Source organism: Microtus pennsylvanicus, chromosome 4 (assembly GCF_037038515.1).
Source record: "Microtus pennsylvanicus isolate mMicPen1 chromosome 4, mMicPen1.hap1, whole genome shotgun sequence".
NCBI classification, from domain to species: domain Eukaryota; kingdom Metazoa; phylum Chordata; class Mammalia; order Rodentia; family Cricetidae; genus Microtus; species Microtus pennsylvanicus.
Genome location: NC_134582.1, coordinates 128,073,035 through 128,209,372, shown reverse-complemented (window position 1 = coordinate 128,209,372; position 136,338 = coordinate 128,073,035). Strand labels below are relative to the sequence as shown.

At 44.9% G+C, this 136,338-nt stretch overlaps 3 protein-coding genes across 8 annotated transcripts; 1 reads left to right on the top strand and 2 right to left on the bottom strand.

Annotated features, from left to right (window-relative positions):
- The first annotated feature begins 24,215 nt into the window (after nucleotides 1-24,215).
- Ucma (upper zone of growth plate and cartilage matrix associated) lies at nucleotides 24,216-32,731 on the top strand. Its single transcript, XM_075971100.1, has 5 exons — nucleotides 24,216-24,373; nucleotides 24,740-24,805; nucleotides 24,897-24,992; nucleotides 28,693-28,791; nucleotides 32,489-32,731. The coding sequence occupies exons 1-5, from the start codon at nucleotides 24,316-24,318 to the stop codon at nucleotides 32,584-32,586; spliced, it is 417 nt and encodes a 138-aa protein (XP_075827215.1). The 5' UTR covers nucleotides 24,216-24,315; the 3' UTR covers nucleotides 32,587-32,731.
- Nucleotides 32,732-38,922: 6,191 nt separating this feature from the next.
- Mcm10 (minichromosome maintenance 10 replication initiation factor) lies at nucleotides 38,923-65,755 on the bottom strand. The gene is made up of 20 exons (XM_075970448.1): nucleotides 65,708-65,755; nucleotides 62,561-62,651; nucleotides 60,713-61,048; nucleotides 59,128-59,232; nucleotides 58,868-59,005; nucleotides 58,210-58,444; nucleotides 57,067-57,232; nucleotides 56,124-56,291; nucleotides 52,926-53,042; nucleotides 52,564-52,760; nucleotides 51,011-51,111; nucleotides 50,308-50,415; nucleotides 50,101-50,218; nucleotides 47,757-47,985; nucleotides 45,951-46,095; nucleotides 45,071-45,186; nucleotides 42,978-43,091; nucleotides 42,069-42,214; nucleotides 40,902-40,944; nucleotides 38,923-40,588 (listed from the first exon to the last, which is right to left on the bottom strand). Exons 2-20 carry the CDS (start codon nucleotides 62,565-62,567, stop codon nucleotides 40,505-40,507), a joined length of 2,673 nt encoding a protein of 890 aa, XP_075826563.1. The 5' UTR covers nucleotides 62,568-62,651; nucleotides 65,708-65,755; the 3' UTR covers nucleotides 38,923-40,504.
- A 5,410-nt stretch (nucleotides 65,756-71,165) lies between these two features.
- On the bottom strand, nucleotides 71,166-115,621 carry Optn (optineurin). 6 transcript variants are annotated; one of them, XR_012910412.1, is made up of 15 exons: nucleotides 115,428-115,580; nucleotides 105,002-105,178; nucleotides 103,807-104,009; nucleotides 99,585-99,767; nucleotides 95,588-95,661; nucleotides 93,448-93,582; nucleotides 89,168-89,267; nucleotides 87,574-87,689; nucleotides 86,108-86,257; nucleotides 85,887-85,980; nucleotides 83,868-84,026; nucleotides 81,586-81,716; nucleotides 79,058-79,140; nucleotides 72,602-73,984; nucleotides 71,166-72,440 (listed from the first exon to the last, which is right to left on the bottom strand). XR_012910412.1 is itself a non-coding variant. In XM_075970447.1 (14 exons), the coding sequence occupies exons 2-14, from the start codon at nucleotides 105,165-105,167 to the stop codon at nucleotides 73,857-73,859; spliced, it is 1,722 nt and encodes a 573-aa protein (XP_075826562.1). In that variant the 5' UTR covers nucleotides 105,168-105,178; nucleotides 115,428-115,621; the 3' UTR covers nucleotides 71,166-73,856. The 6 variants fall into 6 exon arrangements, 4 of the variants coding, with proteins under 4 accessions (XP_075826562.1, XP_075826559.1, XP_075826558.1 ...); XR_012910413.1 differs by lacking the exon at nucleotides 93,448-93,582; XM_075970447.1 differs by having other exon boundaries at nucleotides 71,166-73,984; nucleotides 115,428-115,621.
- Between the last annotated feature and the right edge of the window lie 20,717 nt (nucleotides 115,622-136,338).

Below are 136,338 nucleotides of genomic sequence, written 5' to 3'. Positions count from 1 at the left end.
AACCTTCCATGAAACACAGACTAGTCATCTCCCGTGGTTTCCTTTGGTGCTGAGCAGTGAAGACAAGAGCACCTTGTCTGTGTTTGCTGTTGGGCAGGGCAGCTGAAACCCTTCAACAGTATGAAGGAACCCTCCCTCTCACACATAGGCCTTTTGATTCTAAGCATTGGAGTATGGACTCAGGGAGACTCCTGCAATCTATTTCCATACCAGCTGGAGGCAGCAGGGAGGTGTGTGCCTTAGTTTTCAAAATTATGGTTAGGGCTTTGGTGAGGAAAAAAATAGCAGGTTCCTTTCTGGATATTATGCCGAGCATCAGTTTCACTGTTTGGCGCTTATCAGTTTCTTTATCAAGACAGGCACCCCCTTTAAGCCCACCTTCAGTGAACCCAGAACTTTGGGTATGCTAGGCAAGTGCCCTTCATTTTTATTTATTTTAGACAGGCCATGCTGAATTTCCCAGAAGGCTTGGAACCACGTAGCCCAGGCTGGCCTTAAACTTGAAATCTTCACACTTGCAGGGCAGCTTTACCCAGCAAGCCGCTTCCCAGCCCCACATCTGCTTTGCTTCTTATTTATTATTTATTATGCCTTACTTTCTGGCACTGTGAGTGCCTCCTGCTACTGCCCTGGGCTCTACTGTCCAATCAGCCACTTCTACAAAGAGCCTCGGCTCCTTCTTCTGGCCAATGGTATTAGAACCAAGAATCTAGGTGCAGGGTCTAGGTGCTGGTGCCCAATCTGGGTGTGGGTGCCCGATCTGGGTGTAGGTGCCCGATCTGGGTGTGGGTGCCCGATCTGGGTGTGGGTGTGCTCCTAGTGCTCTGTGCTCACACTCTTCTGTGACAATTGTGCACTTCAATGCTTTGAATCCCCTGCCGCAGCATCACTGGAGGGTGACAGACATTTGGTCTCAGAGTGCCAGATCTAAATGTTTCTGTCTGTTCTTAGAGAGCCCCCCCCCCCAGTACCATCTGGTCCCCGAGATTGTCAGACTTTTATCTGTTCTCCTTGAAGGTGGTCATTTTCTGGAACATGCTGTGCAGGATGGAGATGAAGGAACAGAACCTTTGCATTTGCTTGATTCCAATTGAACTACACAAATGTGTGACCTATTTGGAAACTAGAATGCATTGTAAACTGAAGCAATGAATAGGCAGAAAGGGACAGTGACCAGCTCTCAGAAATGTAAGCAAAAGCCGCAGCCCAGTAGGTCCTTCTGCCTTAGGTAAAACATCTGTAGCTCTCAAGAGCCGCAGAGTCGGGATTCTCAGCTTTGCTGCCCAGGTGCCTCTGCTTCGGTTGACTCAGCCCTGCCGTTGGAACAGGTAGGCGTCCAGAGACAACAGGACTAAAGGAGTGTGGTCGGGAACCAAGGGCACTATTTGCAAAAACAGCCAGCCTGCCAGATTTGTCCGCAGGTCATAGCTTGCCCATTCAGTTCTAATGAAAGTACAAATTCAGTAAGCAAGTAAAGACTCTGTATCCTGGCAAGACACACCCCACCACCGGTGGTGCTTCCAGGGGCTGCATAGCCACTTCTTCAGGGGCTGTGGGAAGAATGGACTGACGCCATCTTCCCTTTTCCCGAAAAGTCTATCTACCTGTGTGTGGCACACTGTGGCTCTTTTCCTCACTAATGTGGCCGATTTTTACTCTAGGTAAACTTGGCATAACATTAAAGTTCACACACTGGAGGGGACAGAGGGGAGACAAGAGAGGACAATGAGGTAGTGTAAATATGATCAAAGTACATTATACACATGCCTGCAAATGCATAATCAAGTCTACTCTTTTTATTTATTTGTTTGTTTGTTTATTTATTTATTTTTTGTTTTTTGAGACAGGGTTTATCTGCGTAACAGAGCCTTGGCTGTTCTGGAACTTGCTTTGTAGACCAGGCTGGCTTTGAACTCACAGAAATCTGCCTGCCTCTGCCTCCCAAGTACTGGGATTAAAGACGTGGCCACTACACCTGGCCAAACCTACTATTTTGTACAATTAATACATACCAACAAAAAAGGCTCGTCCCTGGGGGTTCTGAAGTGTCACTCGTAACCCATAAAGGACCTGCTCTGAGGCATGCTGGGAGATGACCAGACACCCCTCACTTCCAACGGGATCCAACAGTCAGAGCAGAAACTGACTGACCAGGAGGAAACTGAGAGCAGGATGTCAGAGGTACAAGGATGCCATACAGTGGGCCAAACAGGGACAGGATGGGTCGGTGGCTTGAGGGATGGATGTGATGGCCACTCCCTATCCCTCACCTGGGATCCTGGCTTCGGAGTCAAAGTCCTAGGGATAAGTTCTACTGGGAGGATGTGAGCCACATGCTGCCTGTGGGTCGCTGAAGAGTAGGGGTAGTGGTGAGGGGGTCTTTTTCTTTTTTTCTTTTAAGACAAGTTCTCATATATCCCAGGCCGGCTTTGAACTTGTTATCACCTTGAACCTGTGATCCTCGAGTCTCCCCTCTCCGGTGCTGCGATTGCAGCTGTGTGGTGCTGGGGGTAGAACCCAGGGCTTTCTGAATACTAGACAAGCCCTCTACCAACTGACCTACAGCCGAGCTCAGTTCTTCCTTTTCTGTGATCCAAGATGCCATCATCTCTCTCAAGAACATACATGGAAGAATAAAGACTGAACCAGAGCAAGGTCGCACTAAGAAGAAGAGGACTACCAAGCATGACACCCGCCATTGCAATACTCATGTTCAGCCCCACAGCTGAGCTTCACAGCTGGTCTGCATGGAACCCCATTCTGAGCATGCTGAAGGCAAGCACACAGGTCCGTCTGAGAGCCAGTGAGTCTTCTCTCTGTTCACCCTCTCAGATTCTGTGTGTTCCTAGTGGCACAGTCCGGTCACCTGGCATTAGGTTAGCCTCTGGGACCCAGTTTGTGGCAACACAGTCTAGAGTAGACCACAGCTTTGTGAATAAAAGTTTAAAACTGAGAAAGAAAAGGCCAGAGAGCCCTGCACAGATAAGGGCCGGTTGTTTTGTTTTAAACGTGCGCATATTTTAGATCTTGATACAGAATGGATTTCTTAATGTTGTGTGCTGCAGTGCAAAAGAGAAAGACTCCATGCAACAGAGTTCACATGGAGGGCTAAAAAGAAGGAAGGGGAGGGGGAGAGACCGGCTTCTAGGGACAGTAGCAGCAGAAAAGAGAGGCAGAGAAACGGGGAGGGGGGGAGGGTCAGAGAGGGAAAGAGAAAGTGAGAGGTGGGCAGGGCCCTTTTAAAAGGGAATGTAGGGAATGTGCACAGAAGGTGCCCTTAGTGGCCTCAGCTGAAGATGTATCCTGTAAGGACCCCAAGGGCAGGCCAGTCCAGATGCCTGAAAACTAACATTCCCCCTTTTTATTTACTATAAGAAGGTGAGGAGTTAGACAGGGGTAGTAGGTGAGGCGGGGATGAGGACACCGTGTTCTCCAGACTACTTCCTGCTGACCTGGGGGCACATCGTTCATCTTTGGGAGACCTGAGAATGCTGGGGTGCTGGTCACTTCCTGGAGTATCTGGCTCTTTCATTTCCCTGCCCAGGCCCTGTGGAACCGTCAGGCACCGCTGGGACCTGGCAAAATGCTGTTTGCCGTAGATCCATGTCAACTCCCTAGAGCACCTGATCCTTTCCATCACCACGGCATCACCGGACACTCCTATCCTGTTTACCAGGAAGCATAGGTGGTTGATACCGAGGGCAGTCATTTTAGAGTTGGAACCTTTAAAATAAAGGAACAGTAAAGAGTTACATTAGAAGCTGTGAGTCTCTTTTCTGAATCTGGATGGATGTGAATACCTCTGGGGTGCTGTTGGTTCTCACCACCTGGACGTATTTAGTAGTCTTGTGCCTCCAGTTCTGCAGCTAACAGTTGGTAGTCCTGTAATAGCTGATTAGAAATGGTCAGACATGTTTGAAGTACTGTTGGGGATACATAGAAAAGAAATTGAAGCAAAGAGTGGCTGCTAAAGATGGGAGAATGAGGAGAAGGATCAGGAAGAAACGCACCCTCTTCCATAGTGGTTCTCAACCCAGTAGAAAGCAGATTTTGAAGCAATGAAATAGAAAGTGGAGAATTATTTCTCTGTTTCCTGACTGTCTGGTCCAAGGAATACTGAGGCAAGATTTGATTTGAAAGGAGTGCTCAGTGAGTCTCCAAAAGACACCCCAAGAGGAGCGAGGAGGTGTAGGACACAGTTCCCAAGGATGAGGCAGAGGAAGAGAGAGAAAGAAGATCCAAGGCCTGAATACACTGGCATTCCAGGGATCCAGGGAGGATCAGGCTGAGTGGGCACAAGCTGTTTCAGTACATCCTCCCTCAAGGACAGGGGCCAAGGGCTCTGAGCCCAAGAGAAACAGTCACCTGGTACCAGGACTTTGGGAAAAGCCAGAAGGCAAGGAGAGGACTGTGCTTGAGAAAGGAAGCCTCACATCCAGGGGAATGTTTCAGAGGCAGGTAGCTCCGCCAGAGACCCAGTTGCCAATATTGAATAAAAGGCGAAGCTGCCAGCAAACGAGAAAACAGATTTATTGCAGGTGGAAGAGAGCCAATCAGAAAGCAGTAGCTGAGAGATATTTGGGCTGGATCTGACTGCGAAGACAAGTTTAGAAGCCCTCAAATGGAGCATTGAGTGCAAAAGTTGGAGGTTTGACAGTGCCAAAGTTCCCATGAGTGAGGCAGACAAGTGAGACCCAAGGGTTTGTAATTTTTAACGTCCCAAAAATTCAGGGAGGGTCAATGTCAAGAAGACACAGGCGGCTCAGTGATTCGTCAAACACAGAGCAGGGGTCAAGGGCTCTGAGCCGAGAGTGTCATGACTGCCTGGTACTGGGACTTGTCAAGACCCAAAGGGGAGAAAGCATGCTTGAGAGATGAGTCCTCACTTGTGGAAATGGCCAGAGGTGGAGAAAAAAATGGGCCTCACCAGTCATGCCGGTGTTAGATGGAGGGTTCCGGTGATACGTTAGTTGGAGAAGTGAGGCTGCCGTATGCGGACCAGGTTCCAGCGTCCTAGGCATGCCTCAAACTGCTGGCAGGCAGGAGGAAAGCCAGTCAGGGAACCAATGTTATGATTTAAAAAAGCAATGCGAGTTTGAGAAAAAGACGCCATAGAGTTCACATTAAGGGTTTTTTATTAGGGGAAATGAAACACAAAAAGAGGGAAGGGGCCGGGCATTGGTGGCGCACGCCTTTAATCCCAGCACTCGGGAGGCAGAGGCAGGCGGATCTCTGTGAGTTCGAGGCCAGCCTGGTCTACAAGAGCTAGTTCCAGGATAGGCTCCAAAGCTACAGAGAAACCCTGTTTCAAAAAACAAAAAAAAAAAAAAAAGAGGGGGGAGACCAGTCTCTGGGGACAGGAGCAGCAGCAGAAGAGAAGAGAGAGGCAGAGAGAGAGAGAGAGAGAAAGAGAGAGAGAAAGAGAGAGAGAGAAGGGGAGAGACAGAGAAATAGGCAGAGAAGCAGAGAGAGAGAAAGGGAGAGAGAGAGAGAGAGAGAGAGAGAGAGAGAGAGAGAGAGAGAGAGAGGAGGTGGACAAGACCCACTTTTTAAAAGGGAGTGCAGTAAATGTGCACAGGAGGTTCCTTTAGTGACTCCATCTGAGAAGGTATCCTGTCAGAACCCCAAGGGCAGGCCAGTACAAATGCCTGAATACTAACATTGCGTGTGGTGAAAAACTATGATGTCCAAGAGCCAGTTCCTGACTTACACCTGGACCAGTTCTCTGTGGCTGCCGTAACAAATCACTACAAGCTTGAAAGGCTTGAACTACACATTGGTTTCCTCAGTTCTGGAGGCAGGAAGTCTGAGTTCGCTGTGTTGGCTGGTTCCTGGCGAGGTTTCTGTTGTGGTTTCCCTGTAGGTGCACCTTATTTGAAACTGGGTCCCCAGCTAATGCTACTGTTTTGAGGAGGGGGGCTTTAAGAGGTAGAACCTCTTTTGTATTCAGTGTTCTATTTTTGTGAAGAGACACAATGACCAGGACAACCCTTATAAAGGAAAGCATTTAATTGGGGCTGGCTTGCAGTTCAGAGGTTTTAGTCCATTATCATCAAGGCAGGAAGCATGGTGGCGTGCAGGCAGACATGGTGCTGGGGAAGGAACTGAGAGTTCATCACCAGGATCCAAAGGCAACAGGAAGAGAAAGAAAGACACTGGGTCTGACTTACGCATTTGAAACTTCAAAGCCCACGCCCCAGTGACACACTTCCTCAAACAAGACCACACCTACTCCAACAAAGTCACACCTCCTAATAGTGCCACTCTCTGGTGACCAATGCCTGTGTGTTTGTGTCAACATTTCCTCTTCCTATGAGGGCACAGTCAAGTCTGTTGGGGCTTAATTTACCTTAACATATTCTTTGTTGTTGTTATTGTTTTTATTATTATTATCATCATTGTCATTGAGACAGGGTCTCTTTGTATAACCCTGACTGGCCCAGACTTGCTGTTAGATCAAGATGGCCTCAAACTCTCAGAGATTCCCTCTGCTCTGTCTCCCAGTTGGTGGGAGGTATGTGCCATAATGCACGCACTACAAACTCTTTAAAGTTCTACCTCTGAATGCGGTACTGGTCTAGGGACACGGTGTGAGTAATTGAAACGACAGTCAGGACTTGGCATACCCTCGTGGAGCTTTGAAGCAGCCACGGGAGCCTCTGATCTTCCTGGAATTGTTACCCTTTAAGCTGTAATGCATATCAGCCCACTAGGAATAAATATTGCCAACTAGGAAAAGGAGAATTATGGCTCCCAACAACGTTTCATTTAAAAATGTCTGTGTTGGTTCCTTTTTTCATCACTGCATCTAAAATGTCAGAGGGAATAACTTCAAGGGAGAAATGATCTACTTTGGTTATTCTTCTTTTTTTTAAGATTTATTTATTTATTATATATATACAGCATTCCTTCTATGTATGTTTGCATGCCAGAAGAGGGCACCAGATCTCATTATAGATTGCCATGAGCTACCATGTGGTTGCTGGGAATTGAACTCAGGACCTCTGGAAGAGCAGTCAGTGTTCTTAACCTCTGAGCCATCTCTCCAACCCTACTTTGGTTCTTCTGTTTCAGAAGAACACTCTCATTGTTAGATAACTCGTCTCTCTAAAATCATACTGACCCAGGCCTCGGGAGAAGGCTCCATTGGTTAAGAACTTGCTGTGTAATCAAGACCTACCTTCAATTCCCTAGCACTCACACGTAAAAAGAGAAACACAGCTGGGTGGTGGCAGCACATGCCTGTATCCCATGTAATCCCAGCATGATTTACTATGGAGAGCATACAATGTCACCTATACACATAAAAAAATATTATTCAACCTAAAATGGAAGGAAATGCCGACTCATGCTGCTACATGGATGAAGCTACAGGCTGCTGCTGTGTTAAGTGAAGTAAGCCAGGCCCAAGGACATAGGGTAGGAATCCAATTATATGAGGTCTTTGCAGCAAATTCATACTGCAGTATGACAGCCGATTGTGGTGTCCAGGGTTATAGAAGCAGAAATAGGAGCCGAGGGTTAGTGGGTGCCGAGCTTCTGTTTTAAAATAAGGAAAGTGTTCTGGAGATGAGTGGTGGGTGTGGACACATTGTAAAGTGAATGTGATCAGTTCCACCGAGTTTTCCACTTACATATGGGTAAAACGGCCCATTTTATGCTCTATGTATTTTGTCACATATCTGTGTTTTTAAATTTTTATCATAAAATTTAAATTATATGCTATTTACGCGCGCATGTGTGTGTGTGTGTGTGTGTGTTGGTATACATGTTGAAGTTAGAAGATGATTTTTCAGTAATCTGTTCTCTCCATCAAGTGCCTTCTAGGGATTAAACTCAGGTCTTTAGGCTTGGCAGCAGGAACTTTGACCTGCTGAGCCTCCTTGCATGTCCCTTACCACGCACATACTTTTAGAAACACAGGCTTGGCGTGGTAGCACATGGCTGTAGTATAGGCTATTCAGAAGGAAGAAGCAGAAGAACGGTGAGTTCAAGGCCAACCTAAGCTACAAAGCAAGATCCTATTTCAAAATTAAAAAAAAAATAACTAAAAGAGGTTGGAGGGAAGAAAGATTGTAGGAGCCAGGGGGGTCAAAAACAACACAAGAAAACCCAAGGAAACTAACCTGGGCTCACAGGGGCTCACAGAGACTGAACCAACAAACAGGGAGCCTGGATGGGACTGACCTAGGCCTTGTGCATACATGGTACAGTTGTGTAGTTAGTGATTAATGTTGTGTGTCACCACTGCCCAGCACCAGGAAGTGGAATAGAGCTAAATCCTGTGTTCAAGGAGATGAAAGGATTTGGAAGTGGAATAAAGGGAGTGGTAACCTCAGGGCAAGGTCCCCCACAACTGAATTTCCAATTTGTGAAAAGGAACCAAGGGAAAGTTTAGAGCTGGGTATGGTGGTGCATGCCATTAATTCCAGCACTCTCGGAGGTAGAGCTGGGGGATCTCTGAGTCTGAAGCCAGCCTAATCTATAGAGCAAGTTCCAGAACAGCCTAGTTTAGGCAGTGAAGGTAACCATGGAAACAGAAAGGTGGTGAAGAGGTAATTGAACTACAGGGTCGTGTTCCAGCTCCGGCAAGAAGGAGAATGGTGCAATTTTGGTCACGTGGTTCTGGCTTTAGACTCAAGGAACAAATAAGGAAAACCACTGAGGCCAGGCATGTGTGCGTGTGTATGGGTGGGGGTGTGTGCAGGAGGCAGTGTCCCTGAATGGAGGCCTAGAGGGGCCATTGTGTGAAGTAATGAAGAAGAAGCCTGGATTACCTTGAAGACACCAAGATGTTAGAGATGCTGTGGGATACCTGCTGAGCATGGCTGCTAACAGGGAGTGGAACCAGCCTAAGAGAGAGAAGTGTGTTGCAGTCAGCAAAGCTGGAAGGACTTGAAGATCTGAAGAGCACTTTGATATCAGACATGGAAGTGCAAAGTTTGGAGTTTGCCCAGCTGGTTTCAGTCTTGCTTTGGTCGAGTATTTCCTCACTATTCTTCCTTCCCTACACTTTGGAATGATAATATGTATTCTATGCCATTATGTTAGAAGTATGTGTTCTGGTTTTTTATGTTGATTTTACCAGTGATTATAGTTAAGAGATTGCATGAATCTCAGAAGAGACTTTGAACGTTAGATTTTTAAATAAGTATGGAACTGTGATAGACTACTGTTGGGACCTAATGGAGTCCTGGCCTTCCTACTCACCTCCCCTGCTGGTGACCTTTCTTGCCCTTGTTGTTCCGGGTTTCTGAGAAACTTACAAGTTCTGTGCTCTCAGAGCTGTTTACCAACCTTGCTTCCTGAGTACACATTGCCTTGGCCCTAAACTGAGGATCGTGCAATGAGGTCTCCATCATGTTGACCCCCCTGTCTGGGTTAGGTATAAAACCCCCTTGGTGGTGTGCAATAAAGGGGGCTTCTGATTCTGCAACATCCAGAGTGCGTGTTTCATTAATCCTGACGTCCTTCGCTTGGACTTGGCATCCAGGCTGCTCTGGCGCGGCAGACTATGGGGATTTTTAAAGTTGGACTGAATGCAGTTTGCATTATGATATCCTTACAAGCTTATGGGGGTCATGGAGTAGAATGTGGTGGTTTGAAAGAAAACGGCTCCCAAAGGAAGTGGCACTATTAGGAGGTTTGGTTTTGTTGGCGTAGTTATGGCCTTGTTTGGGGAAGTGTGTCACTGTGGAGGCGGGCTTTAAGGTCTCATATATGCTCAAGCCATGCCCAGTGTCTCAGTTCACTTCCTGTTGTCTTTCAGCTCTAGCACCACGTCTGCCTGTGTGCCGCCATGCTTCCTGCCATGATTATAATGGACTAAACCTCCGACTGTAAGCCAGCCCCAGTTAAATGTTTTCCTTTATAAGTATCGTCACAGTCATGGTGTTTCTTCACAGCAGTAGAAACTCTAAGACAGGTTTCCCCTTTTTATCTTCTGTTGAGCAGCCCATTCAAAGGTCTTTTGGTAAATATCTTAAAAATGGAGGTCATGCCAGTGTACATCTGTAATGTCAGCATTTGGGAAGCAGAAACCAGAGGAGCACCAGGCTCAAGACTAGACTATGCCGCATGACCAAACCCTATATCTAAAATTAAATTAAAATTAAAAAGGGGGCTGGAAAGATGGCTCAGGGGCTAAGAGCACTGCCTGCTCTTCCAGAGGTCCTGAGTTCAAGTCTATGTAACTACACGGTAGCTCACAACCATCTGTAACAGGATCTGATGCCATCTCTGGATGAAGGATTTACGTGCAGAGCCCTCATACACAAAATGTAAATAAATAAAATTTTAAAATAAAAAGCAAAATTTTTACAAATCTGAAGCTGGGACTAGGAATATAGTGGGGAGAGCATTTACCTAGCATGCATAAAGTCCAGTGTTCTGAGTACTTGGCAGTCAGAAGCAGGAGGAACAGAAATTCAAGGCTATCCTCAGCCACACAGCGTAATGGAGGCCTGCCTGAAGTACACGGGATCCTGATTAAACACCATGCCTGGCTCACGACGAAACTGTATAAATCTGTGTCACATCTATAACAACTCCATTTAAAAATTTGCTTGAACCCTTGAGAGAAACCCCATATTGCTATAACAGAGCCTTCAAAGCCACAAGCCCTCAAGTTCCAGGAATGTATACAAAACCAAATTTTCAGCAGGACCACAGAGGGTTAAAAGGAATGAGTACAATAGAAATGCATTAGGAGCCGGGTGGTGGTGGCACACTCCTTTGATCCCAGGACTGAAGAGGTAGAGGCAGGCAAATCTCTGAGTTCGAGGCCAGCCTTGACTGCAGAGAGAGTTCCAGGACAGCCAGGTCCAGAGAAACCCTGTTTTGAAAAAAAAAGAAAAAAGAAATAAATGCATTAGGTAAATGTATGAAAATAGCACATTGATATATATATATATATTACTGTGTATAATTAATATATGCTAATAAAATAGCTATTAAAACTGCAAAACAGAAAGTCATAATTTGTTTTCAAGAACACCTGGGCCACATACATAGTGTGGTGACCTGCTTGTTATTGGGACTGTTTACCTTGTTAAATTCTCATTCCTTGAAAGGGGTGTGGAAAGCTCAGTCCCCTGAGTGGGAAGAAAAATAATGAAAGGTTTTGAAACAAGGATTTCATAAAGGGCAAAGCCAGCCTGAGGAAATGGTCCTAGACTGTTCAAATGTTGAGAGGCCAGAAACATGTTTGTACATTCCTGGCATGCCTCTGACCAGTCTCAGAGTCTTGGTGCCAACCATTTCAAAGATGTCCCCAGTCCCCCCGAACAAGCTCCCTTTCACACCTCCTCTCACAGGAGACTCGCCTTGCACAGGCTTTCACTCACTTACCTAGTTAACACTCAAGCTGTTCACAGTGGCCCATTCATGCATTTCCTCGTTTGTGGGTGCATACACCACACACCAGCTGCCTGTCTGCTTCCCTCTGCTTTGCCTGGCCACAGATCATCGCCACCCCCCTTCTCCAGCTTCCACCCAATGTCTCCACATTAATCTCCACTAGCACTATTGGGACCCCTGGGAGAAACAGAAGTGAAGAAGGCCTGGCCTGTGCTTGGGGAGCTGAGTCTTTTGGAGAAGGGGTTGGGGCAACCCCATAAAGTCTGCACACAGAAAGACAGGCTGTAGAAGTGAAGAGAAGCATGAAGAAAAGCGTGAACAAAGGGAAAGAAGGAGACGGAGGCACAGGGAAAGGAAGACGGGTTGAGGGAAGAGGCACTGAAAAGTAGGGCTTTGGAAAAACCATCAAAACCGTTAAAGATTTTTCTAGAGAAGTTTGCTCACCAAAGCGTGTGCAGAAGGGGAATTCATGGGCATGGCCAGAGTATGATGAGCCAGAAAGCAGAGAACAGGATAGCCATGAGGTTGGAGAGCACACGGAGAAAGTTAACAAAATTTCTGTCATGTCATGCCAAGTAAAGAAAATACGTCCATGTGGGTGTGGTGGCACAAATGCTTTAATCCCAGCACAAAGGAGGCAGGGGCAGGCAGATCTTCATGAGCTGGAGGTCAACCTGGTTTGCATAACAAGTTTTAGACAGTCAGGGTTACACAGTGAGACATTGTGGTAATAGAAAAGCCAGGTTGTGGACTGAAGAGATGGCTCAGAAGAGAACTGGCTGTTGATAGAGATTTCTGTCTCCCTCCACCCCACCCCGCCCCATCCCACAGCCATTTAGTTCCAAAGAAACATACAGAGGTCTACATTAATTATAAACTGGTTGGCCTATTAGCTCAGGCTTCTTATTAACTCTTTTTTTTCTTTTTTTTTATTGAGAAAAGGAAAAAAAAAACAAGTTTCCGCCTCCTTCCAGCCTCCCATTTCCCTCCCCCTCCTCCCACCCTTCTCTCCCTCTCCTCACTCCTCTCCCCCTCCCTCTCCAATCCAAAGAGCAGTCAGGGTTCCCTGCCCTGTGGTAAGTCCTAGGTCCTCCCCCCTCTGTCCATATCTAGGAAGGTGAACATCCAAACTGGCTAGGCTCCCACAAAGCCAGCACATTAAGTAGGATCAAAACCCCATGCCATTGTCCTTGGCTTCTCATCAGCCCTCATTGTTCGCCATGTTCAGAGAGTCCGGTTTTATCCCATGCTTTTTCAGTCCCAGTCCAGCTGGCCTTGGTGAGCTCCCAATAGATCAGCTCCACTGTCTCAGTGGGTGGGTGCACCCCTCGTGGTCCCGACTTCCTTGCTCATGTTCTCCCTCCTTCTGCTCCTCATTGGGACCTTGGGAGCTCAGTCCAGTGCTCCAGTGTGGGTCTCTGTCTCTATCTCCATCCATCACCAGATGAAGGTTCTATGGTGATATGCAAGATATTCGTCAGTATTGCTATAGGATAGGGTCATTTCAGGTTCCCTATCCTCAGCTGCCCAAGGAACTAACTGGGGACATCGCCTTGGGCTCCTGGGAGCCACTCTAGGTTCAAGTCTCTTGCCAACCCTAAGGTGGCTCCCTTAACTAAGAATTGTGCTTCCGTGCTCCCCTATCCAACTTTCCTTTATCCCAATCATCCTTTTTCCCCAAGTTACCCCCATCCTCCCCTTCTCCCTTTTCTCTCCCCATCTCCCCTTACCCCCATCCCACCCCACCCCCAAGATCCCAATTTTCTCCCCGGCAATTTTGTCTACTTCCCATAGCCAAGAGGATAACTATATGTTTTTCTTTGGGTTCACCTTCTTACTTAGCTTCTTTAGGTTCACCAATTGTAGACTCCGTGACCCTTATTTATGGCTAGAAACCAATTATGAGTGAGTACATCCCATGTTCATCTTTTTGGGTCTGGGTTACCTCACTCAGGATAGTGTTTTCTATTTCCATCCATTTGCATGCAAAATTCGAGAAGTCATTGTTTTTTACTGCAGCGTAGTACTCTAATGTGTATATATTCCACACTTTCTTCATCCATTCTTCCATTATAAGAACAGGGAGTGCTGAGTCCCATGCATCAAGGAAGTAAAACCCTCCAGGCATATCTGGGTATGTGTGTATGAAGAATCTGAACAGAAAGACCCTAGGGCCTTGCAGTTTTATGCAGTAGACTTGCAGTGAGAATTTAAGGATTGAGAGGGAACTGTGTCTAATTTCTAACTGCTAAAAAATATCCTGTCCTTGTATGTTAAGAAATGGTAGTAGTGGCTTTAAATTCACTACTGTATTTAGAATTCACCACTAGTTTCACAGTATAGCCATTTTACTTAAAATGTTAATACCTATTGTAGGTGGACTTTCCTTTCCTACCACCAGTTCCCAAATAACTGACTTGGAGACTCAATTATAAATGCTCAGCCAATAGCTCAGGCTTATTACTAAGTAGCTCTTACAACTTAAAGCAACCCATATTTCTATCTAAGTTCTACCACGTGGGTCATGGCTTGTTACCTCATTTTGTACATGTCCTGCTTCCTCTGTGTTTGGCTGCTGACTCCTCTGACTCTGTTCTTCTTCCCAGAATTCTCCTAGTCTGGCTCTCCTACTCAATCTCCCCTGCCCAGTTAACCAGACAGTTCTTTATTAATCAGTGAGAGTAATATATATTTACAGTGTACAAAGATTGTTCCATAGTAACCTATGATATGGCTTAAGGTATTTATAATAATTTAAGCTCAAAACCGTGGATGTCAATCCATATTGTGGAATCAGAGAATGGGTTCCCAAAAGGTTATCTTCTTACCTTCCCATACCGGAGTCATGGCATATACATGCCATCCACACACCTGTGTGTATGCACATACCAAATAATAAATAAATAAATATAATAAAAAATTTTAAAGACCTTCATTTTAGAATCTGTTTTGTCTTGGCTTCATTTCTGTGTTCACTTACGTATAGCAGGGAAGTGGCTGTCCAAGGTTCCAAGCAATTTGAATACTGCGAGTCATGGAATCTGATGAATTATCATATTTTGAAAACCTTTAAAAGCCCTAAAATTCTTGCCACTTGATCTCTTGAGCCAGATGGGAAAGAAAAAGGGCAGTGAGTGATGGGTAGGGCAGAGAAGCAGCCATGGCCAGGCCAGGCAGCGATAGGGATGCTTCCTGAGGCTCTGGGCTTGCTGGGGGAAGCTGGGGAGGAAAGAAGCAGAAAGCAGTTGGGGGTACAACTGGGAAGTTACAGAGCACATTCTCTCTAAGTAAGATGCCCTTTGGCCTCTAACAGGAGAAAAGAATCAGAAGTCATCAGGGGTCAGGGTCATTATTTCCCAGTCTCCTTGCTTCTCTAGGTCCACTGTGACTTCACCAAACAGAGCCTCTACATAAGGCTGGCCTTCAAAGCCATGTCCAGGAGGAGAAGAGTGGATTCTGTGTTTCTTCCTTCCATGAGTGGCATGGCTCAGGCAGGTCCCGGCTTCCTTCTTGCTGGATCCAGCTGAAGCCCAGTTTTAGCTCAGAGCACAAGCTATGCATTCACGGATTCCTGGAAGGCTGGGAGCCAGTCAGTTAGACAGATGTTTCTTACCCAAGACCTGATTTGTGTGTTCCTTTGTGGCTCTGCCAACAGTAGTCCTTCGCTGTCTAGGCCCCGTAAATTCTATCATGAGATCAGAAAACAGCCTGTGTCCAAGGCAGGGATAGAGAAATGGAGGAAGAGGGAGAGAGAGGTGTTGTATAAGAGCGGCAGAGCGGTGGGGCTGCGTTCCTGCCACCTGGCTAGCTTTCTCTGTTGTGAATAGGAGCGGCAGGGCTGCGTCCTGCCACCCAGCTAGCTTTACACCCGAAATAATTACACGGAAACTGTATTGTTTTAAACACTGCCTGGCCCATTAGTTTTAACCTCTTATTGGCTAGCTCTTACATATTGATCTAACCCATTTCTAATAATCTGTGTAGCCCACGAGGTGGCTTACCAGGAAAGATCTTAATCTGTGTCTGCCTCAGGTTGGAGAATCATGGCGACTGCCTGACTCAGCTTCTTTCTCCCAGCATTCTGTTCTGTTTACTCCACCCACCTACGGGTTGGCCTATCAAATGGGCCTAGGCAGTTTCTTTATTAATTAACCAATGAAAGCAACAGATTAGAAAGAAATCCCTCCCACATCAGAGAGGGGGGGATGTTTCTAATAAATGCATGTTCTGCTCAAGTGGGTATAGCCCAGTGTCCCCTGCTTGGTTCTTTATTTTGTTTCCAGTTTTGCATTTTCATAGATAAAGATGCTCTCAACTTGCTTGTGTGTGAATCTTTGTAAAGAGGTGAGATGTTAATGGGACTGGGAGTAGAATTTCAGGATGGAGAGCGAGAAGATATAGGGATCATAGAGGACAAGTTCAGGAGATTTGGGAGCAATAAGGCAAGTGAGGGATCGTCCTGGGCATTGGACACACATTTACCATCTCAAATCGAGTCTCTCTGTGGGCACACGCAGTTTTCTGGAAGACTGGGTCAAGCATCACCCTTCAGGTACTGGACTATGGGAAGTGAGGCCTGAGAGACCGTGGTTGAGGGCACCGGACTGGGCTCAGATGAGTAGCTGTTGATTGACTGATAAGGATGGAGGTGGAGGTAGTATGATATGCATTGATCAGAGGGTCTTCTGCATGCTAGTGGATATACTGCTATAGGCCTATGTCCTCAGCCAGTTTGCAAAAAAAAAAAATTATTTTGAGACAGTCTTGTTAATCTGCCCAGCTGGCCCTGATTTAGGCTCCTCCTACCTCAGCCTCCCGTGAGTAGCTGGAATGAGAGGTGTGTGCTATCGTGTCAGGCAAGGAAGTCTCTTGATGTTTAAATAATTTGTGTAGCCATAATAGTGCTTCTGTCCTGTGATGGTCACTGTGACTGTCACTTGACACAAGCTAGAGTCACCTGGAAGACTTTACGGCCTGCGTCAGGTTATCCTGTGGGCATGTTCATGGGTGACCATCTTTGTTTGTTTGTTTGGAAGGGGATTTCGAGAGAGGGTTTTTCTGTGTAGTCTTGGCTACCCTGGAACTCACTCTAGACCAGGCTGTCCCTGAACTCACAGAGATTCTCCTGCCTCTGCCTTCTGAGTGCTGGGATTAAAGGTGTGTACCACCAATACCTGGCATGTGTGTGATTATCTTGGTCAGGTAGTCCTGAGGGCATGTTTGTGGGTGATTATCTTGTTTGCCTTAACTGGTGAGAAAGACCTCCTCTGATAAAAGCAGCACTATTACCAGGTTTGGGGTCTGGGCTGTGTAAGAGTAGGGAGAGCAAACTGAGCAATAGCGTGTGTCTTTATTCCTCTGCATTCTTGGTTTTTGTTTTGCTTTGTTTTTTTCAAGACAAGGGTTCTCTGTAGCTTTGGAGCCTGTCTTGGAACTAGCTCTTGTAGACCAGGCTGGCCTCGAACTCACAGAGATCACCTGCCTCTGCCTCCCGAGTGCTGGGATTAAAGGCGTGCACCACCACAGACAGGCTTTCCTCTGCACTCTTGACTGTGGATGTGGGTAGCTGTTTCAGGCTCTTGCCACTGTGACGTCCCTAAAAAGTATGGATTATAAACTGGAATCATAGACAAAAATAAGCCCTTTCTCCCCTAAATTTCTTTCTGTTAGGCCATTTTATCACAATAATAGAAGTGGATGGAGGACCTTCTGTGAGGCAAGGTCTATACAGATGCCCCATGATGCTGTGGGCTTCCACAGAAAAAGGCACCAGGTAGGATTTAGGAACGTCTTGACTCATGGAGCTCTCAGGTTCCACACCTACCTGTGTCAGCACAGAAGCTCCAGGAGGGCTTCAAATGAACTGATTTAAAAAAATTACAGCCTGTCCTTGTTACAATTCGAGTCTAATAAGCAGGCCTTCACATTTGTAATGACGATGATTCCTTTCCATAGCCCCTACGGCTGGAGAATGGAGGAAAGATGGTCATGTCTTCCCGGACAGGGCTCAGTTCTGGAAACTTCACTTTTTAAAATGGAGGTCCTAATTAGTCCATTAAGAATGAAGGAAAATGAGGCCGGGTGTGGTGGTGCACACCTTTCATCCCAGCACTCAGGGGGCAGAGTCAGTTGGATCTCTGTAAGTCTGAGGCCAGCCTGGTCTACAGAGCTAGTTCCAGGATGGCCAGGGCTACATAGTGAGGGAAAATGAAAGTACCATGAATTGCTAACGTTAAGAACAGACAAGACTGTATGTTTATACAGGCAAAACTACAGGTGGGCCAGGGCATCTAGGCAGCTCTTTGTGCATGGATACAGTCCCCTAAGATCATTTCTACATGGCATATGAGTTATGCCCAATGTCCTCGGAGGATTAGATGGAATATTAAGTCAATGCTATCGTCAAAGCTAAAATGCATTCAACCGTTTTAGTCTTTGTTCCAGACTATGATAACACGTGAGTGGGCCTGAGCCAACTGTTCCAAAACCACAAGAGCTTCATGGGAGAAGCCTTCATGACTCCAAGTTAGGCACTTAACCATTTCACCGAGACTGGGGACAGGAGTGTTGGGTCTTTCCAAGTTTATGTTGCAGAAAGATGGTTCTCAGAGACTTCTAAGTGACATTCCTGGGTGAAACCAGAAGTCAGACACATAGTCAGCCTTCTGAATCCAGTCTGTTGCATCTGTAATTTTTCTAAAAATATGTTTTCTTTTCAAAATTTTTTATTTTATGTGTGTTAGTGTTTTTCCTGCATGTATGCCTGCGTACCACCATATTTGTGCTTGGTTCCTGAGGAATCCAGAATAGCTCATCAAATCCCCTGGAACTAGAGCTACAGACATTTGTGGGCCACTATACAGGTCTATATTGGTGCTAGGATCAAACCCAGGTACTGTGGGAGGGTAGTAAGTGCTCTAACCACTGAGCTATCACACCAGTCTCTCTGAAATCTATTTTAAACATTTCAGGTAAGCTGAGTGTGATGGTACCCTCAATCAATCCCAGTACTGGGAAGCAGAGGAAGGCAGAGCTTTATGAGTTCAAGACTAGCCTGATCTACATAGTGAGTTTCAAGCCATCCAGAAATAGAGAATGAGACCCTGTCTCAGAAAAGTGTGTGTGCAGGTGGTTCGCAGTTAAGAGTCCCAGGTGCTCCTTGCGAGGACCTTGGTTCAACGTCTAGCATCTGCATGTCTGCTTACAACTGTCAGTAACTCCAGTCCCTGGGGCTCCGATGCCCTTTTCTGGCCTCTCTGAATGCTATACACATGGGATGTACAGACCTACCTGAAGGCAAAACACTCATATACATAAAAGAACAAATTACAGGTGAACGAGCCAATCATTCCCTAGCCAATATAGTATGGCTTACATACCACTTACATTGTATTGTAAATTATAAGTAATCTAGAGATGACCTGAAGTGTAGGGGAGCCAGGCATCATCGTGCAGGCCCATCATCCCAGCTTTTGGGAAGCTTAGACTATGGGGTTATGAGTTCAAGGTCAATTTGATCTACATAGCAAGACAATATTTTAAAAAACAAATAAAATGAGGTGCATCAAAAATATGCATAGGTAGTATGCGTGCATGGTGCCACTTTCATTTTAGAGCCTGAGCCTTTGGCTATCCACACGGCCTGGAACTCACTCCCCTCAGCTGGGGAGAATTGATCTTCTAAAGTGAATGTTCCATGAAAAGGCAAGTTGGGGGCCTCGAGGCAGAAAGAGATTTGTTTAAAGTTTGGCTCAACTGGGGGAATTTTAAGGGCATCTTGCTGACCCTTTTGCACAGCTCGTCTTAAGTGCACCCCAAACTCACTCTTGCTGCTTGAGAGGAACCCTATCCACAGAAACACGTGGCTACAGAACCTCAGGCCCCTGTATGAGTTCTTTCTCATGAACAGCCCATTGAGATGAACACATGAATGTTCTCTTTTAATGCGCTTAGGCAAGGGTATTTTCACTGATGCAGTAAACATTTATGAGGCAGCTAGGCTGTGCCAGGTGGTATGTTGGGCACGAACCAGGTGGAAATTCCGCTCAAAGAGACCTCAAAGCCCCAAAGGAGACAGATGGATAAATGAAAACTTTAGATATGAGAGTCCTTCAAAATAGTAAACATAAAGTTGTCCTGGGATCCAGACAGCCCCAAGAGAAAAGAAAGCACGGGCCGGTACAAACACCCACACACAGAGTCCACTGTAGCGCTCTCCAGAGTGAGCGAAAGGTAGGAGGAATGTAGCGAACGCATGGGCAAACATACTCTACCCTCGTCAGTGTTAGTCATCAGTGAAAAGAAACGAAGTTCTAATTCATGACACACCATGAGCAAACCTGGAAAACAGTTTGCCAAGAGCAAAAAGCCAGGCACAGAAGGCCGGTGTTGTGTGAGTCTATTCAGTGGAAATGTCTAGACTGGGCAGATCCATAGCCATAGAGCATGCAGGAGAGGTTGCCTCGGGCTTGAGGAAAATGGGGAAATGGCTACGAGTGATCTAGGGGTTCCTTTTTTTTTTTAAAGATTCATTTATTTATTATGTATACAGTGTTCTGCTTGCATGTACACCTGCATGCCAGAGGAAGGCACCAGATCTCATTATAGATGGTTATGAACCACCATGTGGTTGCTGGGAATTGAACTCAGGACCTCTGGAAGAGCAGCTAGTGCTCTTAACCACTGAGCCATCTCTCCAACCCCCTAGGGGGTTCCTCTTAAAGAACCAAAGTGAAGTTGATTGTGGTGAAGGTTGCCGCATTTTGTGATTAGGCTCCGAAGTGTTGGGTTGCGGTTGTGCACTTTAAATGAGTGAATTCTACGTTCTGCAAAGTCCCTCTCAAAAAGCTTGTCACAGTGGGGGCTGCAGAGATGGGTCAGTGGCTAAGAACACTTGATGCTGCACCGTGAGGACTGGAGTTCAGATCCCAGCACCAACACTGGGCCGCTCACAAATGCCTGTAACCTACAGGCATGGGGGCACACACCTTTAATTCCATCGCTAAGGAGTCAGAGGCAGATGGATCGCTGTCTCTATGAATTTGAGGCCTGCTTGGTGTACATAGTGAGTTCCAGGCTAGTCAAGGTTACATAGTGAGACCCTACTTTAACAAAACTAAAAAAACAAACAAAAACTCTAAATGTCTATAAGGTCAGCTCTAAGGAAACTGATCCTCTATTCTGAACTCCACAGGCACCACACATACCTGTGCATATATATGGTCACACAGACACACGCACATACAAACAAATAAAATTCTCCTATGCAGAGTCAGAGACGGGTGTGGTACGAGACACTCAGACGGAAGTAAAGTCTGAGCAGGGGAAACTTGAAAGTCAGTGTTTCCACAGCCTTGTAGAGCAGAGGACACACATTAGAAATGAGTTTGTGGATGTCTTCTGTTTTGTTTTTTTTGTTTTTCAAGACAGGATTTCTCTGTGCAACATCCCTGGCTGTCTGGAACTCTCTTTGTAGAGCAGGCTGGCCTTGAACTCACCGAGCTCTGCCTGCCTCTGCCTCCTGAGTGCTGGAATTAAATGTATGTGCCACTATGCTCAGCTGGATGCTCTATTTTCATATTCTCATGCAAGAACATTTTCCTTGAATGATTCAATAAACATTTATGAAGCATCTAGTTTGAGCTACTTACCATATTAGGGGAGAATGTGATCTACATCTTCCTTCAAAAAGACCTCATGGCTCTATCGGAGATACATGGAGCCCTATCAGAATGGAAAGCATTGCCAGAGACCCAGAACCAGTCACTCCTGAGGACAAGCAAGTATCCCAGTGGTCCCAGAACATAGGAGACTGCTTGGGCATGGAGGGAAGTCTGACTTACACACACACACACACACACACACACACACACACACACACACACACACCCTGAAACAGGAGAGGCTGACAACTGGGCACACAGACCTCAGAGCCAGGCGACTTGGGCTCAGTTCCAGCTCTGGATTTACTGAACTTTATGGTTGCGCAATCACTTTACCTCCCTTTCCTTAAGCCCCTCCTCTGTGATGCAGATTGACAGGAGAATCAGCACCGAGGCATCCAAAGTCCTTGCAATGAGGTCTGTCAGGCTCTGAGCACATCCTGTGTGTTGGCCTCAGATGGGAAGGAGTCACTGCCTAGCGACCCAAGTGCTACTCAAGGTCATCCTTCAAGGTTGTGCAGGACAAAGAGTCGAGACTAGAGCTTCGCTGAGACGGAGGAGGAGGTTGCAGTCAGACGTGGCAGGTGGTCTTTGGGGAGGTCAGGAGCAGCAGGGATGGCAAGGAGAGAGAGCACGTGGATAGACTTCAGAAGAATAAATACCAGGGTGTGGTAAAAAGCTAAGGGCAGGAGGAGTTGAGGTGTGCCCGCTCACAGGCAGGGTGGTTGCTGAGTTTCTGATTTGGATAACTGGGTGGATGGATGGTGGGATCCTTTATGGAGGTGGAGAAGACAGAACAAAGAGAAAGTGTACAGGTCATGTCACTGGCCATGTCTAGTATATGGTACTTATGGGATCCAAACCAGGTCTTTATCATCACTACTACTACTATTATTATTTTATATTATTTGTACACAATAATTTCATGTATATATATATATTCTTTTGATCATATTCACCCTGCTTTTCTTCTTTTGTCCCCTCCTGCCTCCCAATAGTTGTTCTTACCTCCAATATAAGCTATATGTTACATGAAATATGCATGTCATATAGTATTGTATATGCAATCCATGTTCCACCTATGAGACTCAGACTCACAGAGATCCACCTGCCTCTGCCTCCCAAGTGCTGGGACTAAAGGCGTGTGTCACTGTTCATAGGCTGTGTCTGCCTTGTCTTAACGTGACACGATGATCTTCATTCAGTTCCATCCATTTTCCTGCAGATGACATAATGTCTATTTTCCTTATAGTTGGATAAAACCCCATTGTGGGTATCTTCCTCCCTGCCTCTTCCTCTGTGTGTATGTGGGAAGTACGTGTTAGTGTGCACATACGTGCAGAGATGTGCGGTTGATACCAGGTGTCTTTTCTTGATTACTTTTTTTGAGACTGAGTGTCTCCCCAAGCTCATTGGCTCCTCTGGGCTGGATGGCCAGTGAGCTTCTGTGATCTGACTGTCTCTGCACGCCTCAACCACTCCCTCCCCTGCCTTTTTACGTAGGCTCTAGGGAGCCAGACCCAGGTCCTCCTGCTTGCATGGCGGACATTTTACGAACCGAGTCATTTCCTCAAGCCATCATCTTTATCTATTTTATCTGTCACTTAGTTGACAGACAACTAGGCTGATTTCATAACGTGGCTATTGCGAATAGTGTCACAGACATGTGGCTGTCTCTTTTGTACAGTGATGGTGATACCTTTGGAAATATACATAAGAGTCAAACTGAGTCTTCAGATTCCAGACCTAGACCCTTCCAGTCACTAGAGTTATGACCTTTTCTTGAGGTGACATGGCTTGTTATACTACAGGGTGGACATCATGAATCAGCCAGTTCTGCTGTGCACCCAGCCTGGTGGGCAACCCTGGTACAGAACAAATGAAGACTGAAGATATGACCAGCTGGGTACCAATGGTTTGGGACAGAAAGGTCCGAGGGAACTGGGAGATCATGGGAAGCAGCTAAGGGCCATTTCTGGGATCAGCTCAGCATACTTAGCACAAACCTAAGGCCAACAGCTCAGAATGTGAGATTCACACTTAATTCTCCTCAGAGGACTCTAGTACTCTGCTCAGAGACTCCTGACTCTGGCCATTGTCTTCCAGGCTGCTTTAGGAGGGCAGCATGGGGGTCACTCTCTAAGCCTTTTGGCACAGACAATGTATATACAAAGCCCCAAAGTGGGAATAAGTGATTTTTGGTGAAGTGGTAAAGTTTACCCCAAATGGACTGGCTGGTGACTGATAAAGGAGTGTGGGAGAAAGTCAGCGCTCAATAAGTCTGTGGTTGAATGGGGGATCTTTCCATGGTCATGGGTAGACAGGGATGTCAAGGTTGCCACAGGTATTTCCCACCTAGGATTCCTGCCAAAATGGCTCTGCCCTATGGCCCATTCCTCTTCCGGGACCGTGTGCTAATATACTCATCCACCACTTCCGGTCCTCTGCAGGTGCAGCAAGCACTCTTTAGCTGAGTCGTCTCCCCAGCGCAGCAATAAAGATGTGGAACTATTTTGCTAGTGTTGTCTACTGAAACCTCAGCAAACCTAGAGTTCCATGTTTTAAAGCTGTTATAACTAATTCATGAAGTTTGCAGTTCTGGGAATTGAACCTAGAGTCTCTCACATAACAGGAAAACTCCCTGACACTGGGCTATACTCCCAGGCTAAAGGCTTCATGTTTTGCTTGACAAACATCACCTCAGAGAACAACGGACCAAGTGAGGAAATCCTGTAGGTATCATCAGAATGGCCCCGCGTCTCGGTGAGCACCACCAGACGTCAGAGTATACTCCAGACATTAGGGGCCATCCTTGTCTGACATTTGAGTGTAATGATCTATGAGAACTCCATATGTTTCAGCCACGGTTACCAGGGTCCTACCCTCCCTTGAGCAAAGGCAAAGAACTCATTCAAACATGCCGCTGGTCTCCCCCACCCTGACTCAGGCTGAGTATTTTTCATAGAACCTCCTCGGGCATGGTTGTTGGGAAGGACACTTCAAATCTGTCCCTGCCAGGGCCCCCACCAACTACAAGCTCTGCTTCTGAGCAGGTTTTTGCCAGGCGCCAAAAACATCTCCAGTGCTCTGGCCAGGAGCAGCCAATGGAAACCACAGCCAGGACCCCTCCCACTCTCCCCCAGTGGCACCCCAGCTTCCTGCATCCTGTCTCTCTTTCCTGACTGTCTGCCCGACTCAGAAGTGAGGATTCACCGGGCAGCAGCTTCAGCAGTACTGGAGGCTCCAAGACACCGCATCTCATCTGCCCTGTGGTCTCTGGAGGCACACTGCAAAGATGTCCTGGAGACAAGCCATCCTCCTGTCGTCTCTCTTGGCCATGGTGCTCCTGTGTAGTAAGTATGGGAGGGCTGAAGAGTGGGCTGTGTCAGCTACATCGAAAGACCTTCTCTGTATAGGTCAGCTTGCTCAGGTGGCATGGGTAGGAAGAGATATTAAGGCACCTATTCTTGGTGTGTGTGTGTGTGTGTGTGTGTGTATGTGTGTGTGTGTGTACTAGATAATATAACACTGAGAAAAATAGCAAAGATAACAAATAGGAAACAAGCCAGCTCACATGGTAGATTCCATAAAGATTGGCTATGGGACTGGTATATTGAGGGGCAGAGGGTCCCAGTGTAGTCTAACAAATCACCGCACCCAGAATCATTGAAGCCCCAATGGGGGCCTCTGATGCTGCAGTCTTTTCCTGTACCCCACAGTGCTCCAAGAGGGGACCAGTGCCTCTGTGGGCAGCAGCCAGGCAGCCGGAGAAGAGGCACAGGAGGGTGAGTCTATGGGCTATCCTTACACGCGGGACAGGTGGATCTTGCTCCCCCCACCCCACGCTGGTTGTGAAGAGCGCTTTTCTGGTTTCAGGTATGAAACAGAAGATTTTCATGCCAGAGTCTGACGCCTCGAATTTCCTCAAGAGGCGTGGCAAGCGGTCTCCCAAGTCCCAAGATGAGGTCAATGGTAAGGATGCCAATGTTCTCCCTTCCATAACGAATACCAAAGCTCTTGGATGTTAGGTTGACTAGGGCTCTAAACGACCAACAGTGTCATATTTGGGGTCAGTGAGATAGCCCAATGGGTGAAGGGGCCCCGAATTCAATCCCTGGAACCCACACAGTAGGAGACAACTGACTCCTACAAGTTGACCTCTGACCTCCGTGTGCACACTGTGTCACATGTCCCTAACAAGTGAAATAAAAATGTAGGAACTGGTTGTCGGTCACAGGTTGGATCGATGTGGCACCAAGGTAAGGAACAATAAAAACGATGCTGCCTCAAGAGCACTAAGATGTATCCAGAAGGTGATAAAAACTCAGGGTACGGGTACTAGGGACCCACGTGCTAAGAAGAGTGGGCTTGGTGACAGTTCTGCTGCAGAGTGGCTCCAGCCATTCCCTCCCTCTGATTCCAGTTTCCTTATCTATAGACCCAGGAAAGATGCCTCAAATTTAGGGCAATGTAGCAAGAGAGGGGGCTGGTGTTTGTTTGTTTGTTTGTTTTTCTGCAGTTTAATTGTCTGTGAATTTCAGAGTCTCCAGGACTCTGAAGTCTGGTTCTTGACCTTCCAACCCAGCAGGGACTGAACTTTCCTCCCCTGAATTGATTCTTCCAAACCTCTGAGTTCAGACCATCCTGGCTGAGTCTGTGGCTTGATTCTTTCCTTGTGCGTGTGGATGAATGAACTCTTTGTGTCCCTTACCACGGTCTGCAAGGTGACTTCTGGCTCAGTAAAAACAGCAGGATTATTTTCAAACGACGGGGAAAGAATGGAGATGGAAGTGCTTGCAAATCCTCCTTTTTTTAAGATTGGAGAAGTCTAACCAACCACAGTAGGCATACTGCCAGACCTCACACAGGTTGAAATTTGAAGTAGGCCGATGTCAAGCAACACTGAAAGTCTGTGCTAGAGGTTCAGACCTTGACTGCAGCCACAGAAGCTACCTCTGGCAGACACTGGGGAAGGAAACAGGTGTGGACCGGCAATTATCTTCTGCCCTGTGAAACTGAGTCAGAATAATGGGGTGTGCAATTAAGCCTGAACTCTCTCACCTTGGAAGGCAGCTCAGGAAGGAATGTAGTAGGGGAGGCCCAGCATATCCAAGTAAATACCCAGGACTTCACAGAAGGGGATCGGCAGTCAATGGGCCAACTTCTGTGGATAGGCAGAGAAGCATCACCTTGGAATTAATCTGAACTTGGAACTGCTTTAGAAAAAGAATTGGATGTGTGTGTGTGTGTGTGTGTGTGTGTGTGTGTGTGTGTGTGCATACATGTGGGGACCAGAAGACAATTTCAGGAGTTATCTCTAAGCTGCTGTGCACTGTTTTAAGGCAGGGTCTCTCAGTGGCCTGGAACTTGCCAGATAGTCTAATCTGGTTGACTAGCAAGCCCCTTGGATGTTTCCCCCACCCAAGCTCTGGAATTACAACTGCATGGCACCATGCCCAGTTACTTTTTGAAAATATATACAATGCGTATGCTGCATCCCATGACATCATCCTTTGTTGCTGTTAATGTCAGGTGGCCAATTGTTGGATGGTTTCTTTTACGAAGATGCTTCTTTAGAAACAGGTAGTCACTCATGATGTCCTTCCTAAACCTGAGCGCTCCTGCTGCAGCTTCCTGACACCTGGAGCCACATCAGAGCCTCCAGTGGCTCAGAAGGGAGACACTGCCATGTGAGGTGCTCCCGCCCAGGCAGCTGTGTGGCCTCCATTAGGTCACCGCACCTCTCTGAGCCTGAGGAATCTGTAGGATGTGGAGATGGGCTGAACCATGCATGAACCATTTCCGCCAGGATAAAGTTTTCTGCCACTGTAAATAGAGACAGAACTTTGGGAAGAAACACAGACTTCCCTCAGAAGTCTCCTAAGGCAAATTCACAGGCAACCTGGCTTTAATGAGTCAATTAGCACTCATATTTACTTATGAATATAAGCTTCTTGCTTCCAGGAGGGATTTGAGGTTTTCTTCTTTTTCTTTTTTCTCTACATCCTTATTTTTTTCTTCTTTCATCCCTCAACATAGCAAAACAAAAATCCCACTCACCTATGCACTCTGTGTTGTGTGTATGTGTGCATGCGCACGCCACAGTGTGTGCAGGGGTCAGAGGACAGTTTGTGGTTGCTGATTCTCTCCTTCCACCATGTAGATTCTGGGGTTCACACTCAGGTTGTCAGGCTTGGTGGTAAGCACCCTGCTGCTGAGCCATCTTCCTGCCCCCCTTCTCTCTCTTCTCCCCACCTCCTTCTCCCCAGTACTAGGCATTGACTTCAAGGCCTTGTGCCTTGTCCAACACTCCATACCATGGAGTGGTGATGGGGACTGTGGTGCCTTAGCTTTTCTGCTTCTCGTTTTCCTCTTGCATATCTGTGTTGGAGCGCAACAAGCGCTATAGTCCAAACCGTGACATGAGGGGCCTCTTGAGAATGTGAGGCAATCTCAGGGGCCCACTCTTCCTGAAGTGCCTATGACCACAGGCCTCCAGTATGTTTTCCCACTGAAGGACACATTATAAGAACCTTTAAAGTAAAGAGCTTTAAATAGCACCTTCCAGAACATCACAGCTCTCAGACTTTTATTATAGATACCATCATGCTTGGTACAAAGTTATTTGAATATTACTGTTATTTCGCAATGTTGGGAATTGAACCTTAGGACCTGCACATTCTAGGCAAGTGCTCTACCATGGAGTCACACTCCCCAGCCTGCTGACATGTGATTCTACACCCTTCTTAACTTGTTCCTCTTAAGAAGTGGAAGAATGGAGTCTTTCTATATCTGCTTTACTTTTTTTCAGTGGCATTTATGTATTTGCTTTGTGTGTGTGTATTTTGTGTGCAGCAGGGGCTCATCTGCTATGGTGCACAAGCAGAGGTCAGAGGGCAGCTAGTGGGGCTGGTTCTCTCCTACCATATGGGTCCTAGGGACTGAATCACGTTGTCAGACTTGGTGACAGGCACTTTCAGCCACTGAGGCGTATGGCCAGCCCCTCTTATCTACCCTTTTCATCTCTGTGCCAATCTCACATCCTTGCCGCAACAGGGACGCAGAACAGACTAGACGGTATTCATCCATGTGAGACTAACTGTCACAAATCTTTATTTTTACTTTATATGTATGGGTGTTTTGCCTGCATGTATGTAATATGTGTATCACACGCATGTCTGGTGCCCGTGGAGGCCAGAATAAGGACACTGGATTTCCTGGAATTGGAGTTATCGATGGTTGGGAGCTGCTTCGTGGGTGCTTAGAATCCAACCTAGGTCCCCTGGAAGAGCAGCCAGTGCTCTTAACTGCTGAGCCATCTCTCCAGCCCCAAAATTAATTTTCAGTCCAATTAATCTTTGGAGAGTTTATTTTCCATCATGGGAGTTAAAGTTTCTAAGTGGTCTGATACTTGGGTCGCATGACTCACTTTGGGACCAGAGCCAAGGCACTTGCCCTGTTTGGGCCTCCATCTTCCCCTCCGCAAAATGGGGCAGCTGGATAGAGTCTCCCAGGCCCTTCACCGTGTAGAGTCCAGCTGAGGCATAAACCATTTCAGCAAAGCCCTTGGTCGCCCCTCTTCCCATCAGATCCAGTCTCTCAGGCACACTGGGGTGTCCCTCATACACGTGCCCCCCTTGCTCCTTTCTCAAGAACAACTCTGTCTTCACAGTGGAAAACAGACAGAAGCTGCGGGATGACGAGCTGCGGAGAGAGTACTATGAGGAACAAAGAAATGAGTTTGAGAACTTCGTGGAGGAACAAAGAGATGGTAAGAGCTCTCCGGCAGCATCGTTGCGGGAGGAGAGCATGGTGAGCAAGGCCAGGCTTGCCCCCATGTTCCCCTGATGTCTCCACCTTCTGAGGCTAGGGTCACTGTGTCCACCCAGTGTTCTACATGGATTTTGATCCTCTCGTCTTCACACTTGTATGTGGCAAAATGATCTGCTAAGAGATCTCTCCAGCCCATAACAACACTCTGGTCAAAAAAACTGGCCACACAAAAGCACTGGTTCTTTTTAATTTTCATTTGTTTATTTATTTACCATGCCTCATACCTGACTTCTAATAACTATGGTCCATCTCGGCTTCTCAATTACCCAATAGCAACATGGATCCTTAAGGTTCCCCACCCCCAAGGGTTTCTGTGCCTCTTTTTACTCATCTGTTGGAGGTACCCTTTTTACTAAGCCTTCGCTCTCGTTGATAGAGTAGAAAAAATGCAGAGAGTTTGGGGCTCTTATGAGGCAATGGGAATCTTCTTCCTACAATTGGAACTCCTATCAGGACATGCTCATACCAGGCCTCATAGGAGGAGGTGTCGGTGGGGGATAGGAGTTCAGGAAGGTTCTGTCTGCACTGCAGCTGACTAGTGGGCTCGTGTCACCCACAGCAGATATCCATAGAGACTCTTAATGGAGAGAAAGGAGGGAAAGAAGGAAGAAAGATGGAATAAGGGGGAGAGGGGAGGCCAGGTGGTGGTGTACGTCTTTAATCCCAGCATTCCGGAGGCAGAGGCAGGTGGAGCTCTGTGAGTTCAAGGCTATCCTGGTCTACAGAGCAAGTGCCAGGACAGGCTCCAAAGCTACACAGAGAAACCCTGCCTCAAAAAACAAAACAAAACTAACAAAAGTGGAAGGGGAGCCTGGAGAGATGGAGAAGAATGAAAATATAAATATTTCTCTTTGAGTCTTTTCCAATTTCAAGCCTGATGTGTCCCCCACACAGTCTCTCGGAACCTCCTGCTGCACGAGCTTGGGTACAAAGCTTTCGTTCGGGTCTTGTCGACTTCTGTTCTCCTGGCTTATGGGCTTTGATGGGTGAGGAGGTCCTTCCTCTAAGGGCACAGAGAAAAGGCTACTGCTAGAGACTGAGGGCTGAAGCTGTGCCCAGTGCCCAGCAGTCGGCACCCAGCTAAGCCCTGCAAGCAGGTGTTGGGCTCGAATCCTAGGAAATCAAACTTTCTTGGGAACATAGTGTAAGGAACTCAGATTGTTACCTCAGGAGCAAATGCCTCAGTTAGAGATTTGTGGACCTTGGCGAGCAGCTGAGGAGAGCTGGCTTGTTTTTAAAACCTGAGGATTTGGAATCCAAGTTTGCTTCAGTGTGACTTACTCCCACTGTTCCTAATAACACTTGACACGGTGCCATATTAAATGCTTCAGGCCTTTTCCAGGCCTGGTGGTGCTGGCATGGAATCCCAGCACTTCCTTGGTGGATTGAAGCAGGGGAATCTTAGCCTTGAAGCCAGCCTGGGCTACACAGTGGAACTGTCTCAAACAAACAAAATGAGAACAAAAACAAAAACAATCCCCCCCTCAAGAAAAAAAAAACAAATCAAGCAAAATGTATTATTTTCAAATTTCTAGCATGTGGCTGGACAAAACCTCACTGTTTTCTCTTTCATGATGAGTTGGAATGCCAGGTTCAGAGCATACAGAAACTGTGGTCCTTGAGCCCCACCCACACAGTGAGGCAGAGGCTGCTTGGGGACTGCCAATCCAGCGCTTTTGGCATCAAGAATTTGTAGGATCTCTGAACCATCTTCATTTCACAGTCTAAAAGAGTGAGCTTAGGGAAGGTCCACAGCCACGCACGGCAATGTGCAGGAGATGTCCTCGGATGCGTGCGCAGGGTGTGCCGGCAAGCTGCAGTTCTTCTCCATTGTGAGAAATCACACTCATGGAGGCCTTGGGGATCTTCCACTGGTCCACAGGGATGAAGGAATGGTCAGTGAGAAAGAGAGTGACCTGAAGGGTCTCTCCAGAGCTTAATACAGGAAGGGGAAAGAGGGCCAGCCTAGCTCACCATAGAATCAATTTTTGAAAAAAGTCGAACTCATTACCACCTCACCCCACCCAGCCATTCTGCCCTAGGTGACTCTCACAGTGGTCCAGCTGCCAGAACTTGTTACCTAGCAGACACCTGCAGCCTTTTTCCTGTAAAATACTTTTATTTATATGATTTTCAAGGACTTTTGGCAGTGAATAATAACAATTATTGAAAGCTATAAACTAGATGTAACAATTTTCAGTAAGATGCCCTTTTAAAATTATTAATTATCTTCATTTATTTTATAGCCTGACTGTAGTTTCTCCTCCCTCCTCTTCTTCCATCCCCCAGCCCATCCCCCAATCCATTCCTCCTCCTGTTTCTGTTCAGAAAGGGGTAGGCCTCCCATGGGTGTCAACAAAGCATGGCATATCAAGTTGAGGTAGGACTGAGCTCCTCTCCTTGTATGAAGGCTGGGCAAGTGAGCCCAGTACAAGAAGTAGGTTCCCGAAAGTCAGCCAAAGCATTAGGGACAGGTTCTGTTCCCACCATTAGTAGTCCCACAAGTAGATCACACTACACAATTGCCACACACAAGTAGAGGGTGCAGCTTGTTTTCTGAGCCCCATGACAACCTGCTTTCAGTTCACAGCTTCATGCTAAGCCAAAGTCTGAGCTCTGCCAGTGAGCTGCTTCCTAAGAGGGACACCTTAACCAGCATCTATGTCAAAATCATAGCTCGGAGAGGAGTTGCTCCACTGAGAAATGTCTGGAAGGCTAACACCTCCACCAGGGCTGGGCTCTGTGTGTACCTGGTTGTTCCAAATACAGAAGGGGATTTCAGGGTGAAGGGGAGCACACAGAAATGAGACCTTCTCAGTAGCCATGGTGCCTGACATGTGTGTCACCTGCCCCTTTTCCGGTTAATTTTGACAACAAAATTTTATTGTCGAAGCTTAGAAAACATAGAACACGCCAGGTATGGTGGCATGTACCTGTAATTCCAGCACTCAGGAAGTTGATGCAACAGGAACATGAGTTCCAGGTCAGCCTCAAATGCATAAGATTTTATCTCAAAAAAAGCAAAACAAAAGTTTATAGGGAAAATACCATGAGACACCATTCCATGCTGCCAATAATTTCCATGTTTGTCTTTAAATTATTGTTAGTGTGTGTTTGTGGGTGTGTGCGCGCGCACACGCATGCACAAGCATGCATGTGAATATAGAGGTGAGAACAACTTGTGGGAGTTGATTCTTTTTCACGTGGGTTTGAGGTGTAGAACTCAGGTTGTTAGGCTTAACGCCAAGCACTACCCCCAGACAGCCCATCTCACTGGCCCTCATACATGAGTTTTTCAAGGTGTGGCTTGTATCCCCATGTGGCCATGACATTACTTGCTAGTTTGATGTCTAGTTGTCTGTTTCAGCCTTTCCCCTCATTGCTGGGTAGACTAGGTAAGACAGCTTGGATACCTTTGTCTCAGCTCTGCTGGCAACCAGCCATGAACTTTATCCCCTTGCTTGATCCAAAACCTGTGTACACATGGTCACCAGCCCCTGTCAGCTCTGATCTTGGAGCTGACGCACAGGAATCTTGGCTCAATGTCCCTTTAGCAGGTGCTGTGGGCTGATTGACAACTAAAACAGGGTTGGGTGTCCTCTCTATGCACAGTGACCTTTGTCTTTCCTCTTCAGAGCAGGAAGAGAGGACCAGGGAGGCAGTGGAGCAGTGGCGGCAGTGGCATTATGACGGCCTGTACCCTCCCTACCTCTACAACCGCCATCACATCTGACCTCAATCTGAAGCAACTGAGGAAGACAGGCATGACACCCGCCACCCATCTCCCCGACCCACTTCCCGCCCACCTGCCTCTGTCCTACAGACAGGCCCACAAGGTGAAGCTCAGGGGCTGCCCAGGCCAACAGCTCTGGGAACACACACCCTTTATTCTGATGTCTTACAATACCTGGCTTTTGTTTCTTTGTGGAATTTTTTTTGAGGTGAACAACCACCTATGTTTCTCCCATTATCAAATCTACATGCTGTCCCCTTGTTTAGCCACTGGAAACAGGATTAGAATGCCCATCTGATAGGACTGTTAAAAGGATTGCAGCAAAAGGTTTGCTTATGGCCTATTAATAAAGTTGCTGACTTAACCTTGTGTGGCATCGTAACAAAACCCCAAGGGAGCCGTGTGTCCGTGTGTCATGCTAAGTGCATGCTCTAGACTGAGCTACACCCCTTCCCCTATCCCCCCCCCCCCAATTTTATATGCTGAAACCCTGTGCACAGGCAGAATGGAGGACCCGCCCTCCTTCCAGGGCCTGGTACTCGCCTTTCAAAACTAGGAGAATCCAGCTTGGAGTACAAGGCCCATCACGGTTCACAGTGGGGTGACAAACTTCTGTAGTGCCACAGATACACAGCCATCTCTCTTCCCCCATTTCTCTTTCCTACGGGAATTTGTGGGGGCCTCTTTACCAGAAGCCTCAGTACAGTGGTCATGGTTCAGGTAGGTTCAGTTTCCACACGAGGAAGTAAGTCTCTGTCAGGTAGCAGGTACTCAGAGAATTTTCAGTGCGTCTGAGTTTTCCCTCCATAACTGTTTTGTATCAAAGCCAATGGTGTTCTCGGGGGGTGTGGCTAGTGTCGGTGGCCCTAATTCCTTACTCAGAAAAGGGGTGAAATGCGGGCCCTAATTTCTGTATTGTCAACCTGGAGATAGCAGCAATTTGAAACATTCACAGGTGAGTCTTGGGGAAGGGGCCCTTGAAACACACACGGCTGCCGGTACCATCACATTTCACCAGGCTACCAGTGCGCACCTACCTGCAGGATCTGTCTGTCCCTACCCCCAGTGCTTCTGCGTGAGGCTCAGCCCCAGAAGAAAGGCTGTTCGGGAGCCTATTTATCTGCCATTGTTTGAGTCTAGACTGCCACAAAAACCTGAAGTTAAAAGGTTGGCACAGGTGGGCCCAGAAGGAGGAGTTTTGGGACAAAGACCTCACAGGGACTGTGCACCTTGATGCCTTCCCATTCTCTCTCGCTGCTGACCATGAACCACATGTTCCTGCCATGACAGGCCCCACACAAAGCCACAAGATGGGTCAGCCATGGACTGAAGCTTCAAAAACCAAGAAGGACCCTAGCTCCTCTCTCCTTAGATACTGCTGGTCCCCAGGTGTTTGTTACAGGAGTGGAAGGCCAACAGCTGCTGCTCTACATTGCCCTCTGGATATGCCATGCAGCTGTAAGTTAGCATGTGCTAACCCGGGGGAAAACTGGTATCAACGAAAAGCTTGGCAGGTACCTCGATATTTGATAGCTATTTTTATTACATTACCGGAGGGTGCTGAGGTTACCAGCACTCCCAAGGAATGGGCATCTCAATGTTGAGATAGATCTCAACAGAAAGGATCTGGCTTCTCGTGGAAATTGGATGAGAACGCACTCGGGTTTGAGCAGATCAAAGTTTGGAGATGTTCCTCTCTAATTTACTAGAGACTCACACAGATTCCACCTGATTCCTGTCCCATTCCCAAATGACAGAATAAGAGTCCAGAAACCGTTATTAATTCCCAAGTTTGTTTTCTTGGGGTGGCTCCTTTAGGTACCTGATGCACTTAGACTGGAAATCCTAGACTGATCCACCTTCATTCATACCTTCTGGGCCACCAAACATGAAGGGTGGTGAACCTTTCTAATGGGGCTAACCTTTCTAATAGCTTAGCCTGCTGTGAGCTTAGGTGGCTGGATTATATGTTGTTGGGCTAATGATCCAAGGGAGGTTGGACTGTGGTCACTTTTGGTTAGCCAGGAGCTAGATGACACAGGCTTTGAGAACTTGCTTTCCTCTTTGACGGGTAATTAGGAAGAAAGGTGCTTTCTAAATTGACTACAGTTGTCTCTCGGTATCTGAGAAGACTAGGTCCCAGACTAACCAATGTCTAAAGATGTTCATTTCCTGTCATAAGCCACATGTTGGGGTGATAGCTGTAGGGGGTCCAACCTCGACAGAATTAGCAGGTTCCAGGGTAGGAGTGTGAGGATTAGAATTATTTAGCAAAAGGAACAAAGATATGAGAGAAATAAAAGACAGAAACACGGAACAGCACTGGGAGAGAAATTCAGTGAATACTAAATTCGCCTGTGTTTATTTTCCACATGCTTATATACTCCACTACAAAAGGGGAGGGGAGACTCCGTTAACATGATATAAGGAATAGACCAAGTGTCCTGCAGGCAGCCACTCCTGGAACTTCCTGCCAATCTCCTTGAAGGAGCAGGAATAGCCTTGAATTCTCTGACCTTTGGTCAAGTAGAGTGGACGCACCTCTACACTCAAATTAACCACCCCTAGGTCAGGATTTCTTATTTGTAGTCACAACTGTTGTCAGCGACTCCGAGAGAGCAAGAATAAACTTCAAACTCTGACCTCTAGTCAAGATGGAAGGCACTCATATCTGTGAGCCCTGGAAAGTTCTTAGATAAACCATGCATGCAGTAGCATTTGCACAACCCTCCCCCCAACATCTTGTATGTTCCAGTTCGTCTCTAGATCATGTAAAGTTAATACAATATAAATGGTATTATTCTCGAACCATTATTTTGAGAACAATGACAAAAATGTCTTAAGTCAGTGCAGATGCGATCTTTATCTCAAATGATTTTAATCTGTGGTTGTTGAGCTGGTATATACAAAATCCCACACATCTGGGTTACACACCCAGCTGGGTAACAGAAGAAAGGTAAAGTATCGCTCTCTCTATTCTAGGCAATCAGGGGTCCTAATCTGGTTGACCCTGTCCACTTGACCCACTTTCACCCGACCTCCTGGTTGGCATCTCCTCCCACAGGCTAGCAGGCAGGTAGATGGCCACAGCTGGGTGCATTCTGCTCCAAGGCCACACCACACACGCACCAGCCTGTGGTGTCCGACGGAAGGGATGCTGGCACCAAGCAGACGTCCGAAAGTAAGATTTGGGAGAACAGCCAGTTAAAAAAATAAGTAAACAAAACAAAACCCTAAACAGTCTGCCCTTGCCTCTTCAATGGCTGCACTTGGCATACTGGCCTTCGATAAAGAATTCTGGTGGCAGAGGCCGGGGAGGAATTCTTTCACCTCACTCACCCCTGTTCCAACAAGGGGTCCATTATATTTAGTTTTCAAATTCAGTCTAGAACGCCTTCACTAAAAGGCCAGCACTGTCACTCCCTGGTGAGAACGATGCCAAAGGTAACAGGACCAGGAGTCCGAGCAACCAGATTCCATGGGGCACTGGCCAACAGAGCAATTTGTACTTTCCTGGCCTTGTCAAGAGCGGCTACTGGGACAGGTTTCTGCCCTTTCCTTCCATCGCTGTCCCCTCTTTCTGAAGAGGCTGAGAAGGAAGGTGTCAAAATTGTCTAATTTCTATTCACAGGTTTTATTTACAAATACTGGGAGGTGGGGGCTCAAGTTGGAGGTAGATTGGCAAAGCAATGCTTACCAAGTTCAAGGTCCTGGGCTCAATTCCCAGCACCACCCAAAACAAGGACAGTGACCAAAGAAACCTCTCCAGGGGTGATTCCATTTACTCAGACTTCCTGGGAAGTGGCGTGGGGACTTTCCGAAGCCCCACAATGAGTCTTGTATTTTCTCTGTACTTGTTACGTGTGTCCCCATTTGGTTATTTAATTTTTAATTAATTTTCAAATAGTAGTGTTCTAATGCCTTGGTAAGATCTTCCTAATTTAGCCTGGTGAGATGGCTCAAAGAGTAAAAGTGCCTGTAATACACATTAGCTCTACCACTTGCTATAGTACAGTCAGTCCTTAACTGTTTTTTTATAAACTTAATGAACTCACTCACTCAAAATCAAAAATATGGCTACTGCAGATCACTCTCTAGGGCAGAGGTTCTCAATCTGAGGGTCGTCTTCAAAACTACATTATGATTCATAACAGTAGCAAAATCACAGTTATAAAGTAGCAATGAAATAATTTTATGGCTGGGGGTCACCACAACATGAGAAACTGTATTAAAAAGTTGCAGCATTAGGAAAGTTAAGAACCACTGACTTAGGTCACACACAACCATCTTTAGACTCCTTCATGATTAAAGCAAGCATTTGTATTCAGACTAGAGACCAAATTTTTATAACGTATCCCAATGCTACACACAAACAGTTGGCTGGTGAAAGCAGCCCGACGCTGAAGGGTGGTGATAAGGATGAAAATTGCAATGGGATGCCACTACACACTGATTAGAATAGTGAAGCTTAAAAATGATTAACAAGGGGCTGGGGAGAGGGCGCAACAGTTAAGAGCACTTGCTGCTCTTCCAGGAGGAGAGCTTGGCTCCCAGCATCCATATAGGTAAGCTTAGGACAGCCTGTGACTTCAGCACCAGGGGATCTGAAGCCCTTTTCTGGTCTCTGTGGACACTTGCATATACACAGAATGCAAACGCGCGTGCACGCGCACGCACACACCTTAAAAAGACTGACAGTATCAGGGGTTGGTAATGCTGTGGAGCAAACAGAAAATTGAATTTTCACACATTTACTAGTTGGTGTGAAAGAGAATACAACCACTTTCCAGTAAGGCTGGCAGTGTCTTATAAAGCTAACACACACACACACACACACACACACACACACACACACACACACACATATATTTATGATACAACCTAGATATTCTGTTTTTAGATTTTACCTAAAAGACCCAAGACATAAACACAGAAATACTTCTGAGTGGATATTTGTAGCAGCTTTAGTCACAGTCCCAAAGTGGAAATGATCCAATCAAAATGCCCAGTAATAGGTGATTAAATAAACGACAGGCACACCCATACTGTGGAGCACTTAGTAATAACCATGGACACATGCAACAACATGGATGAGTCTCACAATACCATGACAAGTCAAAGATGGCAGGCACATTTCTCTTAAACTCTAGGAAAAGATAAATAGAAAGTGATAGAAAATGGATTCTTGTCTTAAGGACAAGTTCCTAGTGATTGTTCTTTTAATTCTAAAGTTTTTAAGTTTTTATACAAATTGCTTCCAATTTTAGCCAACTGGCCTTTCATTTCTTTTTCATATATTGGCAAATGTAGAATTTCCTTTTTTTCTTGTTTGTTTCTTTTTTGAGACAGGGTTGACAGGGTTTCTCTGTGTAGCTTTGGAGGTTAAACTCACTCTGTAGACCAGGCTGGCCTCGACCTCACAGAGATCCGCCTGCCTCTGCCTCCCAAGTGCTGGGATTAAAGGCGTGCGCCACCACCAGTTGGCCGAATTTCACCTTTGAACTCTCCACAGTTCTGAGGAGACTCTGTGTACCCAAGCTCTATCACAGATAGTAATGATGATTTTCATGGCTATCAGTGACATACTTAGGCAAACAGATTTGTGCTCCTGCTTTAATAATAATAATAAAAAAGATTCTATTTATTCTTACTTTACATGTAGGAGGTCAGAAAGTGGGGTAAAGGGGAATTGGATTCCTTGGAACTGGAGTTAACACAGCCAGCTCCTCGGGAAGAGCATTGACTGTTCTTAACTGTGACCCATTGCTCCACATCTGTGCCCTTTAACAAACAAATGCCTGGGCATTATTAACCCAACTCCTGTTTACTCTGCTAAACATCAGCCACCCTGAAGCTTCTGTTGGGAAATATTCATTGCTCCTTTGGAAGGGTCCTGTTTGTTATTCTGCAGGACTATTAGATAAACAACTTCAACTTCCCTTGTTTGGAAACAGGATTTGTTTTTTAAAAAGTTATTATGTAATAAACAGAAACAGAGAAAAAACAAAACAAACAGCAACAAAAAAACATCATTGGTGGGTGGTAGTGGTGTACACCTAATCCCAGCACTTGGGAAGTAGAGACAGGTAGATAGATCTCTGTGAGTTCAAGGCCAATTTGGTTTACAGTGTGAGTTCCAGGACAGCTACACAGAAAAACCCTGTTTCAGAAAACCAAAACCAAGCAACAAAACCAAACCAAACAAAGCATCATGAAGATGCATTCAGATCAGCCAGTTTCTGAATGTTGCTAGAATAGAGTGTATAGCCTGCCTTAATCTGATACAAAAACAGCACCAACAATAGATCAAGAACAAAGAGAAACACGTGGTGAGTTTGTATGAAAGTATTTAATAGTTGGTAAAAGCACTAAAAAGCAGGATTATAAGACTAATTCCATTAATGAATATTTAAGGCTCATGAGCAGTTCTCGCTACTCCTCTTTACTCCTGAATATTCTGGGAAACCACACACAATGCACACAAATCCAAGCCTTCCAATACTCAGTGTAAGTGGGAAGTGGCTCCGCTGTGTTTCCAATTACTTAGAAGTTTAAAATTAAAGTTTAAAAATAAAGGCATCCAGACTCAGGTCACCATGAAGCCTTGTAAATACAGACACATTTTAAAGACAGCATGTAAGTGAAGCCTCCAGTCACGTCCTATTCAGATGAGAACACATGTCCCACATAGTAAAGGTGGCTCAAAGAACAATCTACCGTTCACGTTCTAGGCAGACTTCAGATACACCTCCATTCCATTCATCAGTTTCAAGTGCCTTTTGGTTTTAATTAATAAACACTTTATTTTTTCTTTGTTAAATTAGAAGGCAAAGTCTGAAGTGTCTGTAAGCATAACACTCCTAAGAGGACGGTGGTTAGATCTGTGATAGTTAGCACCTTCTGCCCACAGAGCAGAAACAACGCTCGCTGTATGAAACCCGGAGCATGCCATGTCTCCTTGGCGCTTGAAAACCTCGTAACTACTTTCCACAGGATTACACTCTTGACATTGTCCAGTCAGAGTTCAGATTCCAGGGTAACGATCCTTCCAGTTTACTATAGCATTAGACAGCACCAGCACTTATCTGGGTCAAATACTATTTGAAAAATGGTTGTCTAGCCAGTCCGATCTCAAGAACTACAGTTCCTGGGGAAAAGTAGAGGCTTTGATCTTTAAGATTCTTGACACACATAATCAAGTATAGCCGCCACCCCCAAAGTCCATGAGATTCTGTCTGCACAGCTGGTTTCTGAGTCATGCTTTGCAGCTTCTCAGGTTGTATATCTGCTTTATTTTAATAAAGCCACCTTTAGGTATTTCTACTTCAGAGTCCAACAGCACTGTGAGCATCAAAGAGCTGAGTCACAATTGGCTCAGTGACTTGAAATAACAGTGGAACAAAAGGAAAGGGGGTGGCTTCCAATGTCACACATTCAGACCACATGAGCAGCAAGGAAATTCTTCACCCAGAACCTGAGTGCTGGGTACCACAGACACAAAGCCCAGGCTTTGTTTACACACAAGGAAACCAAGCACCGACAGTCATCCGAAATTTGTTCTTTTGTATCTCGGTGTCCATATTAACACCTGAACTTGACTGTGATTTAAATTAAAATATTCATTCTCTGTCTCCAACCAGGAGACCCAGAAGCACAGTTCCATGGTCACCTTTCAGTTTGGGGGCAAACACCTGTGTGGCTGTTGTAAGACAGGCACTGGAGTGTGAACAGCAAAGACTGTGGCAGGCTGACTTCCCAGTGCCTGTCAGTGTTAGCGATGGTGTTAACCCCCCACACAATGGGAAGCAAGGAGGCAGGGTGCTTACCAAGCACTTCTTCCTCACAGTGCCAATCAGGAAGAAGGACAACACAGAGCCACAAGAAGTAAGGGCGGCTGTGAGAAACCATCTGCAGAGGGTTATTTAAGGCTGTTCAGAAACTTGGCGTGCTCTTCACCTCTTGGCATCAGCGTCTCTCCTCCTATCTTTGGACCAGTCTTCTCCTAGGAAAAGGGGAGTGCACGAATAAGAAATGGGTCACCAACTATCACAGATTAGAATGAGAGTAGCGCACAGGTACAGGTAACATCTAGAATGCCCCAAGGCCGGGTGCTATAGCTTTGGCACAGCTTGGTGCGCTCCTGGTGAGGAAGCCTCCTTTGTCTTCTCCTCTCACCATAGGTCCAAAAACAACAAGGCCATAGATTAAGCAGCCAGAAACTGAAGAACTGTGAACTAAGTGAACCTTTCCTCCTTTGAGGCTGATTATGCAGGTAATGTTTGCTACGGTGATGAAAAGCAGATTGTCATACACACCTTTAGCATTCCATCCCGTTCCCACTTGTAGAGGCCACAATTACTGAAACAGGAAAAAAAAAGGCTTTACTCAGTAGTAAGGTATTAACAGACTCCCAACCCCATAGACATAAAGACAGTGGGGGCGGGGCTGGCACGCGGGAAAAGTTGTCCCTTCCTTCCTTAGCTGTTCAAGGAAGGACTCATTATATTCTCATCTATGGCTAAGCTCTGAAACTACTAATAAGCCTTCAATGACTTGAGAAATGGCCTTCAGCTACTTTGTAATCTGGAGACTTCAGAGATGAAACTTCAGATGACGGTACAACAGGGCAATACATATCCCAGTGAGGAGCACAATCTAGGCAGGAATTTTTGTTTCCTAGAGGAGAATGCTCTGGGTCTAGGGAGAGCACCATTCTCATAAGTGCTGTCTGCTGGAAAAGCTCCTGTTCTTCCAGCCACGGGCTGTACACACTGCTCACCCTAGTGAACACCTATGAGTCCACCACCATGCACGCCCTAGTGAACACCCATGAGTCCACCACCATGCACGCCCTAGTGAACACCCATCAGTCCACCACCATGCACGCCCTAGTGAACACCCATCAGTCCAGCACCATGCACGCCCTAGTGAACACCCATCAGTCCACCACCATGCACGCCCTAGTGAACACCCATGAGTCCACCACCATGCACGCCCTAGTGAACACCCATGAGTCCACCACACTGCTCACCCTAGTGAACACCCATGAGTCCACCACACTGCTCACCCTAGTGAACACCCATCAGTCCAGCACCATGCACGCCCTAGTGAACACCCATCAGTCCACCACCATGCACGCCCTAGTGAACACCCATCAGTCCAGCACCATGCACGCCCTAGTGAACACCCATCAGTCCACCACTCTGCTCACCCTAGTGAACACCCATGAGTCCACCACACTGCTCACCCTAGTGAACACCCATCAGTCCAGCACACTGCTCGCCCTAGTGAACACCCATCAGTCCACCACCACTGTGCACACCCTTCACCTGGGGGAGTGGGGCTACTTCTCAGGGGTCCCAGGTAACAGTCTCAGCCTACGTGTTACCAGGAGCTACAGGAAGGCATGGGGTGATGATCTCATGCTTCAGGGACCATAAAGGAAGTGCCGCAGAGACAGAGAACCCGGGCAATTCCCCTACCTGCAGTGCTTGTTTGGGAGCCTGTCAAGGGAGATGGTCCTGTTTCCACAAGGACATTTGAAAAACCTCTTCATGCCATCGTGCCAGTGGAGGTTATGCTGTTCGCTGATGCAGGTCTCCAGTGGCTTGAAGTGGGTGTAGGCACACTGCACAGACAACACAAACCACATGCGCAGTGAGAGGCTTTGAAGGAGAGACTAGGAGCTGCTGAGAGTCTTCCCGCAACAGTCTGTCCCTGCTGGGACTTCATCAACTCATCCTTTTTATGAGACAGGGTTCTGGAGCCCACACTGGTCTCAAATTCATGCTCACGTCGAGTCTCCTATTTCCATCTCTTAAATACTGGGATTGGAGGCACAGAGTCACCACACCAGGCTCAAGTGGATTTCTTGACTCTCTCTGACACTGTTTTTCCCAATGCCTGCCCCATTTCCAGCTAAGCAGACACATAGAATAACATTACTCTGAGATGTCAGGAAGGTTGAGCTTGGAGGTGCCTGTCTCTATACCCAGCATTTGGGAGGTTGCAGCAGAAGGGGAGTAAGCTCAAGGACAGCCTGAGACACAGTAAGTTTCAGCTCAGTCAGAGTTACATAGAACCTTCCCAAAATAAATAAATAATTAAAAAAAATTTTTTTTAAATGTTTGGCCAAGTTCCCAGAGATGGCAAACTTTGAACCATCAATACACAGGGTGTGTTGGAACTTAAACAGCAGTAGCAACAACTTGGTCGTAGCAGCCACAAGGCTGGATCTCCCTACAAATGCTCCACAGCATCACCATCCCGTCAGGCAGGGAGCCTGAACTTTGTCTATTTTCCAGCCTAACTAAATGACATTACAAGACACGGCCTCACATCCCCACATTCCTAATACCCTGCCAACTTGCCCCACACAGCCTTGCACGCACCGTCCTGCATGTCACTACTCGGCACTTCACTTCTCGGATGTTCCTCATCTTTTCTTCCATTTGTTCTTTCTTCACTAGTGGCTCAAAATAGGATTCCTGTAGCTCAGCCTCGGCCTGAGGAGAAAACCCACAGGAGTAACTCCACCAAATCCAGTAATGCTCACAACAGTTCGAGAACCATCAAAACAGAACTGAAGAGACAGGCAAAATGTCAACTGCAAACCAACGATCATAAGAGGCAGAAAAAAACGTCCTTAAGATAGGGAATAAAAAGATCTAAAGGCATTTGGTTTTTAAAACAAATTCAAATAAATCCAGTGACATTATTAGCAATGCCAGTAAACAGACTGCTCCAACAGATTCCACACGGCCCCACGGGTGGCCACCCCATCAGCTAGGTACTGGTCTCTACAAGTGCTCAGGGCACAAGAGCATCCCAAGCAATTGGAGCAGCAGGGATGAGGGCAGGGGGCTGTATCTAAAGAGTGACGACACTCCTTTGGATAGCTGTACAAGGTGAGCGTGCAGAACACACAGGAGTGCAGCCTGCAGTCTTTGAGGCTGGCATTGTTATCCTTTCTTAGTTTCAGTCCAGTGGAAAGACTTATGACCCCGTTGTTAGGTATTAATCAATAGAAGAACAGATAATTGGGAACAGTGGCACTCCCCAGGGGACAGTCTGGGAATCTGCTATCTAAATGACTGCTACCTCCAGACCAGCAGGGTCACTCCCTGTATGACAACAGCATTCAGTGTCCTACACAGATGTGGCGTGCTTTAGGGGACATGTGGATAGGAACCTGACTATAACATACAGAACAGAACTGCTTTCTGCACAGCGTGATGCTCTTGTGCATGGTTGATAAACACTTGACTATTCTAAGAACACGACTAGGCAGCTCCTGTGTGCACTGACGAAATGTTTAGTTCCCAGGATAACTCATGCCTGCTCTGCTGAAGCCTCGTTTCCAGGCTGTCTCATTTACACTTACGGACTCAAGCCTCTGACTATATTATTTCTCCTAGGGTAAGCTATCTCCAAGCATTTAAAGGGCAAAATAAGTATTGTCAAAAATATTTTCCTGTTTTCTCTCATAGAGTTTGTATATCATAATGATATCTCGGAAACTGTAAGTACAGGCAATTTATATTATCCATGAATTTTAATATGGATGCTTGTTATTAAAGGGGATTGGGAGTGATGGGGTTAATTGTTGGATGTACCTGACATGTCAGTATAAAAATGTCTGAATGGAAAAAAATTCCTCTCATATTACAGAGAAGAAAACAAGTAGTAAACATTATTTCTATATAACACAGCCAAGCCAAATGTAAACTTCATGATATGGCAGTCTATTTAATAATACATCAGTTGTTATTCTTCACGGCAAGGACAAATGCAAACTTAAAATATTACTTGAGAGTACCAAGCAGATGGCTCAGTGGGTAAGAATACTTGCTTTGTAAGTCGAACCACCTGACCTGGATCCTTGGAATCCACATAAAAATTAACATGCATCTGTAACCCTAGCACAACTAAGGCAGAACCAAGAGAAATGCCCAGAAGCTTGTAGGTCAGCAGGCACACAGCCCAAGAGCTGAGCTGTCTTCTGATGTCCACACACATACACACATGCACGTACACATCCCCCAGGTCAGCAGGCACACAGCACAGCAGCTGAGCTGTCTTCTGATGCTCACACACATACACACATGCACGTACACATCCCCCAGGTCAGCAGGCACACAGCACAGCAGCTGAGCTGTCTTCTGATGCTCACACATACACACATGCACGTACACATCCCCCAGGTCAGCAGGCACACAGCACAGCAGCTGAGCTGTCTTCTGATGCTCACACACATACACACATGCACGTACACATCCCCCAGGTCAGCAGGCACACAGCACAGCAGCTGAGCTGTCTTCTGATGCTCACACACATACACACATGCACGTACACATCCCCCATCTGAAACATTCCTGCTTCTCAAAGTGAACCACACAGGTCTGTCTTCACCTGTGCAGAGAAGCAGATAGTCCAACTAGCACCTTGATTTGAATGACACGGATCTGATTGCTTAGGCGCTTACCTCTTTCAGGATGTCTGTGTGCTTAGACTTTGCTTTAAGAATTCTCTGGAATTCGTCTGATTCTAAGTAGGCAAGTTGCTCTCTCCTTTTTTTCCTGGCAGGCTCCAGCTCATCTTCTGCAGAACATAACGATTACTGAGACACCAAGGGAACCAATGTGTTTCACCCACCAGCTCCCTTCCCTTTCTGTTCCTTCCAGGCTCTTCAACCCTGACAAAGGGACCCCACTTGTAACTGGCAGGGGTGACTTCAAGAGTGGACAGAAAGCTGGGCACGAGGGGCTGTGATCCCATTATTGGCAAAGTAAGGCAGGATAATTACCAGGGTTGAAGACAACCTGGGCTGCATAATGAGGCTTTGATAAAAACAAACAAACAAAAAGTAACCAAAAACTAAAGAGAGGTAGAGCCTAGAATAAGAACATGAGGTGGAGCATGCCTAACATGAACTGTCCTTCACTTCCGAGTACAATGATAGAAAAGAACACAAATCTGACTTACGAGCCCACTTACAAGGACATTAGCAGCTCCCGTGTTTTTAAAAATAGAAACAGCAAATTATAACAAAGGAATTCCATTCCTTTCAAAAATCTTTATGTAAATATAAAACGCATAGATTCAGTGAACAATCCTTTCCTCACGTGCTCAAATTGTACATGATTCCATTCCAAGTCAGTGTGTTATACAAGAATAACTGGATAAGCCAGGCAGGTGCTATGTGACTGCAAACCCAGACCTCAGGACACTGGAGCAAGAGGAGAGTTGGACTACTTTGAGACCAACTCAGAACCAACACAATGTCAGGGTACTGGTGATACTTAGAGTAACTTCTTTACTAACAGGATCTGCCTATCCCGCTACTGACTGTGAAGCTGCAATACCTTCAGGAGAAACCATGTTGCTCTTCTCTGCACGCTCCTTCACTTCCAGTACATCTTGGGGACACATCTGCTTCCTTACAATACTGTTGGGATCCGTTTTTGTAAGAATCTGGCCTTTTGCCCTTAATTTTGCAATAGCAGCTAACTAGAAAAAAAAAAAAGAGTTGATATGAGACAGATACCTGTAGCCTCAGCCCGTTTGTTCTCTAGAGAAACTGGGCTGCTAAGATGGTCTGTGGGGGAAACTTAACGATCTGAGTTCCATCCTGGGAACCCATGTGGAGGGCAGAGAGAAGCTCTTCCTGCAAGTTGTCCTCTGACCACCACATGCATGACATGTGCACTACACACACACAATTACTAAAATTTGACAGAAGAAAAATAGGTCTACAAACAAATAGCAAAGATCTGGGCCTATGAATGGTATTTCACAGAAATAAGCACTATGAAGTAGCAGAAGTGTGCTTAGGGAAGTTGTTGGAAAGCCAAATGTTCTAACATAAAACACTTCAGAGATATACTGATTTGATACTTATAGGCTGATGAATGATGGGAGGAAAATATTAAGTGTCTTTGCTACTGTGATTATGTTTAATTTCTGTAACTAAACCATTATGTTTCTCTAAGAGTAGAAAGTTGTGCATATAGCAAAACCACTGTAAATTATAATATAAAACAGCATGGAACCTGAGCCAAGATTTCACAGCGTTCATTGGTGCTGTGTATTGGGATGGCACGTGGCGGGTTCAAAAGCAAGCCTGTAGAAGTCTCTCCATCAACACGGGCAAGGATTACCAGGAGCAGCCTGGATTCAACACGTGTTTGACTCTGAACTAATTTTCTGACATTGTGTGCTCATACTTTTATTAGTAATAAAATTTTCATGACTCATAAATTTAGTCACAAAGGGCCCCTAAACATAGTTGCAGCCCTGGTTAAGAAGCTAGATTTTCCACCATTATTTTGCAGTTTTATCTCAACAATTACAGGATTTTTTTTGTCTAAAGCTACTGTCTCAAGCTGTAGACACTATCTTCCTGAAGGCTGTTTCTTCTAGACTGACAAGACAGTGCACTGAGACAATGGCTCTCACCTTCTTGGATTAGATTAATGGCATTAGGCTGACACCATCATCAGTGCAAATGACTTTGAATCTATTTAGGATGACTGGTAAACAGCTGCTAAACGACCATCTTTCAGTAGCACAGGGATTCAAATGCCATCTCTAGTCACAGAATACAAAGTCAAGCAATGAAAACAGAAGCCAGCAGAACCAAACAGACACAAAATACCTTGGTGTTTATAGTACACATGAGTGCCTGTGTGCACACGCCAGAGCTTGTGGAGGCCACAAGTGGACACCAGAGTTTCTCTTCCTTGATTGCTCTCACCTTATTTATTTAAAATTCATTTGTATGTCTGAGAACCTGCTTATCTGTGTGTGTACCCTGTGTGTACAGGTGCCCTGGAGGGCAGAGGAAGGTGTCAGGCAGTTAGAGGCTGTGTGAGCTGTCTGTTGCAGGTCTAGGATCCTCTAAGAGCACCCAACTTCTCCAACCAATATGACCCACCTCTCCAGCCCCAGCCTCCTTATCTTTTGAGATAAGATCTTCCCCCAGCCCAGAACCCACCCCTTGGCCAGAAGTGCTGGTCAGCATGGATCCATTTGTGTGCACTCCCCTCCTCCACTAGTGCTGCAGGCAGCCGTGAAGCATCGCTTTTTACAGGAGCACTAGGGATCCAAACTCAGGTCCTCATGCACAGCAAGCGCTTCATCAGTGAGCCCTATCTCCACACCCCAGCTACCTTTTTAGCTTCTGCTGCTGCACCCAGCTTTGGTTTTGGCGGCGGAGATTCATCAAAAAAGAGAACATCATCCCCTTCTGAGATGCCTCTTCCAAGCTTAGGCATCCGTGTGGCTGTGGTTTTTTCCAACCCAGGGAACTCGGCCCCAATTCGAGGAGACTGGGCAGCAGACTGTTGAGACGAACATGGCACTGCTGGGCTCTGGACTTCAGCTGAGCTCTGAAGGAATCTTGAAAGGAATATGAAGTAACTAAATATGGGGCTGCGCATGTGGCTAGACAAATCATTTGTCTAGCATACTCCAGGTCCTGGGCTCCACCCCACAACTAAATCCCAAAGTAAATAAATGCAAGTAAATACACTCCCAAGGCTCAAAAACCTTGAAGTCTAGAACTCTCGGCGGCCTGGGAGACCCTAGACAAGCAAGAGAGGACAACTGGTTGTAGGTAAACAACTTCCTTTCTTCGGTTAAGAATTCAAATTAGCAACCAAGAACAACAGCAGCTTTGCTCACTGTTGGCTAACTGCATGCCATAGCTGTTCTATCACTGCCTAACCGATGACTCTTTTACCAGCTGGCTCTGCAGGAGTCGCTGTCTACAGCACACACCTACAATTGCGATGTGGAGGTAACTCTGTGTGTGGTTAGCTCTAAGACCCCCAGGGCCTCACGGCATCTCCCTGCTTTTCAGTTTATCCTACAGGAAGGGAATATCCTTCACAAGGGAGGGGTGAGATGGTGTGATGGCAGGGGGTGAAGTGACTAAAATTCCTTACAGACATGCGTGAAACCGTAAAGAAAGGGAGATCCTTACCAAGAATGGCACTGCAACCTACACAGTGATTCTTTTTTTTTCTGGTTTTTCAAGACAGGGTTTCTCTGTAGCTTTGGAGCCTGTCCTAGAACTAGCTCTTGTAGATCAGGCTGGCCTTGAACTCACAGAGATCTGCCTGCCTCTGCCTCCCGAGTGCTGGGATTAAAGGCAGGCATGCGCCACCATTGCCCGGTACAGTGATTCTTTTGTATAGATTTAACATATTAGGAAAAAGATTCAAGCCAGGTGTGGTGGCACATTCCTACACTTGGGAGGCAAAGCCAGGAGGATAATGAGTTCAAAGCTAACCCAGGCTACGTGAGTCAGGGTCTTACAATGTAGCACAGCACCTAGAACAGACAATTCTAAGTCTCGTCAGTGTCAGGGTTACAAGCATGCACCACGCTGTCTGAGAACCATCCTTCCAATAATTACCTAGTTATACTTTACTTAAGACAGCTTCAATGTGAAGACATTCTACACACACATGAAACATCTATTCAGCAATGGTGGGGAAGTTCAACCAATCACATCTGGTTAGGGTGTGGCCGCCTGGAGCCCAGGTAGAAAAACCTGGAGATGCAAGTGCATGCCCTCTCTGCGCAGTGCCTGCTGGACCTACTGGATTTAGAAACTTCCATTCTTACAGTGTAAGTTTCCCCTCTCTAACTATTAAAGTATTCCTGTTACTCTTGAGCTAGCCTGGTTACTTATCGTAACGACCTAATTCGCCAGTACCAGCTCTGATCAATTATAGCACAGACACAAAAGTTAGATGGTAAGTTTCAGGAGATGCGAAAAGCACAAGAAAAAAACTCAGTAAAGCAAAAGAATTTTATATTTTATAGTTGTTTGCAACATCCACAAGATAGTGCCCTACAGTCTCAAGAAGGATGTGTAAATGTTTTCCTACAGGGTCACACTGTTGCTTGAACTTGTAGCCCTCCTGCCTCTACCTTCAACGGTTGGGATTATAGGCATGTGCTACCATGCCTGACACTTTCAAAACAATTGCTTTTTATGTATGTATGTATGTATGTATGTATGTATGCGTGCATACATGCAAGCCCAACACTGAGTACATACAGGAGGTCAGAGGACAACTTGTGGGAGTTGGTTCTATACTTTTACCATGTTGGCCTGGGGATGGGATTCGGCTTGTCTGGCTGGGTGGCAATCATGTATACCTGCTGGGCCACTAGCCAGCCCCATGCTTGACACCTTTAAAATAACAAAGTCTGGGGCTTTACTTCAGAACCACCCCACCCAAACTTCTCATTTTGTAGATAAAATAGTGAGGTCAAGACCATTGTTCAGAAAGCCTCTTCTCACCTTCCTAGGGTCATACCTATTCCCTGTACCAGCAGGCTCTGGGAGCAGTAGCCTAAGCTAGACACAGACAGCTCAATGTCATTTAAGTTATAACAAAAACAGTCAACCCACATCGGCAGCCACATTCAAAAACCTACGAGAGTGTTCTGAGGAGTCCTGGGTGAGCTATCCAATAGGGAGTTCAACTGCTCTTTTACCGTTGCTGTATCTCTTCCGACTTCCGCTTCCGCATTTCTAGCATCTGCTGCTTTTGCTGCTTCAAAAGGGCTGACGCGGAGATCGACTGGATGGCAGGTTTTGGGCTCCCCATTACTCCTAAAACACAAGCCACATACTAGGGTTGTCGGGGAGGGAGGTCTGGGGAACATGGGCAGACACACCATAATCACATATGCTGACTGTACCTGAAGACTTGGCTTTGGCTAAGTGCTTTAAGTTTCTGGCTCCAAATGTGGGCAGGGCCATCAATTCCCTGAACTCCTCGGAGCAAGACAAGCTCTTCTGCGGAATTCCTGAAATATGCAAACATTAATTCTAGAGGATTCAGAATCTAAATGGTTTCATATCATGTGACATCACTTTTTAAACACTATAATCATAACTTAGTAACTAGTTAGTAAATAAGATGGATTACTCAAAGAAAACGCAGAATTTTTAACTTAAAGGGCAAATTAGTAGGACAGTAAGGGGATCGTGAATATCAAATGCTAAGCCCCCGAGGTCTGCGGGGCCCATGGATATGCCATTTCTGGGACATGAGTAAGAGGCCATGCAAGTAAGTTACTAGTCACTCTTAGGACTACAGGTACCAGTAGACTCTTGCTGTCACACCTAGGTCTATTTTAACAAAATCAGCCAGGAACCTGACACTAATCCTGGATGCTGAGAGCCTGACTAGCTAAGACTTGGCTAAGATCAAGTTGCAGATTTTCCTTACTGCTCATCACCAAGCTTCTCTTCCTTTAGCCTATGCCACACTGGCCACTAACCATGTGATAATTGGTTATTCATCACTAGAGAACATAAGCAAGCCATAACCATTCTCAATCCCAAATACTGCATCTACTTCTACTGGAGACAGAGAATGGGTGCAGAAAAAAAAATTACCGAGTTTTTGTTTTGTTTCCTGGATGATGGAGTTTGTGCCCCTCACAACCAGATTAGTCAAAGTGGTTTGAACCTTCTTCTTAGGAGCAACAGCTGCTGCCCTGAAAAGACAAGAGCCACCAAGGCAAAAATTACTGAGCTGCAATGCCTTCAGAAACAAACCATGAAGAATTTTTGCTTTTTGTTTTCCAAGACAGGGTTTCTCTGTAGCTTTGAAGCCTATCCTGGAACTAGCTCTTGTAGATCAGGCTGGCCTCGAACTCACAGAGATTCGCCTGCCTCTGCCTCCCGAGTGCTGGGATTAAAGGCGTGTGCCACCAGTGCCCAGCACAAGCCATGAAGATTTGCATGCGTTTGTTACCAACCGCCCAAGTTTCTCAAGCTTCACACAAGTGGGCTTTGCTAGCCATAACTGAGTTGCCAGAGTTCTGGTTTGTACACTAAACACAGATGGAGAACAGGTAACCTACAGATTTGCTTGATGTCTTGCCAAAGGGTTGGAAAAAAAATGTCAGTACTGTGATACAGAAGCCTAAGGATTTGTCTTAAAATAATTAGTGTCTGTTAAAGTTTAGTATTTTACAATTATAGGTCAGTTTAAAATGTTATTAGAAGCTGGGCAGCGTGGCACAAACATGTCATCCCAGCACTAGGGAGATGGAGGCAGGAGGTCAGGAAGTCAAGGCCAGGCTTCATCACATATGCACCCATGAAGTTAATGGTTTCTAAGAGGTCTGCAACCTCACTCTATAATAACGACAACAGAAATAGTAACAACGAATAATAATAAAAAAGGGAATGACTCAAGGGATGTTGGCACTTTTGTTTTGATACGGGAATTCACACAGCTTAAGCTGGCCTGAAATTCTGCCACAGGTGGGCATGGAGTCCTGATTCTCCTGCCTCTATCTCTTGACTGTTTTCTCTTTTCTTTTCCCCCATTCCCCCCCTCCTCCCCCAGGATTCCTTTACGTAGTTCTTGCTGTCCTGGAACAACTAGCTCTGTAGACCAGGTTATCCCCGAACCCACTGAGATCTGCTTGCCTCTGCCTCCCAAGTGCTGGGGAAAAAGGCGTGTGCCACCACTGCGTGGCAATTGTTTTTCACTTTAGAAAAATGTTTATTTATTCTTATGTGTATATGCGCATGTGTGTGTAGGTTTGCACAGTGAGTGCAGTGCCCAGAGAGGTCAACAAAGAGCAGGACATCTCCTGAGGCTGGAGTGACAGAGGCTGTGAGCCACCTGGCCTGAGTACTGGGAAGCAAACTCAGGTCCTCTGCCAAACAGTATGCCCACCTCTCCAGACTGCTTCCTCCATTTGGGAGGCTTAGGCTGGTCTTAGGCTCATATTCTTTCTGTCTCAGTCTCCCCAAGAGCTGGGCCTGCAAATGTGGACCACCCCACTCAGCTAAACATGAAGCATGGGCTCTATGTTCAGATCACATGACTCTCCATTCATTCTGAGTGTACTCCTCTCTCTCTAGGAACGAAAGATGCTCTTAACCACTTTGGCGAAATCCTTTCCCAAATGCAGCCCCGAAAAATGTCTTACATGGACGCCGCAAAGGATTCAGAAGAAACCCCGCCGTAGTAGAAACCATCTTGGCACAGCCGCTCTTTTAGGCTGGTGCCTTTGCGGAACTTCTTTGGAATCCGTCCTCCGGAGAAGGTCGACTGCAGATCGGACCGCTTTGCACTAAGCTTCTTGTACTGGGCCTGGATGTGATACTGGCAGTATTCGCAGTCATGCTGTTGGGGAAAAGCACCCAGTGAGGACATGGTCAGCAGGCTGGGGGTGGTGCAGTCCACTCTCCCAGAGCTCCCGTTGGCTCACCACTACAGCACCCAAAGTCTACCCCTCATGACTGAGTCAAAACCATAGGCACAACCCAGACTGACAGATTTGAGACCCACCAAATTAACAATCTGTGTACACGGCTCTCCATTCTTCTTCTTGGCTTTACAGGTTCCCAGGTCCATAGCTTCTCCCATAATTAAGACTTTTTGAGGATGATCAATAGATAAGCACACCTGTGAGAGAAAGGTTACACAAGCCTTTATCGTAAGAATGGGTGAAGATTTCTGCAGCTGATTTTGGAAGGCGTTTTTTTTCTTTGTTTTTTGTTTTTTTGAAACAGGGTTTCTCTATAGCTTTGGAGCCTGTCCTGGAAGTAGCTCTTGTAGATCAGGCTGGTCTTGAACTCAGAGATCTGCCTCTGCCTCTGCCTCCTGAGCCCTGGGATTAAAGGCGTGCCCCCCCTCCCGCTTTTGCTAGGCATTTTTTTTTAAATATTTATTTACTTATTATGTATACAATACTCTGCCTGTATGTCTGCCTGCAGGCCAGAAGAGGGCACCAGACCTCATTACAGATGGTTGTGAGCCACCATGTGGTTGCTGGGAATTGAACTCAGGACCTTTGGAAGAGCAAGCAATGCTCTTAACCACTGAGCCATCTCTCCAGCCCCTGCTAGGCATTTTTGAACCCAGAGGTCTATACAGATATAAACTGAGAAAAGCAGAAGACTCATTCCGCTCCCTTCTGTCTAACCAACTTTTCCTTCCTCTTGGTTATTGGAATCCTGACTGTCCTGGCTGGTCAAGTGCTTAGCCTCAGACAATGGATGTAGTGGCCCTGTTTTCCCAGCAATCCTTACAGCCAACAATGGTCATATAATAAGGCCTGACAAATTATACTGAAACAGGAATTGACAGAAAAATCTTGATTTCCCACTAAAAAGAGCCAGGCTGGCTCACCCTCCTTCATCTTGCCGCCAATGGTGGTAAGAGGCCAGAAGGACTGTCCTGAGTGACCTTGGCTGACTCAACTCTCCCATTCCCAGCTGCCAGTCCTCAGGCAGACCTACCAAGAATACAGGCTGAGATAAGAAGGAATGTTCTCAACTGCCTGGGCTCTGTCCTTGTTTCCAGAAGGGGATATCTTGTCACTTGAGACCAGAAGGGCTAGTGGTTACTAGGTAACAAAATCCAGATCAGAAAGCTTTTAAAATCCCCAACTAGCCATGGAGCAAAGTTGGCCACAGGTAAGATTCCATCTACACTGGAGAGCTCTCCTGAGTCTAGAGAGATGAGCCTGCCTGTAATGGAATAGATTTGCCTATCGGATTCACACTCTGGTAGCAGAGTCTGTGCAAAACTGAATGCCAGATCTAGGAATTTTAGCAGAGAACACCAAGCTAATCAGAGCTAATCACAAGCCAGGATCAGTAGTAACCAATGTTCCACCTTCCAGGGTGGGGAGACACAGTACTCTGTTTCACAGAGTCAGTGAAGGCAGAAGCTCACTGTGGTAGTTAGAGAAAAAATTGCCTCCATAGGTTCAAATATTTTAATGTTAGGTCCCAAGTTGGTTGAAATATTTTGAGAAGGATTAGAAGTTGTGGCCTTGTTGGAGGTGCTATATCACTGGGGGTGGGCTTTGAGGTTTCAAAAGCCCACACCAGGCTCGTCTCTCTTTCTGCTTCCAATTTCTGGATCAGGGTATAAGTAAGCTCTTAGCTAGTGCTATAGTGCCATGTCTGCCTGCTGCCATGTTCCCCACTATGATGATCATGGACTCACCCTCTGAAGGCCCCAGTTAAAGACTTTCTTATATAAGTTGTCTTGGACATGGTATCTCTTCAGTGATAAAAAGTAAATTAAGATACTCATAGAGATATGACATCACTAAATTACCTATTTCTAGATGTTTGTTTGTTTGAGGGAGGAGAGGACAGGGTCTTACTGTGTATTACAGGATGGCTCAAACCCACCACATAGCCTAGATTGGCCCAAAACTGTGACCTTCCTCATACCACAATGGACTTACAAGAAAAGTTTGGTTGGCTAGATGGTTCAGTGGTGAGTACAATGTTTGGAATCCACATGGTAGAAGGTAAGGACCAATTCTGCAAGTCGTCCTCTGATCTCGCCATGTATGCTCTGACACCCATTGCACCCCCTTCCAGTCCACAATAAATCAAAGGTAGTAAATTTAAAAAGCAAAACAAAATAAAGAGTTGGGCGGTAGTGGCGCATGCCTTTAGTCCCAGCACTCGGGAGGCAGAGGCGGGCGGATCTCTGTGAGTTTGAGGTCTACAGAGTGAGTTCCAGGATAGGCTCCAAAACAAAGAAAGAAAATAAAGAAAAACAGTAGTTTGGCATGGTAACTCACACCTGTATTCCTAGGACTTGGGAGGCAGAGACAAGAAGTCTGCTGCTAGTTCCAGGACAGCACTGGCGATGAGAAACACACACAGGCACACAAAGGAAAAAGAAAAATTCATTGTTGGACTTTGTTGTTTTGGTTTTATGTAACTGGATCTTACCTTGTAGCCCAAACTGGCCTTGAACTAACAGCAATCCTCTGGCTTTGGCCTCTGAACTAATTTGATTACAGGTGTGAACTATCACACACATTTAAATCTCAGTGTTTATTGTTTAAAAGAAACTATTCAAGTGTTTTTGTTACGTATGGTCAAATACACTCTCACCCAACAGATGAAGTCTTTTCACCATTCTCTCCTGGGTCAGTGTAGAAAGACTACCCATTGCAGTTCACACTGGCTGGCAATTCACCAGGGAGGCAGAGCAACCCAGAATGCAAAGGACGATGGGGAGGTTAGAGATTTGCTTTGACTCTAAGCTCCAGCTAGGACTGTAAAATTAATGAAGCAAAATTCATTCAACTGCAACACACTGGTCTCTTGATACAGCCCTGGAAATTTATGCAAAGCTAAGGAAACCTGAGTGGAAGAGCTCAATCAACTCGAGCTGGCGAAATGGCTCGGCAGGTAAAAGTGCTTACTGTGCAAGCCTGGAGTGCAGTTCCAGAAAGGTGGGAGGGAAGTGACTCTGTAGAGCTGTGCTTGCATCTCCACACACATGCACTCTCTTTTCCTTTGATAATACGAGTTAACTCTGGGAACTGCGGCACTAATTCAAAACGATTTAGAGTAAGTAGATTCACAGAATATTGGTAGGCAATGAGCCAACAAATGAAGAACCAGAACAATGGGGACAGGGTCAGTACAGCTCAGAGGTAGATTCACATAGATGTTTCTGATAAAACACTAAGTGTATAAACCACACAGTCAAAGCTGATAGTCTTACCTCCTCGGAGCCTTCTTTGGGCTTCATGGGATTTGCATTGAGCAATCCTATGACAGTCCCTTGCTCTGTCTTCCAGAGATCTTTGTGAACTTCTCCAAACAAGAACAAGGACACACATCGCGTCAGGTCACGAAGGTCATTTAGTTTCCAGATGCTAAATGTTTTCCCCTGGAGTGAACAGAGCTACTTTTAATCACTTTTGAATTCTATTTGATAGTGCCTCCATTTAGGGTTCAAGTGTCTTATTGTGGGAAAATATTTGAATCTAATTCACCTGAAAGAAATGGCTGTCAGAGTGCTTTCAAATTCTACACTAATTCTTTCTTTGGGCTTTAGTATTTATTACCTGCCTCGTTTGGGATGAAAGAGAAGCAAGGCAGGCCATAAGCAAACTTAGCAGAGGGTCTAACTGGTCTAGGGGCCAGCACTTCTGTCCAGTGTCACAGTACGTGGTCGTGTGTCACAACTTCTCACACCCACCCTAGTGAGACAAGCAGCAGCTATGGCGTTATCATTCCTAACCCGATCATAGGACTAGATACCAGGTAACCAACTGTCACCAACTACGCTGCTAACAGTTACCTAAGCACACACCTCGCTGGAATGGGCCAAACATGTCAGCACCTCTGGTCTGTCATCTTACAACCATGGGGATCTCTGGGATTTGTGGACTCAGCGTCTCTAATTACTTGGCTTTCTCCACAGGAGAGATCAGTGTTTTAGGGAACAACACAAGTGTCCCTTAAAAAGTGACAACCGAAATGCAGTAAAAATGACTGGACAATAAGAAGCCCAGCTGGCTCTCAGTCAAGAGTTCTCTGCTAATAGTACCCTTGGACACCAACCCAAAGACATGAGCTGACTGGAGGTTATTTCAAGAGGACCGACAGGCAGCAGCTGAAGGCTGGGAGACCCGTCATTAGCCAGGGCAGGAGCAGCTTACACTGTTAGTGCTCTGTGGAGTGACTTTTCTCAGTATCACCCCAAATGTCACCCAGTCAGTTTCTTCCAGGTTCTCAGTTGCCATCTTCTCCTTGATCTGAGACAGTCTGATCAGTTTCCGGCCTGTCATTTTCCTGTCCATTTCTGTGGAGGATACTCGAGGTCGCCTGCGTCAGGAAGCCAGTAATTAATGGGTTATTTTTCTGGCAGTAGACTAGCTGGCACCTTACCAGGTGGTAAGGGGGACAACAGGGGGAGCAACCTCTTCAGTGCTCAGGGAACTTTTGTATAATATGGATTTAGCATACATTTATTTTTATTTAGTTAGTTTTGGTTTCTTGGGACAGGAACTCAGTATGTTGCTCAGATTGGCCTAGAACTCATAATCTTCCTGCCTCAATCTGGCTAAAGTAAGCTTTTTTCCCCCTTAAAGTAGATTAAAAAATAATTTTCAAAGTGAAGATTACTTTTCCCTGGACATAGATTTGCCTATAAAGTTTACTTTATAATCCTTTGTAATTACAAGAAATTATAAGAAGGTACTGCTATTCTGGTTAAACTATCTTTTTTGTTTTGGGACTGTGTTTCACTCTAATAGCCCAGGCTGGCCACGTAGTCATGCAGGCTAGCCTTAAACTCTCAATCCTCTTTCCTTAGCTTTCTGACAGTGGGTATTAAAAGTATGAACCATCACACCTAAATTACATAATTTATAAATTAAAAAAATAGTCTAGGATTCTAAACCTGCACACAAGAGTCTAAAGTGCACCTATACAAAGATAGGAAGTTTTACAATAAAATCTTTATCACTGTTTTGATATGACAATGTCTGATTAAATAGCTATTATTTGTCCATTTTCTTTTAACAGGCAAACATTCTTTTTTGTTTTTGGAAATAGCCTTACATAGCCTTGGCTACCAAGGACTCACTCTGTAGACCAGGCTGGCCTTGAACTCACAGAGATCCTCCTGCCTCCTAAGAGCTGAGGTTAAAGGTGTGCACCACTATTCCTCACTGTGTCGCCGTCCCTAGACAGACACATGACACTGCACTGGGCTAAAGACAGCATGGCCCGCTGTGCTGCGGAGTTCCCAGTCTGACAGGACACAGAGCCATCTAGTGGGACGTGTTACAGCTACTGACCTGAGACGCAGGCCTGAGAAGGCTTCCACGGAGACCTGGGGAACCTGTGGGGCCCGTTCTTCAGAATTCCCAGGGGTTCCTGCGCTCTGATTTCTAGTCATCCCACGGGGTTTGTTTCCAGGAACGGTTTGTGGTAAAGGTGCACTTTTTGGTCTTGGAGAGGAGCTTTTGGGCTCTAGAAAATTGGAAATAACCTGTAGCGGTTGTGAGGGTGTGCTTGTCCTTGAAGATGACTCTAGAAAATTAGCATAACAAGTGGAGAGAGAATGACTGAGAGGCATAAACCTGCTTAGGGACTTCTTTTTTAATCAACATATGGGATAATTTTTGTTGCTGTTTTGAGACTGGGTATCAATATGTAGCCCAGGCTGGCCTAGAATGGAGGTTCCTCCAAATATTGGATGTATAGGCACGCACCAAGATGCCTTAGGCAAACAAATCTTGAGAGAGAAGACCAAATCTCTGCAGTGCTGTCCAACAGAATTTTGAGTGGAAATGGTTGGGAAGCTCACAAATACTTTTAACTCCAGCTCCACGGGAGCTGGTACACACACATACATACCTGTACACACACACACAACACCCCCCTGCCCCCCAGCAGACAATGTATTTTCAACAAGGTGGAGCAGTGAGACCAGTGAGGCCTTGAGTACCATACCTGCAGGAGTCTTTGGCATCCTAGCTACCCGCTTGGCTCTGGGTAAAGCAGGGACATCAAGCTCTGCAGAAAAGCATGCTGACTCCTGAATTCTCCGAACTTTCTTTTCCTTAAGAGGGGGCTGAAGAGATGCACCTCCTTGATTGAAAATAAAAGGAATTAGGAATGCTGCGGTTTTGGCAGGAGTTGAATAAAAACAGTAATGTTATTGTTTCTTAGTAACAAATAAGCATATTATTGCTAGAATTAAGTCACATTACCAGGTGATTTGTGCAAAAGGGCTATACTTGGAGGCTGTTTAATCGATGCTGCCTTTAGCTGCTCCTGTAAGGATTTCATCTGCTCTTGCAACTTCTTTAATTCATCTATGACAGAAAAGTATACTAAGAATCAGGGGATAAAGTACTGTACTTGACACAAACACTGGCCGTATTCCTGCTGTCCTTTCCCAACCTCGAGATTCACAACACAGTCCTGTCTCAGTCATGGTTACTATTGCTGAGATGAAACACCATGACCAAAAGCAAGTTGGGGAGGGAAATGTTTATTTGGCTTACTCTTCCACAGCACTGTTCATCAGCAAAGGAAGTCAGGAAAGGAGTACACCCAGGGCAGGATCCTTGAGGCAGGAGCTGATGCAGAGGCCATGGAGGATGCTGCTTACTAACCTGCTCCCTATGGCTTGCTCAGTGTTCGTTCTTATAGAACCCAGGACCACCAGCCCAGGAATGGCACCACCTACAGTGAGCTGGCCCTTCCCTGTGATCACTAATTAAGAAAATACCTTACAGTCCAATCTTATGGAGGCATTTTCTCAATTAAGGTTCCCTCCTTTCAGATAATTCCAGCTTATGTCAAGTAGACAGAAAACTATCTAGAACAAATCCCATACTTCAAACTCAGGAATAATTGTTATATTTCCAAGAAGTTCCATAGAGAAACAAATGTTTTATCCCTAGTAATCAAGCCTTCGACGTTTGGGCTAGCTATGAGCTTATCCTACTAGCTGAGCATTGCTGTAATTCCAGCACTCAGGCGGCTGAGGTGACAACCAGGATAAGACCCTTCCTCAGAAAAACAGAAACCCCAAACAAAAAAACAAAAGAGGAATTTGTACAGACACGTATCACAGAAGTTAAACAATAATTTGCTTCACAAATTGAAGCTCACATGACAAACACCGGGTATTGGAAGAAACAGCAGACTACTGAGTCTTTTTCTAACTTAAAACTGTATGAAAAGCAAGGTGCACGCCTCAAAGTGGCAGTCCAGGAATGGTCTCTTGTTCAAACAAACTGTGTGGCAGCTTTGTAGCCTTGTCCCTGGCTCCCATGAAAGCAAAATATTGTGTAAGCAGCAGGAACAGCATTAGAGCCGTTTTGGGGAAGATCAGTTAGAGCTGGCTGACAAGGATGTAGGGAGGACCTTGAATGCTGAAGTCTGACTTTAAAAGCCTCATTTATCAGCTCATTAAAGTCCAGTCACGTGTGTGCATACACAAGGGCTTTGTTGTCAGTCGCCTTTCATTGCTCCTACTTTTTTGAGGCAGGGTCTCTCACTGAGCTTACAGGTTGTGCCCCAGGGTCCCATCTGTCCCCAGCTGCTCACACTGGAGTTACAGATAGATACAAACCACACCACTCAGCTTTGGAGTGGGCATTGTGGATCTGGACTCAAGTCCCCATGCATTTTACTGACTGAAGTCATTCTTCTAACCTTTTATTTATTTTAAATAAAGCCATTGGCCACCACCCTTATACCTGCAGCTATTTTAAAGAGAACTATCAAACTTGTGGTCATCTACTTTCTCATGAATAAACTGGAGAAAGGAAGCAATCGGGGTACCTTGCAACTCCTGATTGGTTTTTTCTTGGCTGGGAGCAGGAACAGGGAGGACCTTGTTCTCAACTTGCGAAGTAGGAAGTTCATCATCTGTTAAGTCCCCCACATCGCCAAAGAGAGTGGCCAAATTTTCCTCCTGGCTTTCTTTCTTTCCCTCTTCTCCACTGTCGGCCTCCTCTGTGTAAGATTCACCATCGCCATCAGCATCAAAAAGCTCATCAAATTCATCAGGCTCACCGTCCTCGGGAGACATGGAATTATTCTCTTCTGAATGACAAGGCAAGGCTGCCTCGTTCTCCTCCAGCAGGGACGCCAGTAGAGACAGGTCGTCTTCCTCCACTAGGGGAAACGGGAAAGTAAGTCTACCCCAGGAAGAATGATATGACAAGTACACTTACTCAGTCAGCACGGACACCGCAACAGAAACAGGCCTCCAGATCTGTCACTCGGCTGGCGGTTGTTGGCCTTTTATATTCTTTCCTGACCCTGAGTGCTTCTTAGAAGACACTGAGCTAAGGGAGATCAGGGACCAGGCACCGAACAAGAACTTCTTGCTGGCACTACTCTAAAGAGCAGTCCTCCTGCAATAAATACTTTCATGGAATTTGACCAAGGAATAACTGAAGAACACTCAGACATAGATGTAGACCAGACTTTACCTACTGTCTCACTTTTTAACTGTTACTTTTAAATAGGGAAAGATACATAAAGTCATCACCTAGAATTAGTTATCATTAACATTTTTGTCATATTTGCTTTTATTTGACCTTTAAAGACAAATAATACTTGGGTTGGAGAGATGGTTCAGCAGTTGAGAGCACTGACTGCTCTTCCAGAGGACACAGGTTCAATTCCCAGAACCCATATGGCAATTAACAACTGCCTATAACCCAAGATCTGACACCCTCACACAGACATGTATGCAGGCAAAACACCAATGCAAATAAAATAAAAAGAATTAAAAAAAGATAAATAACACTTTATTCCATGGGTGATTTCATGTGAATGATAAAATTAACCCAATTTAGAACATAGAGTGAAACAAGATCTTGTCCAGGAAAATCTCAACTTTTGCTTTTACTTTGCTTGAAGAAGGCAAAGTATAATAAGCCTGAGTCAAAGAGAAGTGCAGTTTCAGCTGGGCAGTGGTGGCACACACCTTTAATCCTAGCACTTGGAAGCAGAGGCATAAGGATTGCTGAGTTTGAGGCTAGCCTGGTGTACGAAGTGAATTCTAGGACTGTCATGGATACACAGAAAAACTCTGTCTCAAAAAAGAAAAAAAAATGCAGTGTCTGGCAATGAGCTCAATTATTTAGGTGACAAACAACAACAAAAACCCCATTCTATCTGTTCAGATCCCATTAGAACCAGCACAAACTTTCTGAGTGGCTCCAAGTTGAACTTGGCTGATTAGAGCAATATTTCTTCATTGGAATTTTTCTTTGCACAAATCCCTAAAAAAACAAGCAAAATTAGAAGGACTATAAGAATTAAAACTACTAGACTAGGCAGTGGTGGTGCACGCCTTTAATCCCAGCAGCTGGGAGACAGAGGCAGCTGGGAGACAGAGTTCAAGGCCGGCCTGGTCTACAAGAGCTATTTCCAGGGCACCCAGGGCTGTTACACAGAGAAACCTTGTCTTGAAAAACCAAAAAACTATTAGACTCAAACCATTTCAAAAGATTTTCGCATCCAGAGTGACCTCTGAAGTCAGACCGCCCATCTTGATTCCCTGACCTGACAGTTTGACATGACAAGTCACTAAACATGACTATTTTGTAGTAGAAGAAGACCAAATGGTAGTTCTCCGTGAACCAAAGAGGAATCAATAAAAGCGGAAGGCCTTACCATTCATGCTGTCGAGAGAATAGTTGAGATGATCAAGTGTGACGGCGGCAGATCAGGTGGGCGGCCCAGGAGATGCGTAGAAGAATCTCGGCTGTGTAAAAACCAAGAGATAATCACGTCACCCTTGAGTCGCCTCACACCCAACAGAACCCAAATCCCCGATTCTGTGAACTCTAACCTTGGAATGCATCCAGCACTTGGCATTTCTCACCCCCACCCCATTATCAACACTCAGTAGCATCCTCCTTGCATATAAGAAGTGCTCTTACACTTGGCTTCAAATTGTGGCTATGGAGTCCCAGGTAAAGCGCAGTGTCTGTCGGGTGTGAGACTACAGAGTCAACAAGGTGTGAACAGAAACTATTCAGGCTGGGAAAATTTTTAGGCTGTTATCCCATTTTTTTTTATTATAAAGCATTTGAGGACTATTATATCATTGCAGCTGCTTATGAGATTCTACATAGTTCTACTTTTTTTTTCCTTTTTCGAGACAGGGTTTCTCTGTAGTTTTGGAGCCTCTCTTGGAACTAGCTCTTGTAGACCAGGCTGGCCTCAAATTCACAGCAATCTGCCTGCCTCTGCCTCCAGAGTGCTAGGATTAAAGGCGTGCACCACCACCACCTGGCCATGCCATGGTAGGCAGCAAAGCACAGAGGAGAAGAACAATTAAGACAAAAGGATAACATTGCAGCTGGGCATGGTATCAAACACCTTTCATCCTAGTACACGGAGGTGGAAGTAGGCTGTCAGAACACGGCCAACAGAATGATGAATGATGAACGCCTTGGGAACTGTGCGAAAACTCCAGGAAAAAAAGGCAGAGGGCCTTTTACCTCAGATGCATTTGTTCCCTGGACTGTTCTAGGAAGCGATTTTATGCCTCCTTTGACAAATATATGCATTCAGTGTGTAAGGCGTGTTCATTCTTGTAAGGATGCTGGAACACAGAACCTGAATCTAGATATGGCCTTTTGTCTTGCTTTCAAGACAGATATAATCTATAGTATGTGTCAGACAACCGGTCTGTTTTGAAAAGTTCTGGGAGAGGGCTGCTCTGTTAATATTTAGCATGTGTTTATACTATAATATTTAGTATGGCATTTATCTGCATGGTTTTCCGAACTCAAACACCCTTCCTTGGACCATCTTTCTTGGTTATACTCATGTCCTAAAGTCCACGGACACTGAAGTACAACTGTCTGCAGTGTCAGACTGCAGTCCAGCCCGTCACTTTTTAAGGCCCTCAAAGTCCAGGTCTCCCAGGTGGACCTCTGAATCCGAGGCTGGTCTGGTGTGCAAAGTGAGTTCAGGACAGCCAGGGCTACACAGAGGCGTCCTGTCTTGAAGAAAAACAAAACCAAACAATGGATAACACCGCCCAACTCTTTCCGGTGTTTTGAGAAACTCTCACTATTCAGACAAGGTCAAACTTGAACACAGCTCAGCGTGGCCTCCTACTCATGAGACTGTCGTGATAACTAAAATGAAAACCCCCCTTCCCCACTCCGTACCCTGCTTTCCGTTTCATGTGTGCAGCTGAGCCCAGGGCCTTATAATGTTCTACAACCAGCTTGCCCTTTCGTTATGTCACGCTGGCTGGTCTAGAACTATACAGACGAGGTTGCTTTGAAGTCATAGTCTGCCTCTGTGTCACCATTCCTGGCTGGACTTTAGTGGTTCTCAGAACTGCATCCTATTCCTTAGCTTATGCTATGGCATGCAGTTTTAGCAAGTCAAGGTTTTAACTATGGTACATTCTCGTCACTCACTCCACAGACATTTGTATGGACCCTATGAGCTAATGTTATCCACTGGGATATCACGATTGTAAGCTTCTTGAGGGTTAGACACGCAAACTGTCTTGGCTCTTTCCTACCAGTCTGCTGCCCTGCTTCCCCAAATCAAATCAGTATACCCTTCTGCTCCTGACAGCCGGGGCGTCCTAACAATACTACGGCTCCCACCTACAAATGCTTAGTCTTCCACTTTTCTCCAACTTCACAGCTAGCACCCCAATTTAGGTCACCCTGAATAACTATATCGCCTTCCTGGCCTGCTTATTTTGTTCCCCCACAATTGATTCCTCACACCCCAGAGTTAATCATTCTCTCTCTCTCTCTCTCTCTCTCTCTCTCTCTCTCTCCAGGGTCTCTCACTATGGCCTCAAATTCACAGAGCTCAACTTGTATCTGCCACTCAAGTGCAGCAACCGCCCCCAGCTACTCACCCCTTTGTCAGTGATACTTTAGGAAAATAAATCAGGCCATGAAATTCTACATTCTGATGATTTCCTATTATCCTTCGAACAAAATTCACAAAGCCCATGAAGCAAGCAATGGGTACTTTTTTCCTTGTTTTTATTTCCTCATCTTTCCTATGTTTAAGGTGTTATAGGTCCTCATTAACACTCCATTCTAACTCTCCATTGGCTTGCTTTCAGCTTCCTGCACCATACACTGCTTTTAGGCTTCAAGCACTCACTCCTCTAGAAAGCTCCCCTGGCCTTCTTTCTCATCTCCACTTAGCTAAGTTCTAGCCTTTCTAGTCGGCCATATCTGTAGGCCCCTTCTAGCCCTCGTCACTACACATCTGTCCACTGTGGGTGCCTGATGTCTGGATCCTCATGCCAGCCTAGGAAGGGTAGGGCAGAGACTACGTGTCTCTTTCTGTAGGAGCCCGGTACAAAGTATGCACACATATTGGGGGTCAGCAAGAGAGGATCAGTGGGGCGGCGAGCATTTTAAAATGGTGCTCTTTAGGCAAGCAAACGTACCGGCATTCCGTGGGTTATTTTAAAAAGACTTGAAAGCCGGGCACGTACGGTGAAGACGGGGTTCAGAGAAAGAGGAGGAGGATAAGAGGGGAGGAGTAAATGTGACCAAATCTGCATGTGTATACATTAAATTGTCAAAGATGAACTTTTAAAAAATAGAAATAAAGGGGCGCTCTTCAAAAGAATACAAACTAAACGAGGCTCCTTAAGCACACGAGCCCTCAATCTTCCAGCCCCGGCCGAAGGTCTCCAGTTCGCCCGATCCGGATCTCGCCGCCTCTCAGCCTCAGAGTTTCGCGCCTCTCTCCCTTGGACCCCAAACCCTTCGCAGATGCCCTGAGTCCCTCACACGCCCTAGGCCCGGCATTACTCACCCAACACCCCGTCCTCTTCCCGGTCCGCACAGGAACGCGCCAAAAATTACAACTGGACTCCGCCCCGCCTCTGACGTCACGTGCTCGCCTAGCGAGGACGCCTCTGATTGGCTACCTCGGAACTGTGCGCTGCCACTGATTCTGGGCGGGGTAAACACCGCCTCTCAGTAGAGAAAGCTGATTTGGTGTAGGTCCCTCGGCGCCATCTTTGTTATGGGCAAAGAACTTCCGGTTAGTGAATCCGCCGGTTCCTGTAACTAAGTCCCCTAGCGCGTCCGAACTCCAGCGTTTACCCCTCTCAGTTAAATGGAGTTTCTCAAGTACTAAAAACACAAGCCTAGACGACTATCAAACGACGTTCACTGCTGCCCTCACAGGTCTCCCTGGTGTAAGTGAACGTATCGAAGTCTGAACCAGTTTTGCTGATTTTTGTGTCCATATTAAGATTTAAATACAGAGAGAGAGCCAAGTTTCTACTTTTCACTGTCTGACATACAGGAACTAACATCTCTTCAGATTTTGTTTCATCATCTGTAAAATGAGGGAAGGCTAGATGCTATTTTTGGGCTCAGAAACCAATATTCTTAGGATAGTGCAGAGTTGGGAAACTAGAATTTAGGTCAGAGTTGAGAATAATTTATTAGATGATTCTTTAGTAAAATTCAAACTTCATGTATTTACATCCTAAACAGTGTTTATACTTAGTACTAAAAGCAGTTTCCAAGCTGGGCAATGGTGGTGCACACCTTTAATCTCAGCACTCACAAGGCAGAGTAGGCAGATGTTTGTGAGTTCGAGGCCAGCCTGATCTACCAGCCTGAGCTAGTTCCAGGACAGGTTCCAACGTCTACAGAGAAACCCTGTCTTGAAAAAACAAAAACCAGAAACAAACAAACAAAAAACCCAAACCAGTTTCCAAATGCAGAATATTTAGCTTCCATAATAACAAAGACTTCCATGTACAATTTTGTTGTTGCTCTAGACAGGGTCTCTCCTTGTAGCTCTGGCCTGGAACTTTCTCTGCAGATCAGCCTTGAGGTTACAGAGATCCACACGTCTCTGCCTTCCATGTGCTGGGATTAAAGGCCTGTGTCACCGTGCCTCACTTGCTTTTTGTGTGTGTATGAGCGTGTGGGTTTTTTTTTTTTTTGAGACACGATTTCTCTGTAGCTTTGGAGCCCACCTAGAACTTGTTCTGTAGACCAGGCTGGGTTCAAACTCACAGAGATCTGCCTGTCTCTGCCTCCCCAGCACTGGGATTAAAGGCGTGCACCGCCACCACCATCCAGCTCTGTCCTGTAAACTCACTTTGTATACCAGGCAACCTTTGAATTTAGATAATATCTATGTGTCTCTGCCTCCCAAGTGCTGGGAGTAAAGGTGTGGCCCACCACAGCCCGTCTAGATAGACTAATTCTTGTGTCACTCTGAAGTTCCTTTCTTCCCCTGAACGGTCCAGGTAACCTTTGCTTCCTATGCACTCTGAGGAACAGGAAGCTATCAGTCAATCCAAGCACTCAAGCACAAATGAATGCGGAGAACCAAGCAATCTGTATTGAAATTGGTTTGGTGGCAATTTTGAGGAAAGAGGAGGAAGTGATTTTGAAAAAAAAAAGATTCAGAATCCATTTATCTGGGATATCAGGAAGAGGGAAAGGAGGGAGAGGAAAGGTAGACAGAAGAGGGCTGGTTAGCTGGGTGTCTCGAGGTCTGCTCTTCAGTGGGGAATATGGGAAGCACATGTCTAAGGGAGATGATGTGGAGCATTTGGGCTTCAGACTGGCATATGAGTATGTCAGTCACTTCTGTGACAAAATACCCGAGACAGCATAAGGCAGGAGTGACTCTGATTGTTGTTTACAGACTTTGGTAGGGCACAAGGGTATGGTTAATGAGGCAGAGCATGGCGGGAGGGTGTGGTGTGGCTGAGCAGAGCTGCTCCCCTCATGGCAGCCATGAATAACGGGAAGGCCAAGAACAAAGTTTATCATTCCTGCCTTCAGGGATCTGCTTTCTCCAGCTAGGCCTTCCCTTCCAAAATTCCACCACATCTCACTAGTCTATTCAAACCTGGAATCCATCAGTGAATGAATCCTCATTTTCTCAAAGATCCTCTTCTGAACATTGATTCTCCTAGGGGCCAGGACTTCAGGACAGGAATCATTTGGGGAGTGGTGTAGGAGGTTTTTCTGTCTGTGTGTTGCTTTCATTGGTTGAATAAAGAAATTGCCTTGGCCTTTTGATAGGGCAACACTTAGGTAGGCGGAGTAGACAGAACGAAATGCTGGGAGGAAGAAGGGCAGAGTCGAGATGTCAAGGTTCTCCTGTCCGAGATGGACGGTGGTTAGACTCATGCCAGTAAGCCACAGTCAAGTGCGATACACGTTAATGGAGATGGGTTAAACTAATATGTGAGAGTTAGCCAATAAGAGGCTAGAACTAATGGGCCAGGCAGTATTTAAATGAATACAGTTTTTTTTGTGTGTGTGTGATTATTTCGGGTGTAAGCTAGCTGGGCGGCTGGGACAAAAAGCAGGCCCTCTCCTCCTGTTACAGGGGAGGACACTTCATAGCTAAAGCACAACACTAAGAAAGAGAAGGAAGAGAGGACCAGGAGCAGCTTGCTTCTCTTTAACTGAGGAACTCAAGACAGGCTTCACTCTCTTAGAAGAAAAACTAGGGCCCACACACTAGCTTTAAAATATTGCAGGGTTGTTTTTGGTTTTTCTTTTTTAAAGATAGTGTCTTGTTGTATAGCCCAAGCTGGCTTTGAACTCCTGGTAGTCCTCCTGCCTCAGCCTCCCAAGTGGTGGTATTACAAACAGGGATGTACCATGTAGTGATTCTTAATTTTGGGGGTGGGCGGTGCTGGGGGTGCTCACAGACCTCTTTGAGAAAATAATAAAACTAGTTTTTCTTCTTTCTAGGAAAATATATACTCTCAAGAGTTTGCATGCTTCTCAGTTGTTCATACACGTTTTGGAAGCTAGTCCAGATTTCTCTAAGATTAAGAGTTTGCTAAAAAAAAAAAAGGGGGGGGGGCTGGAGAGATGGCTCAGTGGTTAAGAGCATTGCCTGCTCTTCCAAAGGTCCTGAGTTCAATTCCCAGCAGCCACATGGTGGCTCACAACCATCTGTAAAGAGGTCTGGTGCCCTCTTCTGGCCTTCAGGCATACACACAGACAGAATATTGTATACATAATAAATAAATATTAAAAAAAAAGAAGTTCCAAAACAAAAAAGTTTGCTGCCAGCCTGGTCTACAGAGGGAGTTCCAGGAGCCTCTGGCGCAGGAGGCAAGAAACTGGGAGGAAGAGGAACCAATGATCAGAGCAGCCAGGTTGGGTAGGTAAGAGTTGGTGGGACACCCTTCCTCTGCCCTCATCCTCACGTATTAGTTGATCGCACTCGTTTGCTTCTTTCTAGGTACGCCCTCCTGTACTGTTTGTTTCACTGTCAACGCTCTAGTCTTGATTGTAGTTTTCAATGTATTCAGGTTGTTAGAAAAACCATTATTTGTGTATGTATACATATGTGTGTATGTGTGTGTGCGCGTGCGCACACACACAAGGTGGTTAATGTCCCAAAATAAATAATGAACACAACTGCAAACAATAGCAAAACTGTAGCAACAACCAACAACTTAACAAAGTCTTTGATTTCATTATTCGATACTGTTTTGGCTATTTCAGGTTTTTTTATACTACCACCTTCCCATTTAAAATTTAGATGTCACTTTGTTGATATCACCAAATAGCCTTCTAGGATTCTGACCGGAATTACATTGAACTTATAGATTAAGTTAGAACATCTTGAAATTTTTATATGTATACATTTTTGAAACTTTCATACAAAAATACGATGTTTTTGATCAGATTATCCTCCATGACGTTCTCTTACTCCCACCATTTCCTGCTGCACTACTTTCTGACAACCCTCCTGCTATAGGCATGTCCTATTGCAAGCACTGTGTTTCGTCAGGGTTGCTTACATGAGCACAGAGGGGAGTTATTTACTAATGTTTGGGAACTTAGCAGTGATTACACTTCTAAGGAAAATGACTTCCCTTCCTCTGGCAACCCATTGACTGTCAATAGCTCTTCAAGGATGGGTAGGACACTGTGAGCGTTTTCCTCATGCATGAAGGCATGCTGACGGGAGTCCCATCTTGTGTAGGTATTGTGCAGGTATCCACACTTGCTGTGAGTTCAGGCAATGTCCAGAATATTGTAGCATCCTTCCCCATCTTCTGGCTTCCCCTTGTGATATTCCCTGGCCTTGGATGGCGTAATACAGATGTTCTGTTTTGTCTGTTCTCAACAGTCACTCACTAGTAGTCATTTATTAGAAACAGAAGAAAAAAAATGAAGATAAGTAGAACTCAACTAGATCAGAATAAAAGAAGTCTGTTTGGCCAAAGGAATAATAAGTCAAGTTGAAAGCTTCAACTACAGAATGACAGGAAATCAAACTGTGTGTGTTGTATGCAAAGTGGTTAATGTCCAAAATACCAACAACCAGAAATGGAAGAAAACCAAATAATGCAATTTAAAAATGGGCAAAGGACTGGAGGAGACATGTCTCTGAAGACTTACAAGTGGCCGACAGGTACAAGAAAGGCTTAAAATAACTGATCACTGGATAAACACAAAGCCAAATGACAGTGATATATTATCTCATCTGTTAAGATGGCCATATCAGAAAAAAGAAAGAAGAAAGCAAGAAAACAGTAAATGTTAATAAGGATATGTGGCTGGGGAGATGGCTAAGTGGGTAATGTGCTTGTCGTGCAAGCCTGGCAGCTGGGGGGATTTGCTAGGAGAGTAATATGAGAGAGTCAGTAATTTTGACTACCAGCTTGACTGGATTGCTAAGTACTGTGGAGATTAGCAGCTTTCCCCTGAGTTTCCAGAGAGGGATAGACTGGCACTCAACATAAGCAGCACTACCCTGCCTGTGAGGAGCCCAGTGGGATCAGGCATCTCTCTCTGCTCCCTGGCCTCCCATGGCGTGAGCTGCCCAGTTCCACCACACCTTCCCTTGCAGGAAATGCCAAAACCTCTGGAACATCGAGCCAAAAGAAAACTTTCTTCCTTTTCAGTTTTCTGTCGGATATTTTGTCACAGCCATGAAAGTCTGATTAACACATGCAGATAGTCATGCTATTAACACATGTGAATAACTCTTCAGGCATAAAGATACCATGCATAAGCCAGGCATGGTGCTTTAATTCCAGCACCCAGGAAGGAGGCAAGTGACTCTCTGTGAGTTTGAAGCCAGTCTGGTCTACATAGTGAGTTCCAGGACAGCCAGGGCTACATGGTGAGAGCTGGTCTCAAGAAAAAAAAAAAAAAACAAGAAAAGAAAGAAAGTAACATGTACAAAGCTCCTAACTGGTAACATGGAACAAGGTCTTAGAACGCACAGTAGATTAAATAAATCAGATATCACACACGCAGCATTTACAAGTTGTTTACTAAACCGGCAATTCCCTTAAAACCACACAGTCTTAATATACAAATTACTGCAGTCACTATTCTGTACAGAGATCACTCTGGCTCATCCCTCCTGAGATGTTGTGCCGTTAGATCAGCCTCTGCTTTCCCTTCCCACACCTTCCCTCATGTGCCGCTGGCCACCACTCAGCTCTCAGCATCTATGAGTTCATTTTTCAGAGTTCACATACAAGTGAGGTCATGTGGTATTTATGACTGGCTTATTTCACGTGACATGATGTCTTCCAGGCTTATCTCTTAAAGTTATAAGAGTTCCTTCTTCTTAAAGGCTGACTGCTACTTCAGTATATATGTATATCGTATTTTCTTTGTCTAGGTGAATGGCACCTAGGTTGCGCTGTATTCTAGCAACTGCAGAAAATGCTGCTATGAAGATGGTATACAGACAGCTCTCTAATTGTCTTAATTTGAACTTGCCCTCATTTGTAATCTTCATGATCAAACAAATGTAATGGCCATAGTCTTATTAAGACCATTGAGTTCTCATTTCACAGTTTGGATTTATCAGATAACGATACTTGAACAAAATGAAAGGATTTTCCCAGTAACTTCATTGAGAAAGATTTCCTCCTCTGTCTGGGATACTATAGAAATCTACTTTATCCAGTATAAAATAGGAAAGAAATTTGTACCAGAAAATATAAGAAGAGAAAAAATGTCATAGTCATTTTAGAAATGTCATTAACAAACATTGTTCCTTAGGGTGCAAGCGGGGGAATCAAACCTACCTACTGCTGAACCAGTATAGTGTTGTATTGTCTGGAGTACAGCCATGGAGATAACTGTAACTTGGACAGTAAGTTCCCTTGCAATGAATCAACTGCTTTGATTCTATTTAAATACACACACATGTGTATTTAACCAGTGGTCTTATGGTGAACAGCAACAAAGCAGACCTTCTCATTTTCTCTTAAATGTTTTAGGAGTTGATACTGTTCACTTTTGTTACTAGTTTAGCTCTTGCTAGCCTTTTAGACAGAAAGCATGGTGAATCCCTGTTTATTTTGTGTAGTTCTGGCTGCACATGAGCTGGGGATCTCCAGTCTCAGTTTCTCATGTGCTGGAATTGCAGGTGTGCTCTGCACCACATGCCTGACTCTGTTCACCAGCTTAGCAGGGATCTCATCTGAACATGTGCTGGCCCTCTATGATAGCAGGGATCTCGTCTGAACATGTACTGGCCCTCTATGATAGCAGGGATCTTGTCTGAACATGTACTGGCCCTCTATGATAGCAGGGATCTTGTCTGAACATGTACTGGCCCTCTATGATAGCAGGGATCTCATCTGAACATGTGCTGGCCCTCTATGATAGCAGGGATCTTGTCTGAACATGTACTGGCCCTCTATGATAGCAGGGATCTCGTCTGAACATGTACTGGCCCTTTATGATAGCAGGGATCTCATCTGAACATGTGCTGGCCCTCTATGATAGCAGGGATCTTGTCTGAACATGTACTGGCCCTCTATGATAGCAGGGATCTTGTCTGAACATGTACTGGCCCTTTATGATAGCAGGGATCTCATCTGAACATGTGCTGGCCCTCTATGATAGCAGGGATCTTGTCTGAACATGTACTGGCCCTCTATGATAGCAGGGATCTCGTCTGAACATGTACTGGCCCTCTATGATAGCAGGGATCTTGTCTGAACATGTACTGACTCTCTATGATAGCAGGGATCTCGTCTGAACATGTGCTGGCTCTCTATGATAGCAGGGATCTCGTCTGAACATGTACTGGCCCTCTATGATAGCAGGGATCTCATCTGAACATGTACTGGCTCTCTATGATAGCAGGGATCTCGTCTGAACATATGCTGGCTCTCTATGATAGCAGGGATCTCGTCTGAACATGTACTGGCCCTCTATGAAAGGACCTGCTCCTGTTTACATGAATAAAGCATCTCAGTGTTGAGATTATATTAAGTTAAATGAGCTTAATACAGAACAAACATACTACAATGTCACTGGCCATATATGAGCCATGGGACAGACTTATAGTGAAATTTTATTTTATAATAACTGATGTTTGTAAGCTTCTACTTCATCTGGGAAGGAAATAGCTGTTCTGTTTAAAATTATACTGTGTGCTGTGCTAGCCCATATACCTCCAGCACAAAAAAGACTGACAGTATCCTCACACTGTCCAGCTGTAGGAAAGCACTCCACTCCTGAGCCACATTCCCAGCCCTCATCTGGCCCGATAGCCACAGAAAGCTCAGTGCTCAGGCAGAGAGCCAAATAATTACACATAAAACAACAAAGCACCTGCAGGTGAAGACTTGCCTAGAAAAACACTCCAGACACGTTTCCTTGTCATTTCATCTTCCTGCCACATAAAGATTCTGAACATATGTCCTTCGAAACACACGGCATTCTGCCTGACTGCTCTCAGTAAGTCTTAGGAGTAAACACAAAAACACCGATCTCCTACTGGAAGGGTGGTACTAGAATCTACTACTAGATTCCTGTCAGTCCAGAAGATGCTCTCCTTAAGATGGGTACATTTTTTTTCTCCTGAAATAAGGATAATGTGGCAAAAAGATTTGTGTGACAACAAATAAGACAGAAGTCCAAGTCTTGGAGGAGAAAATGTGGCATTTACCAACAGTTTTGGGGAGCTGAAACAACAGTCAAATGATGCAGTCCATGACATGGATCTGTAGCGTGTCCATGTCCGGCAGAACTTCTCCACATTTGGGGCACGAGTGAATCGGAAGACTCCGTGGCTGCTGCTGTCTCCAGCTCATGTCCTCGGCTCCTGGGAATAAACAAGAAGCGACATGTGCCATCAGTTCCATCTAAGACCACTGTGGGCTGAATTTAGTAACAGACGGTTAATGTGAGTATCTGTTGGATACAGATGTATAATTTGTACATCAGAGGAAATTATGACTACAAATACAGAGAATTCTAGAAATAGTAACTTATTTAAACTGGATCTCAAGTTCAAGGTCTGTGAAAACATAGTTTCAGTTCTAGGTACAGGTCAAGACACATTCTATTAAGAATTAAATCCACAAGAGTAAGAGATGGGGGGCTGGAGAGATGGCTCTGTGGTTAAGAGCACTGGCTGTTCTTCCAGAGGTCCTGAGTTCAATTTCCAGCAACCACATGGTGGCTTATAGCCATCTATGATGAAATCTGGTGCCCTCTTCTGGCATGCAGGCATACATGGAAGGAATGTTATATACATAATAAATAAATAAATCTTTAAAAAAAAAGTAAGAGATGGATGAGACTAGAAAGAAAAGAAAGTTTCTTGGAAGGACATGCCTATTCTCAGAAGCAGACAACAGTCTTCTTTATTCAGTAGATGGTGAACCCTCCAGGATGTGCGAAAGTACCACTCTCTGCTGGGATATCAGTGAGGTGGGGAAGCCAGGTGGAACGCAGTAGGCACAGCCTCAGGCACAGAGGTTCAGCAGGTTTGAGAGGAGGGCCCCTGGCTCTCAGCAAGGCCTGGTATGGGGATGAAGCACCTCTCCAGAGGCTCTTGTACTGGTCCTCGGATGGCAGCACTCTGGCAGGTGGGAAAGCTGTGGGACCTTTAGAAGGTGCAGCTTATCTGAAGGAAGTAGGTCGCTGTGTGGTGTTGGGGCTCTCAGGTACCCTGCCCTTGCCCTCCTGTCTCTACTTCCTGTCCACCACCTCTCCACATGTTCTCACTGCCATGATGTTCTTCACAAAACGTATTCGAAATATATCCCAACTCTAAGTAGATCATGGATCAAAAAATTTGCCGTTAATGTTGAAAAGCGTTTCTGCTTCCAGGGTATTTCTCTGACCCGACTTCTATGGACCACATTTTTGGCTCTTTAGAGTCTAGACTAGTAATTGGTTCAGCACACAAAGCATCATTTTTGGAGTAGGACAAAGAAAATGACCTTTAATATATGGCTGCTTCAAAGCACATTACTTGAATTTATGATATAAAAGGTTATTAGATGGCTTGTGGTAAGCAAATTTAGAACACTTTTATTGATTTATTTTATTGACTATTTTATTATTTATTTTATTGTTTTATTTGCAATACTGAGGGTCAAACTAGGGCCTCAGGCATGTTAAGCTAACTCATTATCACTGTAGGTTGTGTGTGGGGGGTATAGATGTTTGTACGCACATGTGTGTGGGAAAGCTAACCTGTGCGTACATGTGTGTGTGGGAATGCTAACCTGTGCGTACATGCATGTGTGGGAATGCTAACCTGTGCGTACATGTGTGGAGGCCACAGGTTGACTTCTAGTGTCTTTCTTTGCCACACTCCAACCTAACTTTTTGAGAAGGTGAGCCTTTCTTCCCGATGCTGAAAGTGCCAGAGACTAACATTTAATCAGGCTGTGTGCTATTATCTCTCTGTGCCTGCTCCATGGATGCATATGTTTATTGTTTGGATTTATTTTGTGATTTAGGATTTTTATTTTTAATTACTATATACACAGATATGTAAAGTACTCATTCTGTTATTTTTTTCATGTGTGTTTGTATGTGTGCTGTGTGTGTTCAGGTGCTTGCAGAGACTAGAAGAGGGAGTCAGACCGCCTAACGCTGTAGTAACAGGCAGTTTTGATGGCCTGAAGTGGGTGCTGGGAACTGAACTTGGGTCCTCTGAAAGACCAACAAGTATTTTTAGCTGCTGAGCCTTCTCTCTAGCTCCTTTATCAATTCATATTAATTATTCAGAACACTGGGCTTCACTGTGATCCTTTCATATATGTTTATTGATCTTAGTTTTATTTTGGTTTTTTTTTGAGAAAGAATAGCCCACGCTGGCCTGAAGTTCTCAATCTTCCTGTCTCTGTCTCCCGAGAACTAGGATTTCAGGCATAAATCACAACACTTGGATACTAAACTTATTTTTAACTTATTTTCCTATCAACAGGCTTTGTTGAGGGCATGGGGAAGGAGGGAGGGACAGACAGAGAGGAAACACGAATGACGTCTGGAGAGATCGCCCCAGACTCACCGTCCGGGTTGCTATGTATGCTAATGTGCTAATGTTTTGCTGCTGCTGAAGACACGGCTGTACCACGTGGTCGGTTGTGTGTGATGGCTAGTTTTCACTGTCATCCTGCCATAATCAAGAGCCACGTGGGAAGAGCGAGGGACTGTCTAGATCAGCGGCCCGCGGGCGTGTCTGTGGGCGTGTCCTGAGTCCGTTGATTAGCTGGGAAACCCACCCTGTGGAGCACCACCATGGGGTTTGGGTCCTGAGTTAGGTAAGCACGGGAGAGCTAGCACAGTTCTAGGCATGCGTGCTTCAACTCTTCTCTGTTCCTGACTGTGGTTGCAGTGTGACTGCTTCAAGTTCCTGTGGCCTCACTTCCCTGCAATGGTTGGTGATAGCCTACCTGGAAAGTGAGTTGAAATAAACCCTCACCTAAGTAGCTTCTTGTCGGGGATATGTTATCACAGCAACAGCAACAAAAGCTGGACAGAGTGTGAAAGGTACTTGGGATGGCTTAGTGCTTAATCATTTTTATGTCTGTGACATTTAAGATGACATCTTATTGGTGGAGCATTGCCATTAACTTTTTTCCCTAGTTATGCTGTCTTTGAATTTATTTTTTTCCTATGTAGAATTAAGGATAACACTTCCCTTTTGATAATTTACTATAAACGACAGAACATTGTTACCTGCATAGTAAATCTAGCACCGTGCATTTTGACCTTGCCTTGTGTAGCATTCCAAGAGCATCTGGGTTCAAGCTCTAAGTAAATGCACAGAGAGGCTCGGAACGAGTGAAGACGGTGACGCAGATCAGTGACACTGCACTAGTGCACTGCAGGTGACGCAGATCAGTGACACTGCACTAGGGCACTGCAGGTGACGCAGATCAGTGACACTGCACTAGTGCACTGCAGGTGACGCAGATCAGTGACACTGCACTAGGGCACTGCTGGTGACGCAGATCAGTGACACTGCACTAGTGCACTGCAGGTGACGCAGATCAGTGACACTGCACTAGTGCACTGCAGGTGACGCAGATCAGTGACACTGCACTAGTGCACTGCAGGTGACGCAGATCAGTGACACTGCACTAGTGCACTGCAGGTGACGCAGATCAGTGACTGCACTAGTGCACTGCAGGTGACGCAGATCAGTGACACTGCACTAGTGCACTGCAGGTGACGCAGATCAGTGACACTGCACTAGTGCACTGCAGGTGACGCAGATCAGTGACTGCACTAGTGCACTGCTGATGATGCAGATCAGTGACACTGCACTAGGGCACTGCAGGTGACGCAGATCAGTGACACTGCACTAGTGCACTGCAGGTGAAGCAGATCAGTGACACTGCACTAGGGCACTGCAGGTGACGCAGATCAGTGACACTGCACTAGTGCACTGCAGGTGACGCAGATCAGTGACACTGCACTAGTGCACTGCAGGTGACGCAGATCAGTGACTGCACTAGTGCACTGCAGGTGATGCAGATCAGTGACACTGCACTAGTGCACTGCAGGTGACGCAGATCAGTGACACTGCACTAGTGCACTGCAGGTGATGCAGATCAGTGACACTGCACTAGGGCACTGCAGGTGATGCAGATCAGTGACACTGCACTAGTGCACTGCAGGTGACGCAGATCAGTGACACTGCACTAGTGCACTGCAGGTGACGCAGATCAGTGACACTGCACTAGTGCACTGCAGGTGACGCAGATCAGTGACACTGCACTAGGGCACTGCAGGTGACGCAGATCAGTGACACTGCACTAGGGCACTGCAGGTGACGCAGATCAGTGACACTGCACTAGGGCACTGCAGGTGACGCAGATCAGTGACACTGCACTAGTGCACTGCAGGTGACGCAGATCAGTGACTGCACTTGTGCACTGCAGGTGATGCAGATCAGTGACACTGCACTAGGGCACTGCAGGTGATGCAGATCAGTGACACTGCACTAGTGCACTGCAGGTAACGCAGATCAGTGACTGCACTAGTGCACTGCAGGTGATGCAGATCAGTGACACTGCACTAGGGCAGTGCAGGTGATGCAGATCAGTGACACTGCACTAGTGCACTGCAGGTGAAGAGGGTGACGCAGATCAGTTACTGCACTAGTGCACTGCAGGTGACGCAGATCAGTGACACTGCACTAGTGCACTGCAGGTGACGCAGATCAGTGACACTGCACTAGTGCACTGCAGGTGACGCAGATCAGTGACACTGCACTAGTGCACTGCAGGTGACGCAGATCAGTGACTGCACTTGTGCACTGCAGGTGATGCAGATCAGTGACACTGCACTAGTGCACTGCAGGTGATGCAGATCAGTGACACTGCACTAGTGCACTGCAGGTGACGCAGATCAGTGACACTGCACTAGTGCACTGCAGGTGACGCAGATCAGTGACTGCACTTGTGCACTGCAGGTGATGCAGATCAGTGACACTGCACTAGGGCACTGCAGGTGATGCAGATCAGTGACACTGCACTAGTGCACTGCAGGTGAAGAGGGTGACGCAGATCAGTTACTGCACTAGTGCACTGCAGGTGACGCAGATCAGTGACACTGCACTAGTGCACTGCAGGTGACGCAGATCAGTGACTGCACTAGTGCACTGCAGGTGACGCAGATCAGTGACACTGCACTAGTGCACTGCAGGTGACGCAGATCAGTGACACTGCACTAGTGCACTGCAGGTGACGCAGATCAGTGACACTGCACTAGTGCACTGCAGTGAAGAGGCTGGGCTGGAATGAGAGGGTATTGGAGCCTGGAATTCTGGGGAAATAAGAGCTGCTGTATTTTGATTAGTTTGATTCGGGATCCATTCTATACAATGTAATGGGGTTTTCCCTTGAAAACCTAGCTCATGGTGACTCACCTCTTTGAAGCAGGTAGGCTTGCTGGTCAGAGTCGCTGGTTCTTGCCCCATGCCGGCTCTGCATTTCCATCAAGGACTGCCTACTGGGGAAAAGCGACACTACTCGTGATGCACTGGAACCTTGCAACAGGACACCATTAACAGCCAATAGAATTGTGAGGGTGGGAAAGGAGTCAGAAAACAAAGCTGACGTTCATAAGAACCAGAGTCGACTTGAGGGTGACTTTAGTGGCAGAGAGCTTGCCTAGCATACACAAGCCCTGGGTTATCCACCAGTGCTATCCACCCTGAACTAGGACTAAGCTGATATTCTCTCTCTCTCTCTCTCTCTCTCTCTCTCTCTCTCTCTCTCTCTCATTTATTTATTTATTTATTTATTTTCGAGACAGGTTTTATCCTGTCACTATAGCCCCGGCTGTCTTGGAACTCAGACATCTGCCTAACTCTAGGTTGGTGCCATCACTACCTGGCTCTAACTTGATACTTTTTTTTTAATATTTTTATTTTATGACCATTGATATTTTGCCTGCATGTATGTCCTTGTGAGGGTTTTGGGTCCCCTGAAACTGAGGCTACAGGCAGTTGTGAGCTGCCATGTGGGTGCTGAGAATTGAACCTGGGTCCTCTGGAAGAGCAGTCAGTGCTCTTAATCACTGAACCATCTCTCCAGCCCCTCTAACTTGATTCTTAACTGCTACTAATACCAGGACAGAATATGATAAAAACACTAAGCAGGCCTTTGTAAAATCAGGAAATAGCTTAACTCTTTATTGATAGCAAAGTGAATGAGAGAAAAGCGGCATGCTTCTGGATCAAAATATTACATGGCAATTAAATATAAGAAATCATTTCACATGCTAAGAGAAAAAAAACAAACAACCCCCCCAAAACCCTCACAGGGCAGCGGTGGTGCACAACTTTAATCCCAGCAGTGGGGGCAGGAGGGGCAGAGGCAGGCAGATCTCTGTGAGTTCAAGACCAGCCTCATCTAGAGAACAAGTTCCAGGACAGCCAGGGATATACAGAGAAATCCTGTCTTGAAAAACCAAAACAAACAAAAACCCACATTTTCTAAAAAAAAAAAATAAATAAATAAAAAATAAAAAGAAAAAAGATTTAAATCTTCATCAAAAGTTCACAATCACATGATATAAATAAAATTGCAGAACAACAGCTATAAAGATCATTTTGTAACTTAAACACAGACAGAATCAATATTGTCTTCCTTAAAGAACACCATATTGCGAGCTGGAAAGACGGCTGAGCAGTTCGGAGCACTTATACTCTTATCAGAGGACCTGGGTGTGGTTCCGAGCACCCACACAGCAGCTCACAACTCAGGGGGTTGGATATCCTCTCCTGACTTCTGCTAGCATAAGGCATCTGTGTGGGGCACATACAAATATGCAGGCAAAACACTTATACACATAAATAAATCTTAAAACTTTGGCTAAAAATAGCATGCAGGAATTTGTGTGCATATTTGTATGTAAAAGTATAATACGGATGGTGTGGCTACTCACCAGATTCCTGGTTTTACAGAGTAAGCAAGGAGGGGTGGTACACTGAAGGATGGGAAAACAAGAGAGACTTTAGCTCTGGCTACACCTCCCTTTGTTCCTGGGGTTGGTGAGACGGCTGAGCTGGCAGAGGCACTGCTGACAGCTTGAGTCCAGTTCCTGGGACCCACGTGGAGGAAGAAGAGAACTGCGTCCTGCAAGCTGCCCTCTGCCCTCTATATACAAACTGTGGCAAGCATCCATAGCCCACACAAAAATGAATGTAATGAAAGTTGTTTAAAGAGAATTTTAAAAAATACTTGAAGCAAATGACATAAACAGTTCATTTAGAATGGTACACATACCACTTATGTTATTTTATTTTCTATGTAAACATATTTTAAAACCTCTTTCAATAAGCCAGACATTTGGTGTATGCCTGATCTTCAGTAGCACTCTAGAAAGTGAGGCAGGAGGACAAGTCTGAGGTCAGCACATAGTGCATAGCAAGTTCTAGACCAGTCTGGGTTACAGGGTATGACCTGCCTCAAAACAAACAAACAAACAAAAGAAAAAATAAGTTTTTGTTGGGCGGTGGTGGTGCACGCCTTTAATCTCAGCACTTGGAAGGCAGAGGTAGGTGGATCTCTGTGAGTTCGAGGCCAGCCTGGTCTACAGAGCGAGTTTCAGGACAGGCTCCAAAACTACAACAGAGAGACCCTGTCTCAAAAAATCAAAAAGAAAAAGGTGTTAAGGTCAGAATTTGGTAAGTATTTTTTTTTAAACAGATAATTTAAGGCTGGGTAAGACACTGGGATGCAGAATGTTATTTTTATAGCTTATTTCAAAGCAAGGGAGTTGGCCAGGTTCCTACAGGCTTCTGTAAGCTTTGCTCTGAGCTGAACTGTGTGAAACACGAACAGATGAGGTGTAGGGAGAGCTTCTCTGATGCGAATGAGGACATGGGTTCTACAGCGGACCTCTGTGAGTGCTGACCTGTCTGCCACGTCTCCTCTTGCTCTATCTTACCTGGCTCCATCCTCAAAGTCATTGTTCTCTTTCAGCAAAATCGCCAGCTGCAGGGCCAGCTGCTCCTTTTCTTCATGAATCTTCTCTCTCGCTGCTCTCTCAGCATGAAAATCTGAGCAGTACACCTCCATCTGTTAGAGGAAAAGGTAAGTAAGTTACCATGGAGATGAGCGTGGATTCAGCGATGACCCTGTCTGAGGTCAGGGTCAGTGCTGCACGGGTGGACATGATTTGGGAATGACACAGAGCCTTCTGCTGCCACCTGCTGTACTAAACCATGGCTTTCCAATGCCATTAAACAGTAGATATAAGTTGTATGCATGTGGGTGCTTTAAACCCTGGGAGCTACCAAACTGAACTGAAACAGATGACTTAAGGAATGCATGCATCATTAATTCAGTAAAATAGTATTCAGGAAAAGGACATAGTAAATGGTTTACCAGAATGTTAGTCTTAAGCTAAATTTAAAATAAATAAATATATAGTATTTGTTGAATTCCAGACATGTGAGGTCTTATGTTGGTTGTTTATTTCACCTCATCAAAAGTCCTCAGAATAGCACTTGGGAGACGGAGGCAGGAGAATCATGTGTCTATTCAGGTCTATGTTACAACTCCTGGGCTATACAGCAAAATCCTGACTTTAAAAAGTCCTGGAAATACAAATTCGCCATCATTTTTCAAATGGACTTAATAGTCCCCAGTCTTAGGAGAGCCTGGCTGAGCACAGCAGCACAAGCCTGTGATCTCAGTGTTGCAGAGGTCAAGGCAAGAGGATGTTGAGTTCTAGCCCCGCCTGGGCTACACGGCAAGACTGAAAAAGACATTTGTTTAGTTACATCAGTGTTTGAACCTAGACAGAAGTTTTATTTTCCCTGAACTTTCCATAATTAAGCCCTTTTCTCTGCACCTGTGGTCACCAGCCTCCACTGTGGCTCCATGATCTTTATGTCCTGGTACTGAAATTCTTCTGTGCTCTCCTCCCACACGTCAGCCTGTGTAACTCAGGATGCCACAGAAGGGTGGTTAGTGGATTCTAAAACCAGCTCATGAGGGCACTGTGGCTCCTGCCATGCTCTCTTCTGGATCATGTGCTTTGAGGTCAACTGTCATGCAATGAGCAGGCCTTTGGGGAGGTCCACACAGGGAGGGCTCCTGGACAGCCATGTGACTGTCATCTTGGAAATGGCCTGCCAAGTCCATTTTTAGTGCAGCCTCATGAGAAACTGAGCCAAAGCACCTCCCTCTGATGGAGGAAAGTCATTGGCTAATAAAGGAACTGCGTTGGCCCATTTCATTGGTTAGAAGATAGGTGGGAGGAGTAAACAGAACAAAACGCTGAGAGGAAGAGGAAGTGAGGTCAGATTCCACAGCTCTCCTCTCGGGAGCAGACGCCTCAGGAGAGACGCCATGCTCCCGGGCAGACACGCACGATGAGGCTCCTACCTAGAATCTTCCCGGTAAGACCGGTGCTCACAGATTATTAGAGATGGGTTGATCGGGATATCAGAATTAGCCAGTAAGGGCTAGAGCAGAATGGCCAAGCAGTGTCTAAATGAATACAGTTTGTGTGTTGTTATTTCGGAGCATAAGCTAGCCGAGCAGGCGGCTGGGGTGTTGGGGACGCAGCCCCGCCTCTCCTATTACTACATCCCTCCCTTGCTGGGCTGCTCCTGGATTTTCACCTATAGAATCTGTACGTGAGACAACAAATGTTTGCTTCTTTTTGAGCTGCTATGCTCTGGGGATAATTTGCTATATAGCAAAGTAGATAACTGATACATTATGGCAATGATTTCATTGTTCTCAAATTATAACATGGAACAACCATTTCATAGAGAATGAAAGTGATCTGAACATTGTTTTAACAGCAGTTTTAAATCTTCTTTTGCATTCTTTTGTCTTGTTGTATTTTGAGACAATATCTCATTATGTAGCCCTGGGTGGCTTGGAGCTCCATATGCAGACCAGGTTCACTTCAAACTTGTAGTCATGGGTTTGTGCCACATGTCCTGCCTTCTGGGTGCTAAGATTGCAGAATGTACCATTGCACCTGGTGCCAAGGTTTCTTTTCTTTTTTAAAAAAAAAATTTTTTTGTGTGTGTGTGTGCTCATGTGTTCACATGCAGGCATGCACACGTGTGTGCAGTACCTATAGAAGTCAGAAGAAGGTGTTGTGTTCTCTGCACTGGAGTTACAAGGGGTTTGAGCTGCTGCCTGACATGGGTTCTGGGAGCTAAAACTGGGTGTTCTGATCAGCTCATGTTCTAGACCATGTCTCACCTGAGTCCTGAGGACAGCCATGGTTTCCAGGTCCTCCTCCTGCTTAGCAATGGTCTGTTTCATCTCGTCCATCTGAAGCTGCTTGGATGCCAAAGCCCGCTCTGCCAGCTCCAGCTTTTCATGAAGTTCTTGCAGCAGCATCTTGTCCACCTTTTCTGCCTGAAAAAAAAAAAACTTCCTTCTAGAAATGGCTCTGAGACGATACAGCCTACTTTAGGAAAAGAGAAAGGTTTACACTTAAAAACCGTCAGCTCTAGTGTTACCTAGCAGTGACAATTCATTCAGGAAGTTGTAGTCACTTGTGACTTGTAAGTAATCACTTCCTCGTTTAAAACAATTTCTTAAAAGGTGACCCTGAACGTAGCATTGTTCACAGTATATGAATTCAGATCTTTAGCACACATCAAACATCAGATAACTGTCAAATACACAATAACAACAAGCCCTACTCTGATGAGCTCCTCAGGCATGGATACTGCTATTTATCTTGTTACTTTAACTTTGTTTTTTGTTTTTTTGTTTTTTTTTTTGATTTTCGAGACAGGGTTTCTCTGTAGCTTTTTTTGGTTCTTGTCCTGGAACTAGCTCTTGTAGACCAGGCTGGCCTCAGACTCACAGAGATCCACCTGCCTCTGCCACCACCGCCCGGCATTACTTTAACTTTGTAAACACCCTTATATTTAAAAGGGATTAGGTCCTTGCTGGGCATTATGGCTCACACCTTTAATCCCAGCACTCAGGAGGCAGGGATAGGCAGAACTCTGAATTCAAGGCCAGCCTTGTCTACATAGTGAATTCCAGGCTAGTCAAAGCTATATAGAGACTCATTCTCTAGATAAATAAATGCTTTTTAAAAGCTATTAGGTTATAATAGTCTTTTCTTTGTTGTTTTGTTTTGTTTTGTTTTTGTTTCGAGAGAGGGTTTCTCCATGTTAACAGCCCTGGCTGTCCTGAAACTTGCCTTGTAGATCAGGCTGGCCTCAAACTTACAGAGATCTACCTGCCTCTGCCTCCCAAGTACTGGGATTAAAGGTGTGCCCCACCATGCCTAGCTCTTTTTTTTTAATGAAATAGAAAGGGCTGGGCAATTATCCAGTTCATAGAGTGCCTGCTGTGTGCTTGAGGTCCTGAGTCCAGAGCCTCGGCCAGAAGTGATGGTGACTCTTGTCTGCAGCCTTAGTGCTGGGATCCAGAGACAGGAGGGTCCCTGGCTTGCTGGTCAGCCAGCCTAGTCAATTGGTGAGCTTCTGGCTCAATAAGAAAGACACTCAAAATTAAGGTGAACTGTCTCAAAAAATAGCAAACATCAACTCTGGCGTCTACATGTACACACCAGTATGAATATGGATGCACGCAATCTTAGCTACTCAGGAGACTGAGGCAGTAGGATTGCAAGTTCAAGATCTGCTCAGGTAACTCTGTGACTCTGTAAGAGGTGAAGGGCGGAGGATGAGAAGTAGCCCAATAGTAGAATATAGCTTGTAGGAAGCTGTAGGTTTAATCCCCACTATAGGAATGAAAGAGGGGAGGAGGGAGTGGTAACAAGCATTTTTTTTATAAGGATATAAATTGAAAGACTTAATTCACAGGCTTCATGGCCTGTAAATTTTATATCATGCTGGGCATTGTTATTAATTTAAATTAAATGCTGCAAATCCAGGATTCCAAGTTCACTGCCAGCAGGCAAGATGCCCTTGCATAATTTCATTCAGCAGATGGCCATAGCCACCTGTCTCCCTGCACACCATTCACATAGGAGCCCAGGCTCTCAGCTCTCCTCCAAACAGACCCCGAGAAACAGGAAAAGCCATGCCCTGCCTGGTGAACATCAGCTCTGTCTCCATACACAAGCAAGAAAAGCTACAATGATTTTGACATAACTGATAACTGCAAAGCACTTTCTGAAAACAGACTGAGTTGAGGGGTTATGCATTTATTTACTTATTTATTTTTGTAGATAAAATGTTCAATGGGTTCCGCCCACCAGACTATGGAAGTCTCTTTTTTCTCTATAAATACCTGTTTTCTGGTTAGCTCCTCAATTGTTTTCAGTGCATTATTATGTTCCTGAAGAAGCTTGTTGTGTGTTGACTGCAGAGTGGCTAACCTGGATCTATTAAAACATGACATTAAAAAATGGAATCATGAGAGAAATGTCACAGAAACGCTTGCTCTTGTTTCCCCAACAGCCTTGAAAGCTCAAGCAGAGGAATCTCTGCTTCCCCCAGCCCAGCACTGACTTTTCATCCTCTGTCTTGGCTTGCTCCATCTTGATTTCAGCGCGCATGCTCTCCACCTGCAGCTCTAACTTCTTGTTGTTATACACGAGCTCTTGCTTCTCCGTCAGCTCTGATGGGGTGGCCGAGTTTTTCCTCTCCAGAGCCTGGCACCTGAAAAGACAAATATTTCATGAGGAGAAACCAAGCTTTGCCACTCCTGTGGCTTCTGCGCAAATCCCCAAAGGACTTAAAATACAGAGTGTGTTAGGGCTACAGGATTCATGGAGGCAAATAAAATACTTTGTTCTTTGCTTCCTACTTGCTTTTTGTTCTGTTTCCTTCTTCCTTGCTTCTTGCTTAGGAGCAGCTCGTACTGAAACCCCTGGGTGCCTTTCAGAGTTTAAAAAGTGTGTCTGTCACAAAGACTTGGATTTCTGATAAGGATTCAGTAAGAGGGAAGGAGAGCTCCTGAGCTTCTCTTAGAGATGAGAAAGAGAACTTCAACAGAATAATAGGAAAACCAAATAAATGATAGCTCTGTGCAGGGTGTTAATGCCAAGCAATTCAACATCTCACAATACGTTAAATATCACAATATATGCATATCATATGAACTTTGACAAAACTGAGGTTCGGGGAGGTTAAATTGCTTGACCAGTGTGACATCAACTTGGTTTGCTAGCTTTGGCTAACACCTCTTTAACATTTTTATTTACTTGTCTGCTTTGTGTGTATGTGTCGGGGTGTGCAAGTGGAAATCAAAGGACAATTTGGGGGAATCAGTTCTGTCCTTCCATCTTGTGGGTCCTGGGGATGGAACTAAGGAACTCAGGTTGTCAGGTCTGGTGGCAAGTGTCTGCTCACCGAGCCCCCACCCCGTTTTACACTATTTAGTTCAGGCTGGCCTCAAACTACCAACCTTCCGGCCTCGGCCTCTCCAGTGCTGAGACTGAAGTATTGTGCCACCACTCCTGGCTGGGGCGGCTCTCCTACTCCTAGGCCTACCTCAGTATTGGGTGTTAGACAGGGCCTTGGCCATGCTAGGCAAGCACTCCAATCCATCAGCTAAATGCTTAGCTGTCAGATAGTTCCTTAAATCAAGAAAAACGAGAAAGGGCTGAATCATCACTAACTATGCCAGTTTTAATGACTCAAACGATTGACTCAGATGGGCCTTTTCTAAATGACCCCACCCGATTCTATGTTCATTCCAGACATCTTTTGCTTGCTTATCAACCCACAGCTCTGTACAATAGTCACATAGGCCAGTGCTCTTCACAGCACAACCCGAGCCCTCCTGTGTCCTCATGACTCAGGTGACAACAATGGCTTCAGGCTTATACACCAACTTCAAAACTCTTTTTTCTTTTCTGAACCATATTTCAGATAGGTCCCTGCTTTTCTTCAGTCAGGAATAAAGTAACAAAACCATTTTGATATAGTAACACACTTCATAAATCATGCAATAAAATGAACTGAGTTATTACTTTTCTTGAAGTCTCTTCTTCATTAGCTCAGCCTCACTGAGTTTCGTGTGTGCCTCTTGAAGCTCCTTAAACAGAGATGTTACTCGAACATTCAGTATTTCCACTTCGCTTCCAACCTATCACAGACAATGCCGGACATTCACATAAGAAACATCAGAGCGGACATGAACCGTGTGTGAGAAACAGACCACACCACTAGCATCCAGCTAACACTGATTGATACCCCAAATAGATTTAATTTGGACAAAACCTCAAGTTCCTTGTGGGAAGAGCAGTCTTCTGGGTATGCTTCTACTTCCGGGTAGAGCAACTGTCAGTCTGAGCATGCGTGATAATGGATTTACTATTAAACCCCACCCTAATCATGCTTCAGGAATCACAGGTCACAGAGATATCAAAGTGCAATCTTATTTATCTGGGGACAGACTCGGACCCTACTGCCTTGCCTACTTCTGCTTCTAGTTTTTGTTATTATTTCTGCTATACAGCTCTTTTCCTGAAGTCTGCCTATTGTTTCAGGACAGCTCAGAAGCATCAATACTTTCCCATAACTGTTGGTTCATTTCAGTTAATGGTGTGCTGTTCCGCAGAAGAACTCTCTTCATCTACGTTCACTGTGTTCCCTCTCCACCCAGCCCTCTGCCCCACCGCCTTCCTCCTTTGTTTCCCTTTTGTAGCCACGCTGGTCTGGAACCTGCTCTGGAGCATAAGCTGCCCTCAAACTTGAAATCCACCTGCCTCAGCCTGCCAGGCACTGGGATTATAAGGGTGTGCACCATTGTGTCAGACTTTGAAATGTTCTCCATTGCCTTGTCAGAGTCAGACAAGGTGGTGCACATCTGTAATCCTACCACACCCGAGTCAGGAGCATCAAGAGTTCCTCTCCAGGGCTACATAGTTCATCAGAGCTTAGCTATGGCTGCACAATAAGATGCTGTCATTCCCTGACCCACCCCCCGGGGAAAAAGGGAAGGAAGTAGCAAACAGTGTATGTATGTGTGTGAGTGTGTGAGTGTGTATGTGTCATGCGTATGCGTATTGACAAATACAGTGAACAAAAGGATCCTTTTGTTTCTCTCTTAATGACTTCTGTGAGTACCATAACTTCCCAGCTTTGGAAACTATTCCCAAGCTTTAGACTCTTCAGGCTCAAAGGCATATCTCTGAGTTACCATACAATGCTGAATATATATATTCAGGAACATTTTTTTTCATGCCAACTTCCTTGTTCCTACTAGTGCTGAGACAGAAGCAAGCTCTTCCAATTCTAAAAGTTTTAGAGCCCTGTCCACAAATGATCTCATCAAAACATAGTCAAAATGTCTTTTCCATGTGGTGGGCTTTGTTGGCTTAAGGATTTAAGGGGTAACATCAGTCAAGAAGATGCGTGTTTCATACAGTACAGATTGGAATACATCTTACTGTGATTGACATGGAGTTCAAACCCAGGATTAGGAAATGAAAAAAAAATAGAAAATATCCAGTAACAAACAGAAAGTTTCCATTTCTAAAGTAAACAGCACAACATAAGGCTTGAACTCACAGCTACATCACCAATGGGGGTGTGATAGTTTCATAGCAGTGTTATACCCACACTTTCTGGGTCTTTGTCCTCTTCATCCTCTTCTCTGCTCCCCTCTGTCTGGGTCTCAATCTCAGAACGGTTATTTGCTTTCTTTTCAAACTCTGAAATTCTGAAAAACAACAACAATGGAATGTAGAAAAGTTTGACTTTCTGCAAGAGGGTCAGCATTGTTGAAGCACTCCAGTGAGCGCTCTCAAAGCCTGGAGAAGAGAGGGGTTTTCAGTCTCTTTGTATTCGCCTCATTAGCAGTGGCCTTGTTCTCTATCCTAAGCTGGGAGAACCGCTGTGACTGAGGATGAGTACACAGAACACAGCTGTCTCAGCACAGATGAAGCCAAGAGACTGCGGGTGAAGGTGGCAGACTGGCTGCCATGGCAGGACAGGTCTGTAATCTCAGCTCCTGGGGAATCTGAGGGAGAAAGAGGCTGCCTGGGTGACCTAACAATTGCTGTCCAAGGCCAGCCTTGGCAACTTCAGAGGACCCCGAATCAAAACGAAAAGTAAAAAGAGAGCGAGGGATGTGGACCAGTGGTAGATTGCCTAGCATGCCTATGTCCCTGGCTTCAATCTCCTGTGCTTAAGTACACACACAGTAGGTTCCGTATATACATGTAATTCTTCTCCCACTACAAATCCTACAAATATAACGTTCAAACAGACACAAGCCTACAGGAACAAAAAGACAGCGGCAGCAACAATAAACGTTCCTGTACAGAATGGGTAGGGCAGGGTTAGTGTTCTAAGAAAGCTGGACTCTAAACCAAGAATAGGAAGGGCCAAGGAGTTACCTGTGTCGTACTGCTGAAACTCTTTATGGTTTGGGAGTTGGGGATATTGTGTGCATCCACAGGATGGGGGGGGGACAAATAAAGACAACTGGAAATGATAAAATAAGGGGGCTCAGGATGCAGACATGTTTAGCACAGTTGAGGGACTGGTTTCCTACCTAAAGGAAGGGAATTTACATTAGACAGATGAAGCCCTGGCCCTCTCCTTTTCATGTCAAGAAGCCCACCATCTAGAAAGATATTATCTAAGCAGGAGATGGGAGGCATTCTCTGGAGAATTGTACTAGGGACAGGCAAAACATTTTAAGGTTTCAGACACAGCCTCACCAAGGAAATCCCCAAGTTAAGTCTTTCCAAAGCTTCAAGTAGCTTTGAATTCTCCTCCTTGCTAAATCTAAGCAGCCAAGATCACTAGACATTTGAGGAAAACCTTGAAATAAAACATATTCTGCTCTGAAAATAGAACAAATCAGTGTAAAGGAGAGATTATCATTAATATCCCTAGAGACCCAAGACATTATTTATATAAACTAAAAATTAAACAAATCTACCCTAAAATGATGGACAAGAGTGAGCAAGAGAACACAGATAACAGAGGAACACAGGTTAAGAAAACCACATTAGTCCTATCTAAAAATAAGAGATGATAGCAGGTTTTTTTATAAGTGAAAAAGGACCAAGTTAGGACAAAATCCCCACGTTAATCGAGATTGCTTTGTAAGGACAGAAGAGCAGGAGTCAGGAGAATGGACTGAGTGAAAAACAGCTTCCAACTAAAACAGGCGTCAAATTTCAGACCCTGCAGGGGTGAGGAAAAACAGCACCAAAAAGGTCTATACAAAAAGAGTCAGAATCAGAAAGGCAATGGGTTTCTCAGCAGTAAAAATAGAAGTACAATAAAGGAATGATTTCAAACTTCACATGGAAAACAATCAGTCCAGAGTTCCCTATTTAGCCAAACCATTGGTCGAGTATAAAGACGGACAGATAGGTGGATCTTAGAAAATAGTCTTCTCTAATATTCCTTCTCAGTAAGTCAGTAGAGATGTAATTAAGAGATTGGGAAAACTTGGAGATACAGTTAGATAGAACACCACCTCCAAAACTCAAGATGAAATTTTGGGGGTTAGAGGATTTTTTAAAAAATTGAATAAAAACATAATTTATGAGGAAATATGTAATATGATCCCATTTAAGTTTATACCACAGCGGACTGGGATAAGTACATAGAAAAATCTGTCAGAAAAAGGAAGCAACAATTAACATAAGATTCAGAGGAATTGTGTGTGTGTGTGTGTGTGTGTGTGTGTTTGTGCATATGAATACAGAGGTCAGGAGAGGGCATCAGATAGATCCTCTGGAGTTTCAAGCAGTTGTGGGTGCTGGGTGCCCACACTTAGGTCCTCTGTAAGAGCAGTATATTCTCTTGACTGTTGAGCCTTGTCTCCAGCCCTTTCTGTTGACACTCAGTTGCCTTGGCACTGTAGCAGCCCTGCCCTCATGAGAGCCGTCATTTCAGGAGTGGGTTCCTAATAAAAAGGCTCGGATAAAAACTTGACTGTTTTCTGTTGAAAGCTTCCAGAACTGTAGGCTGACTACACTTCCACAGTTTATAACCCATTCTGTTAAAGGAGCAGAAAACAGACCAAGACATTAAGCAAACGTGTAAATGACTGATTTTGCACTGAGATATAAAAGGTATAAGAGGGAATAGTGATTGCTGCACAGTGCATGGTTTGACTGTGAGCAGACACATACATACATGCACACATGTATGCCTAAATGCTCAGCAACATGAACACTGGGGACTCATGTGACTAATGCTTCAAATTATTGATTTCAGCTGCGAACAGGAGTTAGCGAAAGTCCAGAAATGCATGTGCTGTGTTGATGATAGTTGTGCAAGACAGCTAAATCTTCCTCATCCATACTTAGAGGTCAATATGTTATATTTAAAACTTTCAAAGAAAATAACAATTTAAACCTTATCCATGAAGGCAGCTACCAAAGGGACCAGATGGTCTGAGAGTGACTGAGAAGCAGGAATAGTGTGGGTGGAGGGGCTGGTCAAAGCACGGCTTCTCCACGGGAGTCTGGAGAACCACTCTCTGTCATTTTTGGGTTACAAGCTGTCCACCTTAATTGGTATGCAGTGCTGTCTCTCCGGCTGGGCCTATTCTGTCTGTTCCACGGGAGAGGTGCCAGATGGCACAGGCAGGAGGGTGGGCTTATTAACACTGTAGTACTGTTCATATGTGACACAGGTTTTAATCTATGTTTGGATTACAAGTTATCTTAATTTTCTGGGGCAAATACTCACTTTGAGTCATCTTTCCCTTGCTATTTAAACAGGGGCTACATTTCCTAAGAACTCCTTTCTCCTTACTGACTTATTTAGAGGAGTCAGCACTCAGGAGCCAGGGCAGGTCGATCTGTGTGTGCTCAGCAGACTTTATTACAGCATGGTCCAGGCCAGCCAGGGGCTACATAGTGAAACAACAACATAACCCCAAATAACAAATCAACAAAACCAAAAGGACAGAGAAAAGACAAAAATAAAAAGCCCTACAATGACATGAACCACGAAAGCTGTACACACCCCAAAGAAGACAGAAAGGCAAACCTACTACCATCCCTTTCCCCCATATATCACCTAAAATTGTGTTTTCCTTAAACTTAAATGTAGAACACCTGTATCCCTGTTTCCATTGACCGGGGAGAAAGGCTAAAAGCTGGCCCGCTTATTTCAGAAAAACACAGGGTTGGTGTTGTAATGTGTTTGTGCCATAACCAGTTTCAGTGTGTGCAAACCAGGCTGGGTGGCCACGTGTCCATGACGTGTGCTGGCTTTAGTCCTGCTGTGTCTGAGAAGTACCCACTATCCTGGTACCATGCAGAGAATATGAATCTTTGCAACTACTTACTGGCTTGCCCTGTTAAATACTGAGAGTCATCTGGGTCACAAGAGAGAAGTTCAATGTCATCAAAAAAGGAACCTTTCTAGAGTACTCAGGGTTGGGTGTGCCCCTCTAAAGAGCCATCCATATCTTCCAGTATCTAGGGAGAAAGCTGTGTTTTTGTTTGTTTTGTTTGAAAGCAGAAAGAAGATTAGGAATATATGATTAGCCAGCTGCCAGGCTTATACATCTTCTATTTGTTATTCATCAACATAAAGGACAGAGTCCTGGCATACACAGCGTTGTAGATGAAGCTCAACACTATGCTGAGTGGAAGAAGGCAGTCACAGAAGACCAGTGCTGTATTTGTCCAGGGCACAGAGATCTCCAAAGACAGAGAGTTGGTTACTGGGGGAAGCAGGTAGTGAATGCCTAGGGGAACTGACTCTTTATATGGGGGGAAATGGTCTAAGATTACATTGTGCCAATGGGCATACAGTCATGTGACTAAAAGCCTTGGAATGTATACTTTAAAGGGTGATCTGCATCTTATCTTATTTGTGTTTTACTAAAGCCATTAATCTTTCATATTAATAGTTCATACCTTTCTTTGGCTTCTCTGAGGGCAAATTCAAGTCTCTCTACCTTTTGGTTTCCTTCCCTTAGGCAGAGCAGGAGTTGGCTCACAGTTAATTCCTCAAACTCCATACATGTCCTGGCATCTTCTGTAGATTTGGTCCTAATAAGACATCACCAGCACATTCAGTATGGAAGTTAAAAAGGTTTTAATCTCAACAAAAATATCAAGGATAAGAACAGAGAAGTCCAACACAGCTGAAACCAACATCCTCCAATTAATTCTTAACTGCCCCAAGCACGGCTGATCCTGTGGACACTGTTTAATTCTTCTTTGCACGCTGGAAAGGCTGTAGAAATGAACACAATGCTTCATGGAAGCTAACCTCATAAAGCGAGCACTCACTCCAGAGTTACTGTGTCCACAGCGGCTGGAGGTGCGGTGATCCCCAGAGATTCTGTTTCAGAGTGGACTGCAGATTAACTATTCAGGTCCATTCAGACCACTGCCCATTCCATCTTGGCAGAGACTATCATCTCTGTGAGTCAAGTGAAGAAAAGCCTTTCTGGTTTTGGTTTCACACAAAGCAGAGGCATGGAGACACTAATGTCAAATGTTACCTGATCAAGAGACACAGTCACAACAAACAAGCATCTGTTACCGCCACCCAGTGACAGGATGCTCAGAGTGATGACGAAGACGGCAGGGATGGCAGCTAGTCTTTCGGCCATCTGCTAGGCTCACATAGCTAACAGCCAGGATTCAAGACTCCAAAGCTGGAACTCCGAGCCTAGAAACCACTACCAGATCCCTTACCAGACTCATACAAGGTAAGAGCCATTGGTCTGAAAGAGGAAGGAGTCTTTGCCTATGGAAATAAATGAAGAGGAAGTGGCTTAAAAATTACAAACACAGTTTTTTTCCTTCCCTCTACTTCCAGGAAAGTCTTGCTATTAAAATTAGCAATTTGGGGAAAGTTGCATTTTAAACCAAAAAAAAAAAAGCCAGTAATAACATTCACCTATGGCAATTATTCTGGTGGAAAACTGTTGGATTATTTACATTCTCCGTCACATGAGAACATAGGGACAGACAAAAAAATGTTGCTACTTTTTTGTGTCATTCTCTAGGCACATTTATCAAGTGATAGAAAAAAATGGTTTTAAAAGTCCGTGAGGTAAGAAACGCAGAGGAATTCTGAGCAGACTGACAAGCAGACGGACTGATGTTGCCTGTACATGCGCAGAGGATCAGCGGACCAGCAACTTTGGGGAAGACTGCCTTCAGAACCAAGTTCAGTGCCTAGATCTGCTGCCGCCCCTGCTCAAAGGCCGGCCCTCCCAGTATGCCTCTGTTCCCTAGAACCTGCTTGGGAAAGGCAGGTTTGAGATTGCCTAGGTAAATTCCCGGACGTTTTTGAGGGTGACGGGATGGGCTCAGTAGGTAAAGATGTTGCTGTCAAGTCTGATGGCCTGAGCTTGATTCTCAGAATCCACACAGTGGAGAGAAGATATTTCTATAAACTGTGTACACATGTGTGCCTCTACATGTGCACTGTAGCATGTTCCCTCCTCGTCATGTACATACACACTAATAATAAGTTAAGGAAAAAGATCGGGGCACTTTCAAGAAATGTCCCAGTGATTGACAGCTATCACAGCCTTTGCCTCAGTAACCAATATTGGTTACTGTGGCTTATTACAGTCAGGGAAGAATAGGAAGAGAAAGGGTATATCCCATTTAAGGAAGCTGGGCAGCCTGTTTACTTGAGTAGCTCTGACAAACAGAACTGCGGGCTAGGAATTCATCTTTTGATTGAGGATAAACTTGTTTACATTTAGGATAGAGAGGAATTTGCTTACATTTCTAACAGAGAGGAAACAGCTCTGCAACAGAGGGTCAGCACTTGTTAGCCTTAAAAAGGCACCAGACATTGTTTTCATTCCCTGCTAGTTTGGGCTGCAACATTAAATGCCATTGAAAATGAGCATTAGCTCGTAGGAAGCTGAGGCAGAGCAGTTGCAGGTTCAGATTAAACCCAGGGAAGACCCTGCCTCAGAAAACGTTACTTTTCTTCAGCCCATGAAGCCTGACCTCCAATGACAGGTTCAAAGTGACGCGGCTGCCCCTTCTGCGCCCCTGACAACTCTAGAGTTCGATCACCTACATGCTGAAGAAGTCTGGTCTTGTAGGTACAGGACTGTTCTTTAGTTCCTTTACTGCCCCTTCAGCTTCTCCTTCCTGTAAAAGCAGAGACGAAAGGAACTGAATACAACAGACTTGCAAGACAGATCTCTTTTCAAAAGAAAAAGACAGGAGTCCACTCAAGGAAAATACTCGGTTTTTGTATGAGAGATGACCTAAACTGGGTCACTCAAATTAAATAGAACACACTCTCCCCTGGGCCTGCATGCCCTGTCAGGATTACATATACTTAAGCTAAGGCATAATGGTTAATCTCCTGTCACACTCAAACCAACTTCATAAACACGTGCACGGGGCTTACAAAGCAATGGTTTGGCCAAGGCAGCTGCCGTTATAAATTTGCCTGCATCACTACCTGTTAGGGAATCAAAGCCTAAGGACTCAGACTGACAGGATTTTTGAGCTGGTCATGTCTTAACAAGCTAATGGAGTAAATCTTCACACGGGCACACAGATGGCTCGAGATGCTCTGGCTGTGCACTTCCTAAGCCACGGACAGAGTTTCCCAGCTCACAGCAGCAGAGTGAAGCACATCCACACTCACAATGATGTCACTCGTCAGGGAGGAGAGGCTGCGTTTGGAAACGTGACAAAATGTCTGCGTTTCCTGATGGTCACAGGGAAAAAGCTAGATCTAACTTTGCGTTTTAGCCGCTTGCAGAGAAGTATGTAGTAATACGGAGCGGCGGAGCTGCATTCCCAGCACCCCGGCTGCCTGGCTAGCTTATGCCCCGAAATAATTACACGGACACTGTATTCTTTTAATCACTGCTTGGCCCATTTCTATCTAGCCTCTTCTAGGCTAATTCTCACATATTAATTTAGCCCATTTCTAATCATCTGTGTTGCACCCCAAGGTGCGCTTACTGGGAAGATTCTAGCCTACGTCCATCCTGGGTTGGAGTTGAATCACGTCTGTCTGCCCGGGAGTGGGGCATGGCGTCTCTTCTGAGGCGGCTGCTCCTGAGAGGAGAGCTGTGGAGTCTGAGCTCACTTCCTCTTCCTCCCAGCGTTCTGTTCTGTTTACTCCTCCCACCTATCTTCTAACCAATGAGGACCAAGCAGTTTCTTTTTATTTAACCAATGACCTTCCTCCATCAGAAGTACACCTTTCAAGTCATCATTCTGGGCACCTGAATGCACCTCAAATTTAGGGGTCATTTTCCAACTGGACTGATCTGTAGGGCAATTGGTGAGTAAGGAGTTCCATGCTAACTGCTCCAGATCTGTCTAGTACCTTAGGGGTCTTGCAAGCTGCTCTCTGGCCTTATCTACAAAGTGCACTTCTCTCCTTAATTGCTTTTCCTTAGTCGGATATGAACTTTGACAAAGGGAATGTCACTTCTATTACAAAGGATTTTGTCTGGTGTAGTTTTTACCCTCAGTTTAGGCATCTCTCAGCAGCACTGAAGGAGAGATCCCTCTGATGCTTATCCACCTGCTTTCTTCCTGTTATGGGGCTGAACACACCCAGATACCATCAAAAGCGACACCCCACACGAGCTCAGTGCACACTGCCTCAGTTGGCCAATTCACTTGGGTTGCACAGAATTTAAGTGTGATAGCTCTGGCTTCAAACTCTGTCCTCAGAAGCCAAGTCATGGCTTCTAGCAAGGAGGTAAAGAGCAGATCCTCCTCCGTCTGCACCCAGAGTAACTGTTCTTCTTGCCTCCACCCCAGCATTTATCTTACTGTTGATTATATGTATGTATGCACTGGTGTGTAAGTAGCGTAGGTGAGTGCAGGCACCATCTGAGGACAGAAGAGGGTGTCAGTGCCCTGGCTGGAGCTAAAGACAGTTGTGATGCGGATGCTTGGAATGCAACTCAGGTAACCGCAGGAAGGGCAGCTGTATTCTAACTGCTGGGTCTATCTCCAGCTACCACCCCGCTTTTTGAGGCAAGGTTTCCTGTTCCACAGGCTGGCCTTGAACTGGCTATCTAGTTTAGAATAACCTTGAACTTCTGCTCCTCCAGCTTCTACCTACTGAGTCCCAGGACTACAGGTGTGTGCTACTACACTTAGTTTCTGTGGCACTGGGGATGGAACCCAGGGTTTCATACATGAAACATGAATGGCCAGACTTATATGGCTAGTCCAAAGGAAACTACAATTCCCCAAACTACAAAAGGTAGTGGTCTAGAAATGACAGTTGGCCCAGTTCAGGCTGGACTGTAGAAGGATTTCTGGTGGTTAGATAAAAGCCAACACTCCTTAGGAACTTGTGAACTGGGGTTCGTGGCTGCCACTGGCAGACATGCCCTCGGTTGACATAAACCTATAGATGCACATCAAAGCCCATGCCGGCCTCCAGGTTCCTACAGCCGCTACTCTCATTGCCTCATGCCTCCCTCTCCCCCTAAACTCCCAGGCCTGTCCCAGATTACTGGCTCCCTTCCCCCAGCTCCTGGTCCTTCTTATAACCCAAATGATTCTTCCACGCTGCTCCCCACTCCCACCCCAGCTTCTCTTGTAGATATCCACATCCAGTTTGTTTCTTTTCTCTTTAAGACAGACTCTTCTAGATGCCTCTGGATATTTTCTCTCTCTTATTCACAATACAAATATCCCTCCTAATAGCAGAGTGGCCATTTTGATGGTTTCTTTCCTATGCCCCTCACCTGCATCCAGGACAACCCTTGTTCGGGGCTGTACACTTAAACAAGTTTCCAACCATGGCCTCTCCTCCCTGAGTGACGTCATTGTGAGTGTGGATGTACTTCACTCTGCTGCTGTGAGCTGGGAAACTCTGTCCGTGTCTTAGGAAGAGCACAGTCAGAGCATCCCGAGCCATCTGTGTGCCCGTGTGAAGATTTACTCCATTAGCTTGTTAAGACATGACCAGCTCAAAAATCCTGTCAGTCTGAGTCCTTAGGCTTTAGTTCCCTAACAGGCAGTGGTGTAGGCAAATTTATATCGGCAGCTGCCTTGGCAAAATTTAATAGCCAATTTATCTCTGTTACTCTGTTACTCCTCATTTGGCTGAGCTGTGTTGACAGCAAATTGTGGGTAATTCTTTCATGTCTCCCCAGGAGGCTTGCTTGCTTAGCATGTTTAATTTGCAAGCAAGCACTCTCACCAATTAAGCTATACAACCAGTAGATTTTATCATTAAAAAAGTATTATTATTATTATTTGTGTGTGGGTGCTTGTGCCGTGGAGGTGCACAGGTTAGGTGACAACCTGCGAAGCCAGTGCTTTCCTTCTGCCTTTATGTGGGTCGCAGAGACCAAACATAGGTCGCCAGGCTTATGTGGCCAATACCTTTTCCTTCCGAGCCATCCTTTCAGGCCCTCTTATTTTTAATTATTGGGGTTCCTCCCTAGACTTTCCAAAAAAGTCTATTAAACACTATTGAAAGGAGTTTAAGGGTTAGTAAGATGGCTCAGCAGGTTAAGACAATTGTCACCAAGGCTGATGACCTGAGCTCAATTCCTTGGACCCACAACATAGGAGAGAACCAATTCCTGGAAGTTATCCTTTGACCTCCAGGCAGTGTTATGGCACTTATAAAAAAATAATTTAAGCTGTTTAAAAATAATCCAAACATTTGATCACAATTTTGCTCACCTAAGACTTCTGAGACTTGGCCTGGGGGGGGGGAGACAAAATTCATGCTTATGGTTTTCATTTGGGACATTTGCTTGTTTGTTTTCAGATCAGTTAGAGAAATGTCCGACCTGGGAGGACAGATGTGGGGTGGGGACTTTTGTCCAAATAGCTGAGTTTTTTTGTTTTGTTTTTTAAATTTAACCAGTGCTGGATCCCACTATAAACAGAACCTCGTTAGCCATCTTCTTACACTTAGAAGACGGGAGCAAATTTGTCTCTGCTTTACTGCAATTTCCTCATTATTTGGATAAGCTGTGTTGACAACACTTTGGTGTGTTATTTTTCACATGTCTGGGGGGGGCAGGAGTTGGACGTTTGCTTCCTATAAAAATGACCATAATACTTACAGCCATCCTGATCTCAACAAAGGAATCTTCCGAGAAGCCACTGGAGTTGAGCTTGAGCTGTAGTTCTGAGACGATGCCCAGCAGGTCTGCCTTTTCAGCTTGAAGGCGCATCACCTGGGCCTTCAACTGCTCTACTTCCTGCTCCAGGTTTGCCCTGGGAAGCCTGGAGACACCTATGGATCCCTGGGAAAACCAAGAATGAGGCAAATACACAAATCAAACCAAGGGTCTGGCCAGCAAACTTGATGGCCAAACATCACAGACAATGCTCCTCTCTCTCTCTCTCTTTCTCTCTCTCTCTCTCTCTCTCTCTCTCTCTCTCTCTCTCTCAAAGCAGGATATCATGGAGCAGAGGTTGAGTTTGAACTCAGAGCTGAGGATAGCCTTGAACTTTGGAACCTCCTACCACTACCTTCCAAGTGCTGGTATTATAGACATGCACCACGACGTCCAACTTAATTTTTGTGTGTTGGGCGTGCACGTGTGTGGACACGCTCATGGTGTGCATGTGTATGTAGAGGAAAATAACCTTAGGTGCCAACCATCTTGTCCATCTTCCCTGTTTTTGTTTTATTTTGGAGAAAGGTTCTCTTACTGGCCCAGGACTTGACAAGTAGGCTAGGCTGGCTAGCCAGTGAGCCCCAGGAATCTGCTTGTCTTTGCATCCCCAGCACTGGGATTATATATACACACCACCATGCTTGTCTTTGCATCCCCAGCACTGGGATTATATACACACACTACCATGCCTGGCTTTCCACGTGTGTTCTGCCGATTAAACTCAGGTCCTTAGCACTTCATTAACTGAGCTCTATCTCCAGCCCCATGCTCGTTTTTAGAAGAGGCACTTTTCTAACATTTTCATCTGCTATGCTTTAAGCAGAAGAGTCACCCTCTTATTTAACAACTTATTTTGACACACCATATAAAACAGGAATTTGGGGGCTAGAGGTAAAGCCGAATAGTAGCTTGTCTCAAATGTGAGAGACCCTAGGTTCAAACCACAGAGCCACACATGTGAAAAAGAAACAAGGAATTTAAAATAACTTAATGACAAGAAAAAAAGGCTTCCACAGCATGCAAGAATCATGGGTTAAAATCCTGAAAATAACCAACCAGACTTGGACAGTGATAGACTCAAACACTGGTAAAAAAACCTCAGAAAACAAGGACCAAGAGCTGTTAACACTCAACCTTCTACCTTCACTCTTCCCTGCAAACACCCACATCTCCACTCCCTGTCCCCCAGGTGCAGTCAGAAACCGGAGCACCAAGAATGTGATCTGGTTCAGGGATGGCAAGATAAGAAAAGGTCTCCAGTTCTCCCTGCGTGCTAACTGCTAGGGATGTTACTCTATGCTGGTGTTGGAAGAGGGAAAAACCTGGGAGAAAGAAGACAGAAACTCAAGGATTAAGAAAAAGTTAAATTTCCGCCCATATAGAACCAATAATACATATTAATTAGTATTGCACAGATGTGAACTATATATGTCATGTGTGTTGAGTTCACCCTGATGTAATGACCACATATGACAGCAATAGAACCAGCCTGTTCAGAAGCGGTGCTTGTTTCTGGAAAGAACAGACTCATCTGTATTCCCTGATCACTAAAGATGTGGTCCTCAGCAGACTCTGAAGTCCCGGCCTCAGTTTTCTTGGACACCACATAGTCCACAGTCTCTTCTATGACCTCCAGGCTTCCCTGGTTCCCTCCTCAGGAAACCTCTACAGCTCGATGTACAAGACACCGTGCTTCACTCTCCTTTCCTAACTTGAAATAATTACAGTTCATGGAATTCTTTTTTGTTGTCATTTGTTCATTACTGGGGACTGAACCCAGGATCTTGTGCATGATAGCAAGTGCTCTACCACTAAGCTACACTCCAGCCCTAGTATGAACTTTTTGTTTTTGTATATGTGTATGGGATATGCATGTGTACACACGTGTGCAGGTGCACTTGCCCATGCATGTGGGTGTGGGTCGGAGGCTGTGTCAGGATATCTTCCTTAATTTATCCCTCACTCTATTTTTATTTTCACCTTATTGTCTTGAGAAACTGCGTCTCACTGAACCTGGCCCTCCCAACTGCAGCCCCCAGGGCTGGGTTACAAACTCACATTGCCACACCCGTCATTGTTTTGTTTTTATTGTTGTTTATTTAGGACAGAGCCTGGCTGTGTAGCCCGGGAGGGACAGGAACTCATTATATAGACCACGCTGAGCTCCAACTCGTGGCAATCCTCCTGAGTGCTGGGATAAGAGATAAGTACCAGTTCACTACACAGGGCCCTAGAACGCTCCGTTCTTGGAAGGGTTAAGTATGAGGTTTGGAAGGAATAGATGGCAGGGTCACCCAGATGTCACCTGGGGCCTTGGAGGACCAGCTGGGATCAAGTGTGCTCTGGTGTGTCCTTTGTTAGTGTCTCTGACACATGTTCACAGGACCATGGCAGCCCTTCAGTCAGTGTTCCATATCACACCACGCCGCTCCTAAGTCATTTCTCAAAAGCTAACTGTAAAGGGAATCACTATGTAAAAGGATATAAAGGCCAGAAAGCAAGCACTCCAAGGTACATATATAAAGTCTAATTTTATATCAAGGATATGAATTAAGAACTAACAATGGGATGCCCTCTGGACAGAGGTCCACCTACTATTTTTTTAAAAAAGATTTATTCATTTATTATATATACAATGTTCTGCTTGCATGTCAGAAGAAGGCACCAGATCTCATTATAGATGGCTGTAAGCCACTATGTGGTTGCTGGGAATTGAACTCAGGACCTCTGGAAATGCAGTTAGTGCTCCTAACCTCTGAGCCACCTCTCCAGCCTCCTGTCCTACCTACCATTTTAATGAATGTGAAACACTGATTTATAACGTGAATATACTTTTAGGTTTTTTTTTTGACAGAGAGTCTCATAGGTCTGGGACTCACTATGTAGTCCAGGTTGGCTTTGGGCTCTCCATCCACCTGCCTCAGTCTCTACAGTGCTGAGATTACACTGTAAACTACCATGCCTAACTCCTAATTATCTTTTGACTATACTGTATGAGATCTTATAAATTTCTGGTTTGTGATATATGTATATATATATGTATACACATATATATCATATATGTTATGTTCATGCAGGTATGTGCATGAAGGTTTGAGGGTGAACATGCATGTGGGTGTGTATTATGAAGGCGAGGAATTGTGGGGTGTTCCCACATTGCTAGGTCACCCTCCATCCTATTTTTTGAGACAAGGTCTCTCACTGCACATGGAGCTCATTGATTCAGCTACGTGGCCAATGAGTTTCAGGGGTCTGACGGTCTTGGCCCCTGGTGCTGAATTAACGGATGCCAGATTTTACATGGGTGTTGGAGAGCAGGGCCTCACATTTGCATGGCAGGCATTTACAGACCGAGTCATCTCCTCAGTTCTGCCCTTATAAAAATCCCTTCCCAACAGAGGTTATATACGACCCAGCCAGTGTTTCTAGCAAAACCACACTGCTTCCAAGACCATGTAAAACACCAGTCCAGCCTGAACCACACAGAGTGGTTGATCTAACAGTCCAGATCAGAAAGATTCTACTGCTGCTGTGTAAATTTTTCCCAGGCAGAAACATTGCTTCCTGCAGGCAAGCTCTTTAAACAGGAAGGTGGACTCTCAGCTTTTACTGCTTATTCTGGCAGGGAGGGACCTAGTAAGATCTGGTCGGTTTCAGGGACTTCCTGAAGCTATTTTGAATTGTCCCCTCTGACAGAAGGAAGCTGAGCTGTAAAAACAATGAGAGGAGAGGAATACAAAGAAGACTCTAGAGACCAGACCAGCTGTCTGGAAGAAGCAGAAAGCAGCTGAGCTGCCTGGAAAAGGTTCAGATTGGAGTCACTTGGAGAGGACATTCTCCAAATGGTCGAGCTGCCTGCAGGCTGTGCAGTGTGCTCCAGGTTTCCTAGCTTTTGTGCTGCCCATGCTAGGGTGGGGTTGTTGATGCAGCTGGCTTTGAGTTATTTCTGCACCTGTAAGTAGCCACTCACTCATACTTCTGTAAGTAACCCTAATAAAACTCATTGGTTCACCTAGTTGGGCATTGGTGGTATCCATACTTTGGTCTGTCATGGATTCCTGTCTGGAGTAGGTAGGCGTGTATATCGTATCTCCCCAGGAAAAGCTTTGTCACACAACTGTACATACGAAGAAAGTAAGACCACAGTGGATCATGTACTCACTCCAAACAGCCTTTCTGATTTCTCTCTTAGTTTCTCAAGCTCTTCCTTCAGTCTCTCATTTTCTTGACTCAAGGCCGTCAGGTGCTCCTTAGCTTCTTTGCTCTGTGTCTCAAACATCTGGCGTTCTTCCTTCTGCTTCTCTGTCCAGGCTGAAAGCTCCTCAAATCGTCCTTTCATGACCTGATTATTTAGCTTTATGGCTTCTGTTTGGGGTTTAGAGAGAGGGAGTCACCCACCAGGGAATGGATGGAATTTCATGAATCAGCTCTTCCTCTGGCCATTTCAATACTCTGGGCTCCGGATCTAAATATGCCCCAGTGACCTAGGATGGGTACATCAGCAGGAAAAAGACTACAGCAATGGCAGTAGAGTTTGCTTACAGACTCCAGAACACCACTGTTGGTCCTTAAAGGTCATAAGAAAGGCCAGGCATGGTGACTCATAATTGTACTCCCAGTATTTGGGAGGCAAGAGGTGGGATGATGTGGAGGTCAAGGTTCAGGTTTAGCTATGTGGCGAGCAGGAGGCCATCCTGGTCTACACAAGTCACTCTCAAAACAACAAAATTCCCCAAATAAAATTGATTTGGGGATATAAATTCCTCTTAATGACCAAAAGGCTGGAAGACTCTTTGATTACGATATTTAATTAGCCATGGCTTGAGATATTAGTATATAATCCTCCTTTGAAACAAAGTTTCACTGTGTATATAGCTCAGGATATCCTTGAACTTGCTATGCAGCATGTGACAGCTCTGCACGTGGAATCCCCCTGCGACTGTTCTGGAGCCAGGACACAGCCATGCACCATCATGCTTAGTTCAGAATGCTTTCTCCTGGCAAGTAATGTTTCCACCTAACTGTAGCTAGAGGTGTCTCCCGTATTCCTTTTAAATGGGGTAACTGTCATTAGACTATTTTCTGAGCTAGTTTGGTTTTGTGCAGTGGTAAGGATGCACGCTACAGCCTTGCACATGCTGGGCAAGCTCTCTCTTACTGATCTACACTCTCAGCCCCTAAACAGAGTAGTTTTTAGTCTGACCTGTAAAATATGTAAACAGAAAGCCTTGTAGCACTGCTCAAAGTCTTGCTGTGCTGTTTCTAGGGAAACAGGCTGAGAAAGGGCCTCACTTACAGCCTTCTTCAGAAGGGATTGTGTTTCCTGCATGGCGAATCCAGACGACAGGCCTGCTCACCTTTCAGCTGGTGGTTCTCAACCAGGAGCTCCTTCATTTGCTGCACCAGCTCCTCAGGAGTGAATGTGTCCAGGCTGGGGTGAACCATACCGGGGGGTCCATTTCCTGGGGTCTCACAGGGGCTGTCCCCCTTCTCAGTCAGGCAGCTCAGAGGTTGATGGGACATGGCAATGGGTCCTATGGAAAAGCCACAAGCTAAAAATATGGCCTCAGAAAGACCCGCAAATCTGCTAGTAACGAGTGGTAGTTATTCCCAAGGTTGCTGGCCTTCCCTCCGGGTGCACTGTGAAAGCTTTCCCTTTAAACATCAGCTGCACTGCCCACCTTCACGGGACCATGTGTAGAAAGGGGCAGAACTGAAATGAAATGGAAACTGTAGAATTGATAATGATTAGGATAATATCTGCAGCCTTGGTGAAGATCACTACATAAATCCCTTGAAGTCTTTCAGTTCAAATATTCTTATTTTGAGTGATTTGTATTGTTTGGGAATTAGACTTCAATAAAGTTATTAAAATCTTCATTTATATATTTATTGAAAGCCATTAAAATCTCTATATTTTATATTTATTGAAAACTATTAGAGTCTGCATATTTTATATTTATTGAAAGCTATTAGATCTCCATATTTTATCTTTGATAAAAGGAATGGAATGTAATGTTTATTTTTGGCAATTCTTAGGCTTAGTATGTGCTGCCATACATACCCTACTCTCTCTCTCTTTCTCTCTCTCTCTCTCTCTCTCTTCCTTTCTTTCTTTGGTTTTTCAAGTCAGAGTTTCTCTATGTAACAGCTTTGGCTGTCCTGGACCTCCTCACTCTGTAGACCAAAATGACCTTGAACTCCTATAGGTCCGCCTGCTTCTGCCGCCAGAGTGCTGGGATTAAAGGCGTGTGCCTTTGCTGCCTGGTGACACTCCCTACTCTTAGTCGTCCAGGTGAGGTTTGACAGGTGTAACAGCCCGCCTAAGGTCAGAAGTGGCACATAGCAAGGCTGCTGTGAAGATGCCATCTTATACTACACAAAAGGCTCAAGTAGAGTTTTATTTTTATTGAGGCTTTGATATGATATTTGTCAGTGAATACACACAAAACACTAATACAGTTTGATGCCTATTGTACATCCTGAAAACACTTCTATGTATATGGCTTTATTTCATAGATGTGTCGATGAGAACACATAAATGCCAATTCTACTTCTTTATTACATACCACTCAGGCAAAAGGACCTCTTTCCAATGACTGGCTACATACACATTCCAGGCAAAAAAAAATTTCATCTTCGTGCTTCATGAAAATGATAGATATTCCCATCATGAACTGATGTGGACAGATCATAAAACAATATAAAGTAAAGATAAAATACACACACACCTTCACACATGCACATATACACACACACTTGCCCTATTCTACAAAGGAAAAGTTGCTGACGTCTAGAGAGATGTTAAAAAAATATTATTTCAGGCTGGAAAGATGGTTCAGTGGTTAAGAGCACTGACTGCCCTTCCAGAGGACCCGGGTTCAATTCTCAGCACCCACATGGAAGTTCACAACTGTCTGTAACTCCAGTTCTAAGGGATTTAACATCCTTACAGTACAGGCAAAACACCAGTGTACATTAAATAAATATAAATCTTTAAAAAAATATTATTTCTTGGGCCTGCAGAGATGGCTTGGTATTTAAAAGCACTTGTTCCTCTTTGACTCCCAGCACACATGTTAGATGGCTCAAAACTGCCTGTTACCCTAGCTCTAGAGGATCTGATGTCCTCTTCTGGCCTCCGCAGACACATACAGATATATGGTATATACTCACACAGACACATAAATTTTAAAAAACTTAAAATTTACCTCAATTAATTGTAAGATAAATTTAAATTCATCTATGCAACAAAAGGCATCAAATGGTGATGTTGCCCTACGACTGTGACAGAGCAGAGAGCCACTGGCACCACAGAAAGCCCTGGGATGAAGAAGGTACATGGGTGCATACTGGTGAGCACTCCCTCCCCCACCTCAGTAGGAACTGTATCTAGAGCCTCCGACATATTACTCAAGTGATCTACCACAGAGTTACAGTCATAGTACCCAACCTTATTTCTAACTAGGGGAGAAGCCATTGCTCTCAGACTGCCAGCTCCTCATGATTAAGGTGCCTGATGGCTCCGTGAGTTGTATTCCATTATATATGAAATCAGTCCCTCTTCTGACAGGCAGGAGAATCACCCTCTCTGCCAGGTAGCATGCAGGTTTAATACTCACATATGAAAATAAGACCAGATGCACAGAATGAGGGGCTCTTGCTATGCCCGTAGGAGGCAGAATCCTGGGATCTCTTCAGGTTCTCTACAATCAAGAGTCTGGTGCACTGCTTCTAGTCTGGAGACTGTGTTAGGTAAACTGTAGTGCTAGTGTTGATGAGGAGAGCAGGCTGGCTGTGCTACTTAAAGTATCTGCTAAGAAGAAATGCATCCCATGAAGTAGACAGGGAGGATGGCAATTTCACAGAGGGAAAACACTGAGCAAGCATTACTCTCTTGTCTCTTGAATGGAAATGGGTTTTACTTAATTTAAGATGCCTTCCCTGTACCTTTGCTGGGTAAAGCCCATGTTTCTGACTTTCCACAAAATTCATTTTTGCAACTGAGTAGTGTGGGAGGTCCTTCCGTCTATGTGTTGCTTTCATTGGTTAATGAATAAAGAAACTGCCTTGGCCTGTTGATAGGGCAGAACTTAGGTAGGCGGGGAAAACTAAATGGCATGCTAGGAGAAGGAAAGAGGAGAGAGACACCATGGATCTGTCAGAGACAGATGCTGGGAATTTTACCTGGTAAGCCACTGCCACATGGCAATCCACAGATTAATGGAGATGGGTTAAATTAATATGTAAGAGTTAGCCAATAACAAGTTAGAGCTAATGGGCCAAGCAGTGATTTAATTAATACAGTTTCTGTGTGGTTATTTTAGGGTTAAGTTAGCCAGGTGGCTGGGATGAACAAGCAGCCCTCTCCTTGCAACAATTGGCGCCCAATGTGGGACAACTGCATCCATATAAAGCCTGAGAGAGCTTGGGAAGTAATTCTATACAGAGAAGAACAGAGTTAAGCACAGCTTATTGATAGCAGCATTTTCTCAGGTGGGCTCTCTTTGCTAGAGGCAAATGCGGCTCATCTAAGAGAGGCTTCCTGACTCAGCTTTAGCTGTAAAACCTTGCAGTTCTTTTAAGAGGTTCTGCCACGAAACACTTAAAATGGTATTGATGAAAAGCTGACTGCATGCATTTTGGTTTTTAGCTACAGCAGGAAAAAAAGCTGCACCATTTTCAAAATGCTGGCTTTCTGAGCCATCCTGCCAGTGCAAACTCTGACTCTTTCATGAGGTCTGGCTACAGCGCATTTGAGTGTGGTTTGTGAGCAGACTGCTGCAGCTTGCTTGCTGGCAGGGAACTTGAAGCGCCATAGAGTTGTGGCAATTGGCTATAGCCAGTACCTCCACCATGAGGCTGGAATCTCAGACAGCTAAGAAATGGGCTGGATCCAGCTGCCAAAGCCACAGCTTTAACTCTTTTGCTTAAATTTCTATGGCTAGAAAGCCATATCACTTAGCAAATTAAAGACTCATGTGGTCAGAAAAAGAGAGATATACAGTAAAGAGAGATTAAAAGACAAAGAAAACCTCTAAATGTTTTCCAGTGTGTTGAAAATAAAAACAGGCATGGGAAAGAAAAGAAAAAGGTTAAAGTCCTTAAAATAAAAAAGGGATTTAACAACTGCGGGAACCAGGCAGGACAGAAAACTAAGTTAACAACTGAGTATAATGGTGCACACTTATTCACTGCCTTAGGGGCTGAGGTAGGAGGATCACACATTTCAAACCATTGTGGGCTATATAGTGAAAACCTGTCCCTGCAAAACCAATGAGAGGTTCTGAGGAGATGGTCCAGGGGATCAAATGCTCATTGTGCAAACACAAGGACTGGAGTTTGGATCCCCAGAACCCATATAAAGCCAGAAGGGTATAGTGGCTTTCTGTAATGTCAGCATTTGGGAGGAAGAGACTGGACTCTGGGGGCAAGCTGGACAGCTAGACTAGCTGGAATTTGTGAGTTCCAGATTCAGTGAAAAGATCCTGCCTCAATAAATAAACTGGAAAGCAATATGTACATATATATTAGGAGAGAAATAACCAACTAAAATTTTTATTTCTGCACATAATAATGTTGGTGATAACATTTCATAAAAATGGAATTTTCTGGAACAGTAGTAAATTTTCCTGAGGTATTTAATCTGTCAAACTACAGAAACATTTAACAGGCTTTTGTGTGTGTTGGGAAGTGGGTGCCAGGGATAGAACCCAGAGTCTCATGGATGCTAATAAGCACTCCAGTGAGCTATACCTATACCCAACACATTCTTTTAATTTTGTTTTAATCTTTGCCTTTTGAGATGATGTCTTATTTTACAGTTCAGGTTTGCCTGGGACTTACTACGTAGAGTAAATTGCCTTTGAGTTCATGGTGATCCTCCTGCCTCCATATGTTGAGTGTTGAGATTACAAAGATGAGCCACTATGCCCATCTCAACAGATTTTTTAAAAGTAATAAACAGACATATAGGAGATGTGTTTAGTTCCATCTTATTATGTGTATAAATCAACATCTCTCAATCTATTTTTATTTGAGACAGAGACTAGCAATCTAGCCCAGGCTAGCCTCAAAGTGGAAAAATTCCTGCCTTAACCTCCTCAGGGCTCGGATAACAGGCATACCACCACACTTACACCCAGCAACAAGCTATCTCTTCATGGTTTTATCAGAAGAAAAGGAAAAAAGGGAAGGGGAGGTACAGAGCTGAGAAGGAGGAGGGGACTGGAAGGAGAGGAAGTTCTGAAGACTGCTGAGCTGGCTCTCCTCCTTGACCTCCATGTGCACCTCCACTGGGACTATAGATGCAACCACAGCAGAGACAGCCTTGGTCCCACAACACTTCTAACTAGTGCAGGTCGCCCAGATTTTACAAGGACACTCGAAAAAAGCAGGGCTGTGCTAGGTGAGACAGTACAGGAGTCAGTTGTACTGATTCATCAGAGTGTGTGGCCTTGGGAGAGCCACCTGATCTCCACAGGCTGTTTACTGACTCATCAGTGGATAATGCTCCTCATGGGTCTCAGCTCAGCAACTCTAAAAGGTATGCTTAATTTTTTAGAAAGATCACAGCTCCACCTCTACCCTTCAACACAGGCATGCCCAGTATTCCTCGCCCCACTATCCCCTGCCAGTCCACCATCACACTGACCCTTCTCACAGCACACACTCACCTAGTCATGTTGTTGTCAAATTTTGTTAGGAAAATTAATTCCGTAATTCAAATGCCACAGTGAATAAGAAGCTAGCATATCCTGCAAATGCGAGCACTCAAATCCTACTATCTTACTAAAAGCGGTTTGAAGGGACAGTGAAAGACTCAAAGGACACTCGGGGTTTTTGAGTACTTAAGAGGTATCAGTGTGGATTACCACTATACTGAGGTCTATGTGAACTACCTACTGGTAACATGTAGTGGGAGAATACTTAAATCTCAGAATCGCTGAACATTTTTATCCTATCTATCTATCTATCTATCTATCTATCTATCTATCTATCTATCTATCTATCATCTATCTATCCTTTATCTATCTGTCTGTCTGTCTATCTATCTAACTATCTATCTATCGATCTATCTATCTATCTATCTATCTATCTATCTATCTATCTACCTATCTATCTATCTTTCATCTATGCATGTATGACACACACTCACACAGGGAGGGAGGGTAGGAAGGAGGGAGGGAGAGAGAGCATCCCAGAACATGGGCGAGCACAAGCACCATGCCGTCTATGTGGAGGTCAGACAACAGCTGGTTTCTGTCCTTCTGTTCCACCATCTGGGTCCCAAGGGTGGAAATCAGACCACCAAGCTTAGCAGCAAGAACCTTTACTTGCTGAACCAACACACTAGTGCCTGAATGTCTAATTAACTTCCTCTTGAATGACATTCAACCGAGCAAATACAGAGAGACATGCATATCTTTTTATGTATCTTCAGAGATTAGAAAAACTGGAAAGAAGTATTTACTAGAAGGTTCCCTCTAATGGAATTCCTTATAGAAAGCCAGCTGATCTGGGTTGATCAGTGCCATTTCTGGGCAAAGACATTTAGGAAGAAAGGGGAGGTGGGGCATACCTGTAACCCAGTTCTTGGGAAGCTGAAGCAGGAGGAAAGCCACGAGTCTGAGGACAACCTGGCATACACAGTGAGTTCCAGACCAGCATAGTCTACAGTATGAGACCAAAAAAGAAAGAAAGAAAAAAAATTAGCACAAGACAACACAAAAAATGTTAGACATGCATGATGGTGAAAGCTTATACTCCCATCACCAGGGAAGCTGAGGAAAGAGGGTTGTTAGAAGTTCTATGCCAGCCTGGGCTACACAGCAAGCCCAGCTTCCTGTGGGAGGATAGAGTTAGGAACACAGGATTCATCACAATTTCACTAACAAGAAAGACTGGGAATTAGCAAGGTAGAAAGTCAGAAGCAAAGTCCCAGCTTTATTTCCTCGATGTGCCCCTTGAGTCCCTAGTCATGTACACTCTTATTCTTTATTCTGAGGTCAAGTAATTATAGTAATGACCTGGCCCTGAGACATGGGCATAAATCTCATTCCTGAGTTGGTCTTAGAGATAATCTACTCTGACTTCTTATTCAATACAAGAATGTCTGTGTGGTTTCCATGGTGCACAGCTACACAGAGCTGGCTTAGAACACATGAGCCATGCCCACCACCCCTGCTGCCCCCAGCAGGCAATGTCTCTTCCATTACAGATGGCTCTGACAGCCAGAAGGCCATGTGCCCAGCCTTATGCCAATTTCTACTCACTGGACACAAAACAAGCCCAGTCCTTTTCCCTGGTGAGGATGAGCCTCCAGATCTATGGATGAATATTAACTGGTTCAGTTCATATGTGGTATGTGCATGGGAATGCAGGTGCCATAGGTACTGGGTTCCTCAGAGCTGGGGGTGTTTGAAGTGGATATTGGGAACAGGACTCAGGTCCTCTGGAAGAGCAGAAAGTGTTCTTATTGCTGAGCCACCACTTCAGCCTGGTAAATTAGTTTTAAACAACGAAGACCTGTTTCCTGAAGAGAGTCAATAGTTTCCATTCACAAAAGGGAATGAAGGGGGCTACCAAGATGGCCCAGCAGGTAAAGGCACTTGTTGTCAAGCCAGATCACTCCAGTTTGATCCCCAGGATCCACACATCAGAAGGAAAAAGTGACTTTTACAAGTTATCCTGAGTCCTTCTCACGTATGTCGTGGCAAGTGTGTACTCACGCCCATACGGACAGAATAAATAGAAAAAGGTAATTATCTTTGTGGAAAAGGAAGGTGGGACACACACATCTTATTTCTGGAGTAAAAAAAAGTCTTGCTGTTGCTTGCTAGGAATACTACTAGTAAGGCTATTCCATGACTTAGGGATACACAGAAAACAGAAACAGACTTAAACTCACTGACGAAGGCAGGGACATGGCAGTAGGCTTCCTTCTTTCCCACTCCCCCTCATCTCAAAACTAAAGGGGTCGTCACTTGTACCTCCAAAATGCTTCCAAACCCCTCATGTCTCCAATCCTAAAGGCTTAAGCTTGGACTTTTGCCTGTGAATAGCCATGTTCAATTTCCTCCTATTTTGTCTGTTGCTGTGTCCCCAGTACTGTGGTGCACACAAGAAAAAAATTATTAGGGTTTAGATGAATGAATTTTAATAGCATTCTTCTCTTTCCATTTCAATCCTGCTGCAATTGAAGTTCATGAGAGTTATTTTTATTTATTCCCAGGCTTACTTATCCATATGCACCAATGCCACCTCCTGTCACCAAGCCGCAAAGACCACATTAAAGGGCTCACGGCTCCATGCATTCTTGGCCTCTATGTCCTTGTCTCTGTGGTGTCCTCTGCCTGGGAAATGTCTGGTTCCATTTGCTCTGGCACACATCCATGGGGCAGTTTCAATGTCCAACATTTGACATTTTGCGGAGAAGCAGCTCTTCTGAGCATCTAAGGGCCATTTGTATTCCCAGCTCCTTAGTACCCCCACCAATTACTGCCATTTTTAGACTATTTACTTTCTCTCCATCTTTTTCTTACTAGAGACTGGCACACAGCAGCCTCTGTGTTTTTGTTGAAACAAGATGAAAACACAGCCTAGTGAGGGCTATTCAAGTCCAGCACCAGTAAAGTGCTTCCTGCTGTGTGAGCACAAACCACACATTTTAGGACTGTTATGTACATGTTAGCACATGCTAGGACTGTTATGTATTGTTAGCACATGTTAGGACCATTATGTACATGTTAGGACTGTATGTACATGTTAGCACATTTTAGGACTATTATGAGTTTCCTGCAGCTCTAGGGTGCTCCTATCCAGATTCTTGAATTCAACTTTTCAAACTCATTTTTAAAGTCAGAACTGGTTTTCTCTACCACCACAAAGGATGAGGATATTATTATATAACATACATTCTAGAACTTGTTATCACACACAAGCCAAAGCAGAATCAAGGAAAACCTTAATACATTTAACTTAAACAAAGGATTTGGGGAGGGTGGTGGTGCATGCCTTTGATCTCAGCACTTGAGAGGGAAAAACAAAGCGGATCCCTCTGAGTTCAAGGCCAGCTTGGTCTACAAAGCGAGGTTCAGGCCAGCCAGGTAGATATAGGGAGACCCTGTCTCAAAACCAAACCGAAACAAAAGATTTTTAGGTTCAGAAAGATGGTTCAGCGGGTAAAGGCACATCCTGCCAAGCTTGACAACCGAAACTGAATCCATGGATCTCTCACAGACTGTCCCCTGGTGTCCACTTGAACACCATGGCAAGCACATGCATACACACATCTGTGAACATACATGCACACAAACATGCACACACAGCTAATTAATAAATATAATAAAATTTAAAAATTTAATTCCTTTTGCCTTTGGATTTTGATTTCCTGGGAAATCCAAAAAAATGATTAACATGCTAAATCTCTATAATAAAAAGTCAGGAAAACTGATTTGGGGACTAGTAGGTATATTTCATGTATTTCATGGCCAGAACAACTATGTGCTACTTAAATGAGGGAGTTCAGGGGGAAGATATAACTAATTCCTTTCAAGTTTATTTCATTAGGTCTCACAAAATATGGATTCTGTCCCTTTCTCCCTCCTCCCTTCCTTCTCTTCTTTCTCCCTCCCTCCCTGCCCCCCCCCATGTAATTTACAGGACAATTGTAAAAACTAGTTACTTTCATGGTGTTGCACACAAAACATAAAGTACTGCTCAGACTGGCTCACTGTAAACAGTTCACAATGAAACTTCACTTGTCCAATCAAACCCAAGGCAATCTCCGGCAGTGGCCTCTGCTCTGTCCAGCTCTACCCTATTATCAACCCGACAGCAACGGGACTCCTCCTCTCCCGAGACCAAAAGAGTGAGGCTGCTTTGGGTAAAAGGGCAGCTTCGGAGATAGTTGTGAAAGCGCCAAGTGGCCCCACGCTGCCTTGCGTTCTCTTCTTGAGGCTCTCCCTAAGGTTTTCCGTTTCAATGTTAAACACCTCAGGCGTACATTCCTCCTTACAGGAGTCCTGCTAGTGGAGGCCAGGTCAGGGACTGAGTTTCATTTTCCTCTGAGGCTTGTTTATTGCCTCCAATTTAAACATTGATCGTGGTCCAAAACATTCCTCTAAAGTTCTCAGCTCCATTAAATTCATTCTCATATATTCTCTCCCCCCCTTTCCTCCCCCCACACATACAAACATACTTTGAGTTTATACATGAGTATATACATGCACGGATATAGCGCACTCTTCCCAGACAGACACAACAGTTTATGTACTCTTCTGTAAGCCTGCCACTTTGGCAAGGGGTCTCGATTCTTTACTGTTCCTGGGCCACATCATTCAGAGTGCCTTTACTCCTTGCGACAGTACCTTTAACCACTTCCTTCTTAGAAAGAACGACTCCTTGCTTAATCACTATCAACACGGGACGTCACCTTCAAACCACCTTAGTGACCTGAACTGGAAGTCACCTGCGGCCATTCAAGTCTGTGTTTTACCACCCTGGGGAAAGGGGGGGAGGGGCCTTTGTAGCGGCCGCCACTCCCAGCCCCCTACTCACATCCCCGCTGCCCTTTCACACCAGGTCAGGATCGGCCTGGGCCTTGGAAGCCTTTCCCGGGAAGCCATCCTACAAGAGGACAGCCCCAGCTTTGTCACCCTCCCCGCGGCAAGCTCCCAGAGACAGCTACAGCGAGAGTCGCTGCCAGGATGGATTGGAGCCCGCCGGGGAGAGTCGCCGCGCTCGGCCAGCGCCCGCCACCCCCCGGCCCGGCTCACCGACCTCCGGGATCCGCTCCTCTCAGGTCACTGCTTCGTTGGCATCTTGTCCCAGTACCAGAGTTCTGGATGCCGACGCCCGCCAAGGACCGGCCGGGGGGGCGGCGACCGGGCAGCCGGACGGTGACGCGGGCCCTCGCGACCCGCCGGGCGCCGCTCAGCTGACCGCAGCGCCTGCTCCCGCCCGAGCCGGGGAATTTCCCAGACCACGCCCACTCCGACACGCCCCTGGAAAACCACGCCCAACGCCCCGCCTCGGCTTCTCTTCCTGAGCCCCGCGATCTACCTCCGAGATCTGGCGCGAGTGAAGTGGGAGTAAGCCGAAGTGTCAGACACCTGGCGTTAACTACAATAAACTATTAATCTGACCAAATGGACTGAGTCAGACTTCCCTGTGTCTATAGAGAAAGATCAAATCACATGGAATCTCGGAGCCCTTCAGAAGGGTCTCAGGTATCCTCATTGCAAGGCCTTCATCTTTCCATCTCTCAACTTCTCTGCCCACTTCCACCTGAGTGTTTATTTAAACCTTACAAGTAGGCAGCACACCCACTGATCCGCTATCTTCTTTTGGAGGCCTTAATTAAAAACCAAAATAGAAAATAAATAAGGAAGGAAGGAAGGGAAAAGAAAAAAGTAAAAAGAAAAGAAGGAAGAAAGAAAAGAAAAAATAGAAAGTTTGTAAAATGCTCTTGAGCTCTTGTTCGCCCAGATCAGTTAACACTGGCTGCATCAGATGATCAGAGAGGTGAGACTGATGGGTTGTTTTGGATGACACTCAGGAAGCAGTCTTACTGCGATGGTGCTATACCATACTGGAGGATGCCTCTACAGAGACTGGAGAATAAAAAGCTTAAAAAAAAAAAAGAGCTGCCCTGGTTTGCATTCCTAGTCCTGAGAAGGCACCAGTAAGGTGACATCGCAAGATACAGATGGCATTTGCTCAGAAGGGTGAGCTCCTGACAGAGTGTTGCCTTGACAACCAGAACCCCAGCGAAAGGTAAGTAGTTAGAAACTGGGGCAGGATCTCCCCTGAGGCTCAGAAGAGAGCCTGAGATCAGGTTTTGTGCTCAAGGTCAAAGGAATGTCACAACCAGGGAAGAATTTCATTTACTGGCGAAGGAGCTTCCGGGGCGACAAGGAACAGGCTGTCGGCATTGCAGCTGCACCTGCTCACAGCTTGGAAGGAAAAGCAGGGATCCTCATCAACACAAGGAAGAGACAGCCCAGGCCTGCCCAGTCTGTTGCACAGACCAGATAGATCACCAACTGTCGTTTCCAAGACCTGGCCCCAAATTAACCCTACAGCCAGGCAGAGAAGGTCAGAGAAGTTGTGTCAGGGGGCACCTGTCATTTTCTGATACTCTCTACAATCCACACCGAAGACTTCTATGACCCTTGGTCATGTCTCTCCACCACTGACCAATAATATCTGCGAGGAGGTAACGCTGAGTTCTGACACCATCTTCCTGCATGTGGTGGTAGATCCCATAGGTGAGAATGACACCCTACAGATCTGCTCTGTCTTCCAATGCCAAGTAGAAGCCCCAGGTTGTTTTACCTGAGTTGCTGTTCCACTAACCTGCTGTAAATTGGTTTTCCTGTATGGTGTTTGTGGTATGGAAATGTCTGGTGTCTCTTATACCTGTTTAAGGTATTGGCAAAACAGAGGATAAAGTTAAGTTTAGGAAAAAATAATCAAGGACCAGGAAATTGAGAGGGGTGTCTCTAACCTGTTTAAGCCTTCAATGCAGCTCCCTGGAACTCACAAGATAAACAGTAGCATATTTATGTTAGAATGGCTGTAACAGATGTTTAACTTGTATTTGTCTTCATACATTTACACACCTTAATAACTTACATTTGTGTTTTACTGAAATTTGTTTGGTGAAGCTGTCCTTTTAAGGGACAAAATCTCTCAGCTGTCAAACTTCATCAGAGATCTTTGAGAAGGATAAAATTTTACTTGAGTTATTGATTAAGAACCGATGCAGAACTTACTTGGATGGCACCCAGAGCTACTCTTCAGGGTCATCCATGGTTGCTGAGGGTTGTATTTGCCTTTTGCTGTTTAGTGCAGGACCTGCCAGGCTCCAGAAGATCCTGTGGGCTAAGAAATCTGTAGGAAGACAAGCCTACCTTGACCTGAACAGCTAGGCTGTCGATTCCAGTGATTCAGTCCACTGCCTGGATATCTTCAGTTTGGATGAAAGACAGTTTTGTCCAGTGGTGAGCACTTGGCAGTTGCAGCGAATTGCGGATGGATGTTGTTCTGTGCCCATTTGTCTTCTGTCTTCTTGGGAAGAAGTAGGGGGCTGCTGCTAGGAGCCAACCTGTCTCTTTTTATTATAAAAAGTCTTTTTTTAAAAAAAAATAATTAAGCATTCAAATGTCATATTCCCTAGATCTCTGAGCAGTTGAGGGCTGTTTACCGGGTATAGATGAGTTATAACTACAGTATAGAATTTGCCTTGAGAGCTGAGTCTGAGCTTGACTGTACTGATAACAGGTAAAGCAGATGGATTAAGAAATAAAAAGTACAAATCAATTTAAAACATAAGACTTACTGCTTTGTAGTCTGAAATAAGATACAATGAACAGAGAATTATAACATTTAACAGTAAAAATAGGTGTATTTAAGTTACATGTATACACACACACACACAGAGTAAACAGGAATTGAGCAAAGTAGATGATCTTGATGGGCCCTACCAAAGGCATGCCACTGTGTAAAACACACATGTATCAGAGTTAACACCAGGAAACCAGGCAGGGGATTCCTCAGTAAAGATGGTGGGACTTGGTCACCTGACCTGGCTCTCAGTTAAGATGGAGGTGAAGTCACCTGACCTCAGTTAAGATGTTGGTAAGGTCACCTGTTCTCAGTCAAAATGGCAGTGGCCACATGTTGTATGGAAGAGAGACCTAGAGGCGTGATCTGTCCTGTTGCCAAGCTGCCATGCCACAAGCCATGGCGGGGAACAAAAGGCTGGAACTGAAAATAGCTCCCCCGTGGATAGGACCAATCTTGGTAGCAGTGGCAGGGACAGTTTGAGGAAAAGTGGAGCCAGTGGGACACCGGCGGAGCATAGTTTGAGGGTTTATACCATAGCTGAAAACATAAAAACCTGCACAAACACCGCAGGGCCTGTAGAAGAGCATCCTCTCTCTACAGGTGGAGTGTTAAAGCCTGACTGACTCTGGTCTGGACAACTCAGAAACCAGAGAAGCTAGAAGTCTCTCCAAGTGGTCGCTCACAGTGGGGACCACTTATGAGTGGTCCTACAGAAAAGAAAAGAAGAAAAAAAGGAGGAAGAAAAATTCGGGGGACCCTGGATTCCCAGTCGAATGCACCACACAGTGTGTGCAATGCTAGTTTGGGAGGACTAACCCTGGTTTGTCCCGTCATGCTTTTAGCTATGGAAAGCAACCAGATATGAATGTGAGCCAAGGGCTCAACCGCAGCCATGAAGACTGCAGTTGGCTGACTGGAAGGGAAAACCTCACCACTGAAGCTGCTGGTGTGTGTAGAGGTCAGTGTTCAGGCAGATAGAATGCAGAGCTGTTGTAAAGAAACCTGGTTCCTGAGCCCAGGGTTTCACATGTCCTTAGCTGGCCCGCCCATGGGTGGGAGGGAACGTGGAGAGCCTGGTTGAGTCACAAGCACCAATGTTATGATAAAAATAAAATGCTGCAGGTCCACAAGTGACAGCAGTGGGCAGCTGGTCCCGAGACCATGGTGGGCCATGAAAGCAGCCAGTCCCAGGCCAGGAGCCCAGTAGGTCCTAGGCAGGGATCCGCTTGGTGGGTGAGAGACAGAGACGGATAGGCATGCCATGCAGAGTGAGGTTGTATATTTACTTAGTAGGTATTTATTTAGTGGGATATTTGTTTAGAAGGGAAGGGGAGAGGGAGGGAAGAAGGGAGGGAGAAGGGGGACAAGGAGAGAGAGAGAGAGAGAGAGAGAGAGAGAGAGAGAGAGAGAGAGAGAGAGAGAGAGAGAGAGAAGGCAGGGAGAGGAGCCACAGCAGCAGCTATCTCTTTGGGAGAGAGATGGAAAAGGAAGGAGGGCTCAGACTGGAAGCAGAAGGAAGATCCGCCTGCCTCAATGGTAGAGGGGAGGAGGAGGGCGGGGCTTGTCTCTTAAAGGGCCAGGACAGACCATTACACTCATAGTCACACACTCCTAACTAAGTCATCTCCCCGCTGTTTATCTTTTTGTGCGTCATTCTTGGGCAGTTATCCAAGATTACCACAGTGCCACACCCTGGCCTAGAAGTTATCTCCTCTTCAGACCCAGCTTGGTCCTACAAGTGATAGATAGGACTTTGGACCACCTGGCAGAACCAGATCTAAGAGTAATAAACTACACTACACACCCTGACCAGGACTATTTAATTACATATGCTATTTTTTCCAATGTCTCACTTCATAGTTTAGGACGGCTTGGAACGCACTAGGAAGTTCAATGACCCAGAACTTGTAGCAATCCTCCTGTGTCGGCCTTCCAGATGTTTACTTAGCTTGTTACTTTCCCATCCTGTTGGGGCTGCTGGAACTGGGTGGGTGGTGGCTGCTGCTGCTGCTGTTTCGATTTCCTCTTCTTCTCCTTTTCCTCCTTCCCCTCCACCTTTCTTTTTCTTCTTCTTCAGCAGGGTCTCATTATACTGCCCAGACTGGCTAACTTGCTATGTAGACTAGGCTGGCTTAGAACTCACAGAGACTTGGTTGCCTCTTCTACCCTCCTACTACCTAGTGCTCAGATTAAAGGCCTTTGACACCGTGTCCTCCTTTGCATTAGTTAATTGCGTGAGCTGCTTCAGAACCTCTGGAGGTACAATGTTCTATAAACTACATACATATTACCCTTTTACAGTCCCCCAAATTCACAGTTCTGAAACCATCTACTACCTCGGGGCGGTTATGAGTGCCTGGAGTGAGTCACACTTTACTTGTTAAAAATTGCAGGTCACCATTTTTCTGGACTAAACTCCTGAACTAGGTCCTAACACATCATGCTGAAAATAAAATGGAGTCACACATAGTCTTCATTACTTTTCTATTGCTGTGATAAAACCAAGTGCCTAAGACCGTACCATCTGTTCCAACTCCATATTGTATTTGCTTAGACAAACCCTTTACCCTCCCCTGAACAGTAGTCACCTTTGCCTTGGCAACACATTTGAGATTTCCATGGCCTTGACCATGGTCCAGATGCATTAATCAAAATAACTAAAGTAAACTAAAACAACCAAAGATTATTTAAATCAAATGTAATTGCCCTGCTGTGTCTAAAATAATCTCTATCCTCTGCCAGCAATGAACATTTTAAGGTTACTCTGATCCTCATCCAATTTTGATGTAAATTATGGTCTTTGTGATTTTTTGCTTTAAAAAAATGCTTTACTCCTCAGCTTGGGCACCAAGAGACTTTTTAGAGGCAGGAACTGCTTTTGGTCTGGCCATTAGTAAGATTGAAACTTATAATTGGCTTAATCAGCATGGTTGTCAATAACTATATCATACGGGTCATTTCAAAAATAACATGACTGCCCGGCGGTGGTGGCGCACGCCTTTAATCCCAGCACTTGGGAGGCAGAGGCAGGCGGATCTCTGTGAGTTCGAGACCAGCCTGGTCTACAAGAGCTAGTTCCAGGACAGGCTCCAAAAAACCACAGAGAAACCCTGTCTCGAAAAAAAAAAAAAGAGAGAAAAATAACATGACTAAGGCAATTTGTAGAAGGAAGGTGTAAGAGTCTGTCGTTGAGGAAAGCATGGCAGGAACAGCATTGTGTTAGCTGAAGCAGAAACGGAGTGCTCACGTCTCAATACACAAGTCCTCAAAGCCTCCCCCAGTGACATACTTCCTCTAGCAAGGTCACTCGTCCTAAGCCTCCCCATCAGCCACCAGCTGAGGATCAAGTATTCAAATGCATGAGAATATGGGGGACATTTCACTCAAATCACAGTCATGCTCAGGTTCCATTCAGCTTGCTTAAACTTGTGTGTAACATCCATAAAACACATAGAGCAAAGCCTGGCACTTAGTATCAGCCTAGGGAATAGGGAGGAAGGTCCCTACTCCTGTCTTTCCTTTTGCCTTCCTACTTCTCTTCTTGCTAAGATGTTTACTGCTAAATGATCTTTCTTTAGAGACTCAGAACTCAGAACCTCTGAAGCCTCAGTAATGCCCCCCCTCCCCGTAGTCATCAGCTTTGTAAATCACTGTGAGGTATAAACTGAAGCATTATGTTTATGAAAATACTGGAACCTGTCCCAGGAGGTTAAAGTCCATCACAGTGTCTTGGGCCAGTGTGGAAAGGAGATAACCAGCCCTGTGCTGCAAGACAGAGTTCTGTTCAGCCTCTACCTCTCTCTCTCTCTCTCTCTCTCTCCCTCCCTCCCTCCTTTTCTCTCTCTCCCCCTCCTCCCTCTCTCTCTAAAACCCTTTTGTACTCCTGAGCCCTCCAGCAGAAGCTTTATGACAAGAGTTTCCCTTTCTTCTCTGTCAAATCAGCTTTTTGAATTTCAAATGAAACAAAACAGAAAGCCAATGTTTCTAAAGTTAATTGGCTCGAGATAGGGTGATCAAGCCAGTTTGGCCAGTAACATCATAATGATAGAGCCAGTTTTAGTTAGTCATTGTCAACCTCCTGTCCCTTCCTTTGTCTCCAAAATTTTGTATTACAAACATGTGTGACCAGGCTCAGCTGAATAATTCTGATTTAAAGGAAATAGAATCATTTAATCTGAGATAAATATGATTGGAAATACAGGTGTGAATAACAGGTTAGTCTGAATAACACTTCACAGTACAAAATGTTGTACAAACTTATTGTTACAGAGCATTAAAGGCCAGGGTTCTATTTAGGTCCTTGAAGGAAAGCTATTTCCTCCTAGGTGAAAGAGTGAAATCTACCTTTGGTTGGAGATGGCTTTGTCTCCTCCATTAAGTGTTACGCTAGACAATCACCTAGTCAAGTATGCTGGCTAGTTTTATATCAACTTGACACAAACTAGAGTCACTGGAGAGGAATGAGCCTCAACTGAGAAAATGTCTTCGTAAGATCCAGCTGCAAGATTTAAAATTAGTGACCAGTCACTGTGGATGGTGCTATCCCTGGGCTGACAATCCTGGGTTCTATAAGAAAGCAGACTGGTCAAGTCATGTAGAGCAAGCCAGTAAGCAGCACTCCTCCATGGCCTCTGTATCAGCTCCTGCCCTGCTTGAGTTCCTGCCCTGACTTCCTTCAATGATGAACAGTGATTTGGAAGTGTAAGCCAAATAAACCCTTTCCTCCCTAACTTGATTTTTAGTCATGGTGTCTCATTGCAGCAGTAGAAGCCCAGAGACTGAAGGCTGTTTCCCTTTAAGCTGCACTAGATAGATGGTAAGAATAATTAATCTATTAATGAGATATTGTGCTTTTCTTTCCCAGATTCCCTGCTCTCCTTTGGTTACTTATGGAACTGTATAAGGGTGTAATGTTAGAATCCAACTGCTGCTCAGGCCACAATGTCTGCCCAGTCCTTATCTTTCAGATACCAGCATGTACCCTACAGAGAGTCTGTTACTCTAGTTAACAAATGTGTTAGAATCTCCCACCTAAGGAAGTATGTTTACTTCCACAGGGATATTGGTGGTTATATATCCTGTCCCCACCTTGTTTCCTGCCTCCTGCTTGCCATCAGACAGCCTGGCTGCAGGCTTGTGCTATTGAAAGCACCTTCCTCTTCAGGAAGGTATAAAAAAAGACCCCCACTTCTGCCACATGGGCCCTACTCTGCTGGAATGAGCGCCTGACTTTTCTCAGAGTCCCTGCCATGCTGTTGTGTATCTGTCTGTCTATCCATGTAGCAATAACTTTTCTAATAACTCCTTGTCGTGGTTTGAATGAAAATGGCTCCCCATAGATTCATAGGGAGTGACATTATTGGAACTTTGGCCTTGCTGGAGGAAGTGTAGCCTTGTTGGAGGAAGTATGTCACAGCAGGTGGGCTTTGAGTTTTCAGAAGCTCAAGCCAGGCCCAGCTTCACTCTCTCTTCCTACTGCCTGCTGGTCCAGATGTAGAATTCTCAGCTACTTCTCCAGCACCATGTCTGTCTGCATATCACCATGCTTCTCACCATGACAATAATGGACTAAGCCTATAAACCTGTAAGCCAGCCCCAATTAAATATTTCCCTTTACAAGAACTGCAGTGGTCATGGGGTCGACTCACAACAATAAAACCCTAAGACACTCTTACCCCCAGCAGTCTCTCCCAGTCCATTTGTACCCTGCACCTGACACCTTTCAAGCCACAGTTGTTCAGATATGTCAAACGTAACAACTTCTCAGAGCCTATAAGTTTGTCTTCTTTCTATTTATTTCCTAAGCATGCTTTTCCTGATGCTTTGGGCTTCCTTACTCTTTCTCTGAAGCACCCACCACCGCCTTTTGCCACTCAGTTGCTTGTTGGCCACATTCCTGACCTTTATTGCTGACCATGCTGGCTTAACTTCTTTCTTCCTTTGCTCCATCATTCTCTGATGGGCAGGGGCAGAGATTAACAGTTTATTTGCCCTAGAGTTTTTCTTTTAAACTCTAATAAAGATTGTTCTCAAGCTTTCTTCTGAGTCCATTCTTAAATTGTTTTCTTAGCAAGACTAAGAACACCAAGAGGGGAATCTCAATTTTCCCAGTGTCATGTAGCATACAAGGTGGGGCTCCAACCAATTTTCTATAGCTTTGTTCCCAGAACAAAAGAAAATCATGAATCAAATAATTTACAGGTTCTGTTAGTGTTATCAGACAGATAAATCAAGATGGGAAAAAAAATCTCTTTCATGAGTTTCAGATAGAATAATATTCTTAACTTTTGGGGTTGGTGAAGCCTAGAGGCATGCTAAACTTTTTCATGTTATTGAAAAATTCCTATAATAGGAGAATATTAGGCCAGACACGAAAGTTAAGGCAAATACAGAAGGTCTGATAGCCCAAGGTCATTTGGCCCTTGCTATACAACATTCCATCTCTCTGTCATCAGATTCTTGCTCTGGCATCAACTTGGTTCTCCAGTTCCTGTGATCTTCCTTGAAAGAATTTAGATGGGATGCATAGTATATAAGTTAGGTGTTTTATTGTAGAACACAGGAGAACATACTCTCAAGAAATAAGAGTGGACAGTAGCCAAAGAAACCATTGTACCCACTTGTGTTTTAAGTAGGGTTTATACTATTTGAGTCTCTAGAACAGACTGGCTGCATTTCCCTCCCCAGATGATTGTCTGACTGATTAGGAGTAAGTCCCCCCCCCTTTTTTTCTAGTGTACATATGAGGTTTTCCCTTTGTGTATGTAAGTACACCATGTATGTGCTAGTACGGGAGGCATCTAGGATGGATGATGGGTCCCCTGGAACTGGAGTTACAGATGGTTCTTAGTCACAGTATGGATGCTGGGAACTGAAGCTTGATTCTCAGGAGTACCAAGTACTCTTAGCTCATAAGCCATCTTCAACCACAAGTTTGGATTTACTCTCGAGGGAGGGAATGATGTTTTAATTTTCTATCAAAAAAAATGCTGGCTAGATGGTTTCAATTCCTGGTTTTATTAGCTGCTGATTATGTGAAAGGAGTTTATCCCTAATGAACTTTAAGCCTGCTAACATCTAACTGTCAAACCCATGACAAATGACTAATAGCACAAGCTGGCCTCCAGACTCTCTACAGAGTCCATGCGGGCATCCTGGTTCCTCTCAACTCTTCTCACACCCATCCCTTATCATAAACTTCTCCAGTTTGTGGGTTTCCCTTCCCCCAGCTTCTCATTCCTATATAACCCTGTCTGCCATTTTGGACATGTGCTCTCTTGGTCCACTTGCCCTTCCCCCACAAAGCCCCCCCCCCGCCACAGTCTCTCATGGCCTGATCCAGTCTGTTGGCCATGTGTAACCTATCACATTCTCTTTCTGCTCTGGATTCTTCCAGATGCTTCTGACTGTTCTCTCCCTCATCTCTATAATAAAAACCTTTTCCTCAACCACACCTTGGAACAGTTAGGTCCTTGCTTTGTATACTTACTAGCTAGCTAGCATCTATACCATCAATGTTATAGGTATCCATGGTCAAGCAGGATATTTAACATAATTCTCCGGAGAAGCTCAGGCCAGTTTCTTAGTGTGAGTGGGGCTTCCATTCCCCCTTACCCTTCCCTGAGTAGCTAGAACCTCAGTTATCTAAGACTGAAATTGAAACATGCTTTTTGCTGTTTCACTGATGTGGTTTTGTGGTAGGCAAGTGAATAGCCATATGAGGGCTTTTTATGAGATGTTAATTTGTGTGATATGCCTCTTGGTTTCCTCCTTGACTGTGACCTGCTGTTTTGAGTTGGTGACTGGTCCCTCTGTATTTCTTATCTTAGTGGCATCTGCATGACTCTAATCCACAGTTCTTACAAGAATAACCATTATTTTTTTCTTGTCTTTTGAAAAAGCTGATCTAAAGAGCTCTTTTATCTACCCCAGGTGTGGTGATTTGAAAGAAAATGGCCCCCGAATGGAGTGGCACTATCAGAAGGTGGAGCCTTGTTGGAGGAAGTGTGTTACTCTGAGGTTAGACTTTGAGGTCTCTTTTGTTCAAGCTTCCCTCAGCATGACTTTCCTGTTGTTTTTTGATCAACATATAGCACCCTCAACTCCATCACCAAGTTGGCCTATGTGCTGCCATGCTCCTTATCATGATGATAATGAACTGAACCTCTGAAACTATAAGAAAGTCACCCCAATTAAATGTTTTCTTGGTGATGCATGCCTTTAATTCCAACACTCAGGAGGAAGAGGCAGGCTGTGAGTTCCAGGCCAGCCTGGTCTACAAAGTGAGTTCCAAGATAGCTAGGGCTGTTTCACAGAGAACTCTTTCTCAAAAAAACCAAAGCCAAAACCAAAAATCTTTTCTCTATAAGAGTTGCCATGGTCATGTGTATTTTTACAGCAACAGTAACCCTAACTATGACACTAGGTGTCCTAGAATGTAGTAAAAGGAGCAGCAGGCTGCGTTCCACCGCCCGGCTCCTAGCTAACTTTACCCAAAATAATTACACAGAAACTGTATTCATTTAAACACTGCCTGGCCCATTATTTCTAGCCTCTTCTTGGCTAACTCTCACATCTTAATTAACCCATTTCTAATAATCTGTGTAGCACCATGTGACTGTGGCTTACTAGGATGAGTCTAACCTACGTCCGTCTCAGAGAGGAGAGCCATGGCGTCTGCCTGACTCTGCTTTCTTTCTCCCAGCATTCTGTCCGGTCTACCCCACCCATCTAAGGGCTGGCCTATCAAAAGGCCAAGGCAGTTTCTTTATTTAACCAATGAAAGTAACACATAGACAGAAGACCCTCCCACATCATTAGGAGTGAAGAGAGAGGCAGTGTGGGTTGGGGAGTGGATAGCAGTTAGAGAGAACAATAATTCACTCAGTTTAGGAGAAAGGAGGGGATTGGTGGCCTCACAGTGTCCAAGAACTCTTCAGATGATGCTATGTGGCCTATTTATTGGAACTCAGACCTTTTGTCATATCCTTGTTCCCAAGCTTGTCATTGCAGATGTGTTTTATAGTGAGGGCATTACATTAGTGACAATGCTGGGCTGGGGAATAAATGGTCTTTGTCCCAAAACTAGCAGAAAGCTCTTCTGGATTTTTGTGTGGCCTTTGGGAAGGAAACTCTGTACTTCCAATGAAGGCGTAAGTCACAAACAATGCCACACCAGTTTGGGATTATGATTAATAGGGTGGTATTTATTTAAAGGGGAAATAACTTACAGATCACTGTCCCAGGCAACAGCCCTCTACGCAACCAGGAAAGGAGTCTAGTCGCCAGCAGAGCAGAAAGTGAAGAGAGAGAGGAGAGGAAAGTGGCCGCTTTTTTAAAGGGAGAGAGACCACGCCCCAATGGGCTGGTATCTCAGCGGCTATTGGCTGGAGGAGTGGGAGGACCTCCCGCAACACCTCCCCCTTTTGTTTAAATAAGAGAGTTCTAAACCTACTATGAAATTATATACAATAAGTACAAATATCCTATTCTAACTAGCTTAGGTCTTATATAATAAATAACTTGGCCAAGTCATGAGAGAAAGTAACTACATTTATATAATCTTCAACCCCATCAAAGATCTGAGAAGGGAAATAATGTTACCTGGGTAATTAGGAAGTTCAGTAAAACAACTTCCAAAACATGCAACAAATCACAGAGACAACTAGCTACCTGGGCAATCACCCAAAGTCACATTAGCAGCATTGAAGCAACCAACTTTGGCTAAGGCCTAACATAACTGACATACCATTTTCAAAGGCAAGCAACTTTTTCAAAACTATCTTACCCTGTCTTGGCAGGATATGACAGTCCTGTTTTATCCACTGATGCATGCTCTGTATCTCTGTCAGTGGTTGAGGTATGGGCATTTCTTTGCCCAAAGGCCAGTTCTGCCAAAAAGAAAGCTCCAGGTGGAGTGTCTTTGGTGCTCAACATTCTCTCGGGAATAGAGTGGTGTTGCCAGGAGCAATTGTGTCTCACTACCACAAAACTCTGAGTTAGGTTAAAGGCCATTTTCTACAGCTCTTTGAAGAAGTTGAAGATTATCTATCTATACTGAGTATAATCTCTATATATCTAAAGAACCTGATTAGTCTAATTATAAATGACAAACTTAGATGACTATTAATCTATATAATTCTCAATATCTATCTAACTTAAAGACTAAGACAATAAACGACTGTGAAACAAATGAGGACAATGACCTCCAAATATACATTGCAGTAGGTAAATATATATCAATACACAAACATTATATAAGTATCTTAATCATAGGTAGAAATGTACACTGCAATATGGTAAATATATACAATATATATCAATACAATATATGTCAATACATAAAAAATGTTTTAAACAGAGGTAGAAACATGCATGCATACAATAGTCAATATAATTTAACTTTGTATCAATATACAAGAATCTATACCAATATATTTGTCTAAAAACAGTAACTCACAATTATAAATCTATTATCCCATCATCCCCCTTTTTTTTTCAAAATGATCCCTGAGCTTATAAAATTCCTCCCCCAACCCTCAATCATATACTAGTTATAATCAACCCCTAAATGATGTCCCTAAACCCAAGGGCAAACTTTACTGGGAGAGGGGCCGTTGTCCTCTAGAATTACTTCCAGCTGTCATGGGGGCGACGTTCTTTCTGGGGGATCCTGTGAAAGTAAAATGATGGTTAAATTTCAAGATCAATGTCTTTTAAAATTGCAAATAGTCTCTGAGTATTTTGTGCAGGTCTGGCCAAAATGTTGTATAAGATGTGCACCATTTCAGCTAACCAAGTTGGAACTGTCTTGAGCAGCTGGTACCCAAAGCAGGTCTTGTAGTAGCGCTATCAGTATCATGACGTCATATCAACCAGGTGGAGTTGTTGTTATGGGGGCCCATCTTCTTCCTGGAAACTTCAAATGCCACTTCAGGAAAAAACTCATTGTTCATTGTGAAAAACTTAAACATTAATCATATAGACATTTATATATATATTCGATGAAAGGCATGATAGATATATTCAACGAAAAGTATGATAGATATGAAGAAAAGCAAAGATGTTTTCTAAACTCATATTTCTTTCTGTCCCATATCATGGCTCTTGACATGAGACAGAAACTCCAGAAACTCTGGGTTTTTCTCTTACTAACAGGCTTGGAATTGGAGAGGGACTGAGCCAGAGTCCAACTTCAAAACCAGCTTTATAAATTTAGAAATATGGTTTAATATTACTTACACAGCCCTTTCAGTTTTCTTGATATTTCCTATGGGGCAGGTATTTTTCCATCTGTCAGTATCCAAACATCCAGGTCCCTTGAATTTTTCAAAGATGAGTGTTTTCCTGTGGAGATAAGAACAGAACCCTGCCCCCATTCTATATGTTTTTCTTACCACCTGTATGAATATCATCATTGTGGATGAGTTGTCATTTCTCCTTTCCAAGAGGTTTCTCCTCTTCAAATCGAAACTTTATTAATTTTGATGGTATCCACAATTTTTCTTCTCCTGTGGAAACAAGAGCAAAACACCTTCCCCAACGTAGCACATCTCCTGGCTTCCAATGAGAGGTCAGCACATCTTTGAAATAAATCGGTTGATTTAGTTCAGCAGACTTTTCCATTATCCAATGTCTCTCTGCTGCTGTCGTTCCTTTCTCATTAGCATTAAGAAAATTCAAGGTTAATAAAGCATTATGTAATCTATTTCTGGGGGTATTTTCGGTCCCTTTCTGTTTGTTCAGCATATCCTTTATAGTACGATTTGATCTTTCTATAACTGCCTGACCTGTAGGATTATTTGATATACCTGTAATGTGTTTTATATTATAATAATCAAAAAAGCGTTTCATTTTCTTAGATACATATGCTGGACCATTATCTGTCTTTATTTGTGCAGGTATACCCATGATGGCCATAACTTCCAATAAATGTGTGATTACTGAATCAGCCTTTTCTGAGCTCAGGGCAGTAGCCCATTGAAAACCTGAATACGTGTCTATGGTGTGGTGTACATATTTTAATTTACCAAATTCCATAAAGTGGAACACATCCATCTGCCAGATTTCATTTCTCTTAGTACCCTTTGGGTTACTCCCTGCAGGCAACGGTGTTTGATTATAGAAAGAACAAGTAGGACATCTTGTTGCCAAGTAATGGAAAATTCTTTCTTTAGGCCTTTACTATTGACATGATGCTTCTTATGAAATTCTGAGGCCTGCAACACACTTCCAATCAATAATTGATCAATCTCAGCGTTGACTTGGGCTAGAGGACCAGGCAGACCTGTATGGGACCGGATGTGTGTTATGTACATCGGACAAAGCCTGTTCCTGATTATGTCTTGTACCTGGATAAACAATGAAGTCAACTCTGTGTCATCTGGTATAAATTCAGCGGTTTCAATATGCAAGATAACTCTTTCTGCATATTGTGAATCTGTAACTATATTAAGTGGTTCTTTAAAATCCCTTAGCACCATAAGAATGGCATATAATTCTGCCTTCTGGACAGAATTATAAGGGCTTTGTTCCACCTTACTCAATTCATCTGACTTGTAACCTGCTTTCCCTTGCAGGCAGAGGCTAGACCTTAAGAAGGAAAAGATGTTAACAGTTAATACACAGCTCAGCTAACAGACTAATCATTCTCAATGATGCAGTTACAGAAGACTATATGGACCAAGATTCAACAAACTATAAACGTCTAGGAATGCGCTACTCTGGGGCAGGAAGCTAGTGAATTAGTTTGAGACCAGGCACATCTAGTTAAGGGTCATTCCTATGGGTGGAGGTCACGTTACTACTGGAGGCCCTTTGAAATCTGGGTGTCTGACAACCTAAGGTCTGTAAATTTTCCTGGGGGAAGTGAGAAAGGCACCCATATTCTCCTGGAATCTGGGCACCCAGGTAGTCTGTTTGGGGGTTAGGGATTTACAGCTAGGCTCTCAGTAGTAGGATTTGCCATTTCCTATATATAGAAAAGAGGTTGCTGCAGATGGGTGTGGCCTGAGAGGCATGGTGTGTGGGGTTAGGGGGTTGGGCAGGGGATTCTCACACTCCCCTTTGCTCCGCTCCCTCGTCTTTCTGGTCTCTAGCAAATGGATTCAGAAGACACACACAGAGCACACTGTAGAAGACAGGCAGAGTCTCTACAGAACAGAGTGGAGTACTTTCTCAAGGGCTGAGGGGACCCTGTGCTGAGCTACAGGGTATCCAGGCTTTATACTATTTCTGAAGTCTTTAGGTCAAACAGCTTTCCTGGGGGATTTTGTTCTGTCCAGGCAGTTGATCACCCTGTGGTTTGATTCTTATTTGAGGAGGAAGTGGTGTGTTTTTGTTCTATATGAGAAGACTTCCTGTATACAGTGCTCATACAAGATTTAGGGGTCCTCAAGCTGTGCCGGGACAGTGATGTATTAATTACCATTTAGGAAACTTAGGGCGTTATATCTCATAGTAGGGCCAGAAAGCTGACTCAGGTTCCATTCTTCTCACTAGTAATTAGAGAACTACTGTTCCACTCCTTGTTTTACAGGCTGTTGACTATGATGGAGGGGCCCAGGTCACTGTCTTCCAGTTTACTGCTATCAGACTCGTTACATACCAGTGGGGTCAGTCCTGGGTGGTTCTGGTAGTATATACCTGTTGTTGCAGGACTTGGGAGGCCAGGGCAGGAAGATTTTGAGTTTAAGGTTAATGTAGAATACATAGTGAGAGCCTGCCTCAAAAGAAGGAGGAGGAGGAAAGGAAGAAAGGGAGGAAGGGAGGGGAGGAGGAAAAGAGGGAGTCAAGGGGTGTGATGTGGAAGGCTTAGGTGCCAGCCTACCTAAGCTCCCGGGATCCAGGAAGAAGAGATGACCTTGGACTTTGGCCTCTGTAATTGGAAGTTTTTCTGTCCTACCTGGTCCCATAGCCACTTTTAAAATAATTACTTAGAGGCTTAATATTGATTATAAATGCTTGCCTGATGGCTCAGGCTTATTACTAACTAGCTCTTACAGCTTAAACGAACCCATTTCTATTAATCTATGTATTGTCACATGACCATAGTGTTACCTCATTTTCTGCATGTCTTACTTCCTTGGTGGCTGGCTGGCATCTCCCAGACTCTGCCCTTCTTCTGTACCTCTGCTTGGATTTCCCGTCTGGCTTTATCCTGCCTTGCCATAGATCAAAGTAGTTTTATTTATCAACCAATGAGAACAATACATATTCGCAGCATACAGGATCCCACAGCAGGCCCCTTCAACACTGATGCATCAGGTGAGCTCTTTGTCTCTCATGTCTTCAGGACTAGATGGATGTCTCCTTCCAAGATCTACTGTTGCACGGTGTGGTTCAACTCTGCCTTATTGTTAAAGTTCACTCCTGAATTCTATGGCCTCCAGCTAGGCTTGGTTACCATTCCAAGGTGCCAGTTAAAGAGATGACTGGAGTTAGAGAGGTGGCTCAGTGGGTAAAATGCTTGCTGTTCAAGTGTGGGGACCTGAGCTTGATTCCCCAGACCTGGTGTAAAGTTCACATCTGTAATCCTAGTGCTCCTATGAGGACATGGAAGTGGAAATAGGAGAATCTTTGAAATGTTCAGGCTGCCTAACCTGATAGGCATACAGGATAAAGGACAGAAACTGTCTCAAGCAAAGTCCTAGGCAAGGACAAACTCCTGAGGTTGTACTTGTGGGGCACATATGCCCAATCTGTCTCTGTCTCTCTGTCTCTGTCTCTGTCTCTCTCTCTCTCTCTCTCACACACACACACACACACACACACTGTGAGAGGACATTCACTGAACACATTGGGAATAATAATAAAAACCAGTAGTATCACAGTATCCAATAACTTCAACATCATCTTTGGGGTTCTGACATGAGTTTTAGGTTTAAATAGAGGAACGACTGGGACAGGGGACAAGAGGTGTATGTAGCTAAACAGTCCTGAGCAGGTGTGTTCTCGTGGTTACTGTCTCCATTCTGGTTCTGTAAGGTGGCCTGAAGATGTTGTTTGTGTTGTTGGTTTTGTTTTTTTTTTTTGAGACAGGGTCTCATCTGTGTAGCCCCTCACTGTAGACCAGACTGACCTTGAAATCAGAGAACTGCCTGCCTCTGTCTTGCAAGTACTGGGATTCAAGGTGTGTGCCACCACCAGGCTATGAAGATGTTCTTATTGCTTGAGGGAACAAGGGGATTCTTCTGGAGGTGAGTGCGCATGCTCCAAAGGGGCAGCTACAGCGGAATGGATGATTGTCCTCACCTGGGGGTGCTTCAGCCTATGGGGCGCTTTCATGCGTTCCTGAAATCCAAGGTTGCTGTAGGTTTAGGACAGCAAACTGTCTTTGTGCCTTTAGCTTGAAAGAAAAATGAGACAAGCCAGGTGGATACTTTTCTACGTTTTAATATTAGATATATTTATCTCATTTTGTGTGTGAGTGCTTTGCTTGCACATATGCACCACATTCATGTTTGGTGCCCGAGAAGGTCTGGAAAGGGCATTAGATTTCCTGGGACTGGAGCTACAGATGGATGAGAACCACCATATGGGGGCTGGGAATTGGGCCTGGGCCCTCTACAAGAGCTACAAGTGCTCTTAACCGCCGAGCCACCTCTCCAGCCCCGGCAGATACTTCTTGAGTGATGACCATGCCTCTGCAGAGTTAAGTGTCTGGAACAAAGCAGTGGAGAGAACACACTTAAATGCACAGTAGCTAATTAATGCACAGGAGATTTGGGTAGCTTGCCCATCATATATGAAAAAACAAGATAACATTTTGGAAAACATGTGCAAAAGAAAGTGTTTACATGCTACTACAGAGACGAAATGATTGTGATTGAACTGAGCCAACTACTGTCATAAATATAGAAAAGGGGGTGAGAGGACAACACTGTTAAAAGCCCGTGTATCAGCTGCAAAGAGCACATGTGCCCACGTCAGGTGAATTGCATGACAAGCAGGCCTTTTGCCTCAAAAGGAAACAGCATGAAGGTAGAGGGTTCAGGTTTCCTCCTGTGTTTAGTTATCTTATTGACTCATAATAGGAGGTAGTATTTTAACAAAAGCAACTATGCTCTTTGCCCATCAGAGCATCCCAAGCCTTGCCCTATATTCTTTTTTCCCCATTTCCTACCACCACTCTTTCTTCTCCTTTTACCTTCCTTACTAGATGATAAAACATAGCATTGAATCTTGGGAGTGCCCTCAGTGTAGGAGGCCATCTTTTGTGAGAGCCAAAGTTATGTTTTAAGTTTTAATTACTGTACCTAAGAGATCCATAAGACAAAAATGCCTATAACCTGAAAGCTAAGGACAGATACTGTGGGAACCCAAAATTGTGGGCCTGTTCCACCTTTTCTGAAGGTCAGAGAATTTGACCTGATTTTTGCTCTTTCAAAGTTGTTGACAACACACATGACTACAGAAGAAGATATCCTGACCTAGGGTGTGGTTACTCAGCGTTTTGGACATTAAGATGGCCATAAAGATGGATCCACTCCACCATGATTAAAGGTCAAAAAATTCAAGCAAACATATGCTCCCTCTTTTGAAATATGTTTGACTTAGGGAGGGGCTGCCTGCAGGACAGTTGGTCTAGGGTGTGTTCACTGCCCCAGACATCAATGCTTTGCTCAGGAATTAAAGACTTGATGTCTCAAGTATTAGAGCTAGTAACTGTTCTGGTTGTCCTTTGTATCATGTTAAAACAGTCTTTTGTCTTCTTCCCCCTTTTGTAGTAGAGTATAAAAGTGTATGGAAAATAAACATGGGCATAATTCAGCATTCAGTGTGTGCTGAGTTGCCCTCCTGTTATGATTCCGTGTCTCTGTTTCTTTCTTACGTCTGTTCATCATAGCTAATGTTTCTAATCCTCTCACCTCTACCCTTGAACATATGAACTCACTGCAGCTAGGACTGCAGCAGAAGTTACCCCAAAAAGGTGGCTCCTGACAAGGTACTTCTTAAAGTTCTGGAGGCCATTTATGTAAGGTAACATACCACATGTTCTCACTCCTCTAAAAAAGTTTGTTTTACCCAGCTGCACCAGATGTGGTGACCACATGTAGGTGGGAGGTGCACAGGCAGGAAATACATCAGGATGTATGCTTGTCTCTGAATGGACCTGATGGAAAATACGGAAGCATTATGGGCTTGCCTTTATAAGCCTCCGCAAAATGTGTCTTGTTGCCATTTTCTGGGAACCCAGGAACAGACCTGGCCAGAGTCCATCATCTTGGCCAGTATTTAATTAAAGCTTGCTTCAAATTGGTAGAATCTTGTTCTTTCCCGGTGGGATTGACACCTCCTAGAATTTATGCTATTTAGGATTTTTTTTGTTTGTTTTGTTTTTGGAGACAAGGTTTCTCTCTGTAGCTTTGGATCTGTCCTACAACTTGCTCTGTAGTCCAGGCTGGCTTCAAACTCAGAGATCTGCCTGCCTCTGCCTCCCAAGTGCTGGGATGAAAGACATGCACTATCACCACCCAGCTAGGATGAATTTTTATCAAAACCAAATACCTTGAGAGGGCAGTGAATGAGAAAAGTGAATTAGGACAAAGTATACTGTTCTGTGAGTATGAAGATGCCATGATAAAACCTGATACTCGGTAAGCTGAGATAAAAATTAATAATAAAAAAAACCATGAAAACCACTAGTCTGTTAAAGGACTTTCAAGGGATTTGCCAGAAAAGGGAAAATGTGTGTGTGTGTGTGTGTGTGTGTGTGTGTGTGTGTGTGTGTGTGTGATCAAATCTAGGACCTTATGCCAGTTAAGTACACCCTCTGGCCCTGTACTCGAACCCACTGCAGACTAGTTTTCATTCCTAGTTCTTATGTTTCCTTTCAGGAAAAAAGACCTGTCTGTCATATAATTCACCCAACATGGAGACATATGCTAATTACAGTTGATACAACCTTTACTGGACTTTGGGGAGTCTCATCTTATAACACCCCCTTCTTATATTTCCTTTTTATTCACCTTTCCTTTTTATTTTTCCCAACATACTTTTATTGATTATTTGAGAATTTCACATACTGCACCCCAATTATACTCACTTTACAGTCATCCCAGGTCTGCCCCCAATATCTGTGATTTACCCCAGAAAAAGGAAGGAAGAAAGAAAAAGTCCAATTTGTGCTTCCCATATACTCACTGGAGCATGGTCAAGCTCCCAGTGGCCAGCCCCTTAAAGAAAATTGAGCCTTTCCCCATCTACATTCCTAGAAGTCGTCAGTTATGGAGAGCTAAACTTCAGCATCCTTTTAGAGTCTCTTCAATGGGTTCCTGTCTAGGCTACTACTTTTGGGGGGTGTTGGGGTGTTTGGGGTGGTGGTTGTCACAGAAGCCTT

Excerpts from the sequence above, each read along its gene's own strand:
- Ucma (XM_075971100.1), top strand. The coding sequence starts at position 24,316 with ATGTCCTGGAGACAAGCCATCCTCCTGTCGTCTCTCTTGGCCATGGTG. Across the intron at positions 24,806-24,896 it reads CGGAGAAGAGGCACAGGAGG|GTATGAAACAGAAGATTTTC; the intron begins GTGAGTCTATGG and ends TTCTGGTTTCAG. Across the intron at positions 28,792-32,488 it reads CGTGGAGGAACAAAGAGATG|AGCAGGAAGAGAGGACCAGG; the intron begins GTAAGAGCTCTC and ends TTTCCTCTTCAG.
- Mcm10 (XM_075970448.1), bottom strand. Across the intron at positions 50,416-51,010 it reads GGAAACAAAACAAAAACTCG|GAATTCCGCAGAAGAGCTTG; the intron begins GTAATTTTTTTT and ends TGCATATTTCAG. Across the intron at positions 46,096-47,756 it reads CAGCAGCAGAAGCTAAAAAG|TTAGCTGCTATTGCAAAATT; the intron begins GTAGCTGGGGTG and ends TTTTTTTTCTAG.
- Optn (XM_075970447.1), bottom strand. The coding sequence starts at position 105,167 with ATGTCCCATCAACCTCTGAGCTGCCTGACTGAGAAGGGGGACAGCCCC. Across the intron at positions 89,268-93,447 it reads CTCAGAGAAGCCAAAGAAAG|AATTTCAGAGTTTGAAAAGA; the intron begins GTATGAACTATT and ends GTTGTTTTTCAG. Across the intron at positions 85,981-86,107 it reads GCCAAGACAGAGGATGAAAA|ATCCAGGTTAGCCACTCTGC; the intron begins GTCAGTGCTGGG and ends ATGTTTTAATAG.